The 118,082-nt window shown below is 35.9% G+C and overlaps 6 protein-coding genes across 8 annotated transcripts in view; 3 read left to right on the top strand and 3 right to left on the bottom strand.

Moving 5' to 3' along the window:
- Window positions 1-5,626, top strand: part of LOC118483784 (DNA ligase 1-like) — a 9,354-nt gene extending 3,728 nt beyond the window's left edge. Inside the window, exon 4 of the mRNA XM_035979360.1 lies at window positions 5,423-5,626. Coding sequence (XP_035835253.1) covers window positions 5,423-5,626 — 204 coding nt within the window. The remainder of the gene's footprint in view (window positions 1-5,422) is intronic.
- Window positions 5,627-11,472: 5,846 nt separating this feature from the next.
- Window positions 11,473-14,932, top strand: LOC110889182 (peptidyl-prolyl cis-trans isomerase CYP19-3). The gene is made up of 2 exons (XM_022136686.2): window positions 11,473-11,568; window positions 14,137-14,932. Exon 2 carries the CDS (start codon window positions 14,152-14,154, stop codon window positions 14,677-14,679), a length of 528 nt encoding a protein of 175 aa, XP_021992378.1. The 5' UTR covers window positions 11,473-11,568; window positions 14,137-14,151; the 3' UTR covers window positions 14,680-14,932.
- A 7,480-nt stretch (window positions 14,933-22,412) lies between these two features.
- LOC110889184 (protein PHOSPHATE STARVATION RESPONSE 1) lies at window positions 22,413-68,613 on the top strand. Of its 3 annotated transcripts, XM_035979495.1 has the most exons (9): window positions 22,413-22,549; window positions 24,984-25,488; window positions 27,655-27,811; window positions 39,054-39,130; window positions 39,744-39,783; window positions 40,637-40,697; window positions 51,819-51,888; window positions 52,371-52,612; window positions 68,539-68,613. In XM_035979495.1, the coding sequence occupies exons 2-9, from the start codon at window positions 25,111-25,113 to the stop codon at window positions 68,597-68,599; spliced, it is 1,086 nt and encodes a 361-aa protein (XP_035835388.1). In that variant the 5' UTR covers window positions 22,413-22,549; window positions 24,984-25,110; the 3' UTR covers window positions 68,600-68,613. The 3 variants fall into 3 exon arrangements, with proteins under 3 accessions (XP_035835388.1, XP_021992381.1, XP_021992382.1); XM_022136689.2 differs by lacking the exon at window positions 68,539-68,613 and having other exon boundaries at window positions 52,371-52,907; XM_022136690.2 differs by lacking the exons at window positions 39,054-39,130; window positions 39,744-39,783; window positions 40,637-40,697; ... (1 more) ...; window positions 52,371-52,612; window positions 68,539-68,613 and adding exons at window positions 28,282-28,358; window positions 28,976-29,015; window positions 30,137-30,197; window positions 30,677-30,746; window positions 31,221-31,757 and having other exon boundaries at window positions 22,414-22,549.
- Window positions 54,822-55,351, bottom strand: LOC110891617 (agamous-like MADS-box protein AGL80). The gene has a single exon (XM_022139298.2). It carries the CDS (start codon window positions 55,347-55,349, stop codon window positions 54,861-54,863), a length of 489 nt encoding a protein of 162 aa, XP_021994990.2. The 5' UTR covers window positions 55,350-55,351; the 3' UTR covers window positions 54,822-54,860.
- A 2,402-nt stretch (window positions 68,614-71,015) lies between the features above and the next one.
- Window positions 71,016-73,185, bottom strand: LOC110891618 (agamous-like MADS-box protein AGL80). The gene has a single exon (XM_035979496.1). It carries the CDS (start codon window positions 71,772-71,774, stop codon window positions 71,247-71,249), a length of 528 nt encoding a protein of 175 aa, XP_035835389.1. The 5' UTR covers window positions 71,775-73,185; the 3' UTR covers window positions 71,016-71,246.
- Window positions 73,186-93,116: 19,931 nt separating this feature from the next.
- On the bottom strand, window positions 93,117-110,345 carry LOC110889185 (serine/threonine protein phosphatase 2A regulatory subunit B''beta). Its single transcript, XM_022136691.2, has 13 exons — window positions 109,829-110,345; window positions 106,784-106,996; window positions 105,430-105,535; window positions 105,219-105,318; window positions 104,728-104,830; window positions 102,581-102,671; window positions 101,980-102,121; window positions 101,405-101,552; window positions 99,815-99,924; window positions 98,459-98,615; window positions 96,834-96,959; window positions 96,574-96,741; window positions 93,117-93,411 (listed from the first exon to the last, which is right to left on the bottom strand). The coding sequence occupies exons 1-12, from the start codon at window positions 109,976-109,978 to the stop codon at window positions 96,601-96,603; spliced, it is 1,587 nt and encodes a 528-aa protein (XP_021992383.1). The 5' UTR covers window positions 109,979-110,345; the 3' UTR covers window positions 93,117-93,411; window positions 96,574-96,600.
- Window positions 110,346-118,082: the final 7,737 nt, after the last annotated feature.

Here is a 118,082-nt window from a genome sequence, read left to right on the forward strand (position 1 = left end):
CCCATTTTGCTAATCTCCCAGAGATGTCGGGTTTGGACAGGATCGGGCCGATCCTGTAATTGGTTAGCACTGTGATGATGTGGTTTACGAAGTAGCGTCGTAACCGTCTTGAAGCATGTACCAGTGCTAGTACCAATTTTTCCATTATTGAGTATCTCGTCTCTGGGTCGTTGAGCATTTTGCTGATATAATAGATGGGTGTTTGAACCCCCGCTCGTTCCACTATTAATACCGCGCCCACTGCGTTGTTTGCAGCGGATAGGTATAAGATGAGTGGCTCATCTTTGCATGGTGCGGTTAGTGTTGGGAGTTGTATCAAACACTCCTTCATTTCCCGGAAGGCCTTTTCAGCCTCTGTGGTCCACTGGAATTGTTCTTTCTTTGAACAGCTTCGCAGGGTCTTGATGAAAGGGTATGACTTGGCTGCGTGGTTAGCCAAAAACCTGTTGAGTGCCGCCAGCCTTCCGGCCAGGCGTTGCATATCTTTCATCGATGCAGGCGATGGCATGCGCTCGATCGCCTGCACTTTTTCCGGGTTTACCTTGAATCCATCTTTGGTGACGATGAACCCAAGGAATTTGCCTTCTTCCATTCCAAACGAGCATTTCCCTGGATTGAGCTTCATGTTGACGCTTCGCAGAGTTTGGAATGTTCGTTCTATATCGGTGAGCATGGTATCTTCCTCCATGCTCATGACGACCAGGTCGTCCATATAGATTTCGACACTTTTGCTTATTTGACCGCGGAAAGTGTCGTTCATCAGTTTTTGGTAGGTTGAGCCCGCGTTGCGCAACCCAAACGGCATTTTTGTATAGCAGTAATTTCCGGTTGGGGTCCGGAATGCCGTTTTGTCTTCATCCTCAAGTGCCATTTGTACCTGGTGGTACCCTTTGTAGCAATCGAGGAAACACTTCCACCGAAATGGCGCGAGGTTATCGACCTTTTCGCCGATTTCTGGAAGCGCGTAACAATCCTTGGGGCAGGCCTTGTTAAGGTCCTTGTAATCGACGCACATGCGCCAGCCCCCGGATGATTTTTCTACCATGACAGGGTTGGATAACCAAGTCTGGTACTTGACTTCCCGCAGTATACCTGCGGAGAGCAGTTCTTCGATCTGCTCTTGCATCGCCTGATTTTTAGCTGACCCAAGGTGGCGTTGGCCTTGGATCACTGGCTTGATACCTGGTTTGGTATTCAAATAGTGCTGCGCTATTTCGCGTGGGACCCCTGTCATGTCTGCGGGAGTCCACGCGAAGATGTCTTGGTTCCTGAAGAGGAGCTCCTTCAGGTGCGCTCTGGTGGTCGAGGATAAGGCGTGACCCAATGTGACCTTCTGTTTCGGATGCTTTGGGTTGAGAACCCATTTTTCCGGTTGGCCGACGGGGGAAGGCCTTGCGACCTTTGTCGGACGTGCTTCGTCCGTCATCATGACGTCCTTGCGGGCGTAGATGATTGCAACCCCCGATGCGGTTGGGAAACCAACCGCGGAGTGGGGGACGGATGTGATCATATTGAAATCTCCTTGGGATTCTCTCCCAAGGAGGACGTCATAATTGGAGGTGTGGGGTAAAACCATGAAGTTTACCTCCTCCGTCCGCGTGTGTTTACCATTGGTAAGACGCACGGGAAATGTAATTTGACCTAGGGGAAAGACTGTTTCCCCTGCGAATCCGGCCAGCGGGTAATCTACGGCTTGCAACCGATCTTTGTCCTCTTGGTCAAATTGATTGAAGCATTGCTCGTAGATTATATCGGATGTACTGCCCGGGTCGATGAACAGACGCTCGGTGCAGTAATGGGCCAGCTGGCCTGAAATGACGACGGCGCGTCTATCACGCGGTCCGCCTCGGACTTTTGGGAAGACGACTTGCTCGTCTTTCCAATCATTGTCCGGTCTTCGTGCCGCTTTGCGCGGCCTACCCTTGCCTCCGTAAATCATGTGGGTGGAAGCCACGTACATGGCTTTCTTTCCGGAGGAGGTACCTTCGTTGTGAGGGGTGATATGCTTGGTGGGCTTTTGTCCACCTGGCAAAAGGTGTTGCAGTTTCCCCTCTTTCAACGCCCGCTCAATCTCCAGCCGGAGACTGATGCAGTTGTTGGTGGTGTGGCCCGAGTCCTTGTGGTACTCACAGTATAGTGTGAGGTCCTGACTTTTCTTGGACTTCATTGGTTGGGCCGGCCGCAAGAATTGTGGGTCTGCGAGGAGGACCTCTCTTGGCGACTGGTTGATCTCGGTCCATTTGCGGTCCCGAGATTCTTTTCTTTGTGCCCTAGTGTCTCGGGCAGGGTTGTAGCATTGTGGGTCAAACGTGTTGGGTTGCGGGAAATACGGTTTAGTAATATCCCGATTGCCTGCATCCCGGTTTCGTTTGTTGTTACGTTTGGACCCTTGGTGGGATGTTTCGGCTTGGGGTTTTGCCTTTTTGACGTGCGGTTCGAGCGACCGCTGTGTCTGGGCATATGTCTTGACTGCGGTCATAACATCTTCCCATTTTTTAGGCAACCCCTCCTTGCCAGAGATGGTCATGATCATCTCTCTGTCTTTGACGGCCCGAATAAAATGGTTTCGCGCCATTTGGTCCGCCACGTCGCCTATCTCTAGGCATTCTTTATTGTAACGGATGACGAATGCCTCGAGCGATTCGTCATCCCTTCGCCAGATGTTCATGACGTCCAACGAATCGCGTTCGTGGCGTCGCTGCTGGCTGAAATGGGCGAGGAACTTGGCGCGCAAGTCCTCGAAAGAATCCAGTGATCCCACTGGCAAAGAATCAAACCATGCCCTCGCCAGACCGATAAGGGTCTGGGGGAAAAAATTGCACCAGGTGGGTTCGTCCCACCTGCCATTGACGCCTGCGCCTGTGAAGATGTTCATGTGGTCGTCCGGGTCGGTCGAGCCACTGTATTTCCCAATGTTGACTGGGAATTTTGTCGTTGTGATGTCGGCGTTGGCGATGTGCGGGACGAATTTTGAATTTTCGGCCGCGGCCCTTGGCCTGTATGGTTCGTGCACAGGGCGCTTTGCCGCCTTGAGGTATGTAGTGCGGGGGTGACTGGGAGGAACATAGTTGCGTCCCCCCGGTCTGCTGTTGGTGTCGTGAGACTCCCCGCGGTAGGTTTGATCGTCAGGGTCGGTATGGCCGTACCCTTCCGTGTAAGGTTGCGGGCCCAGTCGGCTCTGGATGCCTGGGCCGCGCCTGGAGGCTGACCGCCTCCTATCTTCGCCATAGGGGCCCAGGCGGGTATGCACTGGCCCTCTGGAGCGGGACTCATATGAGGAAGTATCCTCATTGAGTGTATTGACCGAACAGTAAGATGATCCACGGTCGTCATGTCGGCTTCTGGAAGCCGGACGTGAGTGTAACCTGCCATCGTATTGGAGTATACGGTTGGCAGGTGTGTGTTGTATTGGAGTAGGCCCAGCTTGTACGTTTGCTTCCGTACAAGCGCGGTTGTAAGCCGCTATCAGCAGGTCAGTCTGCTGTTGGTACCAGGAGTGTAAGTCCACGCCTGGTGGAAGCACAGTTGGGGCCTGTGATAAGTCGTGTCCGAACGCAAAGGATGGGATTCTTTGGGTGGACTTGCCAATGTGTCCGGGTTGGGGGGTCGAAGGGTGGACCCCTGTTGGGACCGGGGGATTTGGATTATCCGCATTGGTGTTTTGGTTATCAGTCATGATCTTGAGAGGGAGAGGGATGGATTAAAAAGTGCTAAGAGTAGCGGTGGGCGCCAATGATGAAACAATGGTTAACCGGGCTGGGTTAACACACTGGTCTCGTCAAGAAGGGTTAATCCCTTCCTCTCGGAGATCGCTGGCTGGGTCACCGGTGGATGATCTCCTGCACAAGGAAACAAGCCGTGACTCGTAACAAGGAGGATGGGGTGGGGGGTGCTCCTTGTTACCACTCTCCGGCGTGAGAATCAGTAGTTTGCTTGGGAAGCAAAGCAAGATAATAGTAGTAGTTCGAGAGTTGTGAAGAGATACCTCAAACCTGGTTTGGGGTCGGTATTTATAGCCGAGGAGTGAAGGAGGAGATTGATGGATGGGCTGACGACGAGCTGCACCGTTGCAGGTGTGTCAGTCTCGCCGGCCGTGGGGGTTACGCCACGTCAGCCCATTGCTTTAATAGCTCTGACAGGGGACTGTCGCCGGCGCCACTTGCCTCGTGGTGTCAGCCACTTGCCTGGCGTGTCAGTCCACTTGTGGGATATGCAGGGTGCGGTGCGAGCCGCATCGCTGCATGCGGTAACGCCTGAAGTTACCGCGTCTCCCACTTGTGGTCAAGAAACACGCGAGATGCGGTGTTGGCCGCATCATCGTATGTGGAGACTATTTGCTCGCTTCCCTTGTCGTGACGAAAATGGCCATATGATGCGGTGCCAGCCGCATCGATATGTTCATCTTCTTTTGTACTTAGGTCAAGCTGTTCATCTTCGGACCGAATGGGTTCGAAGGATGTGACCGCATGGGTGCGGTTTGCTTACTGGTAGGGGTTTGTTTGATGCGGGTAATGGTCGTTTTGGGACCATACCCCTTCAGACACCAAAGTTGAAGGTCCACGTATCAGAATATTGTTGAAGGACTTTAAAGCACATGGAGATGGTTTATTGGAGGTATTTTTCATGTTTTCTTAGATATGCGAATTCGTTACATTACATATGCGATTTTAGTTTATTTATTTTACATTATTTTTTAGAAATGCGAAATTGTTATGTTCCACATGCGATATTAATTTTACTCACTTACATGATTGTTAAACATGCGATATTGTTATGTTTATACATGCGATTTTAAATCTTATTATTATTATTTTTTTTGGTTATTTGCTAGGTGTGGTTCAAGAATCTCGAGAATGATGTAACTGCACAGTGTAGCTGTTTGCGATTTGAGCAGTATGGGCTACTATGCAAACACATATATTTTCTTTTCAAGATGTTTGGTGTTAAAGAAATACCAAACAAATATGTTATGAAGAGATGGACGAAGGATGTTGTGCCGAATGAGTTAAATGTTAAGTACAATCTAAATGTGGGTGGCAAGGATGTGCATCAGAGGGCTAAACGGATTGCTCGTGAAATCATCCACACAGGGGAGTATTTGGTTAGTAATTTGATTTCCGACCTTGATCAACTTGTTTTAGTGAGGGATCAAATGATGCAGCTTAAAGAGAGAGTTGATCAGAGTCGCATAACCAAGCAACTTGATCCAAAATTTGACCGATTTTCAAAGTTGATTGGTTATCAACAACCAGTAACTAATGCTCCCCCTACTGTTCGTGTGCCGGCTGGTATAAGAAACAAAAGTCGCGGCTCGCATAGAAGGATTATATCTAAGAAGGAACAAATGATCAGCCGCAAAGGGAAAAGGTCAAGGACATGTAGTGTATGCAATGTAAAAGGTCATGACATTCGGACTTGCGAGGAGCTGAAAGCCAAACAACAAGGTAAACAGCAAAAAAAGAAGATGAAGGGTGTCCAGATTGAAGATGGTTTGAGAGACAAAGACAATGAGGGTGAAGACGACGAAGAGGAAGATGAATTTGAAGATTACATCAGTGATGATGGATCTGAAGAAGAAGATCAGTGGGAAGAGGTGTCTGGAGATGAAGATGACGAGGATGAGTAATGTTTTTTTAAATGTAAATGCGAATTTATAAGAAACACATGCGATTTTATATTCATTAATGTATATCATTTTTCACATGCGATTTTAGTATTATAAACATGCGATTTTTATATGCATCAGTTTAATTTTAGTTTATATGATTTTTTCAAATGCGATTTCTCCTTTAATACATGCGATTTTGAGTTATCTGGTTTTTTTTTATGTTATTGTGGCAAAGATCCCTAATTCATTCATGCGATTTTAAATGATATTAAAGCATAATATTTGTTCAAAACATATATCCAAAATACAAAATAGTGGTTATTGTCAAACACATCTACAACCATAAAACGATTTAACAGAAATTTAGTTACTTGAAGCAAAGATTTTGTCACGTTCGGTAGAGCTGAACTCCATCTTCTCCTTCACCGTGTTTAGAGCATCTGTCAGGAAAGAGAAGGCTAAGTCACCAGCTCGAGATTGCTCTTTTATGTGATCCAAAGCTTTGTCCCTGAAGCTTGATGGTGGTTCTTGAAGTAGCTTTTCCCATACTGCTTGATTGTTCTTGATTTGTTCAAGGATTTTGCCCTGCACATCAAGAACCAAATGAGAAGAGGTGACATCAGTGCTTATTTCTGTCAACGTGCGAGTTGACAATAGCTCCTTGATTGCAATGTTTTTGATTTTTTCCATATCTTCATATGCCATTTTTGTTTGTGTCTGTGTGTTTTGTGTGTGTTTTATTTGGTCTTCTATGTCTTAATATGGAAGGTAGTTATCAAGGTTTTTTATATTAATATAGTAAATTTATTATATAGGTAGGGTGGTAAGTTCAGTACTATTTATTGTAAAATTCATCATTACATGTCAAATTATAGTCACATCGTTAATAAATTAAGTTTTTTTATATAAAATAATATCATTTTTAGTTTTTATGATTGGTAGTTTTTTTTTTCTTTTTTGCATTTTTGTTACAAAGTTTTTTTTTAAAGTTTTGTTTGCAGCCTTATTCGAAATCGCACTTGATTCGAAAGAAATTCGCAAACTGTAAGAAACAAACATTTAGATATCCTTTTTTATGATATCGCATGTTTAATTTATCTGAAATCGCACACTATATGAAGGGGATTTTGGAAAGTTTGATATCGCATGTGTATTATCATGAATTCGCAAACTATATGAAATTTCAAAGAATTCTTAACTTTTTACTGATATCGCATATGCATCCCATGAATTCGCAAACTATATGAAATGTCAAAGAATTCTTTTTATACCGAATTCGCATTTGCATTATCGACGTTTTCGCACATGATTTGTCAATCTGCATCATCTTCCTTCGATAGTCAGTGCATACAGAATTTCTAAAATCATCAGAAGTTCATTTTCTCAGAAGAGTTTGGTGAAATAGGAATCGATCGATTTGGTGAATAAGAATCGTTCGATTTTTGGTTAATTGTTATAATTTCGGTTTTGGTTTTGATTTAGGATCTTACGTTATGATTTTTTACGTTATGATTTTTGAGGTTTTGTTCGCCGTTTATCAGGTGCTTTGATCTTAAATTTGACGATTTGAACCTTGGCGGTTTCCTTTTTATTAATCCTATGTTGACATTTTTAATAGAAAAAGGCGCTGTTTAAGAAAGATGATCCGGCGGTTGTGGACGACGCGTACATAATGTACGATTAGGTTATTTGTATGATAACCGGCCTCTATATATGTATGTATGTATGTATGTATCTTAGGCTCATCCCTCATTTCCTTAGGTCCTTCCTCTTTGCCCTATTCTCACATCCATTCTACGTGGTGCTAACGTGAAGGCTCATCCTCCATCAACCACACCGAGTAGCATTACCTTCTCTATATCTCTAAAAATTGCAATCATTACTGCTGACAACACTCTATTATGTCACCATCCCTCTATCGTTATAGCAAATGATGACATAATTACAAACATGTTAATCTCGGTCTTCTTAACTTGTCACCACCATTTTATGTTTTTTTTGGTCTTTGGCTTCCATGTTTGGAGATAAAGGTGGTTTTTTTTTAATATGAACTAGGTAGATTTGCTTGTGATATGCGGTGGGAATTCGATCAATTTGGCTTAGCTCGTTACCGTACATATCTTTATAGTACTGACGCTCGGTTTAAAGTCATGATATGTTCAAAAGAGTGTGGTTTACATTGAGAATCATAAAGAAAAGAAACGAATACCGGTATGTGTTCCAATAATAACTATAGTAGTACCAATCTGTATTGGTTGGCTGCCAAGACTTTTTTTTTAAAAAAAAGTCACATATTCTACTTTATAAAAAATATATTGAACGCTAGATATCGGATGAAAATCAAATAAAATAAAACTAAATGGGTTAAAAGGATATATTTTTGTAAGTATATATCGATACCGGTTCTGAGAATACCGATACGGGTATCGACGGGGCTTGGTTGGTGTCGTTTTCGTTCGCCATGGTACCGCTATGACACCGACACTTGATATAGCCCAGATACCAAAAAGACTATACTTCGAACACAACCGCGTTGTTAATAAAATTTATACAGGAACGTTGAGAAAAAAGGATATAGCCTATCAATTAGCTTTTCTTCTTTTTATAGAATTATGCTCAGAAATTTGCTTGAACACTCAACTTTAATTTATTTAACTTTCTTTTAAACAAAAGAATGCAAGTAATTGAAGAAAAATCAAATTATTAAAACTTTAAACGGGCTAAAAACGTATAATATATAGAGTATAAGGGTATAATATATATAGTTATTATTTATTATAATATACTAAGAAAACATAATAATAATAATAATAATAATAATAATAATAATAATAATAATAATAATAAATTAATAACATATGTTCACTGTTTATGAGCACTTCCAATTAATATCGATATAGATAGATATAAATATAATTAAAGAAAAATCAAATTACTAAAAATTTAAAAGGGCTAAAAACGTATAATATATATAGTATAGGGTTATAATATTTAGTTGTTAATTATTATGATATACTATTAAATTTAATAATATAAATTAATAAAATATGTTTAGTGTTCATGATCACTTCCAATTAATATAGATAAAATATATATAGTTATTGATTATTATAGTATACTAATAAAAGGTAATAATAATAAATTAGTAAAATATGTTCACTGATCACTTCATATCTATCTATACTATATAATAAAAGAAACCTATGAGAGGACACGTGTCGAATTCCCCCTTTTTTTCTCTAATTTAGTTGATATCCTGTAGGTTTACATATAATTTATATAAACAATAATTATAGATAAGTTTTATTTTTTATTTTACCTATTCTTTAGGTCTAATTATTATTTAGAGTTAATTACATAGTTCGTCCCTGTGGTTTGCACAAAGTAACATACTTAGGTACTAATAGTTTAAAATCACATTCTAGGGTATTAACTTTTCATTTTGTAACGTTTGAAGGTATTAGCGTTATTTGTAGGTTTAAAATCACATTCTATTATTACCTAAATATGTTATTGTGTGCAAACCACGTGGACTAACTATGTTAATACCCTAGAAGTTAATACCTTCAAACGTTACAAAATGAAAAGTTAATACCCTAGAAGGTGATTTTAAACTATTAGTACCTAAATATGTTATTTTATGCAAACCACATGGACTAACTATGTAATTAACTCTTATTATTTATATATTTTCTAACTGATAAGTGATAAGCCACAATTATAGATATTGTTTATATATTTTCTAACTAAATTCATTTTATTAGTTTACAAATTTCATAATCTTATTAAAATTCTTAAAGTTATGTTTTTCTTTTACATTCGTACTAAAGAAAATTCAATTCATTCATGATTTTATTATTATTATTATTATTATTATTATTATTATTATTATTATTATTATTATTATTATTACCTCCGTGGTAAATGTATTATTAGTAATATGTAGTTCTAAAATCAACAAATGAAACTACATAAAAGATAATCGGCTTATAACCAAACACTATCATGAAGTGTGATAAATGTGTTCTTAGAAATTATCTACCAAACTGCATAAAATACTTTTATTATTGTTGTTGTTAGTATTATTATCATTTTGCATCATATGTTATAAGTTGCATCATATGTTAATTATATTTATTTTTTTCAACCCGTGTAATACACAGGGTTGTAACCTAGTTAATATAGATAATAATTTGATTCAATTAAGTTACATATGTGAGAGTACTTGTGGATTTATGTTGAAAAAGATAAACAAACAAATATGATGTAAGCCTCAATTGCATGAAGCCGGATTCCATCATTGCCAAATACAATGCATTTATTTATGTTGGATATAAGATGTACGGTGATAGATTAATTACGTTGCTAACGAGGTATGATTCAAAGAGTTACACTTTAGACGAGAAATAAAAAAAATAATATTCAATGGTTAAATATTATACTCACACTTTGCGGTTTTAGCGTAATGCGGATATTAAATATTTAGTAAAATAGTTAAACTGGGGATGGTTCAAATGAAAACCACTTTTAACGCGAAAACTCGAAAACTAACTAAAAAAAGCCTAAAAAACACACAAAATTTTTTTTTTTTTTTTTTCAATTTTTTTAATAAAAATCGCTAGTTTTTATATATAAAAAAAAACTTTTTTTCAAAAAAAAAAAAAAAAAAAAATTTGTGTAGTGCACATGTGTAATAATACACATGTGTAGTACACAGACACATGTGCAGTATTACACATGTGCACTACACAAAATTTTTTTTTTTTTTTTTTTTTTTGAAATTTTTTTTTTTTTTAATAAAAAAACCTGCGAAAATTTGATTGAAAAAAAAAATTTTTTAAAAAAAAAATTTTTTGCATGTTTTTTTGGCTTTTTTTAATTAGTTTTCGAGTTTTCGCGTTAACTAGTGGTTTTCATTTGAACCTTCCCCTAGTTAAACTAAGTAACTATTTTTTAATTATTTATTTATTAGTTGTTTTAGAAGTAATTAATAGATAATGTGGGATATTCAATTTTTAGATAATATTATTTATATTTATTTGATAAATATAAAGGTTTTAGTATTATACATATTATTTTAAAGTCTTCACGGTAAAATATTTTAATATGGTCTTTTGTGTCTTTTTTTATATTTATATATAATATAAGAAAAACGTATATCACTATAAATATTGTTAGATACTACTCAAAGTTATCAGATAAAAATCAAGTATCCAGTACTTGGATTCATTTTTATGGTTTTCGATAATATTTTGTTTATACAACTTTGTCTACGGCGATAAATGTATATTGACAACATTACCATGACGATCTAAACTAATTGATGCCATTCGAACATCGATGTCGGTACCGGTGTTGTTTTTATTATTTTTGGACGATGTAATTTGTAAAACACGTGTTGGTTTCTATACCGAATGTATGTATCATACCAGTACTATAACGAATCGAACCAATACCCATCAAATGCTCGCAGTCACATACCGCCGCAACGCGCGAAGAAATACTCTAGTTTGTATTAAACTACAATTGGTAGATCAATATAAGTACTACGGTCAACCAACCAAAAGAGGTTACACCATCGTGAGAAAAAATAACCCACAACCACCACCAACCTAACCGCCGATCTCCATCTTCACTAGAAGCCACCCACCGTCACTAATCTGATCGGCCCTTCCCGGTCACCACCTAGAGTCGATGGTTCAATTATTGTTTTTTGAATAACCAACCATCGATTATAGTTAATACTTTTCAATTAACCGAACTCTCGGTTAACTGACTCCACGGTTAACCGACTTTGCACACCCCTAAACGAAATCAATTCAAAGAAGCAAAGGGAAGAAAATGCGATACATATAAACTTAAGGGGCCATACCCAAAAACATACAAAAGTTAAAACCCTAATAAAACCCCCTCAGCCTCATACTTCCAAACTTGTTGCTGAGGCTATTACAGATTTACAGGTATCATCGTTCTTCCTTTTTAACCCTAGCTTTTGTTTATCCTGTGTGAATCCTTCAATTGTTGTGCGAAATTGAAGATTTATGTATAATTGATGTTTCTTATTGATATGTTAGGTTTAAATCTGTTGAATTTGTAGTTGCAGTGGTTTTAAAGAGTGTTTGGATGTGCGTTTAAACTGGTTGTTTCGAATTTGAGTTAGGGTTATTTGTTTTGAGTGTTTTGGGAGCAGTGATTATGATTTTTCAGGTTAATTGTTCTCAAAACAGTTAATTTGGAGAGTAGAAGGGAGTGTGATTCGGATTTCAGATTACTTTTTGTCGAAATAATCAATTTTAGGTGTAGAAGTGCGAGAACGTTACGAAGCGCTTGTATCTTTGCTTTAAGGGGTGTTTGTTTCAGCTCTTACTGGTTCAGAACTCTTACTGGTTTAGACTGTTTGTTTCGCGAGCAGATGTCTGAATGGTTAAGGGGCTGTTTGTTTACCTCTTAATGAGGCTCTTAATGGTTCAAACCTCTTACCGGTTCAACACTTAATGGTTCAGACTGTTTGTTTTGCGAGCAGATGTCTGAATGGTACAGACATTTGCCTCTGAATGGTTCAGACCTCTTATTGATTTAGCACTTGACCATTTAGAAGTTGCCAAACAGCCCCTAAGACATTTGCGTGAGTCTGAATGGTTAAGACCTCTTATCTGAATTGGTCAGACATTTGCCTCTGAATGATTAAGTATTATACTGGCTCTTAATGGTTCAGACCTCTTACTGGCAGGGGCGGACCTAGGTAAAGCGCAGAGTGGGCGGACGCACCCCTTGAAAAAAAAATTTAGTGTATTTTTTAGGAAAAAAACCCGACCGCACCCCCTGAAAATATGCTTGAACCACTCATCCGCACCCCCAACAAATAATTTCTGGGTCCGCCACTGCTTATTGGTTCAACACTTAATGGTTCAGACCTCTTACTGATTCAGCACTTAACCATTCAGAACTTGCCAAACAGCCCCTTAAGTCTGTAATCCGGTATAGAGTTATGTAACCGTCTATTTCATTTTCGTTTGATATTTTATTAAATCAGTGTATTATGCGGCTCTTGCAGCTTTCTGTCTAAAAGTTGTTATGTATTAAGTGCACTCGAAGATAAAGGTGTTAGTTCATTCATGGTGTCTATGATTTTAATTTACGAAAACTGCCTTAAGTGATCTTACGAACTATGCTTTACCTAGAAAACTTGTTAATTGATATGCTTCTGCTTTCTTAGGTGATTCAAACACATGGTTATGCCATGGGTTAGTTTTAACCCGTTTGACCCGTTTTATTTTTAGCTAAAGTTTTTTAGTTTACCTAGTTTGTAGGTAGTCGTAGGTGCTTAAAAAGCGAGGGCTTTTTTTAAGAATGACGCACAGTATTAACAAAGCCGTTTTTAGGGGTTGTAGTCTTGTAGACATGTTTTAGAGCATTCTCACCCAATCCATCAAATTATACATACATTCCACTAAAAAACAACTCCTATATCAATATATTTTCACTAAAAGCAAATACTTTTTCTCTCTCCTTTTCAATTAAATAATATTATCATTACATTTTTCTCTCTCCTTCACTCACGACCACTTTCAATATATATTAAAAAAATTATACTGGATGAACAGTGCCCCCCCAAATATACAGATTAACAGTAACATTTTCTCTCTCCTCCACTCACAACCATTTTTTATACCCTTTATAATATAAAAACTACCCCTCACATATTTTGATGGTTTGGATGAGAATGCTCTTAGAATGGTTCTAGGCCATTTTTGGATGTTTCAGATCATTTTTAGCTGTTTCAAACACTAAGCAGTCAATAGCGGTGCTATAGCGGTGTTATAGCGGTGCTATAGCGGTTAGTGGACCTCAGGGTGTGTAGCGGTCCAAATAGCGGTGGCCTATAGCGGTTCCGCTATTAGCGGCGCTAAATACCGCTATAGCGGTGCTATAGCGGTACTATAGTGGTGCTATAGCGGTGTCCTATAGCGGTTATAGCAGTAACGGTGTTTAATTGTGTTAATTCTTAAATTAAATACTTCAAAGTTACTATTAGTATTTGATTTGCGATAGGTTTTTGATAATGGAATGATATTATTATGAATTTTGATATTACTATTAATATTTTTCAAAGATAGATATATATATATATATATATATATATATATATATATATATATATATATATATATATATATATATATATATATATATATATATATATATACATAAATTATGCATGGTATAAAAATTACCGCTATATCACCGCTATACCATCGCTATAACCTATATATCATATAGCGGACCTTGGCCGCTATTCGATTTTGGACCGCTTTACATGTTCAGGCTGATTGTTTTGCCAAAATTTGGCCGGAATGTGTGCTTGTCAGTCTTGCTCGTCTTTCTCGCTTTTGACTACTTCGCCTAATTTTTTTACCCATTAATAAATAGCATTTAACTTAAATGAACCCATTTGAACATAAGTGAGGATCTTTGCTCAATTTATGTTAATTTCTTGATTAACCTACAAACTTGCATCAAATTTGCAGATCACGCGACAAAAAATGACGAACCCAAAAGTATTCTTTGACATTCTAGTCGGAACAAAGAAAGCGGGCCGAATCGTCATGGAACTATTCGCTGACGTCACCCCAAAAACCGCCGAGAATTTCCGTGCTCTTTGCACCGGTGAAAAGGGGATCGGGATTTCCGGGAAACCCCTACACTACAAAGGATCAGCGTTCCACCGAATCATCCCTAACTTCATGTGTCAAGGTGGTGATTTCACTAGGGGTAACGGGACCGGTGGTGAGTCAATCTACGGTGCCAAATTTGCCGATGAGAACTTTAAACTAAAGCACATGGGCCCCGGGACTCTTTCTATGGCTAATGCGGGCCCGAACACAAACGGGTCGCAGTTTTTTATATGCACCGCGGCAACTTCATGGCTCGATGGGAAGCATGTGGTGTTTGGCAAGGTTGTTGATGGGTATAGCGTTGTGAAAGAGATGGAATCGGTTGGATCCGATAGCGGTTCGACTAAAGCAAAGGTTGTTATTGAAGATTGTGGTGAGGTTAAGGAGAATTGTTGAATGAATCAGCAGCAGCAGCAGTTATTATGTGTTTGAATTTTCTTGTTTTGTAGCTTGAATGATATGTTTGTGTTTCTTAAGATAATTGACCCGAAATCTTAAACGGATCTTTTCGGCTTGAGACTGAACCTGTTCTCGAACCCAACTTTATTGAGTCAGCCAGATTTGTTTGGTTTTGGCTCGATAAACAGCCCGTTTTGAACTGATTATAACACATGCAAGCCTTATAAGAGGTTGATTCGAGTTTACGAAATTAACTGTTCGTGTTTCGGTTAAAGTACCGGTTAATTCCTATCCGTACGTCGCCCCTGGCTAGTTTAGTGACCCCTTTAAATTCAGGCCACGATTGGTGCTCGTTCGCCTGATTTTGTTTAAATCTGACCATTGTTTCATCGGATGCATCCTTCTATTTTTTGCGCGGTGAATGTATCACGACAAGCTAATACCTAAACACACATGATTGTAATTTCAGTTTCGCATGCGATTTCTTTGCCTGAAGTGCTTGTTTCATCGATGAATGTAAATGAAGGTCGAAGGTCGATCGGGTGTTCTAAAGAAACCAACTTTGGTCTTGATTCATTCTCAAATGAAAGAGCAAAATCCACTAAACGTAGATAACCAAAACACGATATGTAAAGAGAGGATATTATTTTTTTATCATCTTTGTAGTTTCGTGTAACCGCCTATTACAACTGAGGTTGGTTGGCAATTTCTAAATGGGTAAGCGTTGAACCAGTAAGAGAGATCTGAATCATTAAGAGACAGTATAATGTTTAACAGTTCAGATGCAAATGTTTGACCAATTCGTATAAGAGGTCTTAACCATTCAGAGGTAAATGTCTGAACCATTCAGACATATGCTCGTGAAAGAAACAATCTGAACCATTAAGTGTTAAACCGGTAAGAAGAGGTCTTAACCATTAAGAGTCTATTTAGAAAGATTTGGAAGAATTTGAAAGTCCACATCACTTTGGGCCTTTATGCTTTAGATCTTGGATGTTGGTTCGTTCCAACTTCTTAATATTTTGCATGAGATTAAATCACTCACTTTTTGTGCATAACTTAAACTTTAAAGCACTAGTTTAAGCCCATTTCAGTATTTGTCAATTTAGTCAATAAACCATATAAACAATAACAAGCATGAAACATTTAGAAACACATGTTATTATATAACTTACAAGGCAAAAATAAAACGGAGTTCCTAAGGGGACTAGGGGTGGTTCACTAGTGATGGATTCTATCACTCTCACTCTCCAATCAAATCATGCCATGTCATCAACCAAATTTCTATCACTAGTGATAGAAATGTAGGAGGGGTGGAATCACTAGTGATGGAATTCTATCACTCCCAATTTTTTTTAATTTTCATTTTAAAATTAAACACTAAATTAAATTTCACTAATCTTTTTATTTTAAATTAATGACCGAGCACAAATTGATGAACAACCCAAAAGCCCAAATTGATGAACAACCCAAAAGCCCAATTGAGGGTTCGTCTGCAATTAAAAAATAAAAATACCAACTGTCTGCAATTAGTTGAAATTGCATGGTTCGTCATGCATGGTTCGTCAAATAACTAAAGGTTCGTCATGCATGGTTCGTCAAATTGGAGGGTTCGTCGTCCAAAGTTCAAATTTGTTCCAAAGTTCGACGCGTGATACACTCAACGCGTTAAAAAAATAACGCGTGAAAAAAGTAGCGGCGGCGGTGTTCCGTTGCAATTCAACGCGTGATGAACGTGTATAACGGGACCGCCCCGAGTGCCCTAACCATGAGAACTTGCAAGGGTCCACCCTAGTGCTTTTGAACCGAAAACTCGGGCCGACCAATAATTGTAGCTTTAAACGCCCAACGCATAAACCAATAGAAGCTGGATTCGAACTAGAGAAATCTACTAGAAGTGAAGTAGACATTTACCACTAAAGGTGTGCAGGTGGGGCTCATTTTTTTCAACCAATCAAATCTTTTTTTTTTTTTTTTATTTTGTTTAATAGGGGGTCTTTAAACCATTGCATGCAAGTTAAAGGAATGGGCTTTAAAGCCCCACATATGACGTGACGCCTAGGTGGATCTGGCGTGGCGTAATAAAGCCCCCTATGGGCTTTAAACCACACCCCCTAGCCTTACAAGCCAACGTTTAGGAAAGGGTGTTGCTACAGAGGCACCAGTCACCACCCCAATAGTGTACATTACTGTGCCTGTCGCATCACACGGGCTATATAGATAGGCAAAAAAAGGTATTCATTATAATTACTTATTTGACTCTACTTAATTATCTCCTACTTAATCATAAATACTTATTTTTTTTATAATTAAAGATATTCATTATATATAGACATTAATAAATGATAAGACTCGAATTTAAATTTGTCTTATAACTAGAATTTTGATCCGCCGCGCATTGCGGTAGTGTCGTAATTTAAAGAGACTCTAATTTGTACCGTCAAATATCTGACCCAACTTGTTTCCTGAACAAAACTTATATCAAAACGTAGACCAACTAAAAGCATACATAAAATAAGCATGGAAACATATTATATTTGTCATGACTCATTGTAGAAAAAACTACGTCAAAACGTAGTCAAACTTAGATTTATACAGAAACATATTTAAAAAAAGCACGTAAGCAAATAATGTTTTTAAGTTAAAGAATGCCGTCGTGGGTTGCGGTGGCGTTAAAACGTAAAGTAAGTCGAAATTATATACCACCAAGCGAAAACATATTATATTTGACTCGACTCGTTTTCAAACAAAACTTATGACAAATTGCAGACCATTCATGTCAAAACGTAAACTAACTTGGATCTGTACCAACACGTAGTTAAAAAAAGCACGTAAGAAAAGAATGTCAGTACCGCGCGTGGCAGCGTTGAAACGTAAAGTAAATCAAATTTATACCATCTAGTGAAAACGTATTATATATGAAAAAATGTAAACCAACTAAAAACATGCATAAAAATGAGCACAAAAAACGTATTGACAAAATGTAAACCAACTGAAACCATATATTAAAATAAGCATCGAAACATATTATATTTGACTCTACATAAAACTTAGCATGCAAAACTTGACGGGGTTAAAATGAAAAAAAGGAAAAAAATCAAAAAAAAAAAAAAAAGAAATAGTAAATTTTTTATGATAAAGAAATAGTATAATTATTTTTGACCAGATGAATTAACTGTTTTTTTAATGTGGATATATTAAAAGCACTTTATTGACCCTATATATTAAAAAGTGAACTCAATGAATAGTAGTCAATATTAAAAAGTGAACTCAATGAACAGTAGTAAATATTTAACAGAGTATTTAATTAAAAGTAATAAAAATAGAAATAAATGAATAGTATCAGGTATCAGTATCGGTATCAAAATGAGTGTATTTTCGGTATCCGTTCGGCACCGGTGTTCATTGGGTTTTACCCTCAAATACCGGTGCCGTAACAATACCGACCGTATCAAGCCGTACTTTACTAGGTATATTCGGTACCGGTATCCATTTTTTGGGATTTCGGTAACGGTATTTTCGATACCCGTTGGTACCGAGCTCATCAAATCCTGTAGCAACGTAGCAATGCAGGTAATTGCACAGTTTAGATTACTTTTCATACACACAGTAAGTAAACTGTATTTCGTTTGAATGAGGTTTTATATACACAACAAGTTATTTTGCCTTATTTTTTTGTCTTTTTACGTAATGAATGAATTGTAGCATGTAAAATTAACTTGGATATTTAGATTATTGATGAGCAAATCGTATCAAATCATGTAATCAAACCGGTATCGTATCGGTACCAAATTTACTATACCAAAACATTTTCGGTTCCAATTTGGTACCCACCTTTTAGCGTTTTTAGAATCGTTACTTTCGGTTTGACACCAGTCTAGCACCATACCTATATTTATTGATTTTTACCTTCAAATACCATACTGTATTGTACCGAGCATTTTCGGTGCCGGTACCTAATTTCGATGATTTTCTGAATCGGTACTTTCGGTGCCGTTACAGGTACCGAGCTCATCCATATTTTAACGTGTTAGCACTGTAATAACTAAACTGAAAACAACCGAATTTCCAACGTCTAGGACGTGTGGGTCCTATTATTATATATTAGGTTATTTAAAATCGATTTTTTTAGGACGGATTGACTATCCTTTTCACGACATTTTTATTTATGTTCTGATATTCGGTATCTGCTTGCCATTACTGACACGCGTTTTGTAGTCATTGGGTTCCCGCCGCAACGCGCGGAAGGAAATTTAACTAGTTTGTTTAAAGATTAAAGATATTCATTAGAAAATAAAGAAATAGTATAATTATTTTTGAACAGTTGAATTAACTTTTTTTAATGTGGATATATTAAAAGCACTTTATTTGTTAATTAAATGCATTAGTCATAAAGATATTTGTTAATTAATTGCATTAGTCATAAATAAAAAAATAAAAAATATGATTATAGTAGTAACTGCACCTTATGAATTTCTCTATGCACCCACTTCTTTGCTAAAGGATGATCTTAAATTGAAAGTTTTAATGCTCCATTAATTATTAGAACACTCAGATTTTTTTTTTTTTTTGAACGGCAAATTTGGATCACTCACGGACCACTGGAGTATCATCATGCCACCAGTGGTACCACGCGATCATATCCCCACTAGGCAATAATGCTTATACACCAATTCAGGAGGAAACCCATTTTTGGGAAAACCCCCTTGTGAGATTCGAACTCAGGACCTTATGGTCACTAAGCCTTATCCCGCCACCATGGATACCAATGGACTATGAAGCCATTGGTAGAACACTCAGATTTAAACTCTCTTTCCGATATTAGTACATCAAAGTTCATTTTTTCAAAAATATATATTGACGACTGTATATGTTAACAGATTACATTATACGTATTCAAGCGGTGTAATACACGTATTTATTCAATTCGTGCAATACACGGGTTTTTAAAGATGTAATTTTTTATTATTTAGTATAAAACTAGGTTACAACCCGTGGTACCCACGGGTCGCTCTATTTTTAAGGATATTAATATTTTATTAATTTTATTACAATGGTCCGTTTTATAAAATGTGTGGGGATATATATAATATGATTCAATGTTAATCGTATATAATAATATATGCAAACAATGTGATTTATGAATGGTAACAATTACCACATAGTTTTCAACATATTACCAGATAATGTTCTACGTATGTAAACTGATTCAGACCAAGATGAAAGGATGATAGCCCCTCTAACCATTCTCTGGATATATATTTGAAGCGATGAATTGATATAGCATTTAGGTTGGTTAAAATCTCAAATAGTAGCATTTCAAAAAGAATATAAAGGATTGTATGAATGAATGAAACATATAATGGATTACTAAGTATAAGATATAGATTAATAAACTAATTTATAAAAGTAAAATGAAAATGGGCTTGAAAAATAAATTCAATTTAGACAATATCCATCGATTGGAATGGTGATTACTATTTAATATAATTAAATAATCCATTGAAATATTTGTGCAAATTTATTGCAAATATTACACTTTTTCAAAATATTGTACCATCTATATCTTAGCAATAATATAAAGATGTGATTTTTATATTTTGAATTATTGCAAAACATAAAGTTACTAGTAGTCTTTAATTTATAACAAATATTTCAGTAACTTTTACAAAATATATTTTTCGAATTATTGAATTATATTAATTAATAGATGACCGATTAGTTAGAGAATTGATTATTTAATAAAATCAAATCATAAAAATGAAATCAAGATTCCATTAATAAACCAATACTACGGCTGACTAATTTATAATGACTTAATTCAATTTTGAATTATAAAATACAAAATATATAAAGAATCCACATTTTCATTTATAAAGGAATTACCATATTTCATTTTGAATTGGCTTTTTATTCAGCATACATGGTTCTAACCTAGTATGCTACTAAATTAAGAAAACAATTTTATAGACGGGGTTTGCTTACATTTTTACAAGTTTTGTTATTTGTATATTTTGCATGCATATCATTTAAATGTTCCCTGAGTTTAATTTAAACAAAAACTTATATTGAATAAATTGACTTTGGTATTAGTAGCATTCTATATTATTCGATTTAACTAGGTTACTAGTTAATCCTATAATTCCATAAAATATAACTTTATTTAAAAAAATAATTCAATCTCAAATAGAATTTATGTAATTAATCATGATTTATAAAAAAAAAAACACTTATTTTCTTATACAATATTAAGCATTTTAAGAGTATTTTTATTAATTATAAACAATATTACATTGGATAAGGTGGGTAACAGTTCCAACAATGATGGAATATTAGAATGGAAGAGACTTGGTTAATTACCGAAAATATAGAATATTACCTTAATATCAAAGGTTTAAACCGGTAAAACCGAAAATACCACAATTACATAAGGTATACCGCATTCTAGTTTTACAAGGCTCGTGTCCGGTATCCAGTATTACCGACCGATTCATACCAGTCTTTAAAAAAAATTGTTCAATATAGTTTAATTTGTCAGTCAAATCGAGTCAAATCAGGACACCTTGAGTCTGCTCGAATTTTTCTATTGAGTAAAAATGAAGCTCGAATTTGACTATTTTACAAACTGAGCAAGCCTACTTCGCTTGATTTAAAAAAAAACTGAAATAGTAGTGGTGATGGTTTTGCGGTGCTGGTTTGCAACTGTTTACAATGAGAAAAAGAGTCGAAATTGGCAGTGGTCATGATGACCAATGTGAGGACCGATAGATGAACGAAGTAAGGGATGGCGGGAGGAGTAGGTGGCATATCGATGGTCAAGCAAGTATAGATATGTCTCGACTATAAATTGAGCAGACGAAGATGAATAGTGCGCTTGCTAATGAGTTGTGAGGAATCAAAACAAAAATAAGTGGTTGAGAGAGAGAAAGAAGGGAGAGAAGTTGTTGATGTGTAGGTGATAATGGGAAGGTAGTCCAAGAGGACGACATAAGGTGGGTAACCAACAGATGACAAGTGACAATGGCTAGGATTCAGGCGACATGGGGAATTAGTTAACGAGCGAGCTTGCTTTTTCTCGAGCTCGACTACTTTATTAAGTGATACTAGATTTAAATAGCCCCAACTTTTACCAATTAGCCGATAACACTCCTAACTTTCGATTTATACCATACCACTCCCAACTTTCAACTTATTGGCAATAACACTCCTAAACTAAACCAACACTAACCCAATTTGGTGACATCAACTGCCACGTCACCAAACCAGTGTCACGTTAACTGCTACGTCATAAAAAAGCAAAGTCAGATGTCACGTCATCAAAAAAGCTAAGTCAGACGTCATGTCATCAAAAAATTCCACTTCAGATGCCACATAAGTAAAAACTAATTAACTGGGTTAAAGTTCAGTTAGTTTGGGAGTGCTATCAGCCAATAAGTTGAAAATTGAGAGTGATATGGTACACATCAAAAGTTAAAAGTGTTATCAACCAATTGATGAAAGTTATAGTTATTTAAATCCAATATTCCAGTTATAAACTAAGTCATCTCGACACGACTCATTTACAAACCGAGATATCTCAGCTCAGCTCGTTAACAAACCGAATAAAAAAAACATGACTAAGCAACAATACCCAACACCCTCTTTTATCCCCACCATCCATTTTCCACTCCAAGAAAAAGCAATCCACACCAACGGTGAAGATCATTTCCACAAACTCTTTAAGTGCACAAACACGCATAAAAAAAAAACCTTTGTGTTTTGTCTCTCATCATTGCATATACATAACTCCTTTCATTGGGGATTATTGGGGCCTTTAATCTTCCTTGCTCCGTACGTCCCCTTTTGTCTCTTCTTCGAGGAAATCAAGGTTAGTTTATCCAAACCTCGTACTCTCAAAACCCAAAACACCCATCAGATCATGGTTTCATATTCAGTGTTTGCTGATTTGTGTTAATTTTTTTTTAATTTTATTTTGGGGGACCAAAAAAAAAAAAAAAAAAAAACAATTGAGAAGCATAGTTTGTGTTTGTTTAATTGTTAGAAGTTGATCATGTGGGTATGATTGATGCAAATGATTTTTACCTTTTTAGGTTTGATTTTGTGTTAATTTTGTTTGAATTTGGGGGAATCTTGAATTATGAAAGTTGGTTTTACTATTTTAGCATCATGATGTTCTTTTTGCTTATAAAGTTTTTGCCTTTGTTTGAATCTTTTTTTTTTTAATTTGTTTTCTATATAGTTAATATCCCGATATATCATTGATATATCGGTTATCGGTTCCCTGCGGAGATAACGGTACAAAATATTGGTCAGAATATCGGTACCGATAAATGGGCGAAGCTTTTAAGGGGCGGGAGGGGGCGGCCGACCCCCCGAACTTTTCGCTTACTAGTGGAGGGTATGTAGTTTTCGTATAGAAATTTTTGGGTGTATACGTTTTCGACCCCCCGGTCGGAAATCTCAAGCTTCGCCACGGCGATAATATCAGCGATATTGTCCGATATTTGACCGATATAGGATCGATAAATCACTGATTTTCCCGATATCAGTACCATTCTTCTTATTTCTACCGTTCATTTTTCTTCTTATTGCTGTTATTAGTGTTTTAAGTCTTAATTGTTAGTTGTTACTGTTAAATGTCAGTGTTTTAAGTCTTAGTCAGTTCTTACTTGTTACAATTGTTAGTGTTAAATTGCTATATATATAAATTTAGCATGGTATTAAAATTACCGATATCCCACGCGATAACCGATATCTCAAATATCGGTCCTTGACCGATATCCAATATTTTACCGCATTAACTACTTAGTTTGTTGTTAATTAAACCCTTTTTGTTTGAATTATGTAAGTTACATTTTTTGTGTAAGTAACAACCCCTTTTGTAAGTATGTAAACTAAAGTGTAAGTGATATATATTGCTTCAATTTATTAACAATTTGCAGCAATCTTAAGTTGTTTCATTAATTTTTAAAGGCTTATTCCTTGTTTATTTTTATGGTTTTAATCTATTTTTTTGGATTAAAGAGCCTTTTCTAATCCTTGATGCTTGTAGTCTAAGTAGTTTGATATATCGGTTATCTGTCCCCTCGTGAGATATCGGTGCAAAATACCAGTATAGATATTATCGGCGATATTGACCGATATTTGATCGATACATCACCGATTTTCCGGATATTAGTACCATTCTTTTTAGTTCTACCATTCGTCTTTCTTCTTATGGCTGCTATTAGTGTTTTAAGTCTTAATCAGTTCCTAGTTGCTACAACTGTTAGTGTTTGTTAATTTGTTAATGGTAGGAAAGTATACTGAAGTGTTAGTCTCAAATTGCTATATATAATTATATATAAATTCAGCATGATATTAATATTACCTATATCCATAGTTTTAAAAAACGCTTGAGGCGTGCGCTTCAAGGCGCGCCTCGAGGCGAAACGGCCAAAAAAACGAGTATGAGGCGCGCCTCATGGGGTTTTTACTGCATATGCACCTCAGAGGGGCTGAGGCGCTAAGAAAGGTTGCGCCTCAGGTGTGCCTCATGGGATTTTCATAGTTGTTTTTGACTTTTTTGTGTCAATTTCAAGCATTTCATGTCCTTTTTATGTATGTTTTTGATGATTTTGATGAATCTGACGATGAAATTAGTTAGTATTATTATTTTTTTTATAATATATATAATTTTTATATTAATTTATTAATCCCGCCTCGGCCTTACGCCTCGTTTCGCCTCGTGAGGCGAAGGGAAAACGCCTCGAAACTCATTTCCGTTCTTTTAAACCTTGCCGATATCCCACCGATATCTCACCGCGATAACAGATATCTCAAATATCGGCCCTTGACCGATAACTAGAGGTGTACAAATCGGTTTTTTTCAAAAACCGGTTCAGTTATTATTAACCGAACCGGTTTTTTCACCCAAAACGAAAACCGGTTTTTTTTTATAACCGGTTTCGGTTACTAACCGGTTTTTCAAGTCCAAAACAATAACCGGTGTAACCGGTTAGGACCGGTTTTTAACCAGTTTTTCCCAAAAAAAAAACGGTTTTTTTTTCCGGTTTTAATCAGTTTTTTTTTTTAAAACCGGTTTCGGTTATTAACCGGTTTTTCAGATCAAGATTAGTAACCGGTCACAAACCGGCGGTTCGGTTATAAAACCGGTTAAAAAAAACCGGTTTCAGTTTTTTTTTTCTCGGTTTCGGTTCTAAAACCGGTTTTTTGTACACCTCTACCGATAACCAATTTTTTACCGCATTAAATACTTAGCTTGTAGTAAATGTAATGATGATGATCGACCTTTGTTTCAGACGCATTACAACTGAAATGACAAACTGCTGAATAGTATTAAATCGGGTTGACTTTTACCCAGTTGTGCGTTGACTTGGCTTTAAAGAGGCTATCGGATCAATAATTCGAAATATCGCAGCAGATTTTATGAATGGATCAAGATGGAAACACGCTCCCGTATGTCTTCAACCCTCTAGTAAAAACCAGCTGAACGATATGCGCCAACCGGGAGCCATGTCATCACAGAATCCTCCATCAGCTTTTGTTGGTTTGACTGGTCAAAACAATGCAATGTCGTGGGGTCCAGAATCACTCGACGATCTTCTTCGATTTCCCGAAAATGTTAGTGGTGGGAGCTTACAAATCGAGCCTCAAAATGGTTTGCTTCCTGTTGGTGATCGTGATAGGGGAACGGGAACCGACTGGCAGAAATGGGGAGTTGACTTTATGAGCGTTGATGTTAATATTGACTCGAATTGGAGCGAAATTTTGGCTGATGTTGATGCTCCAACTCTAGAATCCAAGGTATGCTACTTTTTTGTTAACGGGTCAAAATGGGTTCGGTCGAAAGGAGTCAATTTTTTTTGTTAGCACACATAGTTGTCAACAGCGGTCGCTATGGTCGCAAATTGCGCAGCATATAGGTCGAAGGTCGCTACATGGTATGTAGCGATAAATAGCGGGAATTCAGTTTTTTATTTTAAATATAAATAGCGATTACATATAGCTATAAAATAGCTGGATTTTAGGTTTTTGTTAAATATACATGTAAAATAGCGTATATAGCGTATAAATAGCGATTACATATAGCTAGGGTATTTTGATATGATATACATATAATTTTTAATTTTTTTATTTTCTACTGTATTCGCTATGTAGCATATAGGTACCGTATCGCTATTTGTCGCCATTCACCATCAACATAGGGTTCGGTTGAAAGGAGTCAATTTTTTTGTTAGTAAATAATGCTATAAATATGTCTGGAAAAACAATAGTAGCACGCATAGTTGTCAGTAGCGGTCGCTATGGTCGCGAATAGCGCAGCGTATAGGTCGAAAGTCGCTACAGGGTATGTAGCGATAAATAGCAGGATTTCAGTTTTTTATTTTAAATATAAATAGCGATTACATATAGCTATAAAATAGCTGGATTTTAGGTTTTTGTTAAATATACATGTAAAATAGCGTATATAGCGTATATAGCGTATAAATAGCGATTACATATAGCTAGGGTATTTTGATATGATATACATATAATTTTTAATTTTTTTATTTTCTACTGTATTCGCTATGTAGCATATAGGTACCTTATCGCTATTTGTCGCCATTCACCATCAACACAGGGTTCGGTTGAAAGGAGTCAATTTTTTTGTTAGTAAATAATGCGATAAATATGACTGGAAAAACAATAGTAGCACACATAGTTGTCAATAGCGGTCGCTATGGTCGCGAATAGCGCAGCGTATAGGTCGAAAGTCGCTACAGGGTATGTAGCGATAAATAGCGGGATTTCAGTTTTTTATTTTGAATATAAGTAGCGATTAAATATAGCTATAAAAAAACTGGATTTTAGGTTTTTGTTAAATATACGTGTAAAATAGCGTATATACCAGGGTATTTTGATATGATATACATATAATTTTGAGTTAAATGCCATTTTAGTCTATGTGGTTTGGGCCATTTTACTAGTTTAGTCCAAAGGTTTCATTTTTTGCCTGTGGGTCCAAAAAGTTTTCACCGTTGCCATTTTAGTCCACTGGGTTAACTTCATCCATTTTTTCTGTTAACGAGGAGGGCAATTCGGTCAGTTTATACGGCCGAATTGCCCTTCTAGTTAACAGAACAACATATAAAATATATAAAATGACCGAATTGCCCTTCTCGTTAACGGAAAAATGGATGAAGTTAACCCAGTGGACTAAAATGGCAACGGTGAAACCTTTTTGGACCCCAGGCGAAAAATGAAACCTTTGGACTAAACTGGCAAAATGGCACAAACTACAGGGACTAAAATGGCATTTAACTCTATAATTTAAAATTTTTTTTTTTCTACTGTATTCGCTATTTAGCATATAGGTACCTTATCGCTATTTGTCGCTGTTCACCATCAACAACTATGGTAGTACAATAATCTGAATATTTCGACAGAATATATAGTAGGATGTACGCGTCTATCGGATAAAACACAGTTCGGTCTACTTTAGAGCGTTGGACCCATTTGACATGTTTCCAAGTTAGCTGCAACATGTTATTTGACCCGTTTGAGGTTGAAAATAAACCCAAACAAAACGTTTATAAGTAAATGGGTCGAAATTGGCACCATTTTGCTTAAAATTTTATTAAGAGTTAATTACTGTTTTCGTCCCTGTGGTTTGTCAAAAATCACTATTTCAGTCCATTAGTTTAAAAATTGCGATTTCAGTCCCTGTGGTTTCACTTTCGTAACGATTTCAGTCCCTGTGGTTTCACTTTCGTAACCATTTCAATCCATTTATTCTGTTAGTACAGGGACTGAAATGGTTACGAGGTGGACTGAAATTGTTACAAAAGTCAAACCACAGGGACTGAAGTCGCAATTTTTAAACTAGTGGACTGAGATAGTGATTTTTGACAAACCACAGGGACGGAAACAATAATTAACTCTTTTATTAATAATGTATAAAGAAATATTAAATCAAGTGCTATTGTGCAGCCATTGCAAATCACTCTTCCTGTTCTTGGGCCAAGTATAGAAGCATGTCCAGTCAGCAGCCCGTCATCAACTGGGCCCGTTAAACCTCGCATGCGTTGGACGCCAGAACTCCATGAATCCTTTGTTGAAGCAGTCAACAAGTTGGGTGGCAGTGAACGTGCGTATTTTAGTGACGAATTTTATATAGATATTTGAAAGAGTAAATTACAAAAATCATCCTTTATGTATGTTAGTTATTGCAAACTGTGTCCTTTGTCTTCAATAATTACAGAAAACGTACTCGATGTTTGCAAACCCTTGCAAGTTATGTCCTTTAGCCCTAACTCAGTTAATTTTTTGTGGTTAAATCTGACCAAATGGACCCCACATGAAGGTATTTTGGTCATTTTACTCTCATGTGGGGTCCATTTGGTCAGATTTAACCACAAAAATTAACTGAGTTAGTGCTAAAGGACATAACTTGCAAGGGTTTACAAACATCGAGTACGTTTTCTGTAATTATTAAAGACAAAGGACACAGTTTGCAATAAGTGACATACATAAATGACGATTTTTGTAATTTACTCTATTTGAAAATACTGTTTCCGAGAACTTATGATCTTATGTTTTCCGCTGTTTGACTTAAAGGAGCTACACCTAAAGGTGTTTTGAAGCTCATGAACGTTGACGGTTTGACGATTTATCATGTGAAAAGCCATTTACAGGTATGTAAGAAAGTTATTTTTGGAGTAAACTGCCATTTTGGTCCCTGAGGTTTGATCACTTTTGCCACTTTAGTCCAAAACTCAAACCTTTTGCATCTGGGTCCCTGTGGTTTCAATTTTATTGCCATTTTGGTCCAAAAGTGGAATCAGGTCATATTTGTCTTATAAAATCTTGCTATTTTGTCATTTTACTCAGGGGCAAAATGGTCATTTTGATAAAATAGCAGGATGGTCAGGAAAAATGGTCATTTTCCTTAGGGGCAAAATGATCAGGAAAAAGACAAAATAGCATGATTTTATAAGACAAATATGACCTGATTTCACTTTTGGACCAAAATGGCAATTAAACTGAAACCACAGGGACCCAGATGCAAAAGGTTTAAGTTTTGGACTAAAGTGGCAAAAGTGAACAAACCTCAGGGACCAAAATGGCAGTTTACTCTTATTTTTGTGACAAATCATCTAGTTGATCTCTGAGGTCAAAGTTGGAAGAGTTTGTTAACACTTAACACAAAAAATTATAATTTGATCTCAACATTTGATCGAAAACGTTGGTTTGACCTCCAAAGTCAAAGTAATGACCTATTTCAGATTGATTTTTTCTGCTTTTATTTCAGAAATATAGAACAGCTAGGTACAAGCCAGAGTTATCTGAAGGTAATAATATTGCTGAAAACTGAGCCATTTAAGAACATTATAATATTAAAATAATTACAATAAATACTGTGATTAGGGGTGCAAACGAGCCGAGCGGCTCGCAAGCTGCTCGAAGCGCGAGAAAAAGCTCGAAACGAGCCGAGCCTTATCAAGCCTGAGCCAAGTTTGAGCCTAAAGTAAAGCTCGTTTATTTATCGAGCTCGAGCTTGAGCCTGAGCCTGGCATGTGAGGCTCGTCAGCCTTATCGAGCCTTAAGTGTAATATTAGTTTTTTGTTTATATATTTAATAACATTTACCCCTTATTTATAGTTGTCTTGTAAACGAGCCGAGCCGAGCTTATTTAAACTTGTTTACGAGCTGAGCCCGAACTTAAAAATAAGCTTGTTTAGTAAATGAGCCCGGACCCGGGCTTCACTTATCGAATTTCAAGGATTGTCCTTTATCTTTATACCCATTTTCAGGTGCTGTCCTTTATGTTCAAAATTGACGAGTTTTGTCCTTTATGTTTTCATATCATACACGTTTTGTCCTTTAGGCCTAACCCAGTTAGTTTTTTCAGTTAAATTTGGTCGTATACTTTGCACATGAGGGCATTTTTGTCAATTCGAAGATAAGTTCAATGGGAGATTTACAGCTCAAAGATTTTGCAACCTTTGAATTGACAAAAATGCCCTCATGTGCAAAGCACAAGACCAAATTTAACTGAAAAAACTAACTGGGTTAGGCCTAAAGGACGAAACGTGTATGATATGAAAACATAAAGGACAAAACTCGTCAATTTTGAACGTAAAGGACAGCGCCTGAAAATGGATATAAAGATAAAGGACAATCCTTGAAATTCACTCTTTATTTAATATATTAATTAATAGATAATAAACGAGCTGAGCCCGAGCCCGAGCTTGAGAAACTACCAACGAGCCGAGCTGAGCTCTCATAAATTAATCAAACTCAAGCCTGGTCGAGCTCGGGCTCGGCTCATTTGCACCCTAATTGTAATCTTTGTACAACTGCATTATAAAACTTGACCGGCATCTAATATTTTTATTTGTCGATCCAGTTATTATTATTATATTTTTATTTAATTAAGAAAAACTCTGGTTTAATGGTATCCTTAATGCAGGAACATCGGAGAAGAAATCAACTTCATTTGATGAGATGGTAGCAATGGATATTAAAAACAAGTTTGTTTCTCTCTCTACACATTTTAGATTTATTTGATTGCTAAGGAAATTAATTGACAAGGGTATTTTAGACATTTAGCTATGATCAACAACTCTTGTATAGTTATGCCATGGGCCGACGGTTCATAACTTTGGATAGGTCCCTAACTTTTCAAAATTACATAGATGGTTCCTATGGTTTGCAGTTTGTAACGCATCTAGTCCCCAGCTTTTTCAAAAAGTACATGAATGGTCCCTGTGGTTTGCACTTTGTAACGCATTTAGTCCCAACCTTGGACATGTTAAAAGCTTTACATTTGTTGGCTGGGGGCTAAATGCGTTACAAAGTGCAAACCACAGGACCATCCGTGTACTTTTGGAATGCTAGGGACCAAATCCAAAATTTTGGTAAACCACAACGACCATGGGTGTACTTTACTATTTTTTTTTTAATATTTAAGCCAAGTTTTAAATTTATGTATACGGCTTTTTGATGGTAGGAGTTTGGGGTTCACCGATGCGTTAAAGTTGCAGATGGAAGTACAAAAGCAACTTCACGAACAGCTTGAGGTACGTCAAGTTGTTTTCTTTTCGGTTGTTTTTCCAGTCATATATGCATTAAATTTAAGGAAAAATTACAAGTTTTGTCCTTTATCTTTATACCACTTTTCAGGCGGTGTCCTTTTTAACGAATGTTGACAGGCGGTGTCATTTACTAGGTATTTTGTTGCAAGTTTAGTCCTTTACACCCAACCCAGTTAAAAAACCCTGTTAATTGTTGGGTGTGAAGGACTAAACTTGCAACAAAATACCTAGGTAAAGGGCTAAACTTGTAACAAAATACCTAGTAAAGGACACCGCCTGTCAACAATTAACAGAGTTTTTTAACTAGGTTGGGTGTAAAGGACTAAACTTGCAACAAAATACCTGGTAAAGGACACCGCCTGTCAACATTCGTTAAAAAGGACACCGCCTGAATAGCGGTATAAAGATAAAGGACAAAACTTGTAATTTTTCCTTAAATTTATCTATTTTTCCATTCAGATCCAAAGACACTTACAGTTACGAATAGAAGAACAAGGAAAATACCTCCAAATGATGTTTGAGCAACAAAGAAAAATGGAAACCGAAAGGGTAAAGCCGTCATCATCTAATCCAAATGACGATTCTGCCCCTCCAACCAACACAACTGAAAAACTTAAAGCTTCAGCGCATGATGATGATCAATGCATATCAGATAAAACGAAGAAGTCAACGGACGTGCATAGTCAAAAGTCAAACTCAACGCCACAAGTAGAAGCACGAGATGTTAACAAATTTAATATCAACGGTGGATGTAACCCACACCCTTCAAAGCGGGCCAGATCTGATCAAGCATCAATGTCTTGAATTGTAATGGATCAATTTTAAAACTTTCTACCACTGAACATTGTTAAGAATATGGGTTTTTTTTTTTTTTTTCTCATCTGGAGATTGATTCTGGATCTTTTAGTGATGATAGGTCTTTTGTTTAGTAGAAATAATTAAAATCTAATGAACAAGTTTGTGCTCATGAAAGTTGTTTTTGTTGTTCTTTTTCCAGAGGATTTGTGTTTTAAAAATAATTATTTTATTCCCGTAAACTTAATCATAATATCGGCTACCACCACCGTCGTCGTTGGTGGCATAGTTGTCAATAGCGAGCGTAGCGACCGCTATAGCGCGCTACGTTGCGTATGGGTCTAGGCTCGCTATTAGGGTTGTAGCGATAGATAGTGATAATAGCGATAATTTATTTATTATTTTTGTCTTTTTAATATAAACTAGGGTGTTACACCCGCGCTTCGCGGCGGGCGACCCGATTTTTGATCTGATACAGAAGTATGTCGACATATGTCTTACATCAAGTGCGAAACTCGATTAGAAAAGTTTTTACAAAGTAAAAAGGTTGTCAGTGTGAATGCTAATCAACTTAAGTTTATAGCGACACGTAAATAAAAATAAAGACGTAAAAGTTGATTAAAAAGTATTTAGAAAGTTAGGAGGTTGTAAGAGTCAATGCTGAAAATTAAAGGTTATAAGTAAAAAAACAAAATCACAAAAAAGAAAGAAAAAAGAAAGAAAAAAGAAAGAAAAAAAATTGTGCAAGGGGTAAAAGCGTAAAGTTTAAACGTTGACGAAAACTGTAAATTACAAAAGAACTTGGTATTTAAGAAACAACAAACAAAGCATAAGGGCCGAAAACGTACATTACAAGAGATGAGAAAAAATACGTAAAAAAAAAAAACCACAAAAAATTAGTGCAAGGGGTAAAAACGTAAAGTTAAAAAGTTGATGAAAACTGTAAATTGCAAAAGAAGTTGGTATTTAAGAAACAACGCACAAAGCATAAGGACCGAAAACGTAAATTAAGGAAAAAAAAGAAAAAGAAAACGAAAACCCAAAGGTTGCTAGGAAAAGACAAAAAAAAAGGAAAAAAAATAAAAAAAAAATGTCCTCACCGACATAGCATATTTATAGTTATATAATGGTATTTAAGAAACAACGCACAAAGCATAAAGACCGAAAACGTAAATTAAGGGAAAAAAAAAGAAAAAAAAAAAAGAAAACCCAAAGGTTGCTAGGAAAAGACAAAAAAAAAAAAAAGGAAACAAAATAAAAAAAAATGTCCTCACCAACATAGCATATTTATAGTTATATAATAGCAATTAAATATAGCTATAAAATAGCTAAATTTTAGGTTTTTGTTAAATATACATGTAAAATATCATATATACATTTTGATATAATTTACATATAAAATTTTGTAATTTTTTTCTAGTGTATCATTATTTATAAAATAGCCGCCTGTTTTTTATCGTAATTCGCTATGTAGCATATAGGTACTTTATCGCTATTTGTCGCTATTCGACTTGGTAAAATTGTTGGTGGTAGCTACTACCGCACGTGTCACCTCCACCATTGACACTACTGCGACCACCGTTCCTGATATCACCATCTCCGCCGCTGGTAGAACAATCTGATTTTGATGATGAGTTTTATTTTTACTAGAGCTAAATCGTTATTATAGCGGCAAATTAGTTCTATCAGATTTTCCCGGCCTTAAACATTTCGAGTGTGATGTCACTGGGTAGGTTGGTTTGTTTGTATCATAGCTTTAAACATGAGAATACATTCTAACAATATTTTTCTATAGTTCGATTTTATATTACAATGGTTTTCTGTCGCTCTTACATTTCATGCGTGGTGTGATTGCAGCGAAGTGGATTTTAAATCAATATCACAACATGTTTGCGTGTATCATGTGTTTGACTGTTAGTGCACGCTTGTGTGTATTTTGTTCATGTGTGCGCGAATGTTTGCGTGATCTCATAAATATGTTATATTGTACATTTTAATTTACAATGTCTAGCGAATACTTTTTTATTTTCAAAGCGAATGTAACTTTAAATTAGTTCTTTTGAAAACAGTTTGAATGGAGGATCTTTGCTATACATGCAAAGTGTGTAGAGCAAACTCGTGGTCATTTCATCATAAGCGTCGCATAAAATCATAATCATCGACCCGTTTTAAGTACTTCACATAACTTTTCACTATATTTTTTTTCCTAGAGTTGAAATTTAATTCTATAATATGTTTTTTGTATTGTGCTTTAATTCGTCTGTATCATTTCGTATCATATAACGCATATATATTACTCAGATTTTTGCTGCTATTTGTTTTTAATATACCTCCGCGGTTTAAAGGAAAAAACTTAGCTTCTTATTAATTTCAAAATTAATGCAGTACCCCAAATGGTATTAATGATCCAAAAATAAAATGAAAAAAAAAAAAAAAGAAAGACCAACCAAAATAATTGTTAAAATGATGAACAATCATGTTCTTCATACTCATAGCTTTCTGCAGTCACAGGAAGCCAAAACCAGATCATATGTGCATCACCTGATATCTGTTATCCAGAAAATAATTCTCGAAAAGCTGAAAGCTGACTGATGTCAAATAATCCATGAAAAAGACAAATGATAAAAATCCATGAAAATCAGTGCATAACATGAAAAAATTCCATGAATAATATAAAGAAAGACCATGAAAAACATGGAAAAAACCATGAAAAACTGACGCAAAACATGAAAAGGAAAAAATCCATGAAAACAGTCTTGTTCTTTATGCAGCTTGCAGTTTCAAAAGGAAATTAAGTAAAAAAACATGAAAACAAAATCCAAACATAATTTATGATAAATAAGAGAAAAAGGCCATTTTATTTAATTGATGATAAATAAGAGAAAAAGGACATTTTATTCAGGTAAAACATAACGATTTGATCGCATACAGATCATATTTTCTTAAAAGAAGGTTCTAAAAACCATTTTTTTCTTGGCCTTCTCTTGAGCTTCCTTAATCATATCATCAATCGCTTCAATCTCACTGTCAATCGCAGAACGCACACCATCCAAAACCTCTTGATTGTTGACCTCCCTGAGCGCATTCTCATCAAACAAACATTTCACCATCAAATGTTTCATGTTCTTCTCCTTTTCCTTTGCCAACTGTTTCTTCATTTTGGCTATTTGTTTCTGAAGATAAGCTGAGTGATCTTGCAGAGCATTAGGACTCCACATTGGCGATTTATTAAACCTTTGAATCACTCGATGTGCTTCAGAAGGAGATGGCCAAACATCAGGTGGACTGTCGTCAGTTTCATACATCACAAGACATGCATCAACATCACACAAAATCTTCAACTCACTCATCTTCTTCATTAGACTTGCCTTTCTCTTCCTCATGGTTAAATTCCTGACGCGTTCATCCTCAATGAACTGGTACATAACCATTGAGCGAGTCATGTTGTTTGGTGAACAACAGAAATACATACACACCCATATATATACACATGTATATGCTTATATCTTATATTCTAGACATTGGAAAAGATATCAAAAACATTAAAATGGTCAACGAATTAATACCGCATTTAAGGAAAATTGAAGTTAGAAGCTCTATCGAATTAAGTTAATATTTTATAAAATTATTTAAAAACACGTCTTAGAGAATCTTTTTATTACCATTGTCACGTTCTATATCAATTCACGCGGGAGTCAAAAATTCAATGTTGGTTGAATATTTGTGCTTTATATTTATTAAAACAAGTAAAACAATCTATAATTTGTTGATTATAAGGTTGTTGGGACAAACTACAACTTGAGGATTGGAATGTTACGTAGTCATGAGCTCTCTCACTCACGTTTTTTTACCTTTGTGTGTAATGGTTTCACAAGTTTTCACTATCCACCATCCAATAAAATAATATTTTAGTTAAATACATTAAAGAAAAATAGTTAAAGACAAAATTTGATTGGTTGAAAGCCTTGGGGCCCGCCAACTCTTCCCCTTTCATAAGTGTGGTCTGCACAACGCCCCCTTCCTTTTCACACCCCTTGGCATGGTATTTAATGTCACGGCCCCCGGCCCGGTGTGCCCCGGTCCAGAAGCCGCGGGACAGAAACCCGTGGTATTGATTATTAAATTTGGCAGCGGAAATATTTGACAGGATCTTTTAAACTGAAAATGCCCAATTATTTTATTTCACAATTTGGGACAAACCCCATAATTTACAATAAAGGGAATTTTCACGAGGAAATCTCTGGTTTTACAAAACATATTTATTTATTTTATTGAGCCACCTCTTCAAGCTTTTTAGTGCTACTTAGCACTTTTCCTTGATTCACAGTAAGTCACCTGAAACATGGTCAAAAAGAATTTTATCAGCGGGTAAATACTGGTGAGTCATTCAATTTGCACAAAAGACACATTCTTATAAATTTACAGCATTAGGGGTTTTTATATTTGCCCCTATCATATAATTAACTGGTTCAGCTGTCACTCGACCGAATCTATGACTGTGGACATATCACTAGTTAGGCTCGCCCACCTAACAGTGATAAATCGTTAGTAGTAATCTGCACAAAACCCCACATACTGCCAGTAATTAAAGATTAGCAAAGACTTAATCACTGCAAAGTATAACTGGAAAACATTTAGGGTTTTGCAAACAATTTGGTAAAAAGAGAATGACTCACATTGCAAGTTTAGTTGGACAGAACTTTGCCTACTGATTTTAGCCTTGTTACCTAGTTAAATAACAATGCACACGAAACTAGGTTAGTAACTTAATACAATATTTACGATAAGCTCACGAAATCAAAACCCTCACGACGAATGACAAAGTATAGCCCAAATACGGGCAACACTTAAACATCCATCGGACCGGTTTCAATCGATCGGACATTGTATCGTAGCAGTGATCGAGTTAATACCCTGTACTCGTAGCAACGTTTCCCTACTTAAAACTTCGAATTTGAGCAGTAAGAAACGTTTTTGATCTAAATTTTCGAACACAGATTCAAGTCCCAGGGCCAGGCAATTTATAGCAACTTTTCAAGTTTTACGCGGCCCGCGTAAACCTTAACAAGGTCTTACGCGGCCCGCGAGGGCCCCCTAGTCTACGTGTAGGGCTAGCGTGTCACCGGTAGGTCCGCCACGTGTACGACACGTGGCCTAAGCCCTTATCCGGAGGAATTTTAAGTTGTCGCGGCCCGCGTAGCCTTACCTTATGGTTTACGCGGCCCGCGTGAAACCAATTTTCTAAATTTCTTGATTTTTCATGAATATTAGGGTTTTGGGGGTCCAGGATACTACTTACGGGTCGTTTTGGGACATTTTTGCAGGTCCTTACATCCTCCCCACCTTATTTAAAATCCCATCCTCGAGATTTACTAAAATAAGTGAGGATACTTTCGCTGCATTTCTGATTCCAGCTCCCTGGTGTACTCAGGTCCTCTTTTTGACTTCCACTTAACCTTGACCAGTACTAGTCTTTTGTGCATGAGAAACTTGACCTTTCTGTCTTCTATTTGGAGTGGTTTCTCAACAAATTTTAGCTTTTCATTTACCTCTATATCCTGAAGAGGTACCACTAGAGATTCGTCAGATAAACATTTCTTGAGGTTGGATACATGAAATACGTCATATACTCCGGCTAACTCTTCTGGTAGTTGTAAGCGATAGGCAACTGGTCCTATTTGTTGAATTACTGGGAATGGTCCTACGTACCTTGGACTTAGCTTTCCTTTCTTACCAAAGCGGACTACCCCTTTCCAAGGAGAAACTTTTAAGAGTACCTTGTCTCCAACTTGAAATTCCAGCGGCTTGCGCCGATTGTCTGCATAACTCTTCTGGCGATCTCGAGCTGTTTTCAGTCTTTCCTTGATTTGAGTTATTTTGTCGGTGGTTTCCTACATAATCTCGGGACCTGATAATTGACTTTCTCCTATTTCTGCCCAGCAAACTGGAGTTCTACACTTTCGTCCATACAGTGCTTCGAATGGGGCAGCTTTGATACTTGCATGATAACTATTGTTATAGGAGAATTCAATTAAGGGTAAGTGGTCATTCCAGTTTCCACCAAAATCTATTATACATGCCCTGAGCATGTATTCCAGGGTTTGGATCGTCCTTTCACTTTGTCCGTCTGTTTGGGGATTGTATGCAGTGCTTAAGTTCAGCCTAGTCCCCATGGCTTCTTGAAAACTTGTCCAGAAATGCGAAGTAAAACGACTATCTCTATCTGATACAACAGAGAGTAGAACTCCATGTGAGGATACTACTTCGTCTACGTATAACTTGGCTAATCTTTCCATGCTAAAAGTTTCCTTCATGGGTAGAAAATGAGCTGATTTGGTTAATCAATCCACAATTACCCAAATCGCGTCATTACCTTTTCTAGTTTTAGGCAACTTAGTAACAAAATCCATTGTTATTAGTTCCCATTTCCATACAGGCATTTCTAATTGTTGGAGTAACCCTGAAGGTTTCTGGTGCTCTGCCTTAACTTGTGAACAGGTCAGACACTTAGATACATATCTAGCTATGTCCTTTTTCATTCCTATCCACCAGAAATTATTTCTTAAATCTTGGTACATCTTATTGCTTCCAGGGTGCATGGTATATCTAGATTTATGGGCTTCCTCTAGAATCTTATCTCTTAAATTTCCTTGCTTAGGTACCCAAATCCATTTCTTGTGGAATCTCCAAATTCCATCGGTTCCTTGCTCTAACTCTTTTATCCTTCCTTTCATTCCTTTAGTATCATCCTTGATTGCTGTTGCTTGAACATTCTTCAGTTGTTCCATTAAATCTAATTGTAGGTTTAATCTAAGAGCACGAACTCGCTTTTGCTTTTCATGATACTTACGACTTAGGGCATCTGCAACTACGTTTGCTTTTCCTTCGTGATATTGAATATCACAGTCATAATCACTTAAAATTTCCATCCATTTTCGTTGTCTCATGTTTAATTCCTTTTGCCCAAATATATATCTTAAACCCTTATGATCCGTATAGACAGTAAACTTACTTCCATACAGATAATGTCTCCAAATTTTAAGGGAAAAAATAATCGCTCCTAATTCAAAGTCATGAGTTGTATAATTTTCCTCGTGCTTTTTCAATTGTCTTGAAGCATACGCAATTACCTTCTTGCGTTGCATCAAAACACATCCTAACCCTAACATAGAAGCGTCACAATTTTGCTTAAAATTTTGCTAATAATGTATAAAGAAATATTAAATCAAGTGCTATTATGCAGCCATTGCAAATCACTCCTCCTGTTCTTGGGCCAAGTATAGCAGCATGTCCAGTCAGCAGCCCGTCATCAACTGGGCCCGTTAAACCTCACATGCGTTGGACGCCAGAACTCCATGAATCCTTTGTTGAAGCAGTCAACAAGTTGGGTGGCAGCGAACGTGCGTATTTTAGTGACAAATTTTTTTTTATATAGATATTTGAAAATACTGCTTTCGAGAATTTATGATCTTATGTTTTCCGCTGTTTGACTTAAAGGAGCTACACCTAAAGGTGTTTTGAAGCTCATGAATGTTGACGGTTTGACGATTTATCATGTGAAAAGCCATTTACAGGTATGTAAGAAAGTTATTTTTGGAGTAAACTGCCATTTTGGTCCCGGAGGTTTGATCACTTTTGCCACTTTAGTCCAAAACTCAAACCTTTTGCATCTGGGTCCCTGTGGTTTCAATTTTACTGCCATTTTGGTCCAAAAGTGAAATCAGATCATATTTGTCTTATAAAATCCTGCAATTTTGTCATTTTACTCAGGGGCAAAATGGTCATTTTGATAAGATAGCAGGATGGTCAGGAAAAATGGTCATTTTCCTTAGGGGCAAAATGGTCAGGAAAAAGACAAAATAGCATGATTTTATAAGACAAATATAACCTGATTTCACTTTTGGATCAAAATGGCAATAAAATTGAAACAACAGGGACCCAGATGCAAAAGGTTTAAGTTTTGGACTAAAGTGGCAAAAATGAACAAACCTCAGGGACCAAAATGGCAGTTTACTCTTATTTTTGTGACAAATCATCTAGTTGATCTCTGAGGTCAAAGTTGGAAGAGTTTGTTAACACAAAAAATTATAATTTGATCTCTCCAACATTTGACCGAAAAAGTTGGTTTGACCTCCAAAGTCAAAGTAATGACCTATTTCAGATTGATTTTTTCTGCTTTTATTTCAGAAATATAGAACAGCTAGGTACAAGCCAGAGTTATCTGAAGGTAATAATATTGCTGAAAACTGAGCCATTTAATAACATTATAATATTAAAATAATTACAATAAATACTGTTTAGTGATAATTCAACATCAAGTAAAATTATTGTGATACTAAAAGAGATTTCAGATATTATTAATGACTGTGATTAGGGGTGCAAACGAGCCGAACGGCTCGCAAGCTGCTCGAAGCGCGAGAAAAAGCTCGAAACGAGCCGAGCCTTATCAAGCCCGAGCCGGGCTTGAGCCGAGCTTGAGCCTAAAGTAAAGCTCGTTTATTTATCGAGCCCGAGCTCGAGCCTGAGCCTGAGCCTGGCATGTGAGGCTCGTCAGCCTTATCGAGCCTTAAGTGTAATATTAGTTTTTGTTTATATATTTAATAACATTTACCCCTTATTTATAGTTGTCTAGTAAACGAGCCGAGCCGAGCTTATTTAAACTTGTTTACGAGCCAAGCCGAGCTTATTTAAACTTGTTTACGAGCTGAGCCCGAACCTAAAAATAAGCTTGTTTAGTAAATGAGCCCGGACCCGAGCTTCACTTATCGAGCTCGTGAACCTAAAGGAGTCTATTATTGATATTATTTTTATTTAATATATTAATTAATTAATAGATAATAAACGAGTCGAGCCCGAGCTTGAGAAACTACCAACGAGCCGAGCTGAGCTCTCAGAAGTTAATCAAGCTCAAGCCTGGTCGAGCTCAGGCTCGGCTCATTTGCACCCCTAATTGTAATCTTTGTACAACTGCATTATAAAACTTGATGGACATCTAATATTTTTATTTGTCGATCCAGTTATTATTATTATATTTTTATTTAATTAAGAAAAACTCTGGTTTAATGGTATCCTTAATGCAGGAACATCTGAGAAGAAATCAACTTCAATTGATGAGATGGTAGCAATGGATATTAAAAACAAGTTTGTTTCTCTCTCTACACATTTTAGATTTATTTGATTGCTAGAGAATTGATTGACAAGGGTATTTTAGACATTTAGCTATGATCAACAACTTTTGTATAGTTATGCCATGGGCCGACGGTTCATAACTTTTCAAAAGTACATAGATGGTCCCTGTTGATGCAACAAACACAGGACCAAGGATGGTAGCTTAACTAGTCAGGCAAAAGGGCTGAAGGGTTCAGTTTTGCCTAACGCAGGTCGCGGGGTCCCTCCACGTTTGCAAAACGTGGAAGGAGGTTCACTAGTATGATGGAGATATTTGCTTTGAAGTTCTTTCTTCGAGACTAGCTCGAATTCAGAAAAGAAAGCAAATGAGATGAATTTGATGGAGAGTACTTTGGAGGTGACAAAGAACTCTTGAATGACAAGAGATTAAGGAATCTCTGCTTTTCGGAATGTCTTGGAAGTGTCTTCGAGCTGTCTTCTTATAGTGGAAGACACCTCTCGAAATGGTATGGACTATACTAGTGGAACCTGTTTGCTTATGGAGGGTTTCCCCTTTTGGGGTTCAAGGCTTTGGACCCCTGGTTAATAGGGTGTGCCTGTACAGACCTGCTCTGACTTTGTGAGTTGGTGAGCGTGAGTTGGTGAGATGAGTTGGTGGACATGACTAGTTACTGTTCCTCGATTCACTCATTATGCAGCTTTTCATCCGATGAACCTTTCAACCTTTTAAGCTCTTTGCATATTAGTGATTTTATTTGTCTTTGGGCTACCCCCGTCGTCAGCCCCCCAAGTCAGAGGTTTTTGGGGTATTATGCTCAAAGACTTCTGACTTTTATGCATGTCTTGTAAAGGCTTCAAGGGTTCGTTGTTTGGAGGCTTGAAGGGTTTGAGGCGGTTACTTTTTTGAATTTTGAAATTTAATCGATTTGACAGTTGATTGGACATGTGTCAGGCGGCGGATTGGCAGAAGTTTCTTATTTACCTTTAATGCCCCTACTTTACTCTCTTATTTGTTTTAACTATTGTAAAGTTTCTTCACTTTCTTTGCAATCATTCACCGTTTTCCTCTTCTCAGGTTAGTTTCTTCTCCATTTTCACTTTTACTTTTTCCGATCATGGGTGCCCTTAAGGATTTAGCGAGGTCATTTTCTCGATTGACACAAGAGGAGGTAGACCTGTTTTGTCTTGAACATGGTATTGATAAACAGTTTAATCCAACCGCCCCTGCTTGCGATGCTTCCATTGACAAACCGATTCCTGGTTTTATTGCTTTGTATTGTCGGCATTTTGAGTGGTCTAATCTTCGTTACCCTTTTTCGTTTTTTGTTCTAAATGTGCTTGAGTATTATCGAGTGTCTTTTGGGCAAGTGCACCCGAAAGGAATGGCTAGGGTTTTGCACTTTGAAGTGCTGTGTCGTGCTTTAGGTTATGATCCTTCGTTGTTGCTCTTTCGGAGGTTCTTCCGGTTAGCCAAAAACGGTGATTGGTTTACTTTTGAGAACACAAAGGTTGAAACTTGTCTCGTTTCCTCCATGGTTACGACCCTTGGATCATGGAAGAATACGTTTTTCTGGGTTTCTGAATCCATCATTCCTTTCAAAATGGTGTGGAGGCATCCGGATGCTGTTCTCAACGATCCGGAGCCTTCCGAGTCTGAATTAAATGATGCCTTTCTTTCAGCCATTCGTGGGTGCCCTTCCAGGGTTCGTCCTTTTCCCGAACATTTGTTAGTGCTTTTAGGGGTTAGTAATATTTGGGCAAAAGTTGATCGGGATCCGGTGTTGATGAGAAATGGCCTTGGTATGCATTTTCTCCCCTATGCCTTTTCGTCTTACTTTGTTTGTGACTTATTTTCTTTAATTGTTTTTTGGCAGTTATGTCTGCTTTGGACTTCATCAAGAGTGACGATACGTCCGATGTGGTTTTTGAAGATGCTCCGACTGTTCCGGGTGAAAATGTTGTTGTGAGGACCTCTGAGCAGAGGTTTGAGGGCTCGGGTTATGTCAGTGTTGAAAATGTGAAGGGTTTTACCAAGTCCAATATTCCCAAGCCTTCAACTCGCCGGTTATCTCGTCGTTTACTGAAAGCTACTCCTCAATCCACTTCCACTGAGCCAGTGGATTTGAGTGATGACATCGAGGTTTCTGAGGATCAGGCTGAGGCAGAGGTTGAGAAGGAGAAGGAATTAGTTGTTCGTGGTAAGAAGGTTCGAGGGAAGAAGGGTGTTGCTACCCCTGTTCAAGAATCGTCGAGTAGAGACGTTGAAGGGTTGAACCCTGAGGGCACTTATGTGCCTTCTTGGTTGGTTAAGAATGATGACACTTTTAAGGATGCTGCTGTTTGTGAAGATGCTCTTAGTCATCTTGCTCCTCCTTCCGTTCGTGAAGCTATTGCTGAGATGGATGATGACACTATGTTATCTCGCATGGTTTTAACTACTTGCAACCTTGCAGCCATGCTTCCCCAAGGGATTACACGCTTTCGCCAAAGGATGCGGGAGTATGAGGATTTTTCTAAAAAGAAAGACAAAATGAAATCCTCCCTTGCATCGATGAAGAAGGAAGTGGCTGGGTTTGCTGAGAAGGAGGCAGCTTGGAAGAAGGAGATTGAGGATTTGAAGAAGATGCATGCCATTGAGATGGGTGACTTGAAGAAGAGCTTTGAAGCTAATTTGCTGAAGTTGAAGGCTGATCGAGAGGCCTTATCTGTCCAGCAGAAGGCTTTTCGTGAAGAAAAGGAGGGGTTGAAGGCTTCCGTTGGTCAGGTGACTGCGGATAATCAGTGGTTGATCGAGCATGGGTTTCAGCAGGTTGTGACTTATCTTTTGCACTCTAAGGAATTTAATTCTGCCCTTGGTGATGTTTACACAAAGCTGCTGAACCTGGGGAAGCATCAAGGCCTTACTGCTGGCTATAAACTTCATGAATCTGGGCAACCTTTGGAGAAGTCGCCCATGTATCGCCCCGAGGCTTCTGATGTTTTCAAGGCTTCTGTTGAGCAGATGGAGAGGCTAACTTACCCTTATATTCATGAGGTATCCTCCTGCTTTGGTAAGCCTTTGTCTGTTTTACAGGGATTGAAGCCTGAAGGGTTGAATGAGAAGGTTTGTGCTGAGGTTTTGGGCTCTTTGTCGAGGAAGAGGTCCTACTCCGGGGACAGTGATGATACCCTTTCCAGTCTGCCTGAAACCTCGAAAGATGCTGGTTTGGAAACCTCTGCGGTTGGTGCTGAAGAAGGTGTGAAGGGGAAGAAGACAAAGAAAGCTAAAAAGTCTAAGGGTGAAGGTTCCAAGCCCTCTGATAACTGACATTTATTCGTAGCTTTCTTAGCAAACATTTTATGTTGTGTAATGTTTTAAACAATGTTTAGGTTTTGGGGACCCTTAAGGTTCCCATGGTTGGTTGGTTGGGCCTATATGGCTGTTGAACATTAGTTTTATCTGCAAGTCACTAGGGCTTGCTTTGACTATCTAATGAAGGTCTTTTATGGCCTTTCTGACTATGACATGATGGTTTGGTGTTTTTGTTTATTTTACTTGCTTGGTTTGTTTTTTAGGGTTTCAACCCTTCAAGCTTTTTGTATGGTTGCTGCCGGGTTGAAGCCTTTAACCTTTCAAGCTAAGTATCCGTTAGTTGAACACTGGGCAGCTTCTGATTTGGTTTGTATGTTTGGTTGATGGGCTTGTTTATTTTTATTTTCTTGCCTTGTCTTTGTTTACTTTGTCTTTATGTTTTTTACACTTTAAAGGGTTCAGTGCTGCAGTCACTTTGCCTTAGTGTTTATCATCAAGACGTAGTATCTATCCTTTTCTTTTATTTTGTTGCGATTTGTTTGATTTCGTAAGTCTATTTATTGGGTACATTTTTTAGACTTAAGGAACGATTGGTGTAGGCTGTTCAAACCTGTCTATGAGACACTATTGTTTTTCTTTGATAAGTCTCATGGAGTTGTATTGATTTAGGAACTCACCCCTTATATAGGTCCATTCAACCCTTGAACCTATTGAGCGATATGGCCTGGGAGCTCATCCCCTTACATGGCCCTTGCCATGGAGTTTTTTGCTAGGTTCTCAACCTGATATTAGGATAGAAAGACAAGTTTGATAAAGTAACTTCATTCATTCAAGCAACATTTGCTTTTACAAAAGGTTTTTGTTTTGCTACAAACCAAACTTTCTAAACATAAAACTTTCTAAGGGTTTTTCCGTTCCAGTGCCTTGGAAGCCTCTTGCCTTCTGAATCTGCCAGCTTATAGGATCCGCCCTTGTGTGCTTCGAGGATGGTGTAAGGACCTTCCCATTTTGGGCCTAGTTTCCCTTGGTTTTCCTTTTTGCTGGCTTCATTGTTTCTGAGGACTAGGTCCCCTGGCTTGAATCTTTCGTTCTTGACCTTTTTGTTGTAATAGGCCTCCATCCTTTGTTTGTACTTGGCTTCTTGTATTGCTGCTTGATCCCGGGCTTCTTCTAGGAGTTGCAAGTTCAACATGGTCTCTTGTGTGTTTACATTGGGATCCATGTTGACAACTCGTTGGGTTACAACTCCTATTTCAGCTGGGATTACGGCTTCGGATCCGAATACCAAGCTATACGGTGTCTTTTTGTGACTTGTTTTTTCCGTCGTTCTGATTGCCCATAAGACGCTAGGCAATTCCTCCAGCCAATTACTTTCATATCTTCCCAATCTTGTCTTGATGCCCTCTACAATACTTCTGTTGGTTCTTTCAACCTGGCCATTTGATTGCGGGTAGGCTACTGAGCTGAAGATTTGGTTGATCCTGTACTCCTTGCACCAAAGGCTGAAGGGTTTCTCGGCGAATTGTTTTCCATTATCGGTGACAATTACCCCCGGTAACCCATAGCGACATATGATATTCTCCCAAACAAAGTCTATGACTTGTTTTCCTGTGATTTTGGCAAGGGGTTTAACCTCTGGCCATTTGCTGAAGTAGTCGATTGCTACCAATAGGAATTTTACTCCCCTTTTGCTTGGAGGGAATGGACCGACAATGTCCATTCCCCATTTATGGAATGGCCATGCTGAGGTTATGGGGACCAAGTCGTGTTTGGGACTTTTTGGTATCGGTGAGTGGATTTGGCAGGCATCGCATTTCTTTAGTTGCTCAGCGGTGTCACGATGCATTGAAGGCCAGAAATATCCCAAATTCATGAGCTTTGCAACCACCGATCTAGCTCCAAAATGAGCTCCACATATTCCTTCATGCACTTCTTTGACCAAATATTTGCTTTGTTCAGGGCCCACACACCTTAGTAATGGTGCAAGGTATCCTTTTTTATAGAGGATTTCTCCTTGCAACACATATTGTCTTGCTTTGATCTTTACCCTTTCAGCTTCCATTTGGTCGTTGGGTAGTTCATTGTTTTGAAGGAACTTCTTTATGGGAGTCATCCAATTCGGACCTTCCTCGGTGACCACATCTTGTACTTCCAATTCATCAATTGAACGAGCCTTCAACACTTCAACCAACACCTTTTTTGTGAGGTGGGCGAATGTGAGGGACGCTAATTTGCTTAAGGCATCTGCCTTTTTGTTTTGGGATCTTGGAATTTGTTTGATGTTGCATGCTTGAAATGTGTTCATTAATTCCTTGGATTTTTCTTTGTACCTTCTCATGTTGGGCTCTTTGGCAACGTAGCTGTCATTGACTTGGCTTGATACTAGTAGTGAATCAGTGAACACTTCAAGCTTGTTGACTTTCATTTCTTTGGCTAGCCGGAGACCAGCAATCAGTGCTTCGTATTCAGCCTCGTTATTGGTGGTCTGAAAGTTGAAACGAAGAGCATATGTGAATTCTAGCCCTTCAGGGTTGATTAAGATTATACCAGCTCCTGACCCTTCAACGCTTGAAGCCCCGTCTGTGAACAGTTTCCAGGCTTCAGGGTTGGAGGGTTCAGTGGTTGTGGTGTTTACTTCCTCAGTCTTTTGGCTTGGGATTTCTACTAGAAAGTCAGCCAAAACCTGGGCTTTGATTGCTTTTCGTGGGACATAGGTGATGTTATGTTCACCTAGTTCCACTGCCCATTTTGCCAATCTTCCCGAGTTTTCAGGTTTTTCAAGCACGTTCTTAACGGGTTGGTCAGTGACCACTTGTATAGGATGTGCTTGGAAGTACCTTCTAAGCCTTCTGGCTGTTTGGACCAAGGCTAGGGCTAATTTTTCAAGGGGAGGATATTTGGTTTCAGCCAGTTTTAAGGTTTTGCTGAAAAAATAGACGGGTACCTGAGCCTTATCCCTTTCAATGGTTAGGACGGCACTGATGGCTTCATCGGCGACTGAGAGGTACACCGATATGAGCTCCCCGGTTTCCGGTGCTGCGATATCTGGCAGTGAAGCAAGGTGCTGCTTCATTTGATTAAAAGCTTCCTCAGCCTCATCGGTCCATCTGAAATCTTTCTTATCTGAACAATTCTTGAGCGTTTTGTAGAATGGTAGAGATCTTTCGGCCAGTTTTGATGTAAAACGTTTCAAGGCTGCAAGCTTCCCATTCAAGCTTTCAACCTCCTTTTTGGTTCTTGGCGGTTTAGCTTCGAGAACAGCCTTTACTTTGTTGGGGTTGGCCTTGATGCTTTGCTTTCCCACAATATGACCCAAGAATTTTCCTTCATCAAACCCAAACGAACATTTTTCAGGGTTAAGCTTCATGTTGATTTTTCTAAGATTCTTGAAGGTTTCTTGGATGTCATCAAGCATCTGGTATTCCGTTTTGCTTTTGATCACCAGGTCATCGACATATGCTTCTATGTTTCTTCCAATTTGGCTTTCGAAGGCTTTATCGACGAGCCGTTGGTAAGTGGCTCCTGCGTTCTTGAGGCCAAAAGGCATTTTTCGATAACAGAAAATGCCCTTGTCGGTGTGGAAAGCCGTCTTTTCTTCGTCTTCCTTTTTCATGAGGATCTGATGATAGCCTTTGTATGCATCGAGAAAGCATTTGAACGGGTATCCCGTGAGTGAATCAACCTTGAGATCAATTTCTGGGAGTGGGTAACAATCTTTAGGACAAGCCTTGTTAAGATCTTTGAAATCTATGCACATTCTCCAAGAGTTATCAGGTTTTCGAACCATAACAGGATTAGCAATCCATGACTGGTACTTTACTTCTCGAAGAATGCCAGCTGATACGAGTTTTTCAACCTCTTGGCAAGCTGCTAGGCTTCTTTCGGGTGCCAGGCTTCTTTTCTTCTGCACCACTGGCTTGATATTTGGTGGTATCCTTAGCTCATGTTCAGCAATGCTTCGAGGGATCCCGGTCATGTCTTCGGGGGACCAGGCGAATACATCGCTGTGGTGTTTTAGCAGCTTTTCAAGGTATGAAAGAGTTTCTTGAGAAAGGTTGGGGTTGACCCTTATCCGCTGTTCGGGGTACTTAGGGTTGATGACTAACCCCTGCTTGTCTTTCTCGTCATCGGGACTTTCTCCTTCGATCAGGTAGGCTTCCTGAGAGGGTTGGAGGGTTGCAATCCCTCTCTCAGTGGGGAACTTGACAGTGCCATGGCCAATAGATACAGCCATGTAAAATGCACACTGTCCGGGCCTCCCTATGATCACATCATAGTTGGAAGGGATATTGATAACCACGAAGGTTAGTGATCGAGTCCTTTCCTTTAAACCTTCCCTGAAACATACGTTAAGAGTTATTTGCCCCAAAGGTTTCAAGGTTATATCAGCGATACCCTTTATGGAAGTTCCGGAGGGTTGAAGCCTTGAACGCTCCTCATTGCTTAATCGGTTAAAGAACTTTTCGAACATGATTTCAGTGGCTGCTCCTGTGTCTATGTATGCTTTGCATGTTTGTAAGGTCCCCACGAGGGCTTCGACCACAAGAGGGCCAGGTAGTGGGTCCTTCTCCGTTGGGGGGAAGCAGACACACTGAAGCTCCCAAGCTTCCAAGCGTTGTTTCTTGTAAGGGGCCTTGTCATCAGAGTACACCATGTTTACTTCCTTACCTTTGCTTTCAGCCATCTTGTCTCGAACTCCTTTTACCAAATGGGCAAGTTCTCCCGACTTGACGGCCTCTTCAATTCTCTTTTTCAGTTGGAAGCAATCATTGGTGTGATGTCCCTTTTCTTCATGGAATTCACAGAACTGAGTGGAGTTCTCGTTTTTCCGACTTTTGGGAAGAGGCCTGGGAGGTCTGAAGTTTTGCTTGACCTCTTCCGTTGCCAGGATCTCCTGAGGGGTTTTGGTGAGAGGAGTGAAACTCATGTTTTTATCTCTGCTTGAAGGGTTACGCCCTTCAACCCTTCGAGGGTCTGAACCTTTTGGGCGTCTGTCATAAGAGTTGAAGTTGCCTCTTTTTCTAGCTGGACTGCTACTTCGCCAGCCAGAACCCCTTTTCCTTTGTTCCTTGATGTCAACAGCTTCTTCTCCTCGGATGTGAGCCTCGGCTCTTTCCAGGGCTTCTTCCAAGGTTTTGGGTAGAGATTTGTTGAAATCTCGTGTGAGATACTTAGAGGTTATGGCGTTCATAAAACCGGCAACCCTCATTTTCTCATCAGCCCCCACGTAGGTTAACCCTTCTTTCTTGTACCGTTCAATGAATGCTCGTAGGCTCTCATCATCTCGTTGTTTTATTTGGAAGATTACAGTCGCGTCCTTAACGTATCTCCTTTGTTGGGAGAAGTTTGCCAGGAAGCCTCTGCTGAGGTCATCAAAGCTTCGAATGCTTTGAGCAGGAAGGTCGTTGAACCAAATTCTAGCGGACCCAATGAGGGTTTGCATGAACATTAGGCAACATTCAGCATTCGACCATTTTTCTATTCGAGCAGCACCAGTAAAGATTTGAAGATGATCTTCAGGATCTTCGGTCCCATCATACGTTTTGATGTGGGCAGGCATTTTGATTTTTGACTGGAAGTCATAATCAGCTATCTGTCTTGAAAAGCATGAAAGGTTGCTTGGCTTGTAAGGTTTAGCCAAGTCCTCTTCAGGTCTCGTGCCTCCGTTGTTATTATTGCCTTGGTTTCCCTGGGTGGCCAGCACTTGATTGATGAAGTGCTGCCAAGGGAAGTGGGCCATCATCTGAGACATCACATTGGGCACGAAGTTGAAACCTTGAAGGCTTCTAGGACCAACCGAGCAACTTACCCCAAGAGGGGTGCTGGCAACAGCACTTCGTGCCAAAGGGAGCACGGACAGGGCTTGCTCCCATGTGGTATTCAGAGAAGTGGGACAACTAGTCACTGGGGATTTTAGGAGTTGGTCGAGGGTTAACTCGTGTCCCAGAGGAGTACCACTAGCGGTTGGTTGGGAAGAAAGAACAGGATGAACAGTGGGGTTTGTCATAGTAGACAAATAAGGATGAAAGTTTGAAGGGTTACTGGGACCGGCCTCACCTCTTGTAACAAAGGGTGGTAGAGGTGGCCCAGGAGACAACGTCGGCTCAGGCTCGTCATAGTCTAGACGAATCCTTATACCTTTTTCCCTTTCTCTGTTCACATGTTGGTTAAGGAGTGATCTTAACTCAAGGAAGTTATTAGCGACCCCCTCGGGGGTAAGTTCAACGCGTGTAGGAGTGTCAGACACACCAACGTTTGGAGACGGAGCTCCAGATCTGGATGGGGTTGGTGTGTTAAAGGTGAGGAACTCGGGTGTACTCCCCGGAGTTGAAAAAGGCGTTGTTATTGTTGTGTGAGCTTGACCACTTCCCGGGGTAGAGGTGTTAGGAATCTGGTTCACCTCCCCCGGAGATCCACTTTCTGACATGGTGATTTTGAACGAAAGGAGCTACACGTACCAGGTCTCTTTTGAGGAGAAACAGCGGCGTGGCCCCACGGTGGGCGCCAACTTGTTGATGCAACAAACACAGGACCAAGGATGGTAGCTTAACTAGTCAGGCAAAAGGGCTGAAGGGTTCAGTTTTGCCTAACGCAGGTCGCGGGGTCCCTCCACGTTTGCAAAACGTGGAAGGAGGTTCACTAGTATGATGGAGATATTTGCTTTGAAGTTCTTTCTTCGAGACTAGCTCGAATTCAGAAAAGAAAGCAAATGAGATGAATTTGATGGAGAGTACTTTGGAGGTGACAAAGAACTCTTGAATGACAAGAGATTAAGGAATCTCTGCTTTTCGGAATGTCTTGGAAGTGTCTTCGAGCTGTCTTCTTATAGTGGAAGACACCTCTCGAAATGGTATGGACTATACTAGTGGAACCTGTTTGCTTATGGAGGGTTTCCCCTTTTGGGGTTCAAGGCTTTGGACCCCTGGTTAATAGGGTGTGCCTGTACAGACCTGCTCTGACTTTGTGAGTTGGTGAGCGTGAGTTGGTGAGATGAGTTGGTGGACATGACTAGTTACTGTTCCTCGATTCACTCATTATGCAGCTTTTCATCCGATGAACCTTTCAACCTTTTAAGCTCTTTGCATATTAGTGATTTTATTTGTCTTTGGGCTACCCCCGTCGTCAGTCCCTATGGTTTGCACTTTGTAACGCATTTAGTCCCTAGCTTTTTCAGAAAGTACATGAATGGTCCCTGTGGTTTGCACTTTGTAACGCATTTAGTCCCAACCTTGGACATGTTAAAAGCTTTATATTTGTTGGCTGGAGGCTAAATGCGTTACAAAGTGCAAACCACAAGACCGTTACTTTTGGGATCAAATCCAAAATTTTGGTATGCCATAGCGACCATGGGTGTACTTTACTATTATTTTTTAAGAGTAAATTACAAAAATCGTCCTTTATGTATGTCACTTATTACAAACTATGTCGTTTATCTTCAATAATTACAAAAAACGTACTTGATGTTTGCAAACCCTTGCAAGTTATGTCCTTTAGCCCTAACCTAATTAATTTTGTGGTTAAATCTGACCAAATGGACCCCACATGAGAGTTTTTTCGTCATTTTACTCTCATGTGGGGTACATTTGATCAGATTTAACCATAAAAATACCCTCAGGTGAGGTCCATTTGGTCAGATTTAACCACAAAAATTAACTGAGTTAGGGCTAAAGGACATAACTTGCAAGGGTTTGCAAACATCGAGTACGTTTTCCGTAATTAGTGAAGACAAAGGACACAGTTTGCAATAAGTGACATACATAAAGGACGATTTTTGTAATTTACTCTTTTTTTAATTATTTAAGCCAAGTTTTAAATTTATGTATACGGCTTTTTTATGGCAGGAGTTTGGGGTTCACCGATGCGTTAAAGTTGCAGATGGAAGTACAAAAGCAACTTCACGAACAGCTTGAGGTACGTCAAGTTGTTTTCTTTTCGTTTGTTTTTCCAGTCATATATGCATTAAATTTAAGGAAAAATTACAAGTTTTCTCCTTTATCTTTATACCACTTTTCAGGCGGTGTCCTATTTAACGAATGTTGACAGGCGGTGTCATTTACTAGGTATTTTGTTGCAAGTTTAGTCCTTTACACAATTACACCCAACCTAGTTAAAAAACCCTGTTAATTGTTGGGTGTGAAGGACTAAACTTGCAACAAAATACCTAGGTAAAGGTCTAAACTTGTAACAAAATACCTAGTAAAGGACACCGCCTGTCAACAATTAACAGAGTTTTTTAACTGGGTTGGGTGTAAAGGACTAAACTTGCAACAAAATACCTGGTAAAGGACACCGCCTGTCAACATTCGTTAAAAAGGACACCGCCTGAAAAGCGGTATAAAGATAAAGGACAAAACTTGTAATTTTTCCTTAAATTTATCTATTTTTCCATTCAGATCCAAAGACACTTACAGTTACGAATAGAAGAACAAGGAAAATACCTCCAAATGATGTTTGAGCAACAAAGAAAAATGGAAACCGAAAGGGTAAAGCCGTCATCATCTAATCCAAATGACGATTCTGCCCCTCCAACCAACACAACTGAAAAACTTAAAGCTTTAGCGCATGATGATGATCAATGCATATCAAATAAAACGAAGAAGTCAACGGACGTGCATAGTCAAAAGTCAAAGTCAAAGTCAACGCCACAAGTAGAAGCACGAGATGTTAACAAATTTAATATCAACGGTGGATGTAACCCGCACCCTTCAAAGCGGGCCAGATCTGATCAAGCATCAATGTCTTGAATTGTAATGATCAGTTTTAAAACTTTCTACCGCTCAACATTGTTAAGAATATAGGGTTTTTTTTTTTTTTTTTTTTTTTTTTTTTTTTTTTTTTTGCATCTGGAGATTGATTCTGGATCTTTCAAGTGATGTTAGGTCTTTTGTTTAGTAGAAATAATTAAAATCTAATGAACAAGTTTGTGCTCATGAAAGTTGTTTTGGTTCTTTTTCAAGAGGATTTGTGTTTTAAAAATAATTATTTTATTCCCGTAAACTTGATCATAATATCGGCTACCACCACCCTCGTCGTTGGTGGCATAGTTGTCAATAGTTAGCGTAGCGACCGCTATAGCGCGCTACGTTGCGTATGGGTCTAGGCTCGCTATTAGGGTTGTAGCGATAGATAGCGATAATAGTGACAATTTATTTATATTTTTGTCTTTTTAATATAAATAGCAATTAACTATAGCTATAAAATAGCTAAATTTTAGGTTTTTGTTAAATATACATGTAAAATATCATATATACATTTTGATATAATTTACATATAAAATTTTGTAATTTTTTTCTAGTGTATCATTATTTATAAAATAGCCGCCTGTTTTTTATCGTTATTTGCTATGTAGCATATATGTACTTTATCGCTATTTGTCGCTATTCGACTTGGTAAAATTGTTGGTGGTAGCTACTACCGCACGTGTCACCTCCAGTGGCGGACCCATAAATTATTTGATGGGGGTGCGGATGAGGTGTTCGACCATATTTTCAAGGGGTGCGGTCGGGTTTTTTGCCTAAAATATAAACTAAATTTTTTTTTCAAGGGGTGCGGCCGCCCACCCTAAGCACTATGTAGGTCCGCCAATGGTCACCTCCACCATTTGACACTACTGCCACCACCGTTGCTGATATCACCATCTCCACCGCTGGGTAGAATAATCTGATTTTGATGATGAGTTTTATTTTTACTAGAGCTAAATCGTTATTATAGCGGCAAATTAGTTCTATCAGATTTTTAAACATTTTGAGTGCGATGTCGCTGGGTAGGTTGGTTTGTTTGTATCATAGCTTTAAACATGAGAATACATTCTAACGATATCTTTCTATAGTTCGATTTTATATGACAATGGTTTTATGTCGCTCTTACATTTCATGTGTGGTGTGATTGAAGCGAAGTGGATTTTAAATCAATATCACAACATGTTTGCGTGTATCGTGTGTTTGACTGTTAGTGCACGCTTGTGTGTATTTTGTTGTGTGTGCGCGAATGTTTACATGTTCTCATAAATATGTTTTATTGTACATTCTAATTTATAATGTCTAGCGAATACTTTTTTTTTTCAAAGCGAATGTAACTTTAAATTAGTTCTTTTGAAAACAGTTTGAATGGAGGATCTTCGCTATATATTCAAAATGTGTAGAGCAAACTCGTGGTCATTTCATCATAAGCGTCGCATAAAATCATAATCATCGACCCGTTTTAAGTACTTCACATAACTTTTCACTCTATTTTTTTTCCTAGAGTTGAAATTTAATTCTATAATATGTTTTTTTGTATTGTGCTTTAATTCGTCTGTATCATTTCGTATCATATAACGCATATATATTACTCAGATTTTTGCTGCTATTTGTTTTTAATATACCTCCGCGGTTTAAAGAAAAAAACTTAGCTTCTTATTAATTTCAAAATTAATGCAGTACCCTAAATGGTATTAATGATCCAAAAATAAAATGAGAAAAAAAGAAAGACCAACCAAAATAATTGTTAAAATGATGAACAATCATGTTCTTCATACTCATAGCTTTCTGCTAGAAAAGTTGACTGGTGTCAAATAATCCATGAAAAAGATAAATGATAAAAATCCATGAAAAATCAGTGCATAACATGAAAAAATTCCATGAATAATATGAAGAAAGACCATGAAAAACATGGAAAAAACCATGAAAAACTGATGCAAAACATGAAAAGGAAAAATCCATGAAAACAGTCTTGTTCTTGTTTCAAAGGGAAATTAAGTAAAAAAACATGAAAACAAAATCCAAACATAATTTATGATAAATAAGAGAAAAAGGCCATTTTATTTAATTGATGATAAATAAGAGAAAAAGGGCATTTTATTCGGGTAGAACATAACGATTTGATCGCATACAGATGACATTTTCTTAAAAGAAGGTTCTAAAAACCATCTTTTTCTTGGCCTTCTCTTGAGCTTCCTTGATCATATCATCAATCGCTTCAATCTCACTGTCAATCGCAGAACGCACACCATCCAAAACCTCTTGATTGTTGACCTCACTGAGTGCGTTCTCATCAAACAAACATTTCACCATCAAATGTTTCATGTTCTTCTCCTTTTCCTTTGCCAACTGTTTCTTCATTTTGGCTATTTGTTTCTCAAGATAAGCTGAGTGATCTTGCAGAGCATTAGGACTCCACATTGGCGATTTATTAAACCTTTGAATCACTCGATGTGCTTCAGAAGGAGATGGCCAAACATCAGGTGGACTGTCGTCGGTTTCATACATCACAAGACATGCATCAACATCACACAAAATCTTCAACTCATTCATCTTCTTCATTAGACTCGCCTTCCTCTTCCTCATGGTTACATTCCTGACGCGTTCATCCTCGATGAACTGGTACATAACCATTGAGCGAGTCATGTTGTTTGGTGAACAACAGAAATACATACACACCCATATATATACACACATGTATATGCTTATATCTTATATTCTAGACATTGGAAAAAGATATCAAAAACATTAAAATGGTCAACGAATTAATACCGCATTTAAGGAAAATTGAAGTTAGAAGCTCTATCGAATTAAGTTAATATTTTATAAAATTATTTAAAAACGCGTCTTAGAGAATCTTTTTATTACCATTGTCACGTTCTATATCAATTCACGCGGGAGTCAAAAATTCAATGTTGGTTGAATATTTGTGCTTTATATTTATTAAAACAAGTAAAACAATCTATAACAAGCACCAAATTTGTTGATTATAAGGTTGTTGGGACAAACTACAACTTGAGGATTGGAATGTTACGTAGTCATGAGCTCTCTCACTCACCTTTTTTACCTGTGTGTGATGGTTTCACAAGTTTTCACTATCCACCATCCAATAAAATAATATTTTAGTTAAATACATTAAAGAAAAAGAGTTAAAGATAAAATCTGATTGGTTGAAAGCCTTGGGGCCCACCAACTCTTCTCCTTTCATAAGCGTGGTCTGCACAACGCCCCCTCCCTTTTCACGCCCCTTGGCATGGTGTTTAACCCCATCCACACCCCATTCTTGCCACATCAGTGGGGGCGTTACCCCATGAATTCAAGCCTAATAAACTTCTATAAATATTGTTCTTTTTTTTTTTTTTCATTCGGATTAAGCCATTATTACGATTCATGTTTTTAAATTACCATAACAACGGTTTGTCTATCAATAAAATGATGTTATTTTGTTTCTTATCAATAATATGATGTAATTATCGTATGTTTTCTTACTTTACTACATGGTATAATATGCTTCTGAAGTTATAAAACCTTAAAACAAGTTTCATTTGAGCTCTATTTGCATCATCTGTGATTTAGTAAAAACAAGTATTTTTATATAAATTTTATGGTTCCTTTGCTTCTTTGCTGGTACCTAAGTTTCATAAATAATGTTCCTTTTTTTCCATTCCGTTTAAGATTTAAGTTGATTAAGCCATTATTCTAATTAAGACCTTATTCATGCTTTTTCTTAAATTACAAGATCAGTTGTTTGTTTATGAAACCATTCATCTGATTAAGGGGCTGTTTGACAACATCTGAATGGTTAAGTGATCAACGAGTTCTGAACCATTAAGTGCTGAACCAGTAAGAGGTCAGAACCATTAAGAGCCTGTATAATGCTTAACCGTTCAGAGGCAATTGTCTGACCAATTCAGATTATAGGTCTTAACCATTCAGACTGTGTATAATGCTTAACCATTCAGAGGCAAATGTCTGAACCATTTAGACATCTCCTCATGAAACAAACAGTCTGAACTATTAAGTGCTGAACAGTAAGATGTCTGAACCATTAAGAGCCTCATTAAGAGGTAAACAAACAACCCCTAAGTTGTATTTCTTGTTTCTGATCGTTTGTATGCTGTAATTTTGTTGTTTCTATGCAAATTGGATTTAAATAATCCCAACTCACTCTTATTGGCCAATAATAATCCCAACTCATTTAATCACCAATAATAATCCGAACTATTCACTTTTGTTTGTAAAATACTCCCAGTTAAAAAAACACTAACTAGGTTAAAAAATTGCTGATGTGGCATGCCACGTCACCTGCCACATCAGTTGCCACGTCATCAAAAATGCCACGTAGACAGCCACGTCAGCTGCCACGTCATCAAAAATGCCACATCAACTGCCACGTCAGCAAATTTGCTGATGTGGCATGCCACGTCACCTGCCACGTCAGCAATTTTTTAACCTAGTTAGTGTTTTTTTTAACTGGGAGTATTTTACAAACAAAAGTGAATAGTTCGGATTATTATTGGTGATTAAATGAGTTGGGATTATTATTGGCCAATAACAGTGAGTTGGGATTATTTAAATCCAATTTGCCTTGTTTCTAATCCAAAATACACTTTAAGTTTGTTCTATGCTGTAACTTGGTACTGCAAACAATCGGAAAGTTTGTGTAGTTAAGTGAAGTTTTCATACTTGTTAACTGAATTTACTTTAAGTTTTTGTACTTTGTTGTTACCATTTAATTTTAAACACAGTGTGTACATCATACAATGTTGCTTTTGTTGTTTAACTAAAATTTCAAGTTGTTTTAAATGGCATTTTCTTAACATATATTGTTGTTTTTTCTCTAACCAATTTAAATGGGATTATTTAAATCCAATTTGCCTACTCTTTTTAGTTAGATTATGGGCACTGCCCAGGGCTGGCCCAATGGGCTTCTTAGGTTAGGCACGGGCCACCATAAAATAAGGGCCTCCAATTTTTTAAAAAAGTTTTCATATTTAGTATGTGGATTAGGTCCAAATAGTGAAAAAACATTAAACCAGTTTTTAAATAAAAGCCCAATTAATGCTATCACTTTTTAAAGAGAGGACCAAAGCCCAATTGTTCCAATTAATAGCTAATCGTTCCACAAGTATTAATTTGACACCTTATACTTATTTTTATACACAAAATCTGGAAAGATCAGTTCTGAAACTTGCAAATACATAATTTAATTAATTTATTTTTTCGCATAAGCATCTTTTTTTCATATGATTTGGTGTCCAACTTGCACCAATTAAAGCTAGAAAAATAAATTTTATCTAAATATATATTATATTTTTACAAAACACCTTTCAAAAAAATATTAATAACTCCGTCAAGCCAACTGTAAACTCTCTACTTTATAAGTATGTTGGTTTCAAGTCGGGTAAAGAAGAAGGGTTTTTAGTTTGTATTTTTAGTTGTTTGCATAGCTTTTTTTTGTGAAATTATACAAATTCAAAGGGCCCCAACTTTGTATTATGCTTAGGGCCTCCAAAAACGTTGGAACGGCCCTGATGGGCACTTATGATATTGATCCCATGCATATCAATAATGGTGAAGAGGATGACGAGTCAATGGAAGATAACGACACACAAACTGAATTTCAAAGTGTTGAAAGTTCTTCACAAAATCATAAGAAAAAGAGAAAAAAGAAGAAACTTCTAGTGTTTGGAAAAGTTTCACTATTCTTGATCCATAACCAAATCAACCTCTAAACTGTGGTGAGAGATATGCAGCTGAGAGTAAAAATAGAACCTGTAATTTAAGGTGTCATTTAGTTAAATGTGCTAAATTTACAACAAAAGAAATTGGTCAATATATATATGGTTACTACAGATGATAATGTTTTTGACACGAGAACTTCAAAATTCAATCAAGAAAGATTTAAGGAGTTATTAATAAATGCAATTGCTAGACATGACCTACCATTTTCATTTGTTGAATATGAAGGGAATAGAAGCATTTTCAAATACTTGGAACCAAGTGTGTTTTTTTTTCTAGGAATACTACAAAATCTCATATAGGAAAGTTGATTCCACGTGAAAATAGTAGACTTCGTGGTGAAATGATCAAGTGTCCAGGTAGAATATGCTTAACTTCTTATTGTTGGACATCAATTTCTACAAATGTTTATTTAAGTTTGACAGCTCATTATATTGATAACACTTGGGTCTTACAAAAGAGAATTTTGAACTTTTCGTACATGCCTCCTCTACACACCGGTATTGCTTTAGTTGAAAATTTTAGTGATTTAGTAAAGAATTGGGGAAAATTTTATGAATAGTTGTCGTGTTATCACACCATAGATTCATGGGTCTTGTTTGTCTAAACCCGATTTCATTAAGGAAATTTGGAACCCACATAGCTCACAAGTGGTTTGTGCCATGGCCTTATATTCTGATTCTGGACTTGAACGGTATACAACACATCGCTTCTTTCTTTTCCATGACACAAGATTCCCAGCAACGAAACACAATACCTAGTGGTAGAACGTCTGTTTGTCGGGTCCTCATTATAATCAACAATCTGTAAAGTCTTCTACTGTATGATGACCATGATTTTTGATACACATACCTCGACCTGGAGCACCCTTAAGTACTTGAGGATGTGACAAACAACTTCCAAATGTGCAGTTCTAGGGGATGATATAAAGTGACTAACCACGCCAACTAGAAAAACAATATCTGGTCTAGTAATGTCAAATAGTTTAACTTACCGATGATTCTTCTATATTTTTCTTGATCTTTGACGTGTTGCAAAACACATCTATTTCTCATGAATTAAGGTTTTGAGTTGTGTTTGGTTTTGCTTGTACTTTGATATTGTTGTATTTCGCAGATGTTGGTGTGCAAAAGGAGCGAAAACGAGCTTATCACGGTAAGAAACGAGCACATAGGATAAAAACATCTAACTTTGGATGTGTTTTCTAAGGCAAAAATGGATTGGAAATGAAGATATTGGAAGATAATATGATAGAGGGTTGAGATACGAAAATGTGGCCGCAAGCGAAGAGGAAAACGGAGTTAGAATGAAGATTTTACGATAAAAAAGACAAAATCTAGATCTTAAAGAAGTTGTCGCTTCACCAAGATGTGAGGAGTTTCCCTAGTGTCGCACCAAGATTGAAAAAGTTGAAATGGCACCGCGATTGTTTTGTTATTTTGTGGATTGTTGGCGCGTCGCAAGGCATTAACCAAGCTCCCTAGCGACGCGCTAAGTGTTTCATGTTATTGAAACTGACTTTTGCTTTTGTTATGAACAAAAGTAGCTAAACACTTAGAGCTACCAAGGCTTTATGATGATCGTTGACTTTTGTCACGGCCCCCGACCCGGTTTGACCCGTTTCAGGAGCCGTGGGACAGAAATCCCGCGGTATTTTAATTTAGGTGACAGCGGAAGTCTTTTAAAACAGGATCTTTAGTATTAAAACTGCTCATTACATAATTTAGGGGTAAAACCCAGTAATTTACAATAATGTGATTTCCATGGAAATCTTTATTTTTAAAACATGTTCCTTTATTTATTTACACTGAGCCACTTTTCTAAGCTGGTAGTGCTTCCTGGCACTTTTCTTTGCTCACAACAGATTACCTGAAACATGTTTGAAAAAGGTTTTGTCAGCGGGGAAATACTGAGTGAGTTCATTCAGTTTTTAGGAAATGACCCATAGTTATAAATTACAGCATAAGAGCGATTACAATGGTTCATATCTTATTTTTATCTGGCGTTCTGTCACAATGGTGACAAGTCACAATGGTGACGATGGTCATACCACTATTAGGTCAATGAACTCTAATAGTGACGTTTCTCCCTAGTAGGTCAATGAACCTAACTAGGAGAAATAGTAATGTGCACAATACCCCACTAACCAATAAATCAAGATATCCACGACTTAGTCCCTGTAATTATAACACTTTGAAAATAATTTGGAGTATTGTAAAACAGTTGATAAAAAGAAGAATGACTCACATTGCAGATTCAACGAGCAGTGTATAAGCCTACTGATTAGCCTTGATTATTTCTAATTTAACAATAATGCACACAAAACAGGATTAGTGATCAATACAGCAGTTACGATAATTTCCCGAGATCAAATACTCGCAATGAATGACCAAGTGCAATACTTCAACTCATTTATCAAAATGACAAACGACAAAGTATAGTACTTCAACTCATTATCGAATTATCGACAACGACAAAGTACAATGCTTCAACTCATTTATCGGATTACCGACAAACGACAAAGCATAGCCCAACGTGGGCGGCACTTAGACATTCTTTGAATGTATTGATTCCGGAAACTGAATCGTAATAGCGATCGAGTAATTACCCTGTTCCGCGGCAGCGATTCGATATTAGTGTGTTTTTGTAGTATTTCGACGATATCTGGGTGTACAAATTGAATTTTACCGTCGAACCAACGCAGGAAATCAAGTGCCAAACTCCTCTATTTATACTGGAAATTTGACACCGTCGCGTAGCGCGAGGGGGTACCCCTATAGGCGTCGCGCTACGCGAGTGACCACCCTACTTTCATAGAGTAGCCCTTCATGCATGTAGGCTTGCTGTGTCGACAGTTTTTCAATTTTCGAATTTTACAATTAGTTATAAAGATAATCGTTGGCTAGGTTTTATCCTCCCCTGAGTTTTAGGGGCCCTGATCCTGATTCTGAAAATTCTGAAAATTTTAGGGTTTGTGTAGAATCACTTGGGTGTCTCATTTAGGGTTTTCTTAATAGATAATTAGTATTCTAATTATTAATTTTAATGAGAGTTGTTACATCCTCCCCACCTTAAGAAAAATCTCGTCCTCGAGATTTACTGAAATAAATGAGGGTATTTTCACTTCATCTCTGATTCCAGTTCCCAAGTGTACTCTGGTCCTCTTCTGGATTCCTATTTGACTTTTACTAGCACTAGTCGTTTGTGTTTGAGAAACTTAATTTTCCGATCTTCTATTTGTAGGGTTTTCTCTATAAATTTTAGCTTTTCATTTACCCCTATATCTTGAAGAGGTACTTACCAGGAATTCGTCTGTAAGACATTTCTTGAGATTGGATACATGAAACACATCATGTACTCCAGTTAATTTTTCTGGTAGTTGTAAACGATAAACTACTGGTCCTATGCGTTGGATTGCTGGAAATGGTTCTACGTTAGCTTCTTCTCTTACCGAATTTATAAATTCCTTTCCAAGGAAATACTTTCAGTAGCATTTTGTCTCCAACTCGAACTTCGACGGCTTTTGTTTATTATTTGTATAGTTCTTCTAACCGTCTTCAGCCTTTCCTTCGTGATACTAAATGTCATAGTCGTAATCTCCGAGGATTTCCTTTTCCTCATGTTTAATTCTTGTTGCTTAAATATGTATCTTAAATTCTTATGACCCATATGGATAGTAAACTTGCTTAGATAATGTTTCCTAATCTTAAGGGTAACTTGTGGTTTCTAAATTTTTTAAGCTTACAAGTGGTAAGGCTTTCTTCGTGCTTTTGCAATTGCCTTGATGCATACACAATTATCTTTTTGTGTCGCATTACCATACATCCAAATTCTAACTTTGAAGCATTACCGTATACTTTAAAATTTTCTGTTCCTTCTGGTAAGGCTAGCTAGAGGCTTCTTTTTATTCGGGTTCTTATTTATAATTAACTGTGTTAACTTAGTTAAGGATGTATCTATCTAAAAGAATCCTTAATAAACTGCCTATAGTATTTGTCTAAATTTATAAAATTCCTACTTTCCATTTAAAGATTGCGAACTCTTCCATTGCTATCTTAGCAGGATCTAAGTGAATATCTTCATGATTTATCATGTGACCTTACGTGGTTTATTTCCTATAATCATAAATACTTTTTCGGCGGGTACCTGGATTTTCTATAAAGTTCTTGTCACAGAGAATTTAAGTAGGGTTGGTTACTAACCAATCTATTTCTCACACAACATCAAACTCGGCTAATTTCATAGGAATTAGGTTAGCGAAGAATTATATGATCTGAGAGTTCTATATTTTCCTTTTTGCCTGTTTTGATTGTAAAGATTTGTCCAAGTTAAGAGTTTGACAGAATGAAGTATTTATAAAACTTTGGTGTGCATCAGAGTCAGTTAATACTTTTTGTGTAAACGTTGTAACCTAGGACGTACCGGCTATTACATCTGGAATGAGCTCTGTTTCCTGAGCAGTCAATTGAAAGGCTCTTGCATTCCTTTTTGCTTCTTCTGCAGGTTTGGCTTTAGTGTCAGATGGTTTGTTTAGTTTTGGACAATTTGGCCTAAGGTGTCCAGTTTCTCCACAGTTATAACAAACCGAAAATTTCTTCCTCCTGCAGTCTTCTTCCTGATGCCCCGGAATTTTGCAAAAATTGCAGTATCCTTTGCATCTTCCAAAATGCTTTCTTTTGCAAAAATTGCAAAATGGACTAGTAGAAGATTGCCCATTCCCTCCTTTCTTAAAATCGTTATGGTTATCCGAACGGATTACCTGGGTAATCTTTTGGGCTACCTCCTTCCTTCTATTTTCTTCTCTTGTCCGTACTAGTTCGTCAGTCAGAGTATTGGCTAAATCCACCGCATCATCAATCGTGCGAGGTTTCGCAGCCTTGACGATGTTACGGATTTCAGAAATCAATCCCCAAATATATCGAGAAATAAGTACTGGCTCTGGCGAAGCCAGGGTTGGTACTACTCGAGCATATTCGAAGAATGTCGTAGTATACTTTCGACAATCTACATCAACCATTCGGTGGGTTAAAAACTGGTTTGTCATTTGTTCTTTTTCATATTCGGGACAGAATTTTCTTTCTACCAAGCTCTTAAATTCTTCCCAGTTCATAGCATACGCCATCCTTCTTCCTTTTGATTGTAACACCGTATTCCACCATTCTAGCACTCCTTCTTTGAAAAGATTTGACGCGTACATGACCTGATCATCCTGAGCACATTTACTTATGGCAATTACTGCCTCAGTTTTCTCTAACCAACGTAGTGCCGCAGTTGCTCCTTCATTGCCTGCAAACTCCGATGGTTTACAAGCAAGAAATTCCTTGTAAGTGCAACCAGGCGTTGCAACTTTCATTTTCTTAGGGAGCGGCGCTGGTTGTGGTTCATTGTCATGATCATTGCCTCCGTTTACGCTATTACTGAAGTTATCTTCAGAAATACGTTTGCTAGGAACGAGTTGTTGTGGTTCTATTGGATTTTTAACAGCAGCAACGATGGCTGGAATAGCGTTGGCTATCCCTTGAGCTATCATTGTTGGAATAGTGTTGGCTATCCCTTGAGCAACGATATTTTCTATATCCTGCCTAGTCATATATTGATCCCCCGGTTGTTGCTCAGAATCATTAACTGGTTCATTATTAGCGTTTTCCATTTGATAACTAATTTATAGATAAATAATTAGTATACAAGAAATAATCTCAATATCATACTTAATTGTATATAATCACGTATACGAACAAAATTTATAAATTTTCTAAAATTTCATGCTTCTATATACAATCGTTTTATTATTTATCTTACACATACTGATTTTACTATTACTATTACACAATAACAGTTTCATAATCCCCTATTCTTTTTGTCAACGATATTCTAGTAACTGTGTTCCCTCTTATCGTATTTCCAGGAGATCTGTTTCCCAATCTCTTGGATCCTATTCCCAACATTCATTAGTTTTTGGTCAAAGTGGCGGAGTTCAGTTATATTCTTATTACTTATTGGGAAATTTTGGTAAAGGTTCTAGATGGAACTTGAGGAAAAAGCTTATAGAGATGGTTTTGTAACTGTATTTCATTAATTAAGCATTCGTCTATTTGCGAGTGGATTGAAGGGTTTGGAATGGCTGGTTCTAAGTTCATTGGTAGTTGTGTTTCAAAAGAGCGATTAAAAATATTTTCATTAACAGGCTTAATAGTATTATGGCTTGCCATTATAGAATCTAACTCTTCCTGAGATGGTAACTTTTCAATTTGCCTAGAACTTTCCCCAATTTCTATTTCCTTGGGCTTGGGTTTCTCGAGAGGTAAAGCATCGAATTCTATAGGTTCCTCTATGTTTGGTATATATCTATTGAAATCTCTGGAAACTTCTACTATTACTGGATAGAGATTTAAATTCTGAAGGGCCTCAGACAAGTTACTCATGCTGTTTAGCAAAATAGACATAGTCAGAAATCATAAAATTTATAGAAAACTTTTTAAATATTAGTTCCTACTGGGTACTATTGAAATTTACATCACACGAGGTTTTATTTGGAAATTTTATGATTTTCTTGATAAGACTTCTAGACTGTAGATAATAAAGGTACTAATACTTGAGTCAAATTATTTAAGAATTTGCATTACTTACTACATTGATTAATATATAAAGATCTGCTCATACTGTACAAAATTATTCAGATAATAGAACACATAATCACAAAATAGCAATTAATAAAAATTAAGTTTTTTTTTTCTAAATACTTAATTGGCTTAAATCAGTGGCTTGAGAAGTGGCTCTGATACCACCTTATTTCTGTCACGGCCCCCGACCCGGTTTGACCCGTTTCAGGAGCCGTGGGACAGAAATCCCGCGGTATTTTAATTTAGGTGACAGCGGAAGTCTTTTAAAACAGGATCTTTAGTATTAAAACTGCTCATTACATAATTTAGGGGTAAAACCCAGTAATTTACAATAATGTGATTTCCATGGAAATCTTTATTTTTAAAACATGTTCCTTTATTTATTTACACTGAGCCACTTTTCTAAGCTGGTAGTGCTTCCTGGCACTTTTCTTTGCTCACAACAGATTACCTGAAACATGTTTGAAAAAGGTTTTGTCAGCGGGGAAATACTGAGTGAGTTCATTCAGTTTTTAGGAAATGACCCATAGTTATAAATTACAGCATAAGAGCGATTACAATGGTTCATATCTTATTTTTATCTGGCGTTCTGTCACAATGGTGACGATGGTCATACCACTATTAGGTCAATGAACTCTAATAGTGACGTTTCTCCCTAGTAGGTCAATGAACCTAACTAGGAGAAATAGTAATGTGCACAATACCCCACTAACCAATAAATCAAGATATCCACGACTTAGTCCCTGTAATTATAACACTTTGAAAATAATTTGGAGTATTGTAAAACAGTTGATAAAAAGAAGAATGACTCACATTGCAGATTTAACGAGCAGTGTATAAGCCTACTGATTAGCCTTGATTATTTCTAATTTAACAATAATGCACACAAAACAGGATTAGTGATCAATACAGCAGTTACGATAATTTCCCGAGATCAAATACTCGCAATGAATGACCAAGTGCAATACTTCAACTCATTTATCAAAATGACAAACGACAAAGTATAGTACTTCAACTCATTATCGAATTATCGACAACGACAAAGTACAATGCTTCAACTCATTTATCGGATTACCGACAAACGACAAAGCATAGCCCAACGTGGGCGGCACTTAGACATTCTTTGAATGTATTGATTCCGGAAACTGAATCGTAATAGCGATCGAGTAATTACCCTGTTCCGCGGCAGCGATTCGATATTAGTGTGTTTTTGTAGTATTTCGACGATATCTGGGTGTACAAATTGAATTTTACCGTCGAACCAACGCAGGAAATCAAGTGCCAAACTCCTCTATTTATACTGGAAATTTGACACCGTCGCGTAGCGCGAGGGGGTACCCCTATAGGCGTCGCGCTACGCGAGTGACCACCCTACTTTCATAGAGTAGCCCTTCATGCATGTAGGCTTGCTGTGTCGACAGTTTTTCAATTTTCGAATTTTACAATTAGTTATAAAGATAATCGTTGGCTAGGTTTTATCCCCCCCTGAGTTTTAGGGCCCTGATCCTGATTCTGAAAATTCTGAAAATTTTAGGGTTTGTGTAGAATCACTTGGGTGTCTCAATTAGGGTTTTCTTAATAGATAATTAGTATTCTAATTATTAATTTTAATGAGAGTTGTTAAAACTTTTGAACGATTTTCGGTTTTGGATAATGACATGATTGGCTAATGTTTTGGTAAAAGGTTTTCTAATGTTCAAGCGTGCTTTATATCTGATTGTTATTGCATGTTCCACTTGATTCTAGTTTGATTGTTTTTGTATTGATTGATCTAGGGTTTTAGTGATTTTTGTTGACATTGTGTTTTCAATAGAATCTTGTGGTGGCTAGACGTAGTAAACCATAGGAATAAGTAATTCAAAGATTTGGTAATTTAGCATTCTATCATCTTTGAATCCGAGAGGAGATTAGATGTTGGTGTGTCTAGCTTTATAGATATTTGGGACCGTGGTCTACACTAGAGTGAGTCACCCTAGTAAGTTTATATTGTTAGCATCCCGTGTGAGAAACCTGTTAGAAATACAACCCCTTGCATCCCTTACACATCCCGTATGTATTGTTTCTGATGGGATCGAGGTAATATCCCTTACACATCCCGGAGGTATTATTTATGATTAGTGTTAAAACAGGATATGAAGTTGTGTTTTTTTATTAAATAAACCAAGTTTAAACTTCTCTATACGATTTTCGATGGCAGGAGTTTGGGGTTTACTGATGCATTTAAGTTGCAGATGGAAGTACAAAAGCAACTTCATGAATAGCTTGAGGTACGTCAAGTTGTTTTCTTTTGGTTTAGTTTTCCGGTCTTTTATGTTTTGGTTAGAGGTAACGCAATGGTTGGGGTGGGTAGTGAGGATCGATAATCAAGAACATCAAATGATCCGGTTTGGGCCGCTCTTTATTTCGTTTATTAGTTTGTTTTAATTGGGTCGAACAAGTTACTGGATTATGTTTATTATTTGTATTTCGAATTGGGCCGTAGGTGACCATGTGTTTTATTGGGTGAAGAATAGAAGTCCACTAGCTTTAATATTGGGTATTTGGTTTTGGGTTGTGATGTGCGAAACGGTGTGTGTATGGTACATAACTATATGGACGGTTATCATGGAGGAGACGTATCCCTCCATGAATCGACACAACCCTATACTAACACCCATTCGCTGCATATATATACACGGTTCCATCATTCGGTTATGAATGCAAGTTTCTGTTAATTCAAGTTGAAGTTTATTCAAGTTCATCATTGTTCGGTTAGTTTATTTGTTTGATTTCTGTTGTTTACGTTAAACATGAAGTGGTGTGATATTTGTGGAGATTTTACATACTTGTGTGATCATCCTTCTTCTCGGTTTGATTGGTCTTCGGAACTCGTCAACTGTGATACCAACAGGCCAGCAGGTTATTATAGTTTTAGGTTGAAATGAGTTTTTTTTAGAAAATTTGGGTCGACCTACAAACAATTCATTTGGTTCATTATAATCAGCAGATGCTGACTACTGGTACTATGTTATTATGATAATTATATGCTTATTCAAAATTAAACAATCTAGGAAGCTCTAAGCGTTAAAAATACATTTCGGGCCCAGTTCAACTTGTTTGTTTGTCTTGTTTTGTTTTTAGCTAAATTTTATGATTTGCCCCCCCGAATGACCTGTTTAAAATGAATCACCATATCGACTAAAAGTTATATTAAAACAGCAACTAATTTACATTTTATTTTTTCCCTTTTAGATCCAAAGAAACTTACACTTACAGATAAAAGAACAAGGAAAATACCTTCAAATGATGTTTGAGCAACAAAGAAAAATAGAAACCGAAAGGGTAAAGCCGTCATATCTAATCCAAATGACTATAACGCCCCTCCATCAAACACAGCTGAAAAACCCAATGCTTTAGATCATCATGATGATCAATGCATATCAGATAAAACTAAGAAGTCTAACGGGCGAGAATAGTCAAAAGTCAAAGTCAACGCCACAAGTAGAAGCACGAGATGTTAGCAAATCTAATATCAACGGTTGATGTAACCCGCACCCTTCAAAGCGGGCTAGATCTGATCAAGCATCAATGTCTTGAATTGTAATGTTAAGTTTTTAAACTTTCTACGGCTGAACATTGTTAAGAATATAGGGTTTTTGTATCTGGAGATTGATTCTGGATCTTTTAGCTGATGTTAGGTCTTTTGTTCAGTAGAAATAATTTAAATCTAATGAACAAGTGTGTGCTCATGAATGTTGTTTTGGTTTTTTTTTTTCCTAGAGGATTTGTGTTTTGAAAATATTTATATTATTAATGTGAACTTAATCATAGTATCGGCTACCACCACCTTCATTGGTGGTAGCTACTACCGCATATTGTCACCAGTATCAGCGTTACCAGTAACAGCGTCACCAGTAACAGCGTCACCAGTAACAGCGTCACCAGTAACAGCGTCACCAGTAACAGCATCACCAGTAACAGCGTCACCAGTAACAGCATCACCAGTAACAGCGTTACTGATATCACTGCCATCTCCTCCGCGGGGTGGAATAATCTGATTTTGATGACAAAGTTTTATTTTTACTAGAGCTAACTCGTTATTCTAGCGGTAAATTATTTCTACCAGTTTTTCCCTGCTTTAAACATTTTGAGTGTGATGTCACCGGGTACGTTTATTTGTTTGTGTCATAGCTTTAAACAAGAGAAAACATTCCAAGACTAATTTATATAGCTGAATTTTATATGACAACGGTTTTATGTTGTTCTAACTTTTCACATGTGGGGTGTTTGCAGCTAAGTGGATTTTAAATCAATATCACCACGTGTTTGTGTGTATTATGTGTTTGTGCGTGTTTGTGTGCACAAATGTTTGCGTGTTCTTATAGATATGTTTTATTCTAATTGTTCGTGTGTTGTGTGCATGAATATTTGTGTGTTCTTATAGATATGTTATATTGTACATTTTAATTTATAATGTCTAGAGAATATATTTTTTCAAAGCAAATGTAACTTTAAATTAGTTCTTCTGAAAATAGTTTGTCTGAATGGAGGGTCTTCGTTGTACATGCAAAGCAATGTTTTCAGGACCGGATCGGAGGTCGACCCCGTCGCCTTACGGGGTCAAAGGTCGGACCGGTCCGACTGGTTCGACCGGATTTAAGACCCGGATTACGTCATAAATTATATAAAAAATATATATAATATAGAAAAAAATAGATGGATGTGAGTCTGTAGCAGCAGCAGCGTATGAAGGAGATACAAAATGGAGGCGTGTTTGCTATGTAGCACGGTACGAGAACGATACGGGTATTCTGTTATAATAAAGTAATCAAATAAAAAATGGAAAAAAACTAATATTCTGTTATACATTGTTATTTTAAACTAATAATATAAATAAAAGAAGGAAAGAGGGATTGGTTATTTTAAAATTTAAATAACAAGGAGTCAAGAGTACAAGGAGTGGTCATATCAGAAATAAGAAACAACCAAAATCTTATATATTGTAGTACATTTTTTTATTTATTAACACTAGAAATAAGAAAAGTCAGTACGCAACCCAAAGCCTACTCCTTTTTATCCTCTGTCTTCTTTCTTGCTTCTCCACCGGAAGTTGCAGGTTTGCTTCTCCAGAAATCTCTCCATAAATGTTATTTTTACTCTCTTTTTTTATCCATCTTAACTACTCTATAACATATATCATACATTTTGGAATTTCAAAAAACCAGCCCAACCTTAACTAGACGAACTGCCGGCCTGACAGCCCGGATCTCGGCCAGACCTCCGGGTCGACGTTGAAACGGGTTAAATGCAACAACCGGCCCGGTGATGCTTCCAGCTCCCGGCCGAAATGGTCCGACCGGCCGGCCCGGTCCGGGTTTTGCAAAGTGTGTAGAGCAAACCCGTGGTCATTTCGTTATAAGCGCCACACAAAATCATAATCATTATAAGTACTTTACATAACTTTTGACTCTATTTTTTCCTAGAGTTGAAATTTAATTCTGTAGTATTTTTGTTTATTGTATTGTGCTTTCAATTTCGTATCATATAACAAGTATATATTACCTAGATTTTTGCTCATCTTTGTTTTTTTAATATACCTCCGCGGTTCAAAGAAAATTAGATTTTTATTAATTTCAAATTTAATGCAGTACGCTAAATGGTATTAATGATCAAGAAAAAAAGAAGAAAAAGAAAGACCAAAAAATAGTTCTTGTTAAAATCATGAACAATCATGTTCTTCATACTCATAGTTTTCTGCAGTCACAGGAAGCCAAAACCAGATCATATGTGCATCACCTGATATCTGTTATCCAGAAAATAATTCTAGAAAAGCTGACTGATGTCAAATAATCCATGAAAAAGTTAAATGATAAAAATCCATAAAAATCAGTGCATAACATGAAAAAATTCCATGAATTATATGAAGAAAGACCATGAAAAACATGGAGAAAACCATGAAAAACTGACATAAAACATGAAAAGGAAAAAATCCATGAAAACAGTCTTGTTCTTTATGCAGCTTGCAGTTTCCAAGGGAAATTAAGTAAAAAAACATGAAAACAAAATCCAAACATAATTTATGATAAATAAGAGAAAAAGGCCATTTTATTTAATTGATGATAAATAAGAGAAAAAGGACATTTTATTCAGGTAGAACATAGCGATTTGATCGCATACAGATCACATATTCTTAAAAGAAGGTTCTAAAAACCATCTTTTTCTTGGCCTTCTCTTGAGCTTCCTTAATCATGTCATCAATTGCTTCAATCTCACTGTCAATCGCAGAACGCACACCATCCAAAACCTCTTGATTGTTGACCTCCCTGAGTGCGTTCTCATCAAACAAACATTTCACCATTAAATGTTTCATGTTCTTCTCCTTTTCCTTTGCCAACTGTTTCTTCATTTTGGCTATTTGTTTTTGAAGATAAGCTGAGTGATCTTGTAAGGCATTAGAACTCCACATTGGCGATTTATTAAACTTTTGAATCACGCGATGCGCTTCAGAAGGAGATGGCCAAACATCAGGTGGACTGTCGTCAGTTTCATACATCACAAGACATGCATCAACATCACACAAAATCTTCAACTCATTCATCTTCTTCATTAGACTCGCCTTCCTCTTCCTCATGGTTACATTCCTGACGCGTTCATCCTCAATGAACTGGTACATAACCATTGAGCGAGTCATGTTGTTTGGTGAACAACAGAAATACATACACACCCATATATATACACATGTATATGATTATATCTTATATTCTAGATATTGGAAAAGATATCAAAAACATTAAAATGGTCAACGAATTAATACCGCATTTAAGGAAATTTTAAGACCTTAGAAGCTCTACCAAATTAAGTTAATATTTTATAAAACTATTTGAAAACGCGTCTTCGAGAATGTCTTTATTACTATTGTCACGTTCTATATCAATTCACGCGGGAGTAAAATATTCAATGTTGGTTGAATATTTGTGCTTTATATTTATTAAAAAAGGTAAAACAATCTATAACAACCACCGTATTTGTTAATTAGATGGTTGTTGGGACAACAAACTACTGCTTGAGGATTGGGATGTTACAAAAGGTGTTAAGAGTAGTATCCCTGTAGGTGTTGTGATTTTGGGTATGTAGGACTAAGGAGGACGCGTTATAGTTATGTAAGGGAGGCTGCAACAATCCGTCCCATCGAATGAAGTTGAGTGTTTGAATACCTTACTTTCACATCCGTTTTATGAGGTTGATATAAGAGGTTATGAAATAGTTTATTTAACTAACAACCAAATAATCGATCTGGGTAGTTAGGCTTCTTTGACTATCCCACCCTCTAAGGCTCTAACAAAAAGGAGAATGAACACATGACTTTACAAGAAACTAAATATGTCATTAAGAACAAAGATGAGTATGTAGACAACTAACTTGTGTGAAAGCTTGTATGACCATTATATTTTCCTTCATAAAACAAATACAATGCCAAGATATGTTTATCACATATACACCATATCACTTTCTTAGATCATATAAAAAGGCATCAAGAGATATACAGTTCTGGACTAAACAAAATAGAACGCGCAGAGCTAGACATTAGTAATACCCATAAGGATTTTAAACGGTTAAATAACTCTGTTTGAGTTCCAACTACTTAAGGCTTGCTAGAGGGTGTTTAGATGTGTGTTAACTTGATGAAGTAAATAGTTTAAGGACCAACAAGGTTATGCTTAGATGTGCGTCTAAAGTCGTCGGAAAACTCGGGTTTGGTTTGCGATTCAGATTATTTTTTCATGCCCCTAGTTATACCTAGATAGCCATGTCATAAATAGCTTTTCTGAAAAAAAAAATGTCTTACATGCCTTCTCCGTACACCGGTAATGCTTTAGCTGAAAAAAATTAGTAATTTGCTAAAAAGTTGGGAAATTGAGAAGAAGTTATTTCTTTTACCTGGACAATGCTTCTTCAAATGATGTTCGTGTTGGTGTGCAACCAATTTCGTTATTTTATATCCACTTAATACAACAAACTAGCATCCATCCACGCTAGGGAGTACCAAAGTCACCAACTTATAAACTATAAGGAGAAAACATCTAATTCAGAAAAAGTGAGGACTATATGTGAAATATGAAAAAAACACAGGGAGCATTCGAGTAATTTACTAAAAACCAAAGTAACAAATATTGTTAAAAAGTAATAGTTATTTTATTATATTATATTATATTATATTATATTATATTATATTATATTATATTATATTATATTATATTATATTATATTATATTATATTATATTATATTATATTATATTATATTATATTATATTATATTATATTATATTATATTATATTATATTATATTATATTATATTATATTATATTATACTAGGTTAGAACCCCGTGTATTACACGGGTTGAATGAATGTAGTTTTTTATATTAAATAATAAAAACTTATATCTTTATGAACCTTGTATATTGTACGGGTTAAATAAATGTAATTTTATATATCAAATAATAAAAAAGTTATATCTTTAAAAACCATGTGTATTACACAGATTAAATAAATGTAATTTTGTATACTAAATACTGAAAACGTCGTATCTTTAAAAAAACCCGTGTATAATCGGGTTGAATAAATCTACCAAATAATAAAAAAAATTACATCCTTAAAAACCCCGTATATTACACGTGTTGAATAGATATAAAAAAGAGTTATATCTTTAAAAACCATGTGTATTACACAGATTAAATAAATGTAATTTTGTATATTAAATACTAAAAACGTCGTATCTTTAAAAAACACCGTGTATAGTCGGGTTGAAAAATCTACCAAATAATAAAAAAATATATATCCTTAAAAACCTCGCATTTTACTCGAGTTGAATAAACATAATTTTGTATACCAAATAATAAAAAAAGTTATGGTTTTAAATAATTAGGATAACCGTGGGCTTTGGCTCAGTGGTTATGGAAATGAAGGAAGACTCCTGACCGAATAGTCTTGAGTTCGATTCCCGATCCACCCGGGTTTTATCGGCTCTGCATTGTCGTGCCCTCGGGCGGGTGCAGGGTCGGGTTTTCCTCGGAACTGGTGGCATGGTGGGCTAGGGGCTCCGTGCGTACAGGTAGGGCTGCCGCGGGCTACCTTTCGGCCAATGGGTGCCGCATACGGAGTACCCAACGATTCTTATGTTGGACGTTCAAAAAAATAATTAGGATAACATTTAATATTAATTTATTATTTATATATTTAATATAAGATGAGTAGAAAAGAGAGGTATTTGTTTTAAAAATATATTAAATTAACAATTTAGATTTGAGGATAATATTTTATTAAAGTATGATAAGATTTAGTATTAATTTATTATTTATTTATTTAGATAAATATAAATTTGAGGATAACTTCAATTAACGACACGTGTACAAAAGTTGGTTTCTTTTATTATCGTAGTTATATTATATTATATTGTATTGTATTGTATTGTATTGTATTGTATTGTATTGTATTGTATTGTTGTATTGTATTGTATTGTATTGTATTGTATTGTATTGTATTGTATTGTATTGTATTGTATTGTATTGTATTGTATTGTATTGTATTGTATTGTATTGTATTGTATTGTATTGTATTGTATGTATTGTATTGTATTGTATTGTATTGTATTGTATTGTATTGTATTGTATTGTATTGTATTGTATTGTATTGTATTGTATTGTATTGTATTGTATTGTATTGTATTGTATTGTATTGTATTGTATTGTATTGTATTGTATTGTATTGTATGTATTGTATTGTATTGTATTGTATTGTATTGTATTGTATTGTATTGTATTGTATTGTATTGTATTGTATTGTATTGTATTGTATTGTATTGTATTGTATTGTATTGTATTGTATTGTATTGTATTGTATGTATTGTATTGTATTGTATTGTATTGTATTGTATTGTATTGTATTGTATTGTATTGTATTGTATTGTATTGTAATTGTATATTGTATTGTATTGTATATATTTGTATTGTATTGTATTATATTATATTATATTGTATTATATTTATTTATATTATATTATATTATATTATATTATATTATATTATATTATATTATATTAATTATATTATATTATATTATATTATATTATATTTATATTATATTATATTATATTATATTATATTATATTATATTATATTATATTATATTATATATTATATTATATTATATTATATTATATTATATTATATTATATTATATTATATTATATTATATTATATTATATTATATTATATTATATTATATTATATTATATTATATTATGTTATATTATATTATATTATATTATGTTATATTATATTATATTATATTATATTATATTATATTATATTATATTATATTATATTATATTATATTATGTTATATTATGTTATGTTATGTTATATTATGTTATGTTATGTTATGTTATATTATGTTATGTTATGTTATGTTATGTTATGTTATGTTATATTATGTTATGTTATGTTATATTATATTATATTATGTTATATTATATTATATTATGTTATATTATATTATATTATATTATGTTATATTATATTATGTTATATTATATTATGTTATGTTATATTATGTTATATTATGTTATAGGGTAGGGATATGGTAAAAAGTGTCTAAAATGTAAGAAGGGTAAGAAGTGTTTTAAACCATTAGATATTTGATCTAATGGTTGAGATCAATAGGGTATAAAATGTAAATTGTGTTTTAATTAGAAGGACCTTATGTAAAAATTGAAGGGCAATAGTGACTTTTCCAACGTTTCAAATATGGTAACCGTTTCAAAACCCCCATCAACTTCCTAAAGATCAGCGAATTATATGGTAATCGTCATCAATCTCCAAAAAATCAACGAATTTCTTCATACTTTATCATAAATAGATCTATAATCAGATTCATGGCGCTGTGTTTTAAAACAACTGGATAAATTGACTATGATTCAGGTCATGGTGTTTTATCTGGAGACATTGTTCATGTCGTGGTGTTTTAAACGCTTATGATTCAAGTCATGGTGTTTTATCTGGAGACATTGTTCATGGCGTAGTGTTTTATCAATAGAAAACATTCCCAGATTTTAAAACACCATGACTATGACTCAAGTAATGGTGTTTTATCTGGCGACATTGTTCATGGCGTGGTGTTTTAAAACATCTATGATTTAAGTCATGGTGTTTCATCAGGAGACATTGTTCATGGCGTGGTGTTTTATCAATACAAAAACATTCCCAGATTTTAAAACACCATGACTATGATTCAAGTCATGGTGTTTTATCTGTAGACATTGTTCATGGTGTGGTGTTTTAAACATCTATGATTCAAGTCATGGTGTTTTATATGGAGACATTGTATAATCAGATTCATGGCGTGGTGTTTTAAAATAACTGAATAAATTGACTATGATTCAAGTCATGGTGTTTTATCTAGAATCCAGAAATAATTGTATTGTGATTACATCCATGGTGTTTTAACATCTGGACAATCAATACAAAACATTCCCAGATTTTAAAACACCATGGCTATGATTCAAAGTCACGATCAGAAATGAGGATGACGAAGATGAAAGATGATGACGGTGAATGATTTGTGGAGACGAAAGAAATTGGTGACGGTGGTCGGAGATGCAGGTGTTCAAATCGGAGAAGAGGACGTGAACTGTGATGATGATGACGGAAGGTTAACAAGATGGTCGGAGAAGATGATCTGAATCGGAGATGGAGATGAAACGATCAATCCCTAAACATTCTCATCGCCAGTTTTTTTTTTCAGTTATATTGTAAATCAATTAAATGACAAAAATGTACAATTACTAATCTACCCTTTTGGATTAATTAAGAGGAGGGACACTTGTCATTCCAAGATTATTTCTTACACTTCTTACAAAAGATGGACTTTTTACAGGATCCTTTACCTTATGTTATATTATGTTATATTATGTTATATTATGTTATACTATGTTATATTATGTTATATTATATTATATTATGTTATATTATGTTATATTATATTATATTATATTATATTATATTATATTATATTATATTATATTATATTATATTATATTATATTATATTATATTATATTATATTATATTATATTATATTATATTATATTATATTATATTATATTATATTATATTATATTATATTATATTATATTTATATTATATTATATTATATTATATTATATTATATTATATTATATTATATTATATTATATTATATTATATTATATTATATTATATTATATTATATTATATTATTATATTATATTATATTATATTACATTATATTTGTAACAATTCTAAATAAAACTGACACTCTCGTAAATTTTCCAACACCCTAATATATTTTAAAATATCCCAATATGTCCCAAAATATACCCGTATGTGAAAACCGAGCCCGAAATACAAATGTAACATTAAAAATAAATTAAAAACAAGAAATATTAAGTTGAGGCGGGCCGCGTAGAACCCACCTCAACACTCACGCGGGCAGTATGAAGGTTAGAACTTGATTTCGCTGATTTCTTTAGTTCAGGCGGGCCGCGTAAGACCCACCATTAGTCTATGCGGGCCGCGAGAGTCTCAAAAGATGGCGAAGCCCGGTGCGGCCACGTGGCCCAACACCCGACAGACCTATGCCATGACCCAGACAAGCTACACGTTGACCCAGAGTCAACGAGGGCCACGTAGGCCTTTGCCTACGTTTACGCGGGCCGCGTGAAAGTCGAATTCAGCCCCTATAAATAGATGGCCTCGGATCTCAGTCGAAATCGTTCAAAATTTCTTTCTCAATCTCAATTTCTGATAGTAGGCTTAATATACGCGGGTATTATACCCCCTAATTAGCGAGGTTCTGCTACGATGTAAGTATCATAACCCCTGGAGACGTATTAGATACTCTGCCCGATTGATCTAGGGTTCCGTAACGGCTGTCGTGGTTCTTCCCGACGTAGTCGTTGGAATGCCGTCTCGGGGAGGGTATTACTAATGTTAAATTGGGTTATTATACAAACACGCGTGCATTTGTGTAATTTATAGATTATTCCCAGGAAATCCTTACTGAAAACCCTAAAACAGCAATGTGAGTAATCCTCTTTTGTTAAATGTTTTTACAAAACCTCACTTAATTAAATATATACTAAGCAGTTATTGAGTATTTGTAACAATACAATTATAGTGGGTATGTTGGAGTTTTGTATACAAAATTTGTTACTGGCGTGGTAACATTCCACAAGTTGCGTATGACAGTACCACTGATGTTAATTGTTATATCTTGGAAACAAATGTAATTGCGGATGCGCCCTCAATACTGTTATATCTTGATTAAACTGGGATTCACTCACCAGTATTTCCCACTGACAAAATGTTTTTAAAACGCGTTTCAGGTAACAAAATATAAAAGCCAAATAGAAGCCAGTTGGACAGCACTGAAGGCTTGGAAAAGTGGCAATAAAGTTACCTAAAAGAAATAGATGTTTTTCTTAAATAAAATAGGGTGTATCCCTATGAAGATATGTGTAATAAAAAACTTGGGTTTTACACATGTGTTTAATGTTATAAAATGTGGTGGTTTACTCTGATAAAATATTTCCTAACTACGGTCCTGATGAAAATTTCCGCTGCCAAATTAGACAATAACGTGATACCACCAAAACTGGCTCGCGGCCGTCCGTTCCCGGGGATTAGGGATCGGGGGTTGCGACAGAAGGTTGTATCGGAGCTATGCCACTGATTCAGCCACAGAAGTGTTCTGCTGATATCAAAATTCGAAATGTTAGGAAATAAATAACAGAAATACATGCATAATTGTATTTTCCTGTTATGTGTTATCTGACTATTTGTTAGTTTACAGTATGAGCGACCAAGGACCATCTGACGCGTATCGTCAATTGTCTGGTTCGCCTAGCAGCGAAGGTGCCTGTTCTCAGCCTGCCCTCTCGGGGTACTCTGCTGATACAGAAGAAGGAATATTCGTATTTAAGGCTCAATATGAAGAGCCATTTCCTCAGAAAAAAGAGGGGATGGTTCAGTAGGGAGCACACGAGCGTAGAAAGCGTATGAAAAAGTTACAAGACAAGAGAGCATTAGCCGCAGCTAAACGAGAAACCGATGCATATGCCCAGGATATGCTTAATAGGGGTATAGCCAATATCCATATTTTAGCAACCACTGCAGCTGACCCAAACCTGGAGCAAATGCTAGCACCACAACCACAACCACAAATTCCTGATCAACCCATGAAATAGAAAACCTTGGAAATCAAGTAGAAATGCATGATTTTAACCCGGAGGAGATAACTAGGGTACCTGCACCAAATCCCCTAGACCCAAATTACGACCCCTGGTGGGATAATGTTAGGGACTATGTGCAACGCTACCCGACTCACGAAGATGTGCCAATGCCCAATCTAGGAGCCTATCCAGGGTTAGATACTCTAGATCCCTATTTCAATAATGATGCATACATTAGGGAGATCTTAAAAAATCCTTACCCATACCAGGCCCCTATACCTCCATATCAGGAACCCGCATCCCAGATTCCAAACCCAGTCCTAGAACCTGCACCCCCAATGAGTGCAGAAAACGTACAAGAACTTAGGACTTTTGGTGAGGAAATTTTAGAAAGTAGTGAACGAATGAGACAGGTGGGAGAGCGTCTCGTATGGAAATACGATGAACGCAATATGGATTTTTGGATAAATCCATATCCTTGAATTGATGGTGGAGACAGTAGAAATAATAATAATAATAATAATAATAATAATAATAATAATAATAATGATAATAATAATAATAATAATATAATGAGATATGTGTGTATGTGTTAGAAAAAAAAAACTACGGATGCATATTACTAGTAAGTGTAGCTTTAAATTTAAGTCGGTATTGTAATTTTAATTCCAGTACTGGTGTGTAATAGATGCATAATATATGAATAGAGTAAAAGTCGCAATGCTCGACGCTTTTGACCAAAAGTGTGTGACATGTGATTGGCTATATTCAAATATTATTGGTGATAGTAATATGTGGTAAATGTTTAAAATTTAGATGGACAACGAAGTGAACCAGGAAAACTTGAACAATGAAAACCAGAATGATAACCACTCAAATAACGATAATCTGAATAACGAGAATCCGAACAACAATAACAATGGAAACCAAGTGGATAATAGTGCCCTTCAACATATAGTGGCACAAGGAATCATAGATGCAATGCCATTTATTATCCAAAATGTTAAGGAAGCCGAAAATAAAAGCAAGCATAGCAGTAAGCGACCAATTGAACCAGAACACAGCGTGAACAATGGACCTGTACTTCAAGTGCCCATTCTCAAAAGAAGAAGAACCATGCCATATGGTTGTTCTTACAAAGAATTCTGGTCCTGCAAACCAATAGAATTCTCGAGCAATGAAGGACCCATTGCAGCTCTACGCTGGATAGAGAAGACTGAGGTTGTCCTAAAAATAAGCAAGTGTGCTGAAGAAGATAAGATAATGTTTGCTTCTAATTTGTTTAAGAATTCATCCTTAGAATGGTGGAACACTATCCTCCGGTCAAGAGGAAGTGATAGGATATATAACATGGAATGGGAGGAATTTAAAAATATGGTAGAAAGGAAATTCTGCCCTCCTAATGAAAAAGAGCAGATAGCGAATAAGTTTCTGAACCTTAGGATGACCGGGGTAGATAGTAAGGGGTACACTACTACATTCTTTGAATATGCTAGAATAGTACCAACCCTTGCATCACCTGAGTCAATATTAATCTCCCGTTACATCTGGGGATTAATTGGAGAAATTAGGCATGTAGTCAAGGCAGCTAAACCTCAAACCATAGAAGAAGCTGTAGAACTAGTTAATACCTTGACAAATGAATTGATCTGTACTAGAGAAGAAGACCAGAGGAGAAGCCTAACCCAAAGGCTTACCCAAGAATTCCGTTCTGGGAATTCCAACCGTAGGAATGTAGGTTCTACCTCTGCCCCATACTGTAAAACCTACAGAAAGAAGCATTCAGGAAAATGCTCCACTTACTGCAATTTCTGCAAGGCCCTAGGACACAAGGAAGAAGATTGCAAGAAGAAATCCAGTAATGGAATGTGTTTCAATTGTGGAGAAAAAGGTCACATCATGACAAATTGTCCGAAATTGGCTCCAGCTGCAAACAACAAGAATCCTAAAAATGCTAGAGCATTTGTCTTAACTGCAGATGAAGCCAAGATGATCCCGGATGTCATAGCTGGTACGTTTTTAGTTAATGATATTTTTGCTAAAGTATTATTTGACTCTAGTGCAAACCAAAGTTTTATCAATACTTCGTTTTGCAAACTTCTAAATCAATCATTAACTAAACTACCACAAGAATGTCTAGTAGAGACAACAAATGGAGAAACCGTTAGGATTTCTGAAATCTTGCAGGGAGCAAGAATAGAAATTTTTAATCAAAAATTTATTGCAAACCTTTACCCAATGAATCTGGTAGGATTTGATGTTGTGTTAGGAATGGATTGGTTAATAGCCAATAAAGCCAATATTTTATGTGATCAAAAGTCAATTCAAGTAAATTCACCAAGAGGTGAAAAGATCACAATTAAAGGAGATAAACTATCTAGATCCACAAAATTCATCTCTGTGATGAAAACTGCAAGTTATATAAGAAAAAGATCTATAGTGTATTTGATTTCTATAATCACTAACACTAAAGGAAAAGAATTAAAAGACATTCCAGTAGTGTCCCAGTTTTCAGATGTCTTTCCAGAAGAATTGCCAAGATTACCTCCAGACAGAGAAGTTGAATTCAGAATCCACCTACTACCAGGAACATCACTGATTGCCAAAGCACCTTACCGTTTGGCACCCGCCGAAATGCAGGAATTGAAGAAACAGATAGACGAATTGCTGGAAAAAGGATTCATACAGCCAAGCTCATCGTCATGGGGAGCACCGATTTTATTCGTTAAAAAGAAGGACGGATCAATGCGTATGTGCATTGACTACCGTGAATTGAACAAGGTCACGGTTAAGAATCGGTACCCATTACCAAGAATCGATGATCTGTTCGATCAATTGCAAGGAGCTTGATTTTTCTCTAAAATCGATTTAAGATCAGGATATCATCAATTAAAGGTACAGGAAGAGGACATTCCTAAGACTGCATTCAGAACAAGGTATGGCCATTATGAATTTACTGTCATGCCATTTGGTTTAACCAATGCCCCAGCCATATTTATGGACATGATGAACCGAATATGTAAGCCATATTTGGATAAATTCATAATTGTCTTCATAGATGATATTCTAATTTACTCTAAAAGTAAAGAGGAGCATGCAAAGCATTTGCACTTACTTTTAAGTCTATTAAGAAAAGAAAAATTGTACGTTAAGTTTTCCAAGTGTGAATTTTGGTTAGAACAGGTACAATTTCTTGGACACTTAGTTGATCATGAAGGAATTCATGTGGATCCAACAAAGATCGAGGCAATTACCAAATGGAAAACCCCTGAGTCGCCAACCGAGGTTAGAAGTTTCTTAGGATTGGCTGGTTATTATAGAAGATTTATTCGAGATTTTTCTAGAATAGCCATTCCTTTATCTAAGTTAACCTGTAAATCCATTAAGTTTGAATGGGGACCAAAACAAGAAGCCTTTAGAATCCTTAAGCAAAGATTAACCCATGCACCCATACTAGCGTTACCAGAAAGAACTGAAGACTTTGTAGTCTTTTGTGACGCTTCTAAGTTAGGTTATGGATGTGTGTTGATGCAACGTCAAAAGGTTATAGCTTACGCCTCTAGACAGCTTAAGAATCATGAAGGAAATTATTCGACCCATGATTTGAAATTAGGATCCATAATTTTCGCCCTTAAGATTTGGAGACATTACCTTTATGGTAGTAAGTTTACCATATTTACAGATCATAAAAGTTTAAGGTATGCTTTCGGGCAAAAGGAGTTGAATATGAGACAAAGACGTTGGATGGAATTGCTTAGTGATTACGATTATAATATCCAGTATCATGCAGGGAAAGCCAATGTAGTGGCTGATGCTTTAAGTCGAAAATATCATAAAAAAAACCAAAAAGGATACGTTCTCTTAAATTAAATCTACAAGTAGATTTAAATGATCAAATAAGAAAAGCACAAGAATCAGTAATCAAGGATGATACTGAAAAACTGAAAGGAATGATTAAAGAATTATAGCAAGGAACAGATGGAATTTGGAGATTCCATAAAAAGAGAATGTGGATACCTAAATTAGGAAACCTACGCCACCGTATATTAGAAGAAGCTCATAAGTCTAAATATACGATGCATCCAGGAAGTGATAAGATGTATCAGGATTTAAGGAAAAACTTCTGGTGGATAGGGATGAAAAAGGATATAGCAGCATATGTTTCTAAATGTTTAACTTGTTCTCAAGTCAAAGCTGAACACCAGAAACCCTCAGGTCTGTTACAACAATTAGAAATGCCAGTTTGGAAATGGGAATTGATAACAATGGATTTTGTTACCAAGTTACCCAAAACAAGAAAAGGTAATGATACAATCTGGGTGATTGTAGATAGGCTAACCAAGTCAGCTCATTTCTTACCAATGAAGGAAACTTTCAGTATGGAACAGTTAGCCAAATTATATGTAAATGAAATTGTTTCATTACATGCAATACCTTTATCAATTGTTTCTGATAGGGATAGCCGTTTTACCTCTCATTTTTGGGCAAGTTTCCAAAAAGCAATGGGAACCAGGTTGAATCTAAGCACAGCTTACCATCCTCAAACAGACGGACAAAGCGAAAGGACAATTCAGACAATGGAAGACATGCTTAGAGCTTGTGTAATTGATTTCAGAGGTAATTGGGACGATCACTTACTTTAATAGAATTTTCTTATAATAACAGTTATCACACAAGTATCAATGCTACACTATTCGAAGCACTTTATGGACGAAAGTGCAGAACCCCAGTCTGTTGGGCAGAAATTGGGGAAAAGCAACTATCTGGACCTGAGATAGTGTAGGAAAAAACCGATAAGATCATTCAAGTCAAAGAACGATTGAAAACAGCACGTGATCGACAGAAGAGCTACGCTGATAACAGGCGCAAACCATTAGAATTCCGGGTAGGAGACAAGGTATTGTTAAAAGTCTCTCCTTGGAAAGGAGTGGTAAGATTCATCAAACGGGGAAAGCTAAGTCCCAGGCATGTTGGACCTTTTAGGGTTATTAGAAGGAGAGGACCTGTAGCTTATCAGCTACAACTGCCGGAGGAAATGGCAGGAATACATGATGTATTTCATGTATCTAATCTCAAGAAATTCCTAGCTGATGAATCACTCATAGTACCTCTTAAGGATATAGAGGTAAATGAACAACTTAAGTTTATAGAAAGGCCTCTACAGATTGAAGGCAGAAAGGTTAAGAATCTCAAGCATAAGAGATTAGTTCTGTTCAAAGTGAAGTGGGACTCTAAAAGAGGACCTGAGTACACATGGGAGCTTGAATCTGAAATGCAAAAGAAATATCCGCACTTGTTCCAGTAGATCTCGAGGACGAGCTCTAAAATAAGGTGGGGAGGATGTAACAATTCTAAATAAAACCGACACTCTCGTAAATTTTCCAACACCCTAATATATTTTAAAATATCCCAATATGTCCCAATATATACCCGTATGTGAAAACCGAGCCCGAAATACAAATGTAACATTAAAAATAAATTAAAAACAAGAAATATTAAGTTGAGGGGGGCCGCGTAGAACCCACCTCAACACTCATGCGGGCAGTATGAAGGTTAGAACCTGATTTCGCTGATTTCTTTAGTTCAGGCGGGCCGCGTAAGACCCACCATTAGTCTACGCGGGCCGCGGGAGTCTCAAAAGATGGCAAAGCCCGGTGTGGCCACGTTGCCCAACACCCGACAGACCTATGCCATGACCCGGACAAGCTACACGTTGACCCAGAGTCAACACGGGCCGCGTAGGCCTTTGCCTACGTTTACGCGGGCCGCGTGAAAGTCGAATTCAGCCCCTATAAATAGATGGCCTCGGATCTCAGTCGAAATCGTTCAAAATTTCTTTCTCAATCTCAATTTCTGATAGTAGGCTTATTATACGCGGGTATTATACCCCCTAATTAGCGAGGTTCTACTACGATGTAAGTATCATGACCCCTGGAGGCGTATTAGATACTCTGCCCGATTGATCTAGGGTTCCATAACGGCTGTCGTGGTTCTTCCCGACGTGGTCGTTGGAATGCCGTCTCAGGGAGGGTATTACTAATGTTAAATTGGGTTATTATACTAAAACGCGTGTATTTGTGTAATTTATAGATTATTCCCAGGAAATCCTTACTGAAAACCCTAAAACAGCAATGTGAGTAACCCTCTTTTGTTAAATATTTTTACAAAACCTCACTTAATTAAATATATACTAAGCAGTTATTGAGTATTTGTAAGAATACAATTATAGTGGGTATGTTGGGGTTTTGTATACAAAATTTGTTACTGGCGTGGTAACATTCCACAAGTTGAGTATGACAGTACCACTGATGTTAATTGTTATATCTTGGAAACAAATGTAATTACGAATGCGCCCTCAATACTGTAAAATAATTGGTATTTCAACTTGATTAAATTGGGATTTACTCACCTGTATTTCCCACTGACAAAATGTTTTTAAAACGCGTTTCAGGTAACAAAATATAAAAGCTAAATAGAAGCCAGCTGGACAGCACTGAAGGCTTGGAAAAGTGGCAATAAAGTTACCTAAAAGAAATAGATGTTTTTCTTAAATAAAATAGGGTGTATCCCTATGAAGATATGTGTACTGAAAAACTTGGGTTTTACCCATGTGTTTAATGTTATAAAATGTGGTGGTTTACTCTGATAAAATATTTCCTAACTACGGTCCTGATGAAAATTTCTAGTGCCAAATTAGACAATAACGCGATACCACCAAAACTGGCTCGCGGTCGCCCGTTCCCGGGGATTAGGGATCGGGGGTTGCGACAATACTATACTATACTATACTATACTATACTATACTATACTATACTATACTATACTATACTATACTATACTATACTATACTATACTATACTATACTATACTATACTATACTATACTATACTATACTATACTATACTATACTATACTATACTATACTATACTATACTATACTATACTATACTATACTATACTATACTATACTATACTATCTATACATACTATACTATACTATACTATACTATACTATACTATACTATACTATACTATACTATACTATACTATACTATACTATACTATACTATACTATACTATACTACTATACTATACTATACTATACTATACTATACTATACTATACTACTATACTATACTATACTATACTATACTATACTATACTATACTATACTATACATACTATACTATACTATACTATACTATACTATACTATACTATACTATACTAACTATACTATACTATACTATACTATATATGGTAGAGGATCCTGTAAAAAAGGCCTAAAGTGTGAGAAAGGTAAGAAAAAATCTCAGCCATTAGATCTTTGATCTAATGGTTGAGATAATAGGGACCAAATTGTAAAATGTGTTTTTTATTTTTTGGACTAATTTGTAAATTGTAGGGGTAATATAGTCTTTTATATCCACTAGAATTTAGAAAACTGCAAATCATAATCCTACAATTTCGATCCTCTTTCTTCTTTCAGAATTTTACGAACAACATCATCAAATCACCATCTGTTGCTTCAATTAAAACCCTAACACTCCGACGATTGAACATCTCCGCCTTCCTCCGCCGGTTGACATCTCCGCCGATCTCATCTCCGCCGTTCTGATCTCCATCGATTTTCCTCCGCCGATCTGACATCTCTGCCGATCTCCGCCGATTGAACATCTCCGCCGATCTGAATCATCGACGTCTCTGCCGCTCTAAATCATCGACGTCTTCGCCGGCACTGGAACGATGGGTTGTAGTGTTATACAGAGTTAGAAAATGGTAATATGGTGTTATATACCATTCATAGTGTTTTATAGTCATTTATAGTGTTATAAGTCATTTGTAGTGTTATATCTTGTTTATAGTGTTATATAGTTATTGAATGGTGTTATATAATTATTGAATGGTGTTATATATTTATTGAATGGTGTTATATGTGTGCTGAATGGTGTTATTTTTGTTTACTGAATGATGTTATTTTTTGTTTGCTGGATGTTTTTTTTTGTTTCTGAATGGTGTTATTTTGTTTCTGAATGGTGTTATTTTTTGTTTACTGAATGGTGTTATATCTTGTACTAAATGGTGTTATTTTGTGTACTGAATGGTGTTATATTTTTGTTTACTGAATGGTGTTATATTATTTTCGTAAAAATACCATGAATTGAACTATGAATTTTTTTTAAAACACCATGTCATGAACATGGCTCTGATTCTGTGAATGATGCAAAAAAATTAAAATGAATAATGTTATGGACGGTTATATTTTTCTCTCTCCAAATCCTTAAATCAAGGATTACCATATTTGAATTTGTTAATGCATTTACAATCTTACCCTTTTCAATTAATTTAGATCTAATGGTTGAGATTTTTTCTTACATTTCTCACACTTTTGGTCTTTTTTACAATAACTCCACCCTATTATATATAATAATAATATTTAGAAATAGTTTTTTTTCCTTTAGTAGCTATTTTACAATTATGCTCTTTTAACCTTAATCACTATGCCTGACTTTATAAAGTTATTATACAACCCTAAACTTTAATTACTTATTTATATACTATTATTTTGTAACATTTGTATGCATTTGTAGTTGTAAATTGAGCTTAAGTTGTTGTACCTTATTTATATACTATTATTTTTTAACATTTGTATGCAATTTATGGTTGTAAATTGAGCTTAAGTTGTTGTATCGTAATCAAATAATGGTTTCATTATCTTACAAAATTCAATATGTTTGTATGCATGTATGGTTGTAAATTGTGCTTAAGTGGTTGTACCATAATCAAATAATGGTTTCATTATCTTACCAAATTCAGTCGGTTTGATTCATTTAAAGTTGTGTTGTTTATTTGTAAATTATTATTATTTATAATAATCTAATTAATTTAGCCAAAATCTTGTATAAATATAATTTGCAACATATTGATGCAATGGTTGTTGTAATGTATGCATTATGGTTTGTATAGTGGTAATGAGATATATTATATATAGATTACGATGAACCTGTCAAACAGAAAAAAATAGATGCAGGTTTATCGTAACGCGCAAGTCCTAGATCAACTTAGTTCTTTTATTCTATGTTTTACGTTTCGGTTTAATTTCTTCGCATTAGCACGCTGTAACTTCAGTGTCGGTGGTTGTTGCTGGCAGTAGTGTTCGCCCCCGCCGCAACGCGGGGATGCGTAATACTAGTTTTTTTATTAATTAACACTACAAGTCATAAACTGTAATAAAGCAATTTACACCCCTAATACTTTATTGATATTTACTTTTTTCATGTTTCTTTATCTCTTCATGTTTTAATACATTTCTTTTGTTGAATTGTTTTTTTTTTCCTTTTTAATAGAATCTAATTTTTTTTTCCATTTAGACATGCTTACTTAACTATTCAGTTTGGTTATTCAGACGTGTTAAAAATTGATTCTTCTTATCGTCATTTCGATGTCTTTTTATGTGGTTTTCTTATCATTTCCGCTTATTCTTTTTTCTAAGACAACATTTTACGTTTCGATCTAAATTTTGTTAGTTAACACCCCGCAATGTGCGTGTGTGGTTCAATGCTTTTACGTCTAATTTTGGTTCGATTTGACAATCCCGACACAACACACATGTCCTAAAAACTCGTAGTTCTTATATTTTCAACGAATTATATTGTTTACGTCCATTTAACCTTTAATTAATAATTAATATGCAGAGAGTGGATCCCATACAAGACAACAAATTCATATGAAGCTTACGAGACATGGAGAGAAGGACAAGTGACATCGGTTCGAAGGGTAATTTAGTCCATTCTTACTTAAAACAACTTCCCCCATTAATTATTATAACTTTGCCATAAGTCAATATTTAAAAAAAATTAAACCGTATTAACGGGCATTTTATTCTTGTAAGATTAAATATATTATGATTTAATATTTAATCTAGTAGCCATTATAATCATTTACATAATATAGATCAAATATATAATAACCTATTATATAATTAGTTGGTAATTGTTGATGGACCATATTACCCTTATTAACTAATTAGGTTTCCTCTTGGGTGCTTATATAAGGAGACTTATGTAGAGGTTCTAAGATTAAAAACATAACCTAATTCTCATAACATCAAACTCGCCTCTCTCTCCATAGCCGAACTCCCTTTTTCGGTTTCATCATCACCATCATCAGTTTGCACCCTAAGGAGGAACTAGACCACATTGACAAACATGTCGAACTTGATGTCATCATCTCTCACTGGATTCTCCACAGCACTGTCTACCGTAACAGGTATGTTTTCATGTTTTCCCTCATGTTTAAGCAGAACTGATCAACAATTCTCTTTAATTCGAGCAACATATTGCTATAGTTCCCTTAAAAAATTACAAGATTTTGAATACACATTAGTCTATTACGTGATTATGTGATTTTGAATATTCAGCATATGACTACGTGATTTTGAATACCCATTACGTGATTACACATTCAACATAAATCATTACTTGACAGGGGGGACGGGGTGGTGCGCTATGGAGGTTCAACAACGCGTGATGAACACAAAACACTGTCGCCGGTCTTCTTTATAACGCGTTGATTATATAACGCGTCAATTGTTTCGCGCGTGAAGAAATTGAGGAAGTTGAGGGAAATTGTTGGGTTGTGGGGAAAATTGTTGGGTGTGATGAGTGATGGACATTTCCACTAAAATCCATCACTAGTGATGGAATAATGTTTGATGACATGGCATAACTTGATTGGAAGTTGCGAGTGAGTGATAAGTGATGACCATCCCTACCCCCTAACAATCACCAAGAGTAAAGATGAATATGATGGACAATTAACTTGTGTGAAAGCTTGTATGAACATTATATTTTCCTTCATAAAACAAAACACCAAGATATGTTGATCCCACCTATTACATATCCCTTTCTTAGATTGTAGAAAAACATCAAGAGATATACACAACTGGACTAAACAAAATAGAACGCGCAAAATTAGACATTAGTAATACCTATAGGGAGATTTAACGGTTAAATAACTATATTTGGGCTCCAACCAGCAACCACTCTACTAGTGGGTGTTTAGATGTGTGTCTAACTTGTTGAGGCATATAGTAAGTACAAGGACCAACAAGGTCGTGTTGACATGTGTCATTTCTAGTCTCGTAAAAAAAAAAATTAGTACCCAAGAGTATGTTAGTTTGTTGTTAAAAAAATAATTATTCTAAGTGAGAATAATCACTTTGAAAAAACACTATCTAAAGATATGGTTTGGTCATTTGAAATATGACATACAGGGTGTTTGGGCTAATACAAATCGTTTATAATAAGTTTTTTTTACTATTTTTGGGAACGGCGAATTTCATTACCGAAAACCAGAAAGGCGCTAGAACCCAACAAACAACAAATTACAAAGTCGAACATTGCCACTTATTCCAATCCAACAATAAACTAGTTGAACGATTTTTAATCCATAGGTAGCTTAACAACTTTATAAGTTAATATTTAATAACAGGATAACAAGATAAGTAGGCTATCACTCACACAATCCATATACTGCTTACAATAACAAGATAAACTGGAAAAAACAGTTTGTACATTGGGAATAATTCTATTTGAGTAACATTTGTATAAAATTTTATTTAATATAATTAGTTATTCAAATTTGGGCTCCCTAATTATTACTCTACATAAGAAACAATTTTAAACTATTACTAATATGTTACTAATTACATATTACAATATAACGATGCAAGATAACTAAAGCTGTATTATTTTTTAGATATAACAAACACACACATATAATAATTATATATATTATTTATATATATATAATTATTTAAAGGGTCAGTGACAGATCCAGATTTTTTTATCAATAGGGCAAAAAACGCCCGGTCAAATTGGATTGACCAAAATACGCCAAAATAATTATAACTAAGTTCTTATATATTTGGGGTTTCACTTCATAATTCCCATAATTTAAATTTGTGAATATAGGCAAGTTTAATATATTTTAGAATTTTTTTTGAAGTTAAATAAAAAGCATAACATTTAATTTTACAAAGCATAAGTATGCCTTGAAAACAAATTACTGAAATTTCCGCTATAGCTTACTGACTCAACTAAATTCCATTTATACTTCGAGAAAATCCATGTAACATACATGGTATATAAAATAGTTTTTCTTTGAAAATGGATTTTTTTTCTTACATTTCTCCAAGGACACCTTTCCCTTACTCAAAACTATATGTACATGCGTTACTAGGTGTAAAGAATAATTCATCATATAAAATATATTCATGAAGACATTTTCGCAGCATGTTAAATATGAAATTCATAAGGTTACAAGTTTACAACTATACGATATTTTCGCAATGTGTTAAATATCATTGGCGGATCTAGCCTGAAAATTCAGATGTATCAAAAAAAAATTAGGATCAGGGGTATCCTTTGTATAACGAAGACGGAGTTGAGGGGTATTTTTTACACTACAAAGACGGAGTTGATGGGTATTTTTACAATACGGAGACGGGGTTGAAGGGTAGCACGTGCTACCCCTGCCAACACACTAAACCTGCCTCTGTTAAATATAAAATTCATAAGGTTATAAGCTTACAACAATAATCCACGTAACATCTAATTCATAAGGTTACAAGTTTACAACTATAAGCGACGATATTTTCGCAACACGTTAAATATAAAATTCATAAGGTTATAAGCTTACAACAATAATCCAGTAACGTCTATGCCCGCAAATTAGAAAATCGGATGATGTGTTATAAGGTTTTTATGGTTTGAAGAGGTTCTTATTATTCTTATACATATATTGTTACATGTTTAACAATCCATCCATAATTCCATATCTTTCAACTCCAAATTGAAAGGAAGATATATTCCATGAGTATTTTTCGACTAAGGGTGTATAGGTAAAATTTGTTGGGAAGAGTTGAAATTTTTATTTGTATAGAGGTGTTTGTTTCACAAGGTTGTTGTATTTAATTATTTATAGATAAAAAGTATAATTAAATACAAAATTACCAAAAAAACCTCAAATAATAAGATAATAAATTAAAGAGTAATTTAATATTTTTTTTGAATGGTAACGCTTGCTCTACTCTACTAATTTAATCAAAGTTATAATGCTATTGAAAAACCTCAAATAACGCAATTTCTTCTTATTAACTAAAACGTCTTTCAAACTCAATTTTGTTGTATTAAATCTCTATAGTTATCTATATGAAAATTATGTAAATTAATAACTTGTACTCAATTAATTAATCAAAATTTGTTGAAGTAACACTTAATTATGTTGTATAAAAATATACATCTTATTTTAAGGGGCAATATACATCTTATTTTAAAGGGCAAGACACTTTAAAATCGTAAAACTCATCTTAAAAGTTAAAAAAGTGAGTTGAGTGACTTTTTTTTTTTTTTTTTTTTTGTGTGTTTTACTGTCTATGAACATCAATATTTAGATTTATACTTTTATTTAAAGCTCTAGTATTTATTTTTATCAAAGTGTTTCACAAAATAAATGTAACTAAAATATGTATAATGACATCGAATAACCTAAAAATTAAGCTCCGGACAAAATTAATTAGAAGGTATTCGAGTAACGTAATTAACACTAATTTATATAAACACCTAAAAAGCATATTGGTGTAAAGTAATAGTAACATTTGCCGTTAAAAAAACTAATTCATAAATGTGACGTCATTATCTAGTTTCACTTGAAAGGTATACTTTTTAAATCATCTATTTTTTGTTTGACTTTAATCAATTGACTTCTATAAGTCAACCGTTGACCACGAATTCAATGAATTGATCAAATATCCTTTTATTATTGGTGGGTTACATATTGTCTTTGATGTTGGTCTCAAAACAAAGTATTATCTTCAAACAAGATATTACATACAGAAAATCCAATTGTTAAAAATCACCCGAGTCGATTTGGTTCAAAACGTAACACTTCTATCGACCGCGTAATTTGAGAACTCGGTTTTACTTGCCTGACAGTTGCTCGTTTCACGCGATGGAAGTTTCTAGAAACTTTACAGCCTTTCTGTTGGGCTTTCTGATTTAAATTAAAAATTGCATTCTATTTCACCTGCATAAAAAAAGTAAATTCAGAAAACTATGTTTATGACCACCTGTCATGTTTTATCTCTAGCGGGTCGAACGGGTCAATTAAGAAAGAGTCAACTGCCATTTCCGTCCCTGTGGTTTGTCCAATTATGTCGGCCCAGGCCAAATTTCAAATTTGTACTATTTCCATCACTGACATTCTTGAAACATGCGAGTTCCGTCCAAAATTAACATCTGTTAGACCACCCGTAGTGGGGCGTGATTTTTAAAAAAAATTGAAAAAAAACGCCTTAAAACGCCCCCCCCCCCCATTACACTAGGCGTTATTTTAAAAAAAAAATTCTGAAATTTGAGTTTGGCGTTATTATTAAAACGCTGCATACCTCCATTTCATTCTTGCGTGTAGCCAATGGGAGAAGAAGTTGGTTTGACCAGCCAATGATCATTTAGTTTGTTTGTTTTTTTTTTAATGATTGGAAGGGGCATTATTCCCACTACGCCATTTTTGCAATAACGCCCCATGCTGACTGGACTGCCACGTGTCGGATAATGCCCCATGGTGGGGGCATTATTTTTCTTAACCACTACACATGGTCTTATGCCAGTTTCGTCCGAGTGGTTTGTCCAATTATGCCGGCAGGTTTTAACAGACGTTAGTTGTTTGGACAGAACTGGCATGTTTCAAGAATGTCAGGGACTGAAATAACACAAATATGAAATTTGGCCTGGACGGGCATAATTGGACAAACCACCAAGACGAAAATGGCAGTTAACTCATTAAGAAAATAGAATACGGTCAAATAGGTCAAAAAGGCTTTGCCTAAATGGCTAAATGTACCCCTATGTGCTTGTTAAACCCCCTATGCATACATGTATAAAAAATGTATACGTGCGTATAGGGCTGCAAACGAACTGAACGAACACGGACAAGACCTTGTTTGTGTTCGTTTGTTTAGAAATATATGTGTTCGCGAACCGTTCACGAACACTTATCGAACGAGATTTTATGTTCGTGTTCGTTTGTTAAGGAAATGAACTTGTTCGTGTTCGTTTGTGTTTGTTTGTTAATTTTAGGCAACGAACAAAAACGAATGTTTACGAACACAAATGAGCACAAACTAATGTTCATGAACAAAAATGGAAACAAACGAACACAAACAATCGTTCATGAACAGAATATATAATACACTGACATTTAATAGATATTTAATTTGTCGGAATTTTGAAGTATTTAAATAAATATAAAAACTAAAAACACTAATGAACTATCGAACACAAACGAACACGTTACCGAACGTTCATGAACATAAACGAACAAACACGACCTCTGTTCATGTTTGTTCATTTAACGAAACGAACGAAATTTCTTGTTCGTGTTCTTTTGTTTAATAAACGAACGAACACAAACGAACTTCGCGCCGAACGGTTCACGAACTGTTCGCCGAACGTTTGGTTCGTTTGCAACCCTACGTGTGTATGGTACTTTATGTGTTTTATACAGGCATAACATGTATAAAAAATGTATACGTGCGTATGGTACTTTACGTGTTTTATACAGGCATAACAAGTGGTATATGAACGTATAAAATTGGTATACCGGCATGTATAAGAAGTAGTATACAGGCGTATAAGTGCTTTCAAACAGGACAAAGTGAAATTTTTTTTACTTTTTATTTTCAAAATCTTTAGTTTGGTATTAAAATTGTTGATGTATATGGACTATGGTTCATGAATTTTAAACATATGCATAACTTCATGTATAACATATTAAAAAATTAAATAAATGATAAATGACCAGTTCCAAGTCCCAAACCGTCAGCTGGACCGTTAAACCGCCAAACCTCAAAACCAAACCGTATAAATCTCAAATTGCCCAACCCGGCCAACTGTTGGTTTCAATTTATGCGAAAAAGAAAACCCATCATTTTATTCAAAGACTGAAATTATTATTCTATTTAAACTTTAAATTTTAAATTTTATTAAAAGACTGAAATTATTATTCGATTGAACTTAATTTAAAAAATATATATATTTCATTAAATCACATTCTATCAAAAACCTGCATTAATTGCAATTCTGAAATTGTTGCATTTTAAGGGGTGATAGAATTAATATTTAGCTATTAATTACTGAAATTATTATTCTATTTAAACTTTAAATTTTATTCAAAGACTGAAATTATTATTCGATTGAATTTAATTTAAAAAATATATATATATATATTTCATTAAATCACATTCTATCAAAAACCTGCATTAATTGCAATTCTGAAATTGTTGCATTTTAAGGGGTGATAAAACTAATATTTAGCTATTAATTTAATGCATTGACTTTTTTTTTGAAAGGTGCGAATTATTCGCGAATGTCGGGAGGTCTAGCATACGTTGTCTTAACCGGGTCCGTGCTATAGAGCCCCCTCGCATAATAGATCCCCAATTTAAACCCGTCAACGAGAAACCCCTGTCACCCAGACTCGAACTTGAGACCTGGAGGGGAAAACTCACCCGGGCCCACCATAGGTGGAACTTAAATACCTGTGGCCCACCATAGCTATTAATTTAATGCATTGACTATAATTCCTGAACTTTGTATACTTTTATAAAAGGGTGTACCTATTGGCACACCCAAATGCCTATATGCACACCAAAAAGGGCTTTTTTGTCCTATATGCACACCTTGTAGTGTCGAGTTGTGGCCAAAGCGCGGCGTTTTGGTCCGGTCAACCAGACAAAAGACTGACTGGTGTCTGACGGGTCTGTTGACCGGACCAAAACGCCGAGCTTTGGCTGCGTTTTGGTCCTGTCAACCAGACAAAAGATTGTCCCTGGTTGACAGAACCAAAACGCGAGCTTGACGGGTGTCTGACGGGTCTGTTGACCGGACCAAAACGCAGAGCTTTGGCTGCGTTTTGGTCCTGTCAACCAGACAAAAGATTGACCGGGTGTCTGGTTGACAGAACCAAAACGCGGCCAAAGCTCGGCGTTTTGGTCCGGTCAAAAGACCCGTCAGTCTTTGTCTGATTGACCGGACCAAAACGCCGCGCTTTGACCGCAGCTCGACACTACTGGGTGTGCATATAGGACAAAAAAGTCCTTTTTGGGCTGACTATCTACACACCAAGTGTACAAATAGTCTCCCCCTTATAAAAATAACATCTTAACATTTATTCCATTAAATTAAATACCTGAATTAGTAGTTTTCCAAATTGAAGTCAAAAGGGCGCCTCAAGAGACTCATCCCATACATCTGCACTTCCATTAGAAGCATCATCCGCATCGTCTTCCATCGAAAGCCTTATATATTCGCGATGCGCAAATCGGTCCCACTCGGTCAACGTTGGATTCTCACGCTCCTGTTTACGACAAAACAGTTATTTACGTTTCTACCCCCCTATTCATTTTAGCAAAATATTAATTTAAAAAAAAATACTTTTGTGATTGATACCTGACGAATGAGAAACGGGTCGCGAGATTCAAAGGCCATGAACTTATTAAGGTTAAATAAGATATTGAAACAACTCCCGGAAAGCTTGTTTCCTTTCAAGTCGTTTAAAGTAAAATACGCCTCATCCTGTAAGTCGAATATTTTTTGATTAAATAATATATGTGATAATTATATGAGAACTAGAAGTGAGTCATATCGACCCATTTACTAATGATTTTACGAACCGCCAAAATTTTAGGTTGCGTTTTTACACAGAAGAACAGGTCAAACAAAAAATACGAGCGACAGTCGCTAACACAAGATACGTAGGTTCAGGTTATATACGAGCTGACACGGCTAACCCATTTAAACGGTGATCGAATTCTGACCAAAACACGACATTAGCATGAGAACACAAATCTAACACGGTTTATGCTATATATTTTAGGTTTGCAGACTATGCAGTTAATATCAGTCACCATGTAAAATATCGTGTCAAATATCATATTTGGTCAGAATATCAGTAATTCGGTACCAATATTATCGGCGATATTTGACCGATATATCACCAATATATAACTGAATTGTTAGTGTTAAATTGCTATATATATAAATTCTGCATGATATTAAAATTACCGATATCTCACTGAGATAGCCTATATCTCAAATACCGGTCCTTGACCGATATCCGATATTTTACCACATTAACTGCATGGCTTGCAGATGGACCCATTTCACATGTTTATGTCATAACTTAGAGTAAATTGCCATTTTAGTCCCTGAGGTTTGACCAAAATTGCCACTTTAGTTCAAATAGTTTTTTTCTTGCCATTTTAGTCCAAATAGTTTTGTTTTCTGCCATTTTAGTCCCTGACTTTTTTCATTTTTGCCATTTTCATCCAACCCACTAAGTCCATTAAAAAAATTTAGTTAACTTAGGTGAATTTTGGTCAAACCACATTTTTCTTTCTTTTTTTGCAGGTGCGATGGTATGGGGATAGTGTTGTGCCGGTTTACAGTAAAGATGATGGCGGTGGTTGTTGGTTTTACGATGATGGCGGTGGTGTTGGCTGATGACGTGGGTGGCGGAAAAGTAGCCGGTGGTGGTGGAAATGGCGGGTGGTGATGGTGGTGAGGTGGGTGGGTGGGTGATGACGTTGCAGGCAGGTGGCGGCGATGATAGAAGGTTGTGATGGGGTGGGTGGTGGGAGGTGGTGGTCGATGAAAATGGCAAAAAATGACAAAATTCAGGGACTAAAATGACAGAAAACAAAACCATTTGGACTATAATGGAAAGAAAAAAACTATTGGACTAAAGTGGCAATTTTGGTCAAACCTCAGGGACTAAATGGTAATTTACTCCATAACTTAAACTGATTGGGTATTTTATGCCAAAAGTTAAAAGATAAAATTAAGAATCATGTTTATAGTTTAAACGTTGTTATTTTATGTATATTTGTATGTTTTTGTTGTAAATTTGTAATTACGAATGAAACTATGACTAGCACTTAAAATTAAACAAGACAAATGATAACACTAGCCCAGCCCATTTTGACCGTACAAAAAATTACTCCATTTGAACATGAGCCCATTTTAACGCACTACCCAATCGGGTATGACCCGTTAGACCAAGACGAGCCGGGTACCTGTGGTTTAACCATGTCGACTATCTGACATAATATGTCCTCAAAAAGAACAGGCTCTTGGGCCATACATTCCATCCTATGTAACTGCTCTTCATAGAAAAACTGTAACTCGTTCCTTGTCAGCACACCGTTTCCGTCTAAATCTATACACTTAAACCTGAAAACAAGTTTTCATCTTTTTTGTTAACGAACATTTTAACCCTGTGCAATACACGGCTTGAATTAGTAAAACTTGGTTTTATTTTTATAATTTTAAGAGTTAATTGCTGTTTTCGTCCCTGTGGTTTGTCAAAAATCACTATTTCAGTCCATTAGTTTAAAAATTACGATTTCAGTCCCTGTGGTTTCACTTTCGTAACCATTTCAGTCCCTGTGGTTTCACTTTCGTAACCATTTCAATCCATTTATTCTGTTAGTACAGGTACTGAAATGGTTACAAGGTGGACTGAAATGGTTACGAAAGTGAAACCACAGGGATTGAAATCGCAATTTTTAAACTAATAGACTGAAATAGTGATTTTTGACAAACCACAGGGATGAAAACAGTAATTAACTCTAATTTTAAATATGTGGGATCATAAAAGGCAAAAGAAGAAAATGAGAATCACAACTCTTAAATTTGAAAAAAAGCGGAATGTAATATTGAAAAGGAAATCGGGTAAATTTGAAACAGGCAAGGATCCGCGTGTAAGTTAAATGGGTATACGGTTTAGGCGAAAAACAAAAATTAAGGTTGCCTAGAATTGTGCCATGTGTCCCTTAAATTTTTTTTTATTATTATGTTTAGGTATAAGGCATAATAAATAAGTAATAATATAAAGATAGGGATAGAGATTATATATAATGATTTAACATGTATATTTCTACATTGTAGGAAGTAAAAATTAATATTTGAATTCAAATTAGTATAAAAGATAAATGTGAGAGACTGATTCTAGTTGTGACACGTGGCATTCTTTGGAATCATTTATTATAGAGTTAATTGCCCGGATGGTCCCTGTGGTTTCACGTTTTTTCATGTTTAGTCCCCACCTTTTGGAAATAGCAGGTATGCTCCCTATGGTTTGTCCTTTTGTTACTCGGATAGTCCCCTGACATTTACTCAGGGGACTATCCGAGTAACAAAATGACAAACCATAGGGAGCATACCTGCTATTTCCAAACTAACTGACATCTACTCAGGGGACTATCCGAGTAACAAAATAACAAACCATAGGGAGCATACCTGCTATTTTCAAAAGGTGGGGACTAAATGTGAAAAAACGTTAAACCACAGGGACCATCCGGGCAATTAACTCTAATAGGGATTATAATAATAACTAATGCGATGCTCCAAAGATAAAATTACGATTATACCAGTACTCAAGACTCGGCTCAGATGACTTATCCTCTTCAGCCAAAATGAAGTAAACAAAATCTTCATATCCCATTTTCCCTTCAACTTCACTCGTGAACTTTCTTGGAACCTGAGATTTAACTGAAGCATTAAAAAGACATACAGGTTGAAAAATGGCAGGTTAGGTAACGGGTTGGGTTGGGACGGGTCGGGTAGGTTCGGTTAAGGTGATCTCAAATAACTTTCTACCCATTTAAAAAAAATAGTTAGTTTGTTAAATAAAAGAGTAAACTGCCAAAATGGTCCCTGAGGTTTGGTCACTTTTGCCATTTTAGTCCAAAACTCAAATCTTTTGAATCTGGGTCCCTGTGGTTTCAAATTTGTTGCCACTTTCATCCAAAAGCAAAATCTTGTCAGATTTTTCAGTTAACATCAAGTTTTTTTTGTCTTTTTCCTCCCTTTTAATGAAAGGGCAAAATGGTCAGATTTTTTTAATTTGTTATAATAAAACGTTAAAAGACCATTTTGCCCTTCATTATAAGGGAGAAAAAAGACAAAAAAATGGATGTTAACTAAAAAATCTGACCAGATTTTGATTTTGGATGAAAATGGCAACAAAATTGAAACCACAGGGACCCAGATTCAAAAGTTTGAGTTTTGGACTAAAATGACAAAAGTGACCAAACCTAAGGGACCATTTTAGCTGTTAACTCTAAATAAAATAAGAGTAAGGTACACGGATGGTCCGTATGGTTAACCTAAGGTTTGGATTTGATCCCTAGCTTTTCAAAAGTACACGGGTGGTCCCTATGGTTTGCACTTTGTAATGAATGCATTAAGTCCCCAGCTAACAAATCTAAAGGTTTTAGCAAGTCCGAGTTAGGGACTAATTGCGTTACAAGGTGCAAACTACAGGGACCATGATGTACTTTTGGCAAAAATTGGGGGCTAAATGCGTTACAAAGTGCAGACCAGTATACCACAGAGACCATGATGTACTTTTGGCAAAAAAAATTGGGGATTAAATGCTTTACAAAGTGCAAACCACAGGGACCATGATGTACTTTTGGCAAAAAAAATTGGGGACTAAATGCGTTACAAAGTGCAAACCACAGGGACTATCCATGTATTTTCAATTTATAATAGTAAATAATATTATAAAAACAGAGACGATTACAGACTAATGGCAGGTAGACGAGCAACAAGTTGCGCCGCTACCCCCTTCTGAATAGCAAACTCTACCCTGCTAAACACAAAATTCTGCCCCTTAACATGCGCGGTGTTACTATGATAAATTTTGGAAAGCTAGGGACCAAATCCAAAATTTTGGTCAACCACAGGGACCGTCCATGTACCTTTACTCATAAAATAATAATACCATATTTTTTTTATTAAATGATTAAGGATGTTTTTGTAATTAAACAATTTGGGCAAGAACTTTCGACCTTACTCGACCCTTTGACTCATTTCCTTTTGAACTATTTTTTTATAATTTAATTGTTTAACCGTTTCATTTAAGCTAATTATTTTATTTGACCCGAGCCGAGGGGACAAAACATAACCTTTATTGATGAAAAAACATAATAATTCTTCACATAAACGTTACAAACCTGAGAGAATATTCGATCAACAATTCTGTAAGTGAGCGCATGGTTACCATATCGTATAAGATTCTCTTTATCGATCAAGAAATCATGATCAGTGTCCAGCTCCCAGAACTTACAATATATTACGTAGAAGTGCTCATAAGAGAAAAACCTAATTAAAAATAAAAATAAAAAAATGAATAAATATTCCTGAAGTTAAAATTTATAGTTTCATCTTTTAATGTGAAAAATATAGTTGATTTAGAACAATAAAAATTACTCAAATTAGAGTAAACTTCCGTTTTGCTCTCTGTGGTTTGGTCACTTTAACGGTTTTGCCCCAAACCTTTAAAAATAGCCATTTTACTCCCTGATGTTTTGGTTTTGTTGCCAGTTTGCTCCCTGCGGGGAGCAAAATGGAAAAACAAACAATTTGGATGGAGTTAGAGGCGGGGAGCAAACTGGCAAAAAAACCGAAACATCAGGGAGTAAAATGGCTATTTTTAAAGGTTTGGAGCAAAACCGTTAAAGTGACCAAACCACAGGGAGCAAAACGGAAGTTTACTCTAAAAATAAATATCTTTTTGATAAACTATTACCTTAAAACTTTGTTTATGTCCTCTTCTTCATCGGCGTGAAGCATTGCAGCAATTAAGTTTCCACGTTTGAGTTCCTTGAGTGTAAGACGACCGTTACCCGCTCGATTCACGTAGTAGTAGATTCTGTATATTACCGTTTCAGCTGGCAATAACAATAAAAAATATCTTAAAACAAATAATTGTATTCAACAGATAATAGAGAAAAATGCATAAACAGATAAAACTTTACACCTTTCCCATACCACTAACAAATTAGTTGAAAAACATAAATCAACAATTATTCTAGTACGTTATGTTTTTCTAATGACTTTGTAATGTTTTTATTTTTTTAATGAAATTATGGGTTTTTTTTTAAATTTTATAGTTATTAAAATTGGCATTTAATTTAAAAAATAAAATATATAAATAAAAAAATAATTAGGTAATGATGACGGGGCTTTATCCCACACCCTGCAAGTTAAGGGAGGGCGTGATAAAGCCCCCTGGCTGACGTGGATCCTAGGTGGCGCTGACGTGTCATGATAAAGGGGCTTTATCCCACACCCCATAGCCTAAGATGCCATATCAACAACTTTTTTTTTAAATCAGCAAAAAAATATACCATATCTCTCTTGAAATTCAGGTGTGCTCTGTAAGAATTCCAATCCTGGATGCGTTGTCAGTAGCTCACGAAGTATCGGTTTGAAATCCTCCTATAGCCGAGTTGAAAACAAATTAATATGATAGTTCTCAATTTACGGTTAAAAGATTATATATATATATATATATATATATATATATATATATATATATATATATATAACAAAATAAATCAATCAATCAATAAAAGAAGCAAGGTAATGAAAACTAAACATCTAGAGGGAAAGAGAACAAACTCACTTCATTGCTACTGTTATTTTTAATTGATGATTTTTTTTTAAAAAAGAGTAAACTGCCATTTTGGTCCCTGTGGTTTGGTCAATTTTGCCACTTTAGTTCAAAACTCAAACTTTTTGCATCTGGGTCCTGTGGTTTCAGTTTTATTGCCATTTTGGTCCAAAAATGAAATCAGGTCATATTTGTCTTATAAAATCCTGCTATTTTGTCATTTTCCGTAGGTGCAAAATGATCATTTCTTTTTTATAAATAAATACCATATTTTATAAGACAAATATGACCTGATTTGCCCCTGAGGAAAATGATAAAATTGCAGGATTTTATAAGACAAATATGACCTGATTTCATTTTTGGACCAAAATGGCAATAAAACTGAAACCACAGGACCCAGATGCAAAAAGTGTGAGTTTTGGACTAAAGTGGCAAAAGTGACCAAACCACAGGGACCAAAATGGCAGTTTACTCTTTAAAAAAAGGTATATTGATATATTACCAGCTTTGCCCTTATATCCTGTATACAGACTATAATCTATGAGTAAAGTACATGGATGGTCCCTGTGGTTTACCAAAATTTTGGATTTGGTCCCTAGCTTTCCAAAAGTACATGGATAGTCCCTGTGGTTTGCAATTTGTAACGTATTTAGTCCCCAGCCAACATATCTTAAGGTTTTAGCATGTCCGAGTTAGGGACTAAACGCGTTACAAAGTGCAAACCACAGGGACCATCCATGTACTTTTGGCAAAAGTTGGGGACTAAATGCGTTACAAAGTGCAAACCACAGGGATCATCTGTGTACTTTTGAAAAGCTAGGGATCAAATCCAAATTTTTGGTAAACCACAGGGATCATCTGTTTACTATACTCATAATCTATATAAAGTACCTGATAATATGTAAAAAGTACAGATACATGTCATATTGATTTAAAAGTCGATATATCTCTAATTTTCAAACGATATGCAATTATTGTTTTGAGTTAAATGCCAGTTTAGTCCCTGTGGTTAGGGCGATTTTGCCAGTTTAGTCCAAAGGTTTGAAATGTTGCCATTTTAGTCCAAATAGTTTGAAACATTGCCATTTTAGTCCACTGGGTTAACTTCATCCCATTTTTCTGTTAACGAGAAGGGCAATTCGGTCATTTTATATGGCCGAATTGCCTTTCTATTTAGCAGAATTATATATAAAATGACTGAATTGCCCTTCTAGTTAACAGAAAAAATGGATGAAGTTAACCCAATGGACTAAAATGCCAACGTTTGAAACTATTTGGACTAAAATGGCAACGTTTCAAACCTTTGGACCAAACTAGAAAAATTGCCCAAACCACAGGGACTAAAAAGGTATTTAACTCTATTGTTTTTATAACTCAAAGAAAGTCAATGTTATATTTGGCAGACATTACTAAACCAAAAAATGTAACATTTTTAAAAGAGTTAATAGCCAAAATGGTCCCTGAGGTTTGCTCACTTTTGCCACTTTAGTCCAAAATCCAAAAATTTTAAATTTGGGTCCCTGAGGTTTGCATTTTGTTGCCATTTTAGTCCAAATTTCAAAAACCCCCTTTTTTGACTGTTGCAAACAGCCTATTTTGTTCTTTTGTGCAGGGGTATTCTGGGTTCTTGATATGAGTTTGTTATAATAACTCATAAAAGTGACTAAAATACCCCTGCACAAAAGGACAAAATAGGCTGGTTGCTACAGTCAAAAAAGGGAGTTTTTGAAATTTGGACTAAAATGGCAACAAAATGCAAACTTCAGGGACCCAGATTTAAAAATTTTGGATTTTGGACTAAAGTAGCAAAAATGAGCAAACCTCAGGGACCATTTTGGCTATTAACTCTTTTTAAAATTCCAAATAACTAAGAAAAATGACCTGAGTTAAATATCTCAAATCAGGCTGCTTTAATAACATAAATATCTGAGTTGCTACGTCTTTCGTCAGCATGTTATTGACCCAAAAATCCACAAATGCATCCCTGAAAACATATTATTAGAAACAAGAGTTAATTACTGTTTTCGTCCCCGAGGTTTGTCAAAAATCACTATTTCAGTCCATTAGTTTAAAATTTGCGATTTCAGTCCCTGTGGTTTCACTTTCGTAACCATTTCAGTCCCTGTGGTTTCACTTTCGTAACCATTTCAATCCATTTATTCTGTAAGTACAGGGACTGAAATGGTTACGAAAGTGAAACCACAGGGACTGAAATCGCAATTTTTAAACTAATGGACTGAAATAGTGATTTTTGACAAACCACAGGGACGAAAACAGTAATTAACTCTAGAAACAATATAGTTGATACATCAACCATTATGTAAGATTAAAACGAACTTTTTATGTTAGAAAATATTAAGTAAGAAACTCACTTGGTTACAACGCCGGTATTACCAACGTCTATCTTTTTAAAAAGAGTCGTAGAGAAGAACGATGGCAGCATGCATATTTCCTTCGTAACAGGTTTAAACTCTATTCATTCAAAGCAAAAATTAAAAATTAGCTATATAATTACATGGTGTAAAAAAAAAAAAAAAAAAAAAAAAAAAAAAAAAAAAAACACAGCGAAAATGTAAAACTCACCATCCAATGATAGGCCATTGGCATGACCGTAGAAGAACTGGTTACTTCTAAATAAACAACGTTCTTTTAGTTCGTTAGGGGGTGGACGTCCATTTTGAAAATAGAACTGCAACCATATAAACTATTTTAGTTAAATCCAAATAAATTAAAGAAACCGCGGGTCTATTCGTGTTACGTTTTATGCATAAGGAGTCAGACGACCCTGATTAAAAAATAAAGAGTATAATGCACGGATAGTCCCTGTGGTTTGGTGAAATTTCACCTTTAGTCCCCAACTTTTCAGAATTACACTCTTAGTCCCTGTGGTTTGACAAGCTGTTACTCAGATAGTCCCTAAAGCGGATGAAGGTTACTCGGATAGTCCCTGTGGTTTGACAAGTTGTTACTCAGATAGTCCCTGTGGTTTGACAAGTTGTTACTCGGATAGTCCTTGTCATTTCACACCCACTTAACCAGAAAAACTAACCTCCATCCTCTTTGGGGACTATCCAAGTAACAACTTGTCAAACCACAGGGACTAAGAGTGTAATTTTGAAAAGTTGGGGACTAAAGGTGAAATTTAATCAAACCACACGGACTATCCGTGCATTTTACTCATAAATAAATAAATAAATAAATAAATAAATAAATAAATAAAATCACTCCCTCCGCTGGAAAACAAATGTCCACCTTTCTACATATTTAAAAATGCATTACTTGCACGTTCGTCACACTGTGTGCCTTTTATCTAGACTATAGTGAACATTTACTTTGGAACGAAGGGAGTAGTTAAAAAAGAAAGGGGTCAAAATACCAAAACGGGGTTAATAGTGTAATAAAATAGTTTCTGCAATAATATTTGAGCTACGCAGTTAATGTGTTAAAATATCGATATTTGAGATACAAGTTATCTCAGTGAGATATCGATGGGATATCGGTACTTTTAATATCATGCAGAATTTATATATATAGCAATTTAACACTAACAATTCAGTGATACATCGGTTATATCGGTCAACTAAGGGTGATATATCGGTTATACCGGTCAATATCAATGATAATACAGGTACCGATATTTTACATGGAGACCCCGATATATCACCGATATTAATTGCATAGTATTTGAGTCATATATATCTATAATGATGTTTAAAAGAACTTGCACAAAAAGTATCTTGAGTCAACACAGCTTGACCCGACACATTTCGATTTGCAAAAAAAAAAAAAAAAAAAAAAAAAAAAAACAACTCATTTTGACCTGACAAAAACTGCCCATTTGACCCGATCCCATTTACCCGACTCACCCGCTCATTTTCCACCTCTACTAAAAGCAATGGCGCAATGCATACAAGAATTAGTAATTGGGGTAGCAAACCTGAGGTATTATCTCTTTGATGGGCTCGGTAATTACTTTCAAAGGAGAACCTAGAACAGACGGGCCCCTCTGTTTTGTTATGCGAGGAGAACCCGAAGAGCTTCTTGGTGAAAGTGGAGGCACAAGGTTGTTTCCGGCAGACTTTGGGCTGGAAGTTGCTCCAGCTACATTCAATGAAGCGCCTGCCTTAGCCTTATTTAGCAAAGACTTCACCTATTTACAAAAAAAAAAAAAAAAAAAAAAAAAAAAAAAAAGAAACATAAACATTTTATCTTGTATACAAAAAAACTATTTGCACAAATGGATGCTAGAGAGTGTAATACTAAATTACTGTTTTCGTCCCTGTGGTTTGTCAAAAATCACTATTTCAGTCCATTAGTTTAGAAATTGCGATTTCAGTCCCTCTGGTTTCACTTTCGTAACCATTTCAATCCCTGTGGTTTCACTTACATAACCATTTCAATCCATTTATTCTGTAAGTACAGGGACTGAAATGGTTACGAGGTGGACTGAAATGGTTACGCAAATGAAACCACAGGGACTGAAATCGCAATTTTTAAACTAATGGACTGAAATAGTGATTTTTGACAAACCACAGGGACGAAAACAGTAATTAACTCCTTATGCTTGCTTGTAAATACTAAATAGTGCAGAGGTCTATTTTACAAGAGTAGTGTAATTAAGATGTTTAAAGGATCCTAACAATATTGATTGCTTGTGATAAAAATTCATGCTAAAACAACAAAAGAGTAAAGTACACCGATGGTCCCTTTGTAACGCATTTAGTCCCTAGCCAACAAATCTAAGGGTTTTAGCATGTCCAAGTGAGGGACTAAATGCGTGACAAAGTGCAAACCACAGGGACCATCCATGTACTTTTGGAAAAAGTTGGGGACTAAATGCGTTACAAAGTGCAAACCACAGGAACCATCTGTGTACTTTTGGAAAGCTAGGGACCAAATCCAAAATTTAAGTAACCATGAGTGAGTTAAAGACGAAATAGGAGTAGGTAAGAGAAGAAATACCAATAGATATTGTTATTAATTTCAACTAAAAGATTAAAAAAAATATAGTTCTTATTAGAGTTAATTACTGGAGTTAATTACTGTTTTCGTCCCCGTGGTTTGTCAAAAATCACTATTTCAGTCCATTAGTTTATAAATTGCGATTTCAGTCCCTGTAGTTTCACTTTCGTAACCATTTCAGTCCCTGTGGTTTCACTTTCGTAACCATTTCAATCCATTTATTCTATTAGTACAGGGACTGAAATGGTTACGAGGTGGACTGAAATGGTTACGAAAGTGAAACCACAGGGACTGAAATCGCAATTTTTAAACTAATGGACTGAAATAGTGATTTTTGACAAACCACATGGACGAAAACAGTAATTAACTCTAATTTTACTGTTTTCGTCCATGTGGTTTGTGAAAAATCACTATTTCAGACCATTAGTTTAAAAATTGCGATTTGAGTCCCTGTGGTTTCACTTTCGTAACCATTTTACTCCCTGCGGTTTCACTTTCGTAACCATTTCAATCCATTATTCTGTTAAGTACATGGACTGAAATGGTTACGAGGTGGACTGACATGGTTACGAAAGTGAAACCACAGGGACTGAAATCGCAATTTTTAAACTAATGGACTGAAATAGTGATTTCTGACAAACCACAGGGACGGAAACAGTAATTAACTCTTCTTATTTTATAACAAAAAACCAATAATTTAAGAAGTCCCAAAGCATATCTTGTTGAATTCGGTAAGTGAAGAAACACTAATAGTTTCCTATTTATTATAGTTATAAAAGACAAAAGCGAAGTTCTTCGATAGTTATTACTTTCTACTTGCAAAGTTTAAGCATAATTATAATAGTCTCTTAAAGTAGATAATCATAATCAATCTACCTTTATCCAAATATTTATTATCCGTTAGATCAAAACTCAAAATTGCAGATATGCAGCTTTAACAAGCAATGCCCCCCCCCCCCCTTAAAGGGTACCTCTAATTGTGTCTCCTTATCTCAGAATTTCAAACGCTTCTACCGTAAGTGTAGCCTATGTAGTCTAAGGCCCAGGTTCCGCACAGCGCAATAATGCTTTGCGTCCATCAAGGCGCATAGGGGCAAGAAAACAAAAATAAACGGCCAAAATTTGCAAAAAAATATATATATATATATATAAAAACATCTAAATTGGTCTGAAAACTAGTCTAAAACATCTAAAAATTGCCTAGAACATGTTTACTCTGTGAACCTTGCTTGCTCGGGCCCTCATTTTTAAGCACCTTACGTCTTCAACCATAGTTGTTAATAGCGAATAGCGACAAGGGACCTGTATGCTACATAGTGAATAGCGACAAATAGCGACCGCTATTTTAAAAATAGTGATGCACTAGAAAAAGAATTTTGAAAATTTTTATATGTATATTATATTAAAATACCCTGGTCTATACGCTATTTTACATGTATATTTAACAAAAACCTATAATCCAGCTATTTTATAGCTATCTCATCATCATCATCATACCCAGTAAATCCCACCAATAGCAAAGCGAGGTAGGGTCTGAAGAGGGTAAGATGTAGACAGCCTTACCTCTACCCCGTAGGAATAGAGAGACTGCTTCCAGTGAGACCCCCTGCTCGAATTTTATAGCTATATCTAATTACTATTTATATCAAAAAAATAAAATTAACTGTTACTATTCTCGCTATCAGTCGCTATAACCCTAATAGCGACACTACATCGCTTCGCTACGTAGCGCGCTATGTCTTCAACCACCTAGAGTGATATCCTAACTCAATCTAGGGTACCACATTTCCATTAACCAAACTAACCACCCAAATCGAACCGTTAAATTCTCAAAAAAAAAAAAAAAAAAAAAAAAAAAAAAAAAAAAAAAAAAAAACTATAGCATTGAATTTCACCATATCATCATTATATCACCCTACTATTAACACACACGAAAAAAAAAAAAAAAAAAAAAAAAAAAAAAAAAAAACAAACAACCATTGAACATGAAACATTGAATCAAACAACAAGAACGAATTACCAAAGCAGTAGATTCAGGAAGCGAAAGCCATTGATCGAACAACTTATCCGCAACGAAAGAATTCGACTTAATAGCCAAAGAAGACACTTCATTCAGCTGCAACAATTCAGGATCAAGACGACCCACCTCCCCATTACAACCCATATCCATCAATCTTCTTATTACCCAATCTTCAATTCAAAATATACCCATTCAGATCTCAAATTAACAACCCTTTGAATCGATTAATCGATCCCCTTTTACCGCCAATCAATCGGCAACATGGTTTTGTTGTCGATGTGAAAACCGAATCAATCAAGAAACATTAGATCGTGGAAATCGTACGGAGAATGAATTGGGGTTTGGTTGTTGAATATGGGAGTGGGATCGGAGTGAAGTGGGTGGGAAAAAGGAATAGTTTTGGGATGAGAAGAGATTGAAATGAAGGTATTGTTATTGTATGATGAGAGAACACAGGAATTGGGATGATGGGGGGAAGAAAATGTATGTAGTTGTTCATCTTTTCTTGGAACTTTTTTTATTATTGTTTTTTGGTAATTAATATTCTTTTTTGTTCACTTTAATTTAATGGGTAGCAGTATCGAATTTCTCGAATTAAAAGATTTTTAAAATCACTTCGATACCGACTTTTAGCGTTTTCTGTACCAGGTTTGTGTCGGTTTTTACTTTCATGTACCGATAACCGTACCGGTATTTTCGATACCAATACTGGTTAACATAAGGTTATACACCTTAAAAAGTAAAGAAGATAATATAAATATTAAAAAACGATATATATTGTTATAATATTTAAAACACTATTTATAAATAATTTAATTCTTAGTTTTTTTTACTATTTTTTTTTGGTGTTGTGTTGTGTTATAATAAATAAACATTATTATTATAAATAATTTGGGAGTGTGGAACAGGGTAATACTGGACCGACATGAACCGGTTTGAAACTGGGTTAGGTTTAACATACTTGAGAATTGAGGATCGGCAAAATTTAAGTCGGATATTGCTAAAAGATATGTCATTGATAATGAATATATGTCTAGTGTTAAATATGCTACTGAAGAAAATGTGTATGAAGTAAGTGTCACTAGAGAAATCTACCACTGGTGATATTGCTATAGTCATTCAAGGTTAAAGGTTAAGAAGGCTAAACTGGTACAACAGGTTGTAATTAAGAGTGCGCCGCAACTCAGGAGAGCTTTATTATTTATAAGAGAACTATGACGGATAGGGTAACTTGCAACTTCCGGCAAGTTACCAACGATGAAGAATTGTTATGACAGTTTTGGTTCGAAAGAAGTGTTGTCGTTGATGGAATTCTTTGGAATGGAGATAAGTTACCTTTGGTTGCTTTGTCGTTAATGCGGAAGAAAATGTATTAGTCGATACATATACCTTTTTTCTAGCTTTTTTAATTTAACTTTATTTTTTAAATACACTTTAATACTTTCATATTTATTGGGAAATGTGTTGCAATATACAATGAGTTGTTAGTAGGGATGCTCATTGGTCGGTTGAAAAAAGTAAAAGTCTCAATTTTCATAATAAAAAAGTGTTCAGTCCACGTCAAAACTTTCAAACCAAAACAAATGCTTTGAATTGAGGTTTAAACCAAAATCCCATGTTGAAAAACCAGACCCAATTGTGGATATCAACATAACTCATCGAGAGTATATAAAGGCAACCAAAAATTATGAACACTTTGAGCCTTGTGATGTTCGTCCAGCTTCTTGCCCATTTACTCAGAGTTTGCTTTCTTCTGCTAAAGTTGTTCTTAAGGTTTTCTAGTCTTTATTACTTTTTTCCAAAACCTCGAGTAACTTTCTACCTTCGTTTGTTCTTCTTGATTTAAAAGTTCTTTCTTTTTACTAAATTTGTTCCTTATGTCGACCTAGTAGGCTTATGGACGTGAGTCAAGATATGATCAATTTACTTATTATCTCTCTAATCCACAATAGTTCCATAAACTTTGTTCCATAAACTTTGCCACAACTCTTGTTCCATAAACTTTGCCACAAATTTAATTTATTATCTCTCTAATCCACAATAAATAATTTGTCATCTTGTAATTAGGCTTTAATTTATTACCTATTCTTGCCCACTTGTAGTTGTGGCAAAGTTTATGGAACAAGAGTTGTTGAAAATGGCTACCCTTGAAGACAAATTATGTCCATATTCATTCAAGATTTCCAAAGACACAACAATCAACGATGCTCAACTCAAAAAAGAGTTAAGGGTTGATTGCATGGATTGGATAAAATAGCATGTCAAGTATAAATACACCCTAAAGCAGTTTGTTGGGTGCACCTTGGAAGCTTTACAAAAAGATATTGAAAGTATTGAAAATATGAAGGCATATCCTTTAACTAATCACACACCTCCCAACTGGAAAACAACCGGTAAAAAGACAAAAAATGTCAAGGAGCCTGCCAAACTTTTCAAGATGAAAGAAGAGCTTATTAAAGCTAAATTTAATTCAAGAATCTCTGTTAGTGGATGGGGTGAGAAGAGAGTGTATGAAAATCACAAATAAAGCTTAGGGAATTATAAGAAATATTTTATAGCAAAGCGCAACCTCCAATTGATTTCTCGAAAGCTATTATTCCTAACAAGGTGTCCTCGTCAACTGTTAGAACTCAAAGGCCACAAGCCACTATTAATTTTGCAAAACTTAGGGGATATCAAGAAAGCTTGAGAAAGAGAACTTTGACTCCTAAACAGATTGCATAAGATGTGGAAACAATCCTTAAAGAAGCTACAAAAGGCTTACAATTTGAATAATTACACACTTCACTAGAACAGCTACCTACATGGCTCCCAGGAGAATGGTGAACACCCAGAGATCAGATCAACCCCCACCCCCGCCGATGCCACGGACTGCTGAAGAGTTGGAACTCTCTCCTTGAAGAAAGAATTTCTGAAGCCATCGCCCAGTACGAGGCGAACCGTGCTGAACACAGTGGCGGCACGGGAGGTTCTGGCAGGCACGGTCATGGAGATTCATCTGGTGGAAACCTTAACCAAGGTAACGTTGAGCTGATTTGCTACAATTTAATGAAACTTATGAACGATCATTGTTTCATTGTTTGCTCATTCATGAATTGGTGTGATAGTGTATACGGGCAGATAACACTTGGGGAAGATCTATATGGGGTAAGAAGTATTGCTTACCTATAAATAGGAAGCTTAGGATTCATTTTTCCTTGCTCAATGCTTCTCTTCTTCTTTCATACGTTGGTGTTCTAACCAATAATCACTGATACGATATTCTGTCCGATCGATCAGGGAACCAACTAACGAATGCCAAAGTGCTGCCTGAATTAGGTTATACTTTGTTAACTTACGTTATGGTTCTGATCTCGTGACCATCGTTAGGTTTGATTTGGTTTTACACTAATACGTATTCTACTCTGTTAAACTAAATATTTAACTATCAGAAAGCTCAAAACTATAAACTTACTATCAAAATAGATGCTTAATTTACAGAAGATTCAGAATTATAAGTAGATGCTTAACTATCATAAGGTTTAGAATCAGGAATCCTGTTAAATCAAGAACTATAGACCTACAAGGTAAGTCATTCTCTTTTACTCAAATGATTTGCAAAACCCTAAATGTTTTCCAAGTTGTATTTACAGTGACTAAGTTTTTGAATTCTGAAATTACTGTCATTATGTGGGGTTTTGTATACACTACTTGATAAGCGTTGCTATTGGACAATTGAGGGCCAATAGTAATATGACAACAGTCACCGGGGCGTGTGACAAATACTGATTTGAGTAATTCAAGGATACAAACAAATGTAAAAACCCTTAATACTTTAATTATAACAATGTGTATTTTTATATAAATGAATGATCTCACCAGTATTTCATGTCGATAAAATGTTTTTAAACATGTTTCGGATAATTACCGTAGATCTGAATAAAAGTTGTGATACGGCACCAAAAGGCTTAAAGAAGTGGCTTATTTTATTAACAAACGTTGTTTTATGTATTTGGGTTTATCCCCTATTAAAGTTACATTTGTAAAACATGGGTTTTATTCCCATTTGGTATAATAAAAATTCCGGTGTTTCTAAACTATGATATTTTTCCTAACTCACGGTCCTGATGAAATTTCCGCTGCAGTATTTTCAAAATAACCACCGGTACCACTCGACTGTTCACGGCTCCCGTCCAGGGTGTTGTCGGGGATTGTGACAAGAACAATATTAAACAAGAGAAACGCTAAAATACAACATTATTATACAGAATAATAAATCAAATTAAAAATCCATTTATTGGTTGTGTTTTATCTTCCTCTTCATTTCTTTTGCTTCTTAGCAAGTCTAATGGAAGTGTTTTGTATCTAGAGCAACAAAACATGAAAACAAATATGAATAGTTATTTTAGTTGTAGTTAAACATATATTAATTAAGGAACAAACCTTTTGGTCTAATGATTTGACAAGGGATCTTGGCCAAGGAACAAAACCACCTACTGCCTCCCCAACTGTTTAGAAGTCTCATGTTTGTATTGGTAAAGATGTTCCCCCTTTTTAGCTTTATCAACAAAAACTCTATGCCAATCGTCTTGAAATCTTTTAGCCACACACAATACTTTAACTGTGACCATAAATACTTAATAGTTATTAATTTTTTTTATTTTACTAAGCGGCTAACAAACAATGTTCTTTGGTCACACAAACTCGTAAGTGGTCATATTTTAGCTTTTAGCCACATCATTAAACGTAATATGGCAGTTAGTAACATTTGGTCACACTTTTTAACTGTGGCTAGTAATTGTCACATTTTTTTTATTGAAAGTGTGACTAAAGGTTTCGAAAAAATGTGTTTTGATCACATAAATAAAAAAATCAAACAAATACCATGAGAGTAGGTTACATTTGGCCAATCTTTTCTAGTTGTGGTTAGGGTGTAAGGGGTGCTCACCTAAGAGTTGAGTCCCCTCTCTTACGCCCAACCAATCCTCGTGTGCCACGTCAACTCCCCTCTTAAACTCCCTTAACACCCTAAATTGATGGCGGCACTCCCCTCTTAGGTGAATTGGTTTTTTTTTTTTTTAAAAAAAAAGGAAACTTGTGATTGGTCCCCTCTCCCTCTCTCCTCCCCCTCTCTTCGGCAGCTCCCCACCCATTTCACTCCCTCTCTCTACCTCACCTAATTGTTGGCAGCACACACCTAATCGGCATGTTGAGTCACCTAAGGGGTCACCGAAGGGTGCCCCGATCACCCTTAGTAAATGTAACATATTTTTTTGAAAGTGTGGCTAAAGGAAACTAACTATTATACAATGGTCATATCAATATTAAAATCTTATAAATGACCTTTAGCAACACATTTAGTCGAACGTGTGGCAGGGCGGTTTTGGGAAAGCTGTGGTCGTGGCCCAGTTTTGACGTAGTGGGGATATCGTCGTTCTTGGATTTGAGCTACCCTTTATTCTTTTGAAGCCTTATTTCTTTGTCAAACCCTTCATAAATTTAGAAGGGATGAGAAATAAGAGAGGGAGAGAGAGAGAGAGACAGACAGACAGACGAAGATAAAGTCTAGGAAATATGTCTAATGATTGACTATTGCATCACAACTTTGGCTCAAATAATGTCAAAGCAAGTTCAAAGTAAGGATAAGTCAAAATTAACCTTATCTAGTGGTGAATATCACACAAAAAGACACTTCTATCACAGTTGAAAGACAAGATAGGAACTTAACAAAATTTTAGTTATGGAATGAGTTAATGGGTTTAAGTATTGAAGATCAAAAGGATTTGGTAGATTTGCCTCTATCAAAATAGGAATGTGTGTGATACCTCATCTCTAGACTTTGAATTACAATTCAAAGGGTAAATTGGAGAAAGGCTTATGAAGAAGAAGTGAAGGTAAAAATATGTTGGTGTTGGCATCATCAGTTCAAGTTCAGGAGGAGATTGTTGAACCCTGGAAATAAATAACTGATGATTGAATATAAAAACCTAATTAATATCAACACTTCACATGAAATAAACATTTGAGTTAAAGTGTTCAAAGAATTGTCATAAAGAAATAATTGAAGAATCAGTTGTTATAGCTAAAACGAGGTAAAGAAAAAGAACTGATTGAAGAACAGTTGTTAAAGGAATGACTTTTATTGTAGATAATATAGTTGTTTTACTAGGATAGTTGTTTATGTATTGTAACCGTCTCTATAACTTTCAGTTGTTTATAAGATGATCAGTTTTTCGGGTTAAGTTATTCTACAAAGACTTCTAATTGTAAGAAGTGTAAGAAGGATTTATAGAGTGACAAGTGTCCAATAACATAAAACCTATACCCACTACACTACCACCCAAAACCTAAACATCCACCACCACCCAAAAACCTAAACCCCCACCCCACCCCGGCAAAAAAAAAAAAAAAACTATACCTCACCAAAAAAAACCCCAAAAACCTAACAACCCCCCCCCCCCCACACACACAAACCGAAAAAAAAAAAAAAAAAAAAAAAACTAAAAAAATCTTAAACACCCATCACCACCCAAAAACCTAAACCCCCCACCCCCAAGGGAATTCCAAAACGATAACGACCGAATTCCCGTCACAACGCACAAGGGAATTCCACTAGGTTTTTACAATTACAAATTACAATAAGTTCTAGTGACAAAGAAACCTTGTATTTTGCACCATCAATTCCTATTATGCCTCCCGATTATGTTAATACAACATTCATGCATATAACCCCGAAGGAAGTATAAGGAATTTGATATCTACTGACTACTGACATTGACATGATGTATATGTTGCCTAAACCGCATCAAACCAAAGAAGGATCAAATTCTGCCAAAAATCCACTGGGATTGGGAAATGACTATTTGCTCCGGATTCGGTGTTCCCGCAAACTACTTTAGAGTTGTCAAGTATTTGTGTAACATTTTGATTTTGATTATGTTTTATTTTCTTTATGTATTATTAATTTGTATTTAATGTATGTTTTTATTTTTAATTTCTAATATTTAGTTTAATTTTAATATAAACAAAATATAAAAATATATTATAAAAGTAATTTAATATATATTAGTTTAATGTAAAGGTAGATGTTGATGTGGGATGTGAGGTGGAGGTTTGTGAAGGTGTAGTGATGTATGTAGAAAAAGTAGGGTTTTCCAGATAAGTTTGAAAAGATGATATGATGCTCATGTGGTAGCTTATGGTGGCTTGTAGATGTCGAGCGTTGTAGATGCTTCTAAGTGTCATAGTCTTCTAGGTTCAACGCTAAAAAAATCAATCTATCAATACTTGATTCTCACCATTGTACAATACAACTATCGCAAAAATCTCACAATATAGCTTATCTTATTGCGAGAATTTCACCGGGAGCATTGACGTGTCCTTTTTCTATTAGTTTTGTACCATAGAATCGCACAAGTTTTAGTTAGGGGGGACGCGACACCCTCACGGGTACCTCCTCTGGGTTTGAACCTGTGCCACAACACCACCACCACCACCCACAAGGGTAGGCTTGGCGGGTTGGATCTCTGGGTAGGAGAACCCCTGCATTGTTGATGTTTTTTAGGTCAAAGATGATCGTTGCAAGGTTAGACCACGTGCATTATTGATGTTTTTTGAGTTCAAAGGTACTTTGTTGCAAGGGTAGGGCGCCTCCAGTGTTTTGTGGTGTAAAAGTAGTTTGTAGTGAATTTAACAGGGCGCAAACGGATAGGTCAGGGCAAGGGTAGCACCCTTGGGTGCGTTCTAAAGGACAACGAATCAAATTAGCATTTATGTAACGTTTTTTGTAACTTAAGTAATTGTTGATCAAATTGTAGGCATAGTTTCTCTCTATTTGGTGACGATAGACAGCAATATATACTATAATAAATTAATAATGAATGTAATGTTAATAAACAATAAATATACATATACATATATTTTATATATATATAGTAAAAAAGGTTACATCAATCTCAGTCACAATGACTAATTAACATGTGGAAATAGATGACCTGTATATTATAATACTTCAGTTTCATTGAGCCCCAGTTGGATCTTCATGATGATTTTTTACCAGCAGAAGAAGTTGCAGCCGCTGCCTTGATGTCCGGTTTGGTTTGTGGTTCCTGGAAAATTTCATTTCATAACTATTAAATATATACAAAAAGTGTATCAAAATGTCTTAACGCACGAGCGTAGAGCGTACGTTATGGCAAGTTCGCACGTTATAACCTCAAAAAGGAAATCTCGCATGTTGTAAAAACCAAAGATCGCATGTTATAAAAAAAGTTCG

This window comes from Helianthus annuus, chromosome 11, assembly GCF_002127325.2.
Source record: "Helianthus annuus cultivar XRQ/B chromosome 11, HanXRQr2.0-SUNRISE, whole genome shotgun sequence".
Lineage (NCBI taxonomy): Eukaryota > Viridiplantae > Streptophyta > Magnoliopsida > Asterales > Asteraceae > Helianthus > Helianthus annuus.

What these genes read in the sequence shown, in the direction of transcription:
- LOC110891618 (XM_035979496.1), bottom strand. Translation starts at nt 71,774, where the DNA reads ATGTATTTCTGTTGTTCACCAAACAACATGACTCGCTCAATGGTTATG.
- LOC110889185 (XM_022136691.2), bottom strand. Translation starts at nt 109,978, where the DNA reads ATGGATATGGGTTGTAATGGGGAGGTGGGTCGTCTTGATCCTGAATTG. An exon ending in TGAATTTCAAGAGAGATATG is followed by an intron (nt 102,122 to 102,580) that starts GTATATTTTTTT and finishes TGTTATTGCCAG; the next exon opens with CTGAAACGGTAATATACAGA. An exon ending in ACCCGTTTCTCATTCGTCAG is followed by an intron (nt 96,742 to 96,833) that starts GTATCAATCACA and finishes TGTCGTAAACAG; the next exon opens with GAGCGTGAGAATCCAACGTT.
- LOC110889182 (XM_022136686.2), top strand. Translation starts at nt 14,152, where the DNA reads ATGACGAACCCAAAAGTATTCTTTGACATTCTAGTCGGAACAAAGAAA.
- LOC110891617 (XM_022139298.2), bottom strand. Translation starts at nt 55,349, where the DNA reads ATGGTTATGTACCAGTTCATCGAGGATGAACGCGTCAGGAATGTAACC.
- LOC110889184 (XM_022136689.2), top strand. Translation starts at nt 25,111, where the DNA reads ATGAATGGATCAAGATGGAAACACGCTCCCGTATGTCTTCAACCCTCT. An exon ending in CAAGTTGGGTGGCAGTGAAC is followed by an intron (nt 27,812 to 39,053) that starts GTGCGTATTTTA and finishes TTTGACTTAAAG; the next exon opens with GAGCTACACCTAAAGGTGTT. An exon ending in ATGTGAAAAGCCATTTACAG is followed by an intron (nt 39,131 to 39,743) that starts GTATGTAAGAAA and finishes CTTTTATTTCAG; the next exon opens with AAATATAGAACAGCTAGGTA.